Source organism: Acanthochromis polyacanthus, chromosome 1 (assembly GCF_021347895.1).
Source record: "Acanthochromis polyacanthus isolate Apoly-LR-REF ecotype Palm Island chromosome 1, KAUST_Apoly_ChrSc, whole genome shotgun sequence".
Classification (NCBI taxonomy): domain Eukaryota; kingdom Metazoa; phylum Chordata; class Actinopteri; family Pomacentridae; genus Acanthochromis; species Acanthochromis polyacanthus.
Window position 1 is genome coordinate 22,198,137 of NC_067113.1, and position 144,179 is coordinate 22,342,315.

Here is a 144,179-nt window from a genome sequence, read left to right on the forward strand (position 1 = left end):
CCACCTACCTGCCTAATACTGTGTAGGTCCTCCAGGGCATGGATGTAGGACTTCTTTGGTTGTGTGGTGTCTCGAACCGGGACGTTGTTCCTGCTCAACCAACAAATTGGGAGAATTTGGAGGCCAAGCCAACACCTTGAACTCTTGGTAATGTTCCTCGGATAATCCCTGAGTAGTTTTTGTGGTGATGCGGAGCACACTGTCCTGCTGGGGGACGGCTGTTGACATGAGGTGTTGTTCTTTGTCTGCGGCAAATCATGGGAAAATGAATGACAGGACTCAAGTTTTCCCGTCAGAATATGTTCACTTTATCTGTCAGCGGTTTTAATGATCTGGCTGACTGGTGGAGACAGAGTTAACAGTTTGAAATGTTTTGCTTGGTGCCTGATACTGTGTTGAAATTTATGTGCATGTATGTTAGAGGTCAATGTGAGCAAACAAAAGTGCAGTAAACCCATTCAGTTAGTAAAGTGACTGATGAAAAAGCCTTTTGCATTTCATTGTATTGGAAACTTTAAAAGATTGCCACAAACGCAGACGCACACGTTCACACATACACACAATCGCACACCCTTCTGACACCTCAGTGTGACCACATTCTCACCTCAAACCTTTCCATTCACTGACTGACAGGCCAGTGTTTCCACCAGCGGATGTTTTTGAGGCCAACATTTCTTTGAAAAGATACTGAAGGCCGCAGCCAGGCAGGAGAAACCAACGTCTTCTGTAGGACACCTGAAGTTTTAAAGAGTTGTCAGATTTCACAACTGAAAACTTTTTGCACTAGAGCAATTTTTGTAGATCACAGGTGATTGATCGGCTTTACAGAGTGAGATTTTAATTTTGCTTTTCATTTATGTCTTAAGAAATTCCTAATAAAGCAATGAAATCACTGACATAATATGTTCAACAATGTGCATAAATGAGACTCCTACTATTATTACCTATGGCCAATAATATGAGATCAACAGATCTGAAGAACATGCTTGTTTGTGTGAACAAAAGAGGTTCCTTTTCTCTCATATGGAAGTAAGATACCACATCTTTAGACAAAAATTAAACACAAACGCACAGACAAACAAGCACTCCAACAGGAAGAGTGTGGGTGTCTGGGAGCAGCTGCATGGAGAGGCATCAGACCCAGCTTCCTCCTGGTGCAGCGAGCACCATCTCTCCTCCCTTTTCTTTTTCTCTCCCTCTATCTACTCATTTCCTACACATTTATTTCTTCTCTTCCTTTTTAAAAAAATTGTCTCTCACTCTCTTCCACAGAAAGAAACATGTATTCAGTGAATAGACAACGCCACCCTACCATCTGATGTAGGCTCTTATCGCAAACCTGAACATGAGATTCAATCTGCACCATTGGCAGAAATTAGCTGGCTGTTGCAAGCACACAGAAAACACAGTTTGTGCATGTTGCAATGCAAACAGTGTGTGTGTGTGTGTGTGTGTGTGTGTGTCTTGTTTCTGTCCTGTTTGCTCAGAATGGTGACACATCAGCACATCACCACCTGAAAGCCCAAATGTTGCACAACACTTTCCTGCATCGAGCTCTAATCGAGGTCTTGCTGGCAACGTCAAAACTTTTCTCCACTCGCACACCTGTGTGAGGTGAGGCTGAGATGACTCAAGGAGCAGATGGACAGAACAGATAGAACATGAGAGAGACAGCGAGAGATGTTTTGGAAATGTGACTGTTACACCCATGCCCCAGCTGTAAAATGTCAAACTTTGATTGTTGCACCATCATATTCGTTGTGGCATGATTATAAAAATGACAAGATAAACAGGATGTACTGCACATGTCCTCAAATGCACCAAATGAATAGTGTCTGAATCAAGGCCGGTGGAATCTTCCTCTAAGACACGGCTGCACAGGTGCAAGTGTCTTAGCATCTTGGTATTTCACTTTCTTTTTCAGTTTTCTATTCTTATTCCCCAATACTATCACCCAGTCCTATTGCCATTCGTAATCTGCTGTCTTGTACTTTCCTTTAACGACTCTGTTCAGCCACTTTCTGTCAGCCGAACAGTCGCAGGACGTGCTAACTGCGCTGAAGACACTCATCAGTTATTTCTGTGTTTCCTGTGTGTCATGCGGTGGTAGCTCGAGCTAGCTAGCATGGCTGACAACACACAGGCTCCCAGGTGCAGAGTGTCACAGAGTGGGCCGTCAGCCAGAAAGCCTGTGGGCCAGTTAGCAGCCAACAGGGCCCTGCAGCACGTGCTGCCCTCCACCCCCACCCTTAACCCAACGCTATTCCCAGAGGAAAAGAGGAACAAGCCTGTGACGCCTTCTCTTTGGGAAAGAGCACGCGTCATGTATGCGTGAACGTGTGTGAGCTTTCCCTTTTTTGTTGTTTTTATTTCTAATGAGGGTATTGCAAACTAACCTGTTTGAGAGTTCACTTTTTTTTTTTCTCTGAAAGTTTGAACACGTCATCAGCTTGTGCACAGCTACGAAACAGTAGCTTTTATGGTTATGTGCTGAGCCAAACTATTTTGAGATATGCTCGTGCTTCTCCCTCGGAGTTAAAGGGTCAGTCTGCGCTGACGGATCACCTCAAGTGAAACCGGCATGCAGGGGCACCAGGGTTTGCCCTCTTCCCCCAGCTCGCCTCCAGGCCGCAGATGCACTGACCCAGACAAGGCTGCACTTCTCTGGGCAGCACAGAGACGCCGCTGTGCTCTGGTTCCTGGAGCTCTGATGCTCTGATTGAGACCCTGCGCCCATGCAGGAACCAGAGGGAGGGGAAGGGAGAGCAATGGAGGGGATGCAAACACATCTGGCATCTGCAAAACCCGCCACACAACCTCTCATATCATCACGGGAGAAATGTACAGGCCATATAGAAAAGCCAAAGCTCTGTTTGTTTTCTGGAATCACACATGCAGGAGACAGATACATACACCCACACACATACGCACAATCGAAAAGAAATTATGCGAGGAGCAGAACAAGACGGCACACCGATTCTCCAGCTGGTAGGATCGCACCAGAGTACACCACTTTGCGCTATTGTTCCATTTGTACAGCTCACCAAACAATGCCATGTTGGCGTCTAAAACAACAAATTATGCATCTGGCATCGAAAGAGGAAATAGTATATAACAATGCTATTTTCAATGATGTATACATACAGCGTACTGTATATAAATATAGTAAGATCTATTGAAGCTGTCAAGGGGAAGATAAATGAAAAGCTGTGAAAGGAGGACACAATAGAGAGCATATCAGAGTGCAAGAAATTTGTGTGGGTGCACGTCTCTGCAAGGTGTCTTTTTGGTGTGTTCGTTCTTTTTGCGTGGGCGATGCCTTTTGCATTAGGGCGGCAGTAAAGGACGAAGTTAGAGGTAGTGGTTGGGATGTGTGTTTATGTGCGTGTGTGTACATGTGTGGGTAAGAGTGTCGAGTACCTCTGATAAACAATCAGCAGTGCTTCTTCTGTTTCAGCCCACTGTGCTACAGGTTTTCTTTCTTTTTTTTTAAAAAAAAAAAAAACAGTTTGTGAAGATTTTTTGAGGTTTTGAAAGGGAAAGAAATAAAACGAACCAAAAAATGTTTATAAGAGAAAAATAGAACGAGATGTCAAATGCATGGCCGTGGTTGTGGTGGCGTTGGTGTGCATATGAGCTGTTTCTTCTCCTCGGGGCAACTGAGAGTAGGCCAGTGAGAGGCATAGCAGCAAGCTGGAGCGGTATGCTCTTTGTGGCCAGCTGTGGGGCCATTAAAGGCCCATCTGCAGACAATAGGCTCTGTCTGAAGGGCGCACACAGCCTGGTTCCTGTCCTGTTCTGCCTCACTGTGTTTGTGTATGGATGCGTATATGAGAGTACCATGCATTTCCATGCCCCATTTTCATCTATTACAAAGGAATACACAGAAAACATACACTCGCTCACGTAGCCGCATCGGAATGTGACTCATTTTTACGTTAAATTTGATCGTTTTCCGCAGCAAATCTCCTCCTACGTGTTATCAACGCATAACCTTAGCTTTGTGACAACGGCTCCTGCGTTACGTGGCAGAAACAAACAAGACTGTGCCATGGTTCACCGAGGCATCTCTTGTTCAAGTCATCGCAGGCGGCGGAAAAACTGATTTCAGCGTGCGATTAAAGCTTTCACTCATCCCCCTCTTGAAAGCCGAGGAAGCGAAGATCACTTCATTAAAAGGTTATCTCCTCTCGCACACTTGAGCAAACAAAACAGAATGCAAAAATACAGGCAGGCACTGGAGAACAGCTAGCTGGCCCGACCACATACCACTCAGCGCGGTTCGATCAAGCAAGCCACAGCTTCACATGCCTCGACACACACACACAGACACGCACCTACACACAACAGACACACACACAAACACACATAGAGGCCCGCACGACTGCTGCATGCAGACACATGCAAAAATATCTGTCCCAATACTAAAATAGGCCCTGAGAGGTTGCACCTGCACCTGTGCCCTGGTCCACACCTACACACAGGTGTCAGGATGTGACACATACACACACAGACAGAGAAAGAAAGATAGAAGAGAGGGAGGGGGAAAAACAAGAGCGGGGTGAATCACACTACTGCGGTCGACCAAAAAGCTTTTTCTAGATATCATCTCTGAATTCTGGAGTGTGATTTTCAGTTTTAAATAGACTTTCAGGTTGATGTGCTTCGTTCTAAAAAAGTACGACACGCAGGGCTCCTGTAATTGCTCAATTCTCTTCTGTACGACACGTAATTATATGATGTATAATAGGACTTTTATTGCTAATTATGGGTTTACGGGGAGCGGAGTGAGAGTTTAAGCAAAGTGTGCATCATATTGCATACATGAGTGCCTCAAGTGTGTCATTCTGTGATCCACAATGAGTATTCTTTGAATGTCACAGTGAGTCATACTTATTTGTCCCTTGGTATTATGGTCTGTCCCTTCTGGGGCTGAAAAGGGGACAAATACTCTTTGCAGGGGCTTATGTTTTGTCATATATATAGCTTCATGATTAGACACGTATGCATGAACACCTATGGCACCTACATACACAAACACATGCAGCTATATAAGCAAAAGGTTTTATTATTTCCAAATTGACACGTTAGGAAAATAAAAGCAGTGTGATCTTACAGTGCTGACATTAATTCTGATTAGTTAAACTACATTAAAATCAATCTTGTCTGCTACTAAGCCGCGGAACGTATTTATAATCCGCATGTAAGACTTTAAAATGGATGTGAAACGGACGCTGAATTAGAAAACCATTTAGGTTTGGCAATTCTTCTTCCAGTTCACCGTGCAAGAATAAGTTTTATACATGGTTCCTTGGCTTCATCATGTCACATTAACAGAAAAAAGTCTGCAGGAGCTGCATTGCTTTCTTTGAAAAATGTCGCCACCATGTGGACTGCTGCTGCATTCTTATCTGAAGGTGTGATTGTACAGTTATTCATTCATCTTATTTGGTATTTGCATTTTCATATTTCATGTAAAGCACTTTGAGCTACTTATATGTATGAAAGGCTTTGTTTACAGAAAGTTACTTTTCTGTACTTGGTTAGTGTTCTGCATAGATTTTAACAGAATATTAGAGACTTGGTTATGTTTTTGTCACTAGAGTAATATGTCACTAAGTATAGACTCAGTGACTGACACACTGGAAATGTATGGAGCAATAGGAGTGCCAAATCAAAATATAAATAAATAAATAATTAAATAAATAAATGTGGAAATATAAAGAGAAATAAATAAATAAATGTGGAAATATAAAGAGAAATAAATAAATAAATAAATAAATGTGGAAATATAAAGAGAAATAAATAAATAAATGTGGAAATATAAAGAGAAATAAATAAATAAATAAACAAATGTGGAAATATAAAGAGAAATAAATAAATAAATAAATAAAAAGGAAAATTTTGTCTTTGCTTTTACCTTTTCTGTTTTTTCCTTTTATTTATTTATTTCTCTTTATATTTCCACATTTATTTATTTAATTATTTATTTCTCTTTATATTTCCACATTTATTTATTTAATTATTTATTTATTTATTTCCCTTTATATTTCCTCAGTCCACCAAGAAAAGGAAAAATGCAAATCAGTTTGCTCTGGGCGGGGATTCTGAACACAGGAGTCCTGCCTGACACCAGCTCCCAGCACGGCTGAAGTGAAGCCATGTCACCGTTGAGCTTCGGCTTATTCTGCCACTGATAAGAAAATAAACATTAATTTACCGAATTAGCAGCGTCCTTTCAGTGTCTGATGGCAGAATCAGCCGAAGTTCCACGGTGACACGGCTTCACTTCAGCCGTGATGGGAGCTGGTGTCAGGAAGGACTCCTGCATTTTATTTCTTGGTGGTTATTTCATAATGCCTGACACCATGAAATAGAAAAATGCAAATCAGTTTGCTCTGGGCGGGGCTTCCTTTTCAGGGTGGGGAGTCGTACCCGCACACAGGCTTCTTTCCTGACGCCAGGAGCTGGCGTCAGGAAAGAAGTAAGAAATAAAATGTAAGAAATAAAATGCAAATCAGTTTGCTTTCACTTGGTGGACTGAGCTGTCAATCAAATGGCTCTAGGCGGGGCTTCCTCGTCGTTCCTGATCACAGGCATATGAAGAGTAGACACGACACGCCCCTCTGAGCGGCCTGTGATCAGGAACGACGAGGAAGCCCCGCTTCTCTTTATATTTCCACATTTATTTATTTAATTATTTATTTCTCTTTATATTTCCACATTTATTTATTTATTTATTTATATTTTGATTTGGCACTCCTATTGCTCCATAGAAATGCATATATATATATATATATATATATATATATACACATATATATGTTTTTAAAAGGGGAATGAAACACTTCAAACAATGCCATTAATGCCAAATAAAATCTTCACTCATTAACTGATCCTTCACAACTCATCCTTCCCGGCTCTGATGGGGCAAGAGGCCCCGGTGCCTTTGAGGCCACAGTAGCCCTTTGGTACCTTCTTCAGGTACTGCTGGTGATAGTCCTCTGCGTAGTAAAACTGCTGCCCCTCCAGAATCTCAGTGGTGATGGGATCGTAGCCTTTTTTATCCAGCTCCTAGGGATGAAATACAAACATGACAGAGAGATTAAATGAAATACAAGTAGCACTTAACTGGTTTTGTTAGATGATTAACAGTGAAACTATGTCGATTACAATATTCAGCAAATGCTCTACATTGTAATTCAGTCAAAAATGAATGTCTGAAATCTATTTGAATTGCAGAATGAAATGACAAGGCTTGAGGCTTTTGTCTTGATGATGCGGAACTACCGGTCTCCTTGATCAACTACAGTACCGTTAAAGGTTTAAAAAACTAAAACAAACCTATCCGTAAGGAAAATATTACTAGAACGCAGTATCTCCAGTTATGACACGGCTTCAACAGTAGTCTTCCTATTGCGTTAGCTTCCTCAAAATAAGCACACCTCTTAAATGCTTGTTTTATTCTGTAGTGTACGAGATGTGAACTTCCAATACCTCTCGCTAATACAGTAAAGAGTTTTCTGCTCCTCAACTGGAAAGCAGGGTGATTGAGTGACAGAAGAAAGGAACATCTTTTTCTTTTTGTAGTGCAGCATGCCTCTGTGGCTCTCTCTGTGGGACAAAGCATCAAAGAGTATCCGCTCTCTTTGAGAACTCCTTAAGACACTTTCACACTTACCCTTTTCTAAACACCTTGAGAGAAGCCTTCAAACGCACGAAAGCAGCACACTCGTTCACACAGACACACATACACACACACTAAACACCTCTGACAGATATATCAAAGGTATACCTGCTGCGCTGAGTGGTTTTCTCTATCTAATAATACAAGCGCTCAGACCTCTCTAGATCAGTGCCCCTGAGAGCTGACAAAACAACAAGTCAGAGGTGCACTGGGACTGTCTGTGGGCAACAAGTTGCTTGCATGTAGCTTGCTACACCTCAGAACAGTTTTGCAGCACTGAGGAGCTATGCTTTGTGGGGGCGTCAGCTGGGTTCAGCAGGCACCATGAAACAGAAGCTGAGTGTATTCAGTCCAGGCTCAACCTGTTCCTATCGTCTTCTCCATACATCTATGACACTGTCGCTGATGCATTTTAGTAGCATTCAAGATGCGATGTGATAAAACTGGTTAGCTTGCTTCTTTATAGAAAATGTGGCCAGTTTGAATTCACGGAGGCTATGTTAGATTCCACGGTTTCAAGGCAGGAAAATTGATTAAAATTCCTCTGATCCCGCAGAGCTCGCTGGCATGTTTGAAAGCCGTGTTGTTTGTAAAAGTACACCGAAATTCCGGCGTACATCAGATCGAGAAAGTGTAAGAAAACAAAAGAATTGTCAGATTTTTAAATATAAGAGTAACCTTGAAATACTAATCTGGTTTGTGCTGTTCTGTCAGCCCATAACTCAAAGCTTAAAATCATAATATTACTTACATTACTATATTCTACATATCACATTTAAAATTTGCCAAAGAAAAAACATTCAAATATCCCGAATATCCGAATATTCGTTCACTACGGCACTATCCGGAGATTAATTTGGTAACCGAATATCCCCCCCACCCCCCGGACGTCACGTCTTCCCTCCGCCTTCTGCGCACATCGGCTCATCTCGTCCTGTGATCACATAAACATATACACATATGTCTATATTTATATACACATGTCGATGTGATCACCTCCTCCCCCCAGATGAAAATATTCGGAGCTCGTCTCTTCCCTGCGCCTTCGGCCCATTTCGGCTCATCCCGCCGTGTTCTTCAGCTCATTTCGGTTCCTCCATTTGTGTTTGTAAACACCACCCGAATGGCTGGGTGGCTGCCGACTCTGAAGTCACGCTTCACTTCATTGCATAAACACAAGACAAGATGCTGAAGACCGGTGTTTGGGAATTCTTCAGTTTAACTAAAGACTAAATGAGGGCAAAACGTGGACCCGGGAGACCACACGAACGGATCCGAATATTCGGGCCGTCTCAACCGCCGAATAGGGCCCGAATATTCGGAGGCCAGAAACCACTATTTGGGCCAGCCCGAAAATTCAGTGATCCTAGAATTCAGTATTCCATTACTGACCCAACTTGAACCAGTTGTGACAAAAATTCAGGAGCTTTTTGCCTAAACCGGGCTGAACTCGTTTGTAAAATGTGTGGGCACTTGGAGAAACTGTTGTACTTTTTGAGCCTATTTTTTTCCATTTTTGTTAAAATATTTAAAAAAAATCTAACTTTTGCCTTTTCCCCTTTTTATAATAATTGCGTTATAAAACTTTGAGACACTGCAAACAGGACTTTCAGTTTTAATTTCACTACTTCTAGCCATAACTGAGCTGTTTCCATAGTGGTATAGAACTTTCCATTGCAATGAAAACTAGTCTACAAAGAGTAAAAAATGGAGCAGAAAAAAAAAAACTCAGAAAGTGTTTCGGGTTCAGAGAATTAAAGGTTTTCCAAGGCGCTATGTAGTACTAGCTGCTTTCCATTCAACATTATCCTCTTTATGCTCCTAAGAGTCAAAAATAAGGCCTTTAAATTTTAGTACTGGACAACTAAGAGTTTGTGAGTCGGAACATGTTCCAGGATGTGAAGTTCTTACTTTAATGCTGCAGCAATCGATATTTCTATACAAACAAGGGCTAAGATCATGTGTAGGGGAAAAAAAGGTGTTATTTGAACTGATGAACCCACAGAGATTTATCGCCCAATCCTTCTGAGAACATTTCAGCTCTTTGTTTTGGTCTCACTGGACCTGACTTCACTGCTTTTCTTTACTCTCACTGCTATCATGAACCAAGCTTTCAGCAGCTTCAACAGGCCTCATGGTAGAAAAAGTTATGGACTGTCCTGATCTTTACTCTTCAATTGATCAGTCAGTATTGTGCAGCAGCTACTGGTTTTCATTGCTGATTAGTCTGTCTCTAATTGTTTGAGGAGTCTGTATTGGGCAACATTAAAGGAACTGACTATGACAGAGGAAACAATTCTTGTGATTTGAGTGCCATATAATGTTTGGTGTGTATTTTATGAATTAATTATTTTATCATCCAAAGTTCACAGGTGACTTCTGGTAAATCAACTATTTGATTCAGATCGTAGCACATTTCCAGTTTCAAAAAAACATGTAATTAAAACAAAAACAAGCAATAAAAATAATAAAAGGAAAGATAATTCACATGTCTGAAAAGTTTGGAAATTACTGTAGGAAGGGAGCAAGAATAAAAAACCTAGAAAGAGGCAGAAGCACTTTGATGATTATGCAGTGAAGATTTATTTCTTAACCTGATGTTGTGGAACAAGCTTGTGTTCTTCGGGCATGAGATAAATATTAAACCAAATCACTATACACTGTTTTCAATATATTTATAAAGCTTCTTGATGTGCAAACCAGTCTACGTAAAAAGCGAAATTTAACACATACAAAGGGCAGTATAATCAAGAGTAGATTAGAAACCTGTTGGTGTTCCTGCACGTTTTCATGTTTGTTCTCTGTCTACAGGAGAACGGTTCGACTTTTTGGTTATCTGGACGTGTCAGATCAGAGTGGGAGACAATGTAACTAAAAAGTATAACCACCCGGTGGCTCAACTGCTTGAGTAGGCGACCCATAAGCACGGGCGACAGTCCAGTCAAGGGTTCGTTTCCGATCCACGGCCTTTTGTTGCATGTCCTTCCACTGCGCTTCTCCTCATGTTTCTATCTCTCTATTTTCACTGTCCTACAAAATAAAGGCTAGAAAAGGCCAAAAAAATTACTTTAAAAAAAGTATCACCACTAAAAAATAAAACAGAATATTGGGCTGCAAGGTAGTGTGTAAATTTGTCCACATGGAGGCAGTGTGGTACAAGCTGAGTGTGTGTGCGTGTGCTGGAGGTGATGCAGTGGAGTCAGTAAATCAAAGCTCTGCGCCCCACAGAGAGGCTGAGGCAGCAGCTGACCTCTAAGTCTTCAGTGCCTGCCGCTACAATGTGAGAGCTCTAATCTCCCTGTGGGCAGGACCCAATGTCCACAAACCAAACTACGGCGAAACGCTGCCCTCAACACAGCGCGCAGGCCTCCCGAGCACGGACATATTTACCTTTCAAATGCAAACTGTGGGCAGTCTGACACAGAAGAACACCATTTTTTTCCCCTGCCTATATCCACCAGCGCTGTGGTAAGCCAGCCGGCACAAGCACAGAGCTTTGTACATCATGGCCTAATTAATCAGTCATCACCACCAAACCACAGTAGTAGAGAAGCCTCCGGGGCAGAGGATGCTCCATGCGAAGAGAGCACACTGTCCAAGGAAAGGTCTGCTATTCTGAGCTAACGTACACCTCCACCCTGACACCCCCGCACCACTCCCTCGCTCTCCATCCAGCCCTCTACAGCAGTCACAACACGGCGGCCATTTTAGATCCATAAATCAGAATGCATGGCGTCATGCCACTGTGTATAACCTTACGTGGCGTTGCTTTCTCTCTCTCTCTCACTGCAGCAGCAGCAAAGCAATGGAGGGAAGAATATGGAGGGTAAAAATGGCAAAGATGGGGGAGACAAAATTCTTGAGAGGAAAAGTAAAGCAGATTTCCCAAAGTTTAGCATTTTTGATGCTCTCGATGGTGACGTTCGAGTGACGGCTGTATAAATGGAGAAATCGGCGTGTCTTTGCTTCTATACATTTGTATAAGTGTAACAGTGAGAGCGGAATGATACAAAAGGATACGGTAAGAATAGTTGAATGCAAGCATGAGATACTCAATTTAGGAAGACAGAAATTATTTCAACCATTATGTACAAACAAAAGGCTGGTTCCCAAAGAGTAAACGACTACTTCTCAGGGCTAAGATGTGCTTTTTAGGTAAGATTACAGCGCGGGCTGGGGTTACACATGGAGCGGTTCTAGTTACTGTTGGTTTATTTAAAGGTAATGAATCTAAGTCAATGCAATGTCCTCTTAAGTGACAAAAACCGCTGGTGTGTGTGTGTCCAGGGCTGAGCTCACTCAGCCCAGTCAGCCCTTCCTTTCTTCACGCCTGTCGGAAAGACTCCCATGTCAAAGACATGGCTGAATGGGTGCATCTCTCGCTCTCTCCCTCTTCCTCTCCTCCTTTTCGACTCTCTCTCCATTTCCCTCCATTGCTGATTCTCTCCTTCTCTCTCTCTCCCTCTCTCTCCCATGTGAGCACAGACCACCGCTTCGTGCTACCAAAGTCCTCCCTGCTTGCCAGCCAAGCGAGAGAGCCCCTCGCGCCATCGCCATCGCCAGAGAGGCGGCCCTGGGACACAAATAGGATGTGACACCCCGAGAGAGGGCTGAGGTGGAGGAGGAAGAAGAGGAGAAGGAGGAGGAGGGAAATGCACTCTCTCTTCCTTACCCCACTGTCTTGTCTCTCTCTGTGCCGTCTCCCCTCAGAAGGCCTACGGCTGCAGAGTGGTGGGGAAGAGACGTGCACTGACATAGAGTTTGTGACACCCGATGACTCATGGTCAAGACATTTGGCGAGGGATATGACCTCAATTCAGTGATTTATGTAATCATCCCTGAGTCCACTACTGTTACTGGTATATGGTCATCGCTCTTCACCATTTCCCTGGCACTTCATTCCTATTGTTCTGTTTGTTCCTTTCTCAGTTCTCATCTCAGTTTTACATGCTGCTGCCTATCTCGGCCAGGACTCCCTTGAAAAAGAGGTTCTTAATCTCAATGGGATCTTTCCTGGTTAAACAAAGGTTAAATAAATTAAATAATAATAATCTCAAATTCAAATTTGCCCATCTGGCATTACCATAATTAAGCAAAAAATATTGCCACAGTAATATTGCTGTAATAATTTAGCAGTTGGGAAAGTATGAAAACCTTTACTTAAATATCTTTTCTGCAGGGCCTCAGTAGAAAACCACTGGAGTATTAGTATCAGTCCTACTTCAAATTTAAACAGTAAAATTTAACACTAAAAGCATTCAACAGAACGACATTTGTAATTGTGTTATATCACTGGGGTATTAAGGATTATTATTGTCATTGATGACTTAATGTGTAAGTGACCTTTAAAGCTGTGGCTGGTGTAATTAAGCCAATTTTAACAAATTTTCACAGAATTGGGCAACATTTTCTGTAATATCTGACTACTGTCAGATCAGCTGTTTGGATGATAATACATTGATCATTCCATGAACTTCCAGTAAAATATAAAGTACCTACTAAAATATAGTGCAGTAGAAATACCAAGAAACATAAAATGTTAATACTCGAGTTACTTTCTGCACCTGAGAACGTAAAGATAAAAGGACAAAATAAGATTAGTGCATTCCTACCCACTCTGGATCGCTTTCTTTCTGATCTAAAACCAATTTAATGTTGACTCCAGCTGCACACCTGAACTCCAGAGCACAAAAAGCCCTTCAACATCTTAAAAATGTAAATACACTGTGAGCACCGCAACTACACAGCCGCTCTGTGATGAAATGCCGGTAATAGATAGACTGCGGCTCTGCCTGAAAACACATGAAATAGCCTGACATGATACTTATCGACTAGTCCGCGGCACCATGCTTGCCCTAAATGACCTCAGGGAGAGAGTCAGAGTGGGAGTGATGGAAAGACAACGGAGGAGAGAAAACAGAGGCAGGAGGGAGAGGGACATAGAGATGGAGTGAAGGAAGAAGAGGAGAGGAGCACAGGCTACAGAGGCTGATGGAATGAAATCAGACTATAGTGTAGGGAGACAGAGGCTAATGAAAGAGCAGTATATGATGCGTCTTTGCTCCTGTGAGGTTCCGTGAAATGCCATACACGCAAAACATTCACTGCAAGTGTATGTGAATGACCTACAGGATGTATGTTCCCTCTGTAGGTCTGTCTATGCACAGAGGATGGAGAGCCTTTTTTTTCCCTCTGCCCTGCTCTGTTCATCTCTCTTTCTCTCTCTCAGCACGGGTCAGGCATCCATTTTAGCTGGGCTCTAATCTTCAGCGAGCGCTCCTACATTTTGTGAGCGAGGAAGCCAACACTCCTACATTTTGAGAGGGAGAGAGGATGCACGCACTTCAGTCTCGGAGCGAGGCGGTGCACGCTCCTACGTTTTTTTTGTTGTTGTTGTTGATGCTTTTTTTTTCCCAGAGCAGACAACAAGTAGCTCAGTATCTAAAGACCGAAAATGCTGAAGATCATCCAGGCATTGTGAAAAGCAATCGTGTTGTGTTTTTTTCAAACACTGCAGCTGCAGTGCAATCGACAGCATCTCATTGGCGGATGGGCATTTTCCTTCTGGCGACTGAAAAGTTCTTTGTGAACAATAAGCTGCTCACAATTTTTAGTTCAGCACACAGCTAAATTTTTGAAATGTACAGGCTTGAATACGGGCAAGATAGGCAATAATTGGAAGAGTAAATTTCACTTTTGAAGACTTTCCAAAATAAGAAACGTGAGCTTGTGTGACTAGAAGCCCGATTACGAAACCTGCTGATGCTGTGCCCCATTTTAACAACCCTCGGGCTTCTCCTCAAGACTTCGAGCCCCAAATGAACTCCCCCCTTTTTTTTCCACCCATCATCTGAACCCCTGTGCACCCCTCCTCTCTTCATCCCCTTTCAAGCTCATTAAGTTAGGATGCTTTATCAGAGGGCACACTCACCCCTCCAAGGCCCTTCACACATGCATGTGCATGTACACACACAGTACTCACGCTGGCTTGATAAAACCTATTGTTCATACTTGCACGCACACACACGCGTATAATATAGAACCCCCCGTTCATCCATTTTTCTCTCCAAACCCCTAACCCATCTCTAAGCCACCCCCACCCCCACTCTCCTCCTAATCAACTCTTCCCATCCCTTCTCTCCCTCTCTCACCCTCCACTCACCCCCACACCCCTCAGCCTGCTCTAGGGAGACACATTTTAGCAGAGAGGGAGGGAGAGAGAGAGAGAGAAAGAGAGAAGGAGGGGAAAAGAGATGGGGGAGACAGAGGGAGAGAAAGAGATGCACTCCTCCTCTCTGCTCTGCTGCCACAGCGGCTTGGCTACAGAAGCCTTTGATGTTCTGCAAATTTCAAATTTCATTATAGAGAACCCCCTGCTCCTCTCTCCCTTCCCTCCCCCTCCTCCCCTCTCTGCTCTCGCGCTTAAACAAGCTTTTCTGCCTCACTCTCCTACCACCCCCCCCCCAACTCCAACCCCCCTCTCAATGCTGAAGTTAAGAAACTGAAAGCCCTGCAGAAGAGACTCTTCGTATGGGTTAATTATTCATTGGGCTGTGCCTGTATGTGCCAAATGTATGTGTCTGCGTGTGTTTGTACGTACATGGAAGCGTGTGCGAGTGTGTGCGAGTCATGGGCTGGCAGTGGGGTGGAATCTGGATTTTGCGATGCCTGTCTTATCTCTGGTCGTCTTAGATCGCCTCCACCCACACTCTCTTGTCACTCTACTGAACATGCATTCACTTCTCCCGATGCTTCGCCCAAAGAGCATCGGCCTTTTAGGATAAAACACTCACTCGCGCACGAGCTCAAATGCAAAGACAGACCCGCACCGCGAGCCCCTTCGTCTGCAGAGATGCCGTTTTCAAGCCGGGCATTGTTGAGACTCAGCATCAATGCGGCAAGGCAACCATTTCAGGGCAGGAAGCTGCCATTTTGGTTCAGACTGTGTCAGCTGCTTTGAGAAGATATGTGTCCCAGTGGCCCTCAGATGAAACTGGGGTGCCACTGAAGTGGTTGACAGATCGGTGGTGTCAGCAGCGTTGGTGGGGAGAGAATGGAGGAAAGTGAGCGAGAAGGAAGGAAGAGTCTGAGCACTGTTTCTCCTCTCGATGTTTGCAAATGTGTGTGTTTTGTCTGGTGTGTTGAGGTTCTCAGTCTTTCCCTGGCATGATGGTGACAAAAAGATACTGCTCGGTGTAACAGCCTTTTCTGTGCTGTAATACGAACCCGGTGAACCCTGCAATGCTTTTGCTCGGTTTTCACTCTGTTCAAGGCTCACGGACTTGTGATTTCATGTCTTATCTAGGGCATGCCATATATTGTTATTTTCAGAATAAGCTAGACTAATCGCAAATTTCATGGATTTGCTCGTGAGGGTACAATTCATTTCTTTATTGGAACATTTCATAAATGTTCTTTTGCGCTTGCTCAGATGTCATGGAAGTATAAATGTTCAAATTAAAACATTTTTAAGGGGGATTTTAAAATCTTCTTGTCATGTTGTAAAAGTAGAGTGTGAAGTGTATTAAAAAAATAAATACTTTGGATGATCATTTAATAAAAATACATTACAGATTATTGCTATTACTAATAACATAACAATATTCAAAAAATGTCATCACATAAAGACATGAGGTTATGTTCTTAAAATACTGTTACCAAGGTCAGCTTTTAAACCATACACAAAAAAATATGCAATTCATTTACAAACTCTGACTCTGATTAGAATCATGTAAGATGATTGAAAGCTTCAGAAGAGCAACAAAGTGTGCTATGACCAAGATTATTGAGTAAAATGCAGTTTAAAGGTCAGGGATGAACTTAAATTTAACATGTATCCTTATTATTTTCCTCTGTGATGAATGTGTTGGCTCTATGTTTCCTATCATGCTTTGGTTAATGCATGTTTGACATCTGTGCATCCTTGTTTCTTTGCTGGTTCCTCATCCTGTTCTGAAAACGCTGTGAGGGACTCAGAAGCCTAGATGGCGTACGTGCTTGTTTGTGTGGGTGTTGGGGGGGGTCATGGTCAGTTGACAGCCAAAGGGTGGGGTCACCGTCGGTTGATAGCCTGTCAGTGATGATTCCTCTGATCTGATTGCTCCCTTCTTCTGCTTCTCCTGCCTTTCTCCCCCCACCTTTCCACCTTCCTGGTCCCAGCTGCCACTCTTTTCTCACCTCTGACCCCAGCCCAAGGCCAAGGTTGGGAGGTTGTTGCCACAGCAACGTAACAGCCCCTGCGGCCCGTGACTGCTGACCCCGGGAGCCCCTAGTAACCATGACGATCATAATTTGCTCCCCTCTGCCCCCTGCCAGCTCGCCCATGAATACCATTTAGAGGAGGAGAGGGACAAGCAGGCCAAAGTGATGCAGGGATCAACGGGAGGATGGACGGATGGACAGATGGACTGAGGGAACAAAAGGGCGACGCGTGTGCCATTGAAAGGCAGAGCTGCAGAAATCAGTTAAGATGACCTATCGACCCTCTTTTAGGTTAAGAAAGAGGGCTTCACTGAGTGTATATAGATGAGTATCATCTAAATTGAGCTGGTTTTGCTTAACTAAACAGCATAAGAGGTCACCACTGCAGACTCTGACTTTCAATTGTTATTCAAACAACTAGGACGGCTCTAAAATACAGCCAAGCCTCACTCAACGGGTGAAACAGTTTCTTTAAAAGATCACAACTTTATCTATTTTGATAAATCTCATTTTGTTACCGACATGATAACACGGAATCAAATATAAACATCCATCATACTGCTAATCTCATTCTCTTAAATGGAATGATGCGTGTGAAATTGCAACAATGCGCTCAACACTGAGCAGCAAATTGCAAAAAATAACAGCCATTATTCACATTTTTAACACTTTTTCAACAGATGCTCTGCTGCCACTGCTTTACTTCACACACGGTTTGGTTATTATGTAACACCGTGCTTGAGCAAATGCAATAACAAAAGGTTCTGATGTGTGTGTGGTGATGGTACCTGCTGGAAGGCCACTTTAGTCTTCAATGCAAGCTCCTGCTGAGCGGGGCTGGATGTGTAAATGGCTGAACGGTACTGAGTGCCCTTGTCATTGTGCTGCTTCATACCTGTATAAAAATACATACAAAAGGAACATAAGACAGACGGGTTGAATAAAGGCAGCGACTTTAGCTTTCAGGGAATCAGCTCCCAGTTTGGGTTTGGGCAGAAGACAGTCTCTCCATTTTGAAGATTAGACTTAAAACTTTCCGTTTTGTTAAAGCTTATAGTTGAGGGTTGGCTCAGGTGACCCTGAATCACTCCTTAGTTCTTGCTGCTCCAAGTGTAGAATGCTGCAACTGCACAGGAAACCTCTCCTCTTTTCACCTCTCAATGCATTCCTATACCACTATTGCATTTGTGTCTTCTCTCTCCTGCAGCTTTTTTCTTTTCTTCATCCTCGTGAGTTTCTTTCTACAGGTTTCTGATCTGAAGCTACTGGCTCCACCAACCTGCTTGGTGTTCACTGTTTGTCATTGCTCACTGCTCATCTTCTCTCTCTCTGCTCTCCCGGTCTGATCAGCCGGTTGAGGCAGATGGTCGCCCACCCTGAGTCTGGTTCTGCTGAAGGTTTCTTCCTGTTAAAATGGAGCTTTCCCTTCCCACTGTCACCATATTGTAAGGTCTTGACCTCACTATGTAAAGTGCCCCGAGATGACGTATGCTGCGATTCAGCGCTATATTTAATATACATACAGTTCATTGGACTGACCCGGCAAACAAGCACAATCGCAGCAGATACAATATCATTTGCATGTAAAAGGTTTTCACAATTATGTCATCATCCCGCATCTTGAATTCATGAAGCCAAATGAATTCAAAGATCACAGCAGATTTGGGCTTTCATTAGGGAGGCCTGCGGTGTGTAGGTGTACGGGCACATGTAGGTGGGCGTGTTTTCTTTGTCCTTTATGTGCCACTGTCAAAATTTTCATCAGCTTTACATCAGTGTGTTTGGAAGAAGCCCAGGCCTAGTGTACCTTGATTAGGAGGCCAAACAGCTGCAATCACTTCTATGCTTCTCAGATGCTACAATCCTGAGCAGCTTTGGCATCCATGGACGCACCAATGGCAGGCTTCTGTCTGTTATCTCTCATTCGCTCTCCCACTCAGCATTTGTTTCTTCTCTTGACTGGTGAGTGCCATTCTCTTGTTTATCTATGTTTCTAAACCCTTGTCTTTCTCCATCTTTGGCCTTTTGTTACGGACAGGAGCTAGTAGTGTATTTGTGTCGTTCTTTAAAGGGGAACTTCATTTTTTTTCAACCTGGGGTCTGTTTTCATATGTCATTTCATACATGTGAGTGATGGAGAAATGAATTTTCGACATAGCTCCAGTATTTAGCCAGGCAGGCAGCTTAGCAGCTCAGTTAGCAGCTCGGCTAGCGAAAAGTATGGGGCAGCTGGCCCCCCCCGCGTCAAAGTCTGCCCTCACATGCTTTTGCCCCACACTGACCGGCTCAGATAGTCTCAGCCGTCAGTGTGGGGCAAAAGCATGTTAGGGCAGACTTTGACGCGGGGGGGCCAGCTGCCCCATACTTTTCGCTAGCCGAGCTGCTAACTGAGCTGCTAAGCTGCCTGCCGGGCTAAATACTGGAGCTATGTCGAAAATTCATTTCTCCATCACTCACATGTATGAAATGACATATGGAAACAGACCCCAGGTTGAAAAAAACCGAAGTTCCCCTTTAAGGCCTTTACAGCTTAGTTCTTGTGAATAAGAGATCACTGTCAATTCATTTGGTCAAAACCTGGTTTTTGGTCAGTGACCGTCAACCAAACCAAATGGGTAAAGATCAGTGTTATATTTCAGTTGAGCTCTTCCTGCTTCAGTCAGTGTATTCAGAATCGTTTTGTCAGCAGTTTGTGTCTTAATGTGGAGTCCATTTCTTCTCTGTTTTTGCATCTATTTCCTTAAAACACTATCAATTAATTTTCTGGCTACTTCAGGGCAGCAAAACAAGCCGTAAACACAACAATGACATGCTGTCACCTTACAAAGCTGATATGTGAACACGCTGGCAAACGCTTGCTTATTTACACATCACACACAGAGCAACATTGGCATTCATTTGGAGTTGTGTTCGTGCCCAACCAAAAAAAAAAAAAAAAAATCGAGTTTGAAGACTCACTCTCCTTTTAGCTGTGTTTTGCTGTACACCAACTCCTATGGGAAATATCTGGCTTCCCAGTAGCTAAATGCTCCACCATGTTCACCAGATCTGGTGTTCGGTGCTTGGCAGGTTGTGTACAATGTTTCTTAAGCGCTTTCTTTGATGAAATCTGCCGTATGCTGGAACTGGAATGAAGTTGATGAGAGTGTTGAGATTAAAAGAAGCTGAAGAGATGATGATTACTTGTTGGTTCTTCACAAACAGCGACACCTTTGTACGCAGTCACTGGATGATTAGTGCAGTCATGTGTGATCAGTGTAGTCAGTCTGACTAATGGAGGTATGTATTGTGCTACAGTAGAGGGAAATGTGTCATGTCTATCATTGGGAACACCAACACAAAATACATTTTTCACCAATCAGATGTGACCACTGTAACATCTTTGCCAAATCTGTAGAGCTGCACCTCTACGTATTTTTCAGGAGATAAAATCTGTTGTGTCTATAACCTTTGTCAAGCAACATACTGTAACACCAGTTGTAGCATCTCATCTGTTGGCTTTCTATTTATATTGTGTGAGAATAACAATTTCCACCGACTTTGCAGACGTCTCCCCGACACAGTGATCTGCATATCTTGTTCCCTTTAGATTAAATGTTACCTTACATCATGGAGTGTCACAACCTATCAGTGACACAGTCTGTTCAAGCATAATGGTTATAAGTATTCATCTGGTTTTCATTCAAATCAGAGCAGACAAGCAGCCATCGTCTGCACTCCGACACACATTGAATAAACTCACTATATCTAATGTTGCTGCCTCACAGAATTTGCTTCACTGAAAATTTCTTCAACAATATTAAATGCTCCTGTGGTTCAAATGTGATAAAAACGTGTTGTGGAGGAACCCCTGTTGAACAAAAGGCATATCAGAAGGCTTACAGAGCAAATTTGAAAAATACAGTGCACTGAAACTGTCAGAGCAATCCTGACTAAAACTAACATACTGGTTAATTTAGGAAGAAGTACCTATTACCATATAGTCGTTTGCACAATTAACCTTAATGAATAGAATGAAAATGAACCCACAAGGAAGAATGAGTGCTTTACTCTTTCAAATAATTTATAGTTCAACATTTGAGAAAAAATTATTACATGTTTTCTTGTCAATAATTAGATTATAAAATTATTGGCACTCTAATTTCTGTGCAAATAAGATTATTATGTAGCTATGAGCTGGTTAGCTTAGCGTAGCATAAATACTGGAACCAGGAGCAAATGATAGCCTGTCTTGGTCCACAAATTAACAGAATCCACTTTGTGGCAAATAAATGTAATTTTCAAACTGCTTTGAATGATGTTCACTAAAAAAAGTAATTGTTCTGATGCTCAGTCTCTCATCTAACCTCTCGTTTAATTTTTTCCACCATAACCAGAGATCTCAAGATAAACCTAATCAGCTACAATGTCATGAAAGGACTTTTTCCGTTTTTACTTTATTTTATTGTTTGCCTTTCCACCTATTTGTGTCCCTATGTCTCTGCATCCATCTCCACCCTCTTTCGCTCCATCTCTGCAGTGTTGGATGGCGGCCATCTTGCCCCCAGCGCTGTTGTTCAGTGAAGAGGCCAATGGTTGCCCCTCCATCAAAGGCCACCAAGTCACTCTGCCATTGGCTGTCCACCAGAGCCTTTACTCTGATTGGCTGGCTGGCAGGGGTCTTGTAGCTTTGCTGTCCCCCATGACCTTCCCCGCTGACCTGCGGTTCTGACCACCTCAACCACACACACAGCCATAATTGCAAGATCAAGTGTAGACAAAGTATTAATTATGAGAGGAAACCCCATCGTATATCATGAAACTACTGGTTTGACTGCTGTAACTTAATTAAAGCCATTTTACAGCTGAACAGAATTATTTTTACTCCCGTACGGAAAACGCAGACGTTTAATATCTAGCATTAAAAAGCCGAGATGACAAAGGCTTCTCATCACAAAGAAACGGTTGATATGGAGTATCAGAGAAAAGTCAAGAGACAAACACCCTTGAGTTGTAATAGCTGCTTGTAATTAAGATTCATCTCATCTTCTCAGATCTACCAGAAGATGAGTTGCTCCCTAATCAAAATATTAACACCATCCAAAGTATCTGCTTTGCTTTTGATTATACCAACTCCAAATCCATCCCCAAAAGCATTCAGTCCTCAAAGAACTATAATGGCAACAAATACCACCCAAAAAACTCTAGTTCTCCCCTCCCGCCTCCACCGTCTCCCTCTCTCTCTCTCGTTCTCTCCATTTTTAACAGCCCCCTTCGTTATTTTCTCCATCCATCAAAGGCAGCAGTAATTATTAATGAGAGCCTCCCTGTTCTCTCTGCATTATGCATGAGAGCCTTGCCTCTGAAAGCAGAGGGTAATGGGGGTGGACAGAAGAGGAGGGGCGACGGGTCACACATGCGCACACACACACATGCACACGCTGCATCTTGGGGTCACCGACCTATGCCCACGAAACCAAAAATATTAATTAATTGCCTCCACCCCCTACCTGCGAAATCTGTATATATTAAAGTTGCCCCTTTAACACAAGTGAAAGCCAAAAACAGACGAAGTGGGAGGGTGTTGGGTTATCTGGAGTCTCAGAGGGAGTCTTTCAAGCAGATACAAACCTGCAAATGTACATTCATATATAGGCATGTTGTGTGTAAACCCGCTGAGAATTACTTGCAACTTTAATAAAAAAAAATCTCTTTCAGTGTTTACGCTTGCACACACAAAAAATGGCTCCACTCAGTTTGTCCCTGCTGGCTGATAGGGGATAAAAGCCTGTGATTCCTCCCACTTCCAGCTCCACCATCCCTCCTTCCTTCTGCAATTTGCGCTAATTCACTTTTCTTCACTAGCTCTTGCCTCGCTGCCCGCTTACTTATTCCCTTCTACATTCAAATCCTTGCTCTCTTTGCCACGTGTGGATGGATGCTTGTGCGCTTGAAAGATGGCCAGAGACGGGGTCAGCACGGACTAAGGATAGCCAAACTTGTGATAATCAGTTGCAGGTAAAGAAAGAGATGAAAGAGTCGGAAGGTAATTAGGAATGTTGTTGTTATAAAAAGCTATTAGGAAGGAAGAAGAGGAGGAAGAGAAGGATGTTGTACCGATGCCTGTTGCAATTTTCCAACTCCTCTACAGAGCTGGGAGCCTAATCGTAAACTCATTCTCCCTGATATCTTTTTGCACAACCATCTTTCATTCGCTAACAACTGTAAAAGCCGAGATTATCCCCAACTCTTCACCGCTTCACTCCTTTCCCTCCGTCTCCTTTCGCTCCCTCTCTGCCCCCTGCGTTTCAAAAGGCCAGCCGACACTTGGAATAGATGTAAAACAAGAAAAGACTGCAAATGAGGCAAAAAAAGGGAAAGACGAAAATCATTTAATTACAGAAAAGAAAGAATAAACATTTCGGCAGTCAAGCTATTGTCAGTGTCTGCAATTAAGAAATGTCTCGGCATAATTGGTGACTTTTTGCATGCGTCCGAGCATGGAGGAAAAACATCTGAAGTGAATTCAGAATTATTGCACTTGGCAGCACATACCAATTAGACTGCAGCAGAGTGAACGCTAATGAACAATCTAATGCAGCTTCAGTTTTTCTTTTACCTTTTTATTCCTAACCCTATCTCCATGCACTGTCATGTACCGTCGTATATACTCATGTCAAGAGAGAGATGGCGTTGATGATGTCGTCATTTCTACTATTCTGCCAAATACTACATTACAAATAAACAAAGTATAATGCGCGATAACTGCAGTCTTTCCTCGGTGTGTGTGTGTGTGATAGTACTCGGGGTTGTGCCGTGCCCCGCGGTCCCGTTACGACTGTGTGCGTGCCAGCAGAGCTCTCTCCTCCTCTCCTCTCCCAGCTGCTATTTTTGCCCTGTTCTTATGTAAGCCCTTCCTGATGCGCTGGAGACAGAGGCAGAGTACGGAGTTGGGATGGTGAGAGCATCCCCAGCGGACACACACATACACTCGCCTGCACGTGCAAACACATGCGCGCACACACTCTATACGTGCATTTATGCACATATGCAACGGCGGGAAAGCGATGCTCTGCTGGCGGCCGGATGGCGACACAATGCATACGGAGGAAATGTCAGCTCCATGTGCGCCCCGGCAAAAGGGCTACGACTCCAACGTGCACATCATGTAGATTACTGCAGCAGCAATCGTCTGTTTTAAAGAGTTGTTTTATCAGCACGGTGCTTAGCGGTGCTCTCTAACGTGATCACTTCATGGTTCTGGGCATGCTGTCAGAGTACTGTGACTCTGGCCCTCAGCTGTTTATTTTTAGCTGCATCTAAATCTAACAAGTGGAGCTTGCTCCACTGTTGTTCTCCAATCACTCCGGATAACAGCAGAAGTCCTCAAATTATATCCCCGTCTACTAGACAGCGATCAGGTCAGCAGTTTTCAGCAAGCGATGCAAACATATTTTGATCACAACCTCCTATTCCTCTCACAACTAACGCAGAGTGTTGGATTCAGATTTGCATATTATATAACAGCTTGAAAATGAAGTAAACAGACACACAATTCATAAAGCCCTGCTCCACATTTAATAACAATACAAATACTATAAGTTCTGTCATTTTTTTCTTCTTCAGATTTGTGTCCAGAATGAAGTACAGGCAGTTTTACTTCCCTGGAGGCAATATGTTTGTAAAAAAAAAAAAAAACATATTGATTTTTTTTTCAAATGCTGCACATCTTATTTTCCAGCAAAAATCCTTTAATACACTTCTTCTGATTTTGTGTGCTGCCAAATCAAATATACAACCTGCTGTCAACTCAGACGTAACATGCTGAAAATGCTTCGACCATGTGTGTCTTTTGTACGCTTATGTGTTTGTGTCAGTCATTCTTTTTCCAAAACACTGAGGCTGAGGTCTCTGTCTCCAGCCATCAAAGCTCAAGTTGGGATCTAATGCTTTTTGATCTTGGATGTTTGGTTTTTTTGGTCTACCTTTCTTGTCACTTGTTCTTCTTCTCCCTCCATTTGTATATTATTTCTCCAAGTCCAGTTCTTAAACTTGAGTCTATCTAATTCGATGCAAAGTCAACAAATGCACCAAAGCACACAGAAAAAGACATTATTTTATCTCACAAACACAGGAGGACTTCTAAAAAAAAAGTAAGAAAATGTATAAGTTCAACATAATCAAATGGACATGCAGAACTCAACCCCCATACTGTGCACACACGTGCCGCAATCTCCATAAATTAGGGCCGTCAGCATGTGTGAGGGTGTAATAACTGACACCTGGTAATGAGCACGCCGTCCTCAGCCAACCACAGGAGAGAAACGGAGTTGGACTCGAAGTGTGGGGGTGGCAGAGGTCACAGGTCGGAGGTCAAGGTCACCTCCTGCGGGGTTTGGCTTTAGATGGCAGGGGCACCCCTAAAATTGAGGGATGTGATGACACAGGGACACGGGGGGACCCCAACAGGGAATTGGCGTGTGTCGCCGCCAGCTGGGGTGAAGATATAATACGTAGGAATATTCATGCTCATTTCAATTGTCAGAAAGTAACTGTCACCAGCATGACTCAGACAGAAGACAGCTTGATTTATGTCTACTTCATGATCTGACCCTAGCAGTGGTAAATGTGTGGTATGTGATAAGCCATTTTCCTATTCTATGTGACAAACTGCAAAAAAACAGCTCATCACATAGACTGACAACATAGCACATCTTACGCGCATGTTGCAAACTGTAGCTTTTGCAATTAATAAATCAGCTGGAATGAATAAAAATGGCCACCGTTACTACTTTTTGAATTGCACTTATCTGTTCAATAGATGTGGAATCTACCTCTTTTCTACCGTGTGACTCCGCCAACATCTAACTACGAGGGTGAGTGTGCATGTACGTGCAGACGCTTTCAAATGAGGACAAGCGCGTCGGCCATTTTAGCTGTCCATTTGTGTTTCTGTGTCTATCGGCATACGCCTGCGATGCCTGTTCACTGACGCAGCATCAGCAGCCCACACCATGAATACTGCATGGCCTCAAAAAATAGAGAGGACGGAGGGAACGAGGGAAGAGGAAGTGAAGACGAGGAAAAGGGATGAGGAGGAAAACAATGAGGAGGGAGGTGGGGAGGGAAGCCTCGGTTGTTAAGATGAAGGGCGGCCGAGGGGTGGGGTGGGGGCGGGAGAAGAACGGGGGAAGAAAACGAGAGAGCTGAGGGAAGGTGGGGGTGGGGGGGGTGAGGAGCAGGGAGGAGAGAGTGACTAAGAGATAAAAGAGGAGTGAGTGGATGCGAGTGTGTTTGTGTGATGAGCGGATGGCCTCGGGGAGCGGTCGACTCACTGTGCTGCTCTGCGGATGTACTGACGGGCTCCGGGCCGTTTGCTCACTCACTCGCCCCTCCGCCTCGCTCGCTGCAAAGAGGACAGGGGTGGGGGTGCAGGTGAAACGGGTGAGGAGGATGAAACAGGGGGAGAAGAGGGGCGGTAAACTGGGAAAGAATGTGCAAACGTGGATGGAGGGGAGAACTCAAGAGCAGAAGAGAACACCGAAGAAAAAGGGGGGCAATAGCGGATGTGACTTTGTGTTTGAATGGGTTACAGAAGAATAGAGAGATGAATTGACAGGTTAGCTTTGCAAACAAGTGGCCAGAAAAGATGCTCCCGTCCTCCGCTTGGAGTTAAGGGGAAAACGGAAAGTGAAGCGGGGCCTACAGGCCTCTGCAACAAGGAAGTATCCAGTGAACAAACCAAAATGTCACTCGAGCAGTTGTGTGCAGCGTGTAAAGTATGCGTGTCCGTGGTACGCCTATTCACATGTACAAATAAAATAAAGCTGTGCAGCTATAAGTGTGCATAATGAGCTCTTGCGCATAATTTCCAGTCAACAATATGCTTGTGTATGGAAATGTGCCTAAGTGATCTGCAGAGAGTGAAAGAACAGGAAGACGTGTTTGCATTTCAACAGTGATCGTTCTGAATCAAATCATGTTTTCACCCACCGCGATGAAATAGAACTACTGCTGCCCTGTGACATGCAGATGTCACTTCTGACTGCTGAGAGTTTGCCTGTGCTTCGAGTGTTTCCGTGCACTCGTGTGAAGCTATGTGACTGAAGAGTTGTCTTAACGTAGACATAAGAAACTTAGAATATGGGGAGCACATTGAATGGGGGGGTTTTATGCAACATCCCAGGGAAGCCAGCAGATTGAGACTAGTGTTGCTGAATATGGAAAAAGGGCACACAGCAAAGGCTGCTGGGAGTTTCTGATTGGCTGCTAATGTTGCTATCCAGGCTGGGATTGGTGGAGCTGACGCAGCCCGACATCACGTTGTCGGGACTAAACCCTTTTGAACTGAGGCAAAGCAGAGAGGCACAGATATCAAAACACATACACACATGCGTGCACACATATGTTCATGCACACACATGCAGATACACACAGACATATAATAACGGGAAGTATTACATGCAACTGCACACGCACCTGTGCATGGTTCAGCACGTATACCAACATAGAGTACATCTAAACCTGAACTCTGTGTTGAAAGGTGTCACGAGAAAACAGAATTCATAATGCTCCAGGGCTCGTCTCCATACATGATCTCTGGTGAATCTGTGCAGTTAAAAGGGAAAAGAGTGAACTTCCTTAATTTCTCCATTCTCTTTTAAGCCCAGCTCTAAGGTGGACAGAATAAATTGGAGCTTAAGCATGCGTGAAGGCACAGCCAGCGGGCCCCTTTCCACCACTCCACGCTACATTTGTCAAATCAGAGGAATTTCTGCTACACGTGAACCCGGAATCTTAGAAGAGAGAAACGGCAGGGATTCATATTTAAGTCACGCGCAAGGAGCAGCACTCGTAAAAAAGAAAAAAACATTGTACATTGGAGTTTGTGGTTATTTTGAAATATGTCGCCTGGTCTCAACTGTGACAAAAAAAAAAAAAAAACAACTACCAGAGTGCATAGACAATAAGCTGCATGTTATTAATAAAACATGAGATGAGACAAGGCGGTGAGTCAGGAGAAATGCATGACTACTCTTTTGGCCTCACTGCCTTTGCCCCGTGGCGTGTCGGCTCGACTTTGCCTGTGCCTTTGCCCGTAGTAAGACGTGTCTCTGCCCTCAGCTATGGTGAACGGGCGAAGGATCTCTTCTGATCAGGAGGATGTGGTTCTCGGATGTACCTCAATACTCCAGACTGTCTTCTTCCATTGCTTCCTCTGATAAACCTACTTCTGGTAGACGTAAAATGTGAAATATGTGCAAAAAACAGGTGATGATGAATGCATTTATCTGGGTAAATTGCAGTGGATGTGCAAACATAGATGACATTTCAGTGTATTTAGGTCACACATCGTATGAGAGAGCAGTCATGACAGATGCAAAAGGGACGACGGGACTGTCATGGACAACGTCATTGGGAGCGTGGTGTGTGCGTGCACAAGCGCGTTTTACGGCTGAAGGTCGGGCCTATGAATCTTTGATCCATCTCTTCCCAACTTGTCATGCCCCTCCCTACATTCAATATGAGTGAGCCGAGTACCTCTTTGCCTGTCCTTTCTCCCTCACACATACGTGCACACACACACCCTCCCCGTGTCCTCCTGGTGCATTAATGTTCTTACATCACCTCCTCCAGTGAGCACAGAAAACAAGAGAGCGAAAGACTTGAAGAGATGGAGAGATGGCTCGTGGGGGATGGGGTTTTGTCGACGCTGTGTGTGTGTGTGTGTGTGTGTGTGTGTGTGTGTGTGTGTGTGTGTGTGTGTGTGTGTGTGTGTGTGTGTGTGGGTGGCACATATGTGGCACACTGTATAGAGTGTGCAGCGTAGGAAATATGGATCACAAGCCAAGCATTTGAAATAATTAGGTGAAATTTTACACTGTCACAGCAAAGTTTTTTTTTCCAAATTGCCAGCTTCCTGTGATTGACAACCTCGGAATTGCTGTCGAGAGACTGAAAAGACCAAGTTTAGCATCATGATTGCATCAGTCCGCGGCACGTGTGTGAAGTGAATGACAAAAGGCTGGTTTAGAGTGGATAAAGTACATGTCATGCCCATGCTCTGGAAGAGTTTTTCTTAGCAGTCGGGGCTTGAACGTGCATCACACCAGTTGTGTCTCCATGGATGGCTGGATCTCAGACACATTAACACTGTCTGGCGTTGACTTACACCCATGAGACCTCCCCCCACCCCAACACACACACACACGCACACACACACACACAGGCACACGTCTGGGCATCATCCTTCTGCTCTAATACACCCCGTGCCCCTTGGGACGGGTCTATTTGAGGGCGACGTTGGAGTTTGTGTGCATGTGTGCGTTGCTACCTTGTGTAGGATCGTGGTTCTCCCAAAAACACTTCAGCAATTCCTCGAGGCTGATGTCTTGGGGGGAAAAGACCACCCTCACTACCTCAGTGTGGCCTGTCAGACCTAAAAAGAGATGCACAAATTTGTATTAATAAAATATCATGATACAACATGCTCGCTCATGAAGACTGCTTTACTAATCGAACCTTCATCCTCCTCATTACACTCGTCCCTCCAACATTTCATGGCGAACACTGGACATCAGCTGATTCATTCAAAAAATCAAAGCAACAGTCCGTTGGATAAAAAGAGAACGTGAACACATTGAGTGCATGTGCCACAGGTAGAAGGCATTCAGGTTAAATCCACATAGAGTTACGTTATTGCTCATAGCACAATGGGGGGAAAAGAGAGAGAGGTGGAGATAGACAGAGAGAGAGAGAGAAGGCGCAGTAGAGGTTGGAGCTTATGGTGGAGGTTGCCAAAAGCACACAGACACTCGTTCTTGTCTGCAACTGCCAGGACCCTGAAGCTTCAACAAGCTGCCTGCAGGCATTCTCAAACTGGGGGCTGCTTACCATCTCACATGGAGATGCATCTGCACAGGCGCAAGCAGTGATATCGTTGTGAACATATACCTTTTCTAAGCCCAAATACAGAGGTGTTAGCTTGGGAGCAGAAACTGTGCATGCATATCAAGTATAAATACACACACAAGCATTCTAATGCTTATGGATGCAAAAGGTGCTTTTCAGATGATAGGGGAAGGCTGTCAAATTCATACACTTGGTGTGAGGCCCTGTTTTTTTTTTTTTCTCTAAATGACGGTCCACACTAGGGATTGCTCGATATGGGTTTTAGGCCCAATACTGAGGCCATTTATTCGTAATCAAGAAAGGCCAATAACTGATCTTTGGAACTGATATATATGTTATGTCTAAACAGCAAGTAAGAGCAGAGAACCAAAAAAAAGCACACGGTTTTTAATAAGGGTGACTATAACGGAATATGTCAATAGAAATAGGAGTGATTAAATTAGGACGCTCTCCTCTGATTATGTGGCGTCGACTGAGATTGTTCAGTTTGTCTCCTTTAGTTACATCTGCTGTTCTTCTCTATTTTCTTAATCTTTCACTGTTTTGTCACTTTTTTTTGTCCAGTAAGTCCAGATCTTAAAGCATTATTAATTATTGGTTTCCATTCTCTGCTTCAAGGTAATATGTGGCTACCTTCTAACTTAGCTGCTAGCCATAGCCACTGTGAGAGCTAATTATTAAAATAATGTATAGCAAACGTCCTGGTTTGTGGCAACAACTTGTGTCTTTTGTTCTCTGCTTAGAGACATTTCTGTGACCACAGACTGACTACAGACAGAGAGAGGCAGCTACATCAGACCTGAAGTAGCACATTTAATCTGTGAATAATCAGAAAAATGCCACGTGTCGGCCTCCATAATCGGTCTATCCCTACTCCACATGCTCAAGGATCATCTCATGCCAAACAAACATGAAGAATTTCACTTGTTTCTTAAATCAACAATGGCACAGTGTGTTGCCAGCATTCTGTCACAAAAAGCTCACGACAGTTTTTGCTGCAGATGTTCACCATTTGTTATAATAAAATGGCAGCATATAAGCATACATTTTGCTTTATCAGTATGTCCATGTACAGTGTGGGCCTGTGTCCATTTTACAAAGACAACAGTGTGTTGGGCTGCAAGGTGGGTGTTAAGGTGCAGGGAGGTCAACAAGAACAGTAGAAAACAGAGAATTCAATTGCAGCAAAAGTAGCTGTGAAGACCTGTTGGCAAAAAAAAAAAAGGCGACGATGTGCCGTGGCTCTCCAGCGTGTCCCATATGAAGAGGGGCTAAAGGCTGAGAAGTGACGAAGACCAGTACCATTAAAGCTGCTAGAGATTCAGTGTTTGGCTGAAGGACCCTTGAGCGAGGTGAACGGCCTTCTGGGTGATTACAGCCTCAAAAATCAACATGACATCATGTTGCCCTTTTTTTGGTTTAATTGTTCCCTGCTGTTGAAAACTTATTCAAATCCTTAAAAATGCCTTTAGTAACACACTCAGGAATGTTGCTTTTTAGGAAAGTAATAACTGTCAAATGAAGTTTACTCTTTTATGTTGCAGGTTGCTAATGCATCTATGATAGTTGCATACTTCGACTCCGAAACTACGCCACTGCTGAGGCATGCGCCCTCAAAAATGTAATTTCACGTTGGGATGGCTACAGAAACACCACATGGGGACCTCATGAATTGTGACTGGCTTGTGACATTTCTCTTACAAGTCTCTGATGCCAGCAGCGATCGATCAGGGAGAAAACAACACGAAGCACTGAAAAGCCCAATAACTTTTTATCCATTTCAATACTGGACATAAAGAAAAGTCACTCTCACTGCAAACTTTCTGTTCATCGCTATGAGAATAACTTATTATGTAAAATAGAAATAGGAGTGATTAAATTAGGACGCTCTTCTCAGTTTATGTTTATCGACTGAGATTGAACAGTTTGTCTCCTGCATTTGCGTTTGCTGTTCTCCTCTATTTTCTTAATCTTTCATTGTTTCATAGCTTTTATTGCCCACTAAGTCCCATATCTTAAAGCATGATTAATTATTGTTTTCCAGGATCTGTTTCAGGGGAACCTGTGGCTGCCGTTTAATTTAGCTGGTAGCCATTAGCACAGCCTTGGCCACTGTGAGAGTAGCTAATTTCCTGGCTTGTGACAACAAGTTATGTTTCTTGTTCAGTTTTTGCAGTCATTTCTGAGATCACAGAGTGACTACAGAGAGAGGTGGCTGCATCAGACCTGACATAGCACATTTAATTTATTGGTAATTGGCCAGTAAATATACAGATACCAATAATCGGAAAAAATGCCAAATATTGGCCACAATAATTGACAAGGCAGATAATCCGTCTACCTCTATTCTCTACCAATGGCCCGCAACTTTAACAACAATATTTTCCTCAGTTTTAGTAACAGCTGCTTTCCAAAACTTTGGCAGAACAGAAAATACTGCTGCAAGAAATTCCTGAACAATCATATGGGTTTCTTTCAAGGACACAGACAGGATCAGCAGCTGTTCTGTTGCTTTAGTTTGATGATTGGATTTAACTTTGTGCAGCACAGTAGAACTAAAGCACAAAAGGTTACAGCATCACCTTTTGATTCTTTGCTGCGAACTCAATCGCAAAACAAACTGCTCTTTGAATTAGATTAAATATGCTGATAAATGATAGAATCATCCTCTCTTCACCCTCAGCTGTCTGTCCTCATAAATTTGACTGCACCTCGACCTCTCCTGTTTCTGTCCGTCAGGTCATCCACCTATTCGCCTGTCCTTCTAGCCTTCCCTAGCTCTTTTGACAGTTCCATCAACCCCTACTTTTCTATCTGTCTGTCTGTCCTGCCCTGGCTGTGTTGACAGCTCCTCGGTCTCATGCCGTCGCAGTGTTCTGCTCCGTCATGGCCACTGGAGCGACGCCTGCACTCTCTCAGCCGATGGACAGGTAACCATTCTTTCTCACACTTTTTTCACAAATTTTCTTTCCCCTCAAAAGTTTATTTTACCCGTTCCCTCACTTGCTGCAGTCTGTCTTTTTCTGTCATTTGTCTACCATCTCCATCTTCCTCCATAGCTGACCATCTTGTTACCGGGGGAGCTGACAGAGAGAGAGAGAGGAACTGGGAGGCAGACGGATAGAAACGTAGAAATCCTGTGACGGGCTCTGCTTAGAAAATCTGCCAGTCAAGCCTAGAGCATCTTTCCCCTCCTCTCCATGTCCCCCCCATGCTGTGTCTGCACCTAGACTCCATTTCTGCCTGCAATAACGCACCCCAAGAAATGGAGAAGCCCCAAACTCACAGCTCATGACTCCTAAAAGACAAAAGAAAGGACACACAGTGAGACACAACCCTAGACGTCTTCATTTGAATTATGTATCAACTCCCTCAAGAACATCTATTTGATTGTCAAGATGAGAAAAGCAGAAAGAGACAGTCAGAAACCCAAACAGGTTGTCAAATATTTTCGACGTCTTAGATGGCAAATACACAGAATCCCCGCTTGTGTCTGCAGCAACATGTTCGCCGAATCATATTCTCAGGGAAAGAAGCCCGTTTATGGCGCCTCATACACAGTAACCTCTGTTGGCAAAAAACGCCGCAGTACAGCACAGTACAGAGCCCAATCCTTACAAGTAGGTCATGGGGGGGGTGGGGACGGGGGTTCAGCCCATCTGGAGCAGTGCATTCTGAGTAGTTGACTGCAGATGAAGGGAAGGAGCGAGAGGATGAGAGAGCTGTACTTAAAACAACCTCTTCCAACTCTGTTTCTTATTTCTTTTTAAATCATTTTTTTATCCTTTGCATTTTTTTTGGTACCTTGAACCTTGACTGATCTCGCAGGGAAATGTCCTGCCAACCCATCTCACATCCCCACAGGCAGGTTAATGCAAATCAAAGTGTAGGTGGTGTAAATACGCACAGAACCTGCAAAGTGCCGTACCTGTGCAGACCTCATGGTAGGTGGGGTTGGGTGTGAAGCCACCGGCGTAGCCAACCTGTGTGGAAAAGACTCCCGGAAGCCGCCAGAAAAGCCTCTCGACTCCCCAGAAACAGCCCATTCCTGAACATACGCACAACACACAAACACATGCACAATTAGGGCTTCTGTGCTGTGATAGCATCCACTGTAAATACCAGCATTTCACCGAAATGTGTTACTACCACAAACTGGTAATCGAGGATTCCATATTGGATTATTTCAGATATTTAAAAAAAGTGTGATTGTGCAGTCTCACCAAATATGATGGTCTCCATGCCTTCTGGAAAAGGCTCCACTGTGGGTTTGCCATTGACTGCATGCTTGTCTGCGAAGGGAAACAGTGTGCAAATATGGTATCAGACAGAAACAGTACAAATTGCAGCATGCGAGCAGAGAGGCCCATTAGCGGCTTCGAGTCGACCTCGTAGGTCTTCACAGGCTGACCCGGGCCGGCGGATCAGAGCCGCGGACTTCTGTGCAGGAAGATATTTAAGGGATTACACAGCTTTGACCACCATTCTATCCCTGCTTTCATCTCCCTCAATACCCACAATTAAACACAATGAAGCAGTTATTTTCTGATCTCTGTCTCCCTCCACTTTTATACGGAATGTGAGTGTATTAAGTGTTCGGCTTGGCACCGCTGGGAGTCCGCAAAGCAAAAGCGATGGCGACACTGTCAGGACCGTGTACGGCTTTACATGCAAGAGAGCGCCACGCAAATAGACCCAACGCTCCCTCTAATCTTTATCATGTTAAAAATACCCAATAAGTAAAACAAACTGGAGTGATGAGAGGTGGCACTCTACTGCCAACTGTGCTGCGTGGAATTAGAGCGCTAAAAAGGAAATAAGTGTGTGTGTATGTAGCCCACAGATGTGTGAGGGGGATTAGGGTTTAAGAAGACTGAGGTGACTTAGCGTGCAAATCTCCGCTAAGCAAGGCTGGTTTGTACTGCAACCACTAATATTAGTCCACAGATAAACAGGCCACAGGGTACACTAAGAGCTTAGGCACATACCAATAATGGATGCTTGCACTAAGTTCAATGTTCAATTACTATGGCTGCTCGGAGATGTTATGTGCGACACTGACCTGAATACAAACAATCTCTAATCTGATACAGGCATAATAGTTCATTTCCTAGATAGGCCCGGGATCATCTGTAACGCCGACAAAAGGCAAAAGACCAACAGCTACCTGCAGTTTATTTCAGCCTTAAAGAGATTACTATAAAGCCAAAGAGCACAGAAGCACTCAAAAGGAACAGTTTTCGCCATGCTGGGACCTTCAAGATTAAGTGTTTTGAAGAATATAAGCGGCAAAAGAAGCGCCACAGCGCCAGAGCCGCTAGTCCTGAAGTGTGTAAGGGCAACTTTGTGATATTTGACAAAATTGTTTGGTTTTTCTGTGCAGTAACAGATTGCAGAAGCATAAAGGACTGAAATGTCACAGGGGCCTGGCTGCCCTCAGGCAAGTCTCTTCCTGCCCTCCTGTTGTGCGACAGTTCTGTCTTTTAGCAGCAGGTTGTTTGGCACTGCCAGGTCATGTTCTCGGACACAGTCAGCTGCAATCAAAGTGTATCTGTGTCAGTGACTGTACCGGCTAAATAGTCCACGGGGGTGACTTAAGGTGGTGGGAGGACAGGAGAAAAATCTTCATCCTTCTCCTGCGAATTTTTCCATTGTCTCTATCCTCCGCTCACTCTCACCCTCTTGTCCTCCGTTTCTGGCCAATGCGATAAAAAGTACTGAAGTTGCCAAATGACTGTGAGAGCGAAAATGAGAGCGCGAGAGGGAGACAAGTGTGCGATAGAGGAGGAGGAGAAGTGGGAGGAGGAGAGATCAGCCTGCCAAAACAATAAAAGGAGTAAATAGCCAGTGAGAAGCAACAGATGAGGGTAGTAGAGAGGCAGTGAAGGATTCTTTTGGCTTTCAGACCACCATGCCTTTGGGCGCTGTATAAAAAAGACCGAGCACTTCATCCAAGAGAGAACACAGAGAAAACAAACAAGCGCAAAAAAAATAAACAAACAGGGGGGGAAAAAAAGAGAGAGGTAAAAACGAAGTTAGCCAAGAACATGCCGACACAGCGCTGTCCAGAGAAGCCAACTCCGAGCCAAGCCTCCTCACCCCCCCGTCTCCCCATCTTCACTTCACACTCTCTTCTTCCTCGCACCACCTTCCCATCATCCCTCGCTCTCTCCTCGCAAACACGTGCGCGACTGGATGCCTGCACGCACGCAAAGCACGCAATCGGCCACACAATCGCTCGCACACCAACCTCTGCAGTGGGTATTTCTCCCATGGAGCATCTGGCAGAGGTCCAGACGGTGCCAGGCTGGCTCCTTTCACTGTGCCTAGTGCAGCATTCCCCCCTGCCAGACCAGCGCCCACACCCCATTCTGCCAGAATTACCCCATCTAACACACACACAGAGGCACTGAGAAAGAACTGGCTGAATACCCTCACTACGCTGCCTCACTACGCCAGCAAAAGAAAGAATAGAGGAACGACAAAAAAACAAGCAGGGAGGGTGACTGACTGAGCTTACAAAGGAAGAAAACAGGCTGAATATGGGGGAAGGATTCATGAAAAGGATTTTTTTTCCAACTTGGATGAGATATGGGCGTAATTTCTTTTGTGTGCCTTTGTTTTCAAGGATATCTGAAAAGCACAGTGCATGCTATACAGTACAGCGGGAGTGAAGCGGAATACTTTGGTCACCTTTTGTTGCTTTTAGCATGGCGGCTGGACCAGAACCAAAACATCGGACCCGACACCCTACCACTCTGCTTGAATCAAGGTTGCCACCAGTCAAGGGCACAACAATCTATCTGTTGCTTAGCGGATAATAGCGTCCAGTTTGACTTGGTTCGGCGGGTATTTACTCTTTGTTAGCCTCTGGTTCAAAACGTGGTTCCGTGTTTCTCACCCGTAAAACCGGAGTCCAAGCGCTGCTGCCTCCTCACATAGAGACACGGGAGAGGTACTGTCCCTGGATGCCAAAACTGGTGATGGAAGGTCGATTTCCAGGCTGCTCTGTATATTTCCTTCCAAAAAAATCCATTCTGTCTCTCTCTCTTTCCCCCTTCCCTCCCTCTTGCTATTCCTCTTTCTAGCTTCACACAGGTTGGCAGGGAGTCAGGCACGAGTCGTCGGAGGAGGCTGATGCTTTATACTGGTGCCAACTACCCTCTGCTGTATGGGAGGATGGGTAGGGGGCGAGAAGGAGTGGGGCAACGCAGGGGAGGGGAGGAAAGAGGCAAGACTGGTGGGAGGTGGTCCATTTTTAAGAACAGTAAGAGGTAAGTAACGGAAACGGATGCTGCTTTGGCCTTTAAACAATCAATCCGAGTGCATTTAAAGCTGCTGCTGTCCAGAGTAGGGAAACTGTCCAGACAGTAAAGAGCACAACTTTTAAGCCAGTCCTGTATTCCATACATACTGTATCCTAGCAACGGAAACGGTTGCTATGGAGAGGGCTACCTACTATAGCATCAGCTCCATTATCTGCTTCCAGCAAGATGGAGGCACATCCTGTTGGGGCCTGCTGGCAAATCTATTTGAAAAGTTGATTTGATGGGGAAAAAAGGCGACAGCATCCACCTGGCTGAGCCTAACGCGTCTTCTTTTTAACTGCATGGTAAAGGGGAAATAAATATAATGAAAAATGAACCTACACACTCCCTCTGCAGATATACAAGAGCAAAACCATCCATTTTATACGCAGTCCATGTCACAGGGGGTTAGAGTCTATTCCAGTGGACAAGATGCATGGCGGGTTACAGGGTCTCCAGTTCACTTAACTGACTGCTGCATAAAAACCAGATCACCTTGAGAAAACCTCACATGGCCACTGGGAGAACGAGCAACCTCCATACTCCAGGTTACCGAGGTACCAATCGTAATCAGCAAGCAACAGCCCTGCCCATGAGCGAAATCTCTCTCATTTATTTATCTCATGTTTGTGTAGTTAATTTGCACGCTTTCTCATTGGCTTACATACTTCTTCCTTTTCTCCTCTAAGCTCCCTCCAAAGCCAAAAAAGACAAGGGCATCAGGAGAAAGCAGAGAAACAACAGGGAAATAACGACAGAAATATATCTTCGCTATGAACCTGCTTTCTGAGAGTTATGGTGGAACATGTAACAGAGATTGATTTTGGTCAGCTGACCTCCCCCATCCTGTTTAGAAGAAATATTGGCAGTCTATCCTGCACTGACTCAAAATAATAGCTACTGTGCCCCTACCATGTAGCAATCTGCCACTGGATCATTCTCGCCAAGGTCACAGAGTACATTATACAGACTGGAGCGAAGGGAGGGAACACAGGACAACAGGACGTCTAAACAAGGAACAAGGAGCTTCTTTAAAGAGGCTTGAGGGCGAGAAGCAACTTTCAGATTTTGTGATCTTGATTGGGGAGAGGGGACAAGTGTGCACAGACTCACACACACACGAGGCTGGGACTGCACAGGGCATATGTGGAGACTGTTCTCGCAATCCTTAAATTACTCATGCTTGCTGGCCCACGCCGACCAACACAGAAGCATGCGACTGCAACACACACATACACACACGAGAACAACCCCGTCCTCATCTAAACTGCCCCCCCATTGTGAAAGGGGAGGAACAGATTTCTGCCATGCGGTGTCTCCGAGCTGCTTCGACAGACGGAGAAGGAACTTACGACGGGGCGGAGCCTTCATGCGCATAATGCCCAGATGGGCCCCTGGACGCTGCGGCACCGCTTCCTCCTATGCACTCACACCCAGCTCCCACAATGCACTTTGAGGATGCTACTGTCTGAGGTGGTGATGAGTGGGAGCACCAGGTTCATAGGTTTCTCCACCAGCCTTCCTGTCCCAATATAGTAAAATGAAAAATGTGAATGAAAGGTTACGAAAGACTGGGATGAAATGGAGACTCGGTGCTACACGGCGACAATGAGTGAAATTGAAAACATTTGTGCAAAAGTAGGAAAATGTGTTCAATTTCATGTAGGGAAACACGCTAAAACTGAAGAAAAAGGAACTGAAGCATATTTCTCGAGTGCCAGAATGTCTCTGAGCTGATTTAATCACCAAATATTTGCAATATATCCCAGTGGGCCTTTGCTGCCAATACAGATTTTGGTTGTATTGCTGTCCAAAGACTAAAATCCCCAAAACACAGAACAGGTTAAACAGTAACACAGGAAATGTATGCTGGGCATACTTGGTTTGAAAGGTTAATCACGCTAGATATGCATGTTTGAATGTCTGCCTGTATGCAAAAATCTACAAAATCCATACAATCTACAAATGGCAGCAAAATATATTACAAATTCACACTAAAAAAGTGATTTTTCCATCTCCGTTGTTGTACCGTTGACGTATGGAGAATACACAGTCTGTGTGTACGACATCAAGGTGGCGGAGTCTTCTGTATATGACGCAAAGGAACATGTTGAATCAAAACTGCAGCAGAGAGATACACATCAAAGGGAGAATCAGTCACGGATGACGACGTTTGCGCCTCACAAATCTCATGCCTCGACGACTGTGGTAAGGGCTGAAGTTATGCTTTGCAACTTCACAGCACAACAAAATCTGCTGACGGTTGATCACCTGACCAACCTCACACGGAGGATTCTTTTTTTTATAATCCGTCTGATTTCATGTACATATCCCCAACCAATTTATACACGGGAAAATCCATCTAATTGATGTATACGATTATGGCGAGATGAGGTTCCCATGGACAAACCTCAAAGTCACAAATCACTGTTGGAATGGGAGTAAGCTGTGCGAATCACGAATGTCTATGTGACACTTAATACTATTAAATTTTGTCAAATTTTCTGACAGTAAGACAGAATGGATTCACTTTAAGCTCAACTAAATGCTGCTGGATTTCTCTCGAAGCCCAGTGTTGTGCAATAATTGTTGCCTTGACTGACTTTTGTACATAAACACCTGCAACTTAACATAATAATCCTGCAGTTATCATTTTATTCACTGCGCAATCACGTATTTGTTTCTGCTATCTCTCGGCCTTGGCATGGGTGAACTGATCTCTGGACCCAACTTTGCCACAGTTGCACCAAAGTGAAGTGGATCTTGTTGCTGCTTACGTTTTCGACACTGAAAACACCAGGAAAGTTCCAAGTCAGTGCTTGCAGAAGGGCATTCACACTTCTTTCTAACAGTGACAGAAACACCAAGAACTTGTTTTTTGTTCAAATTAGATTTAGTTGAGGGAATTTGATGCTGCACAGAACCTAAAATTAGGCCTAAAAATGAGCAAATGTTGGAATAAAATCAATTTGTACATTAGATGCATCTGTTATTTGAATCCTTCCGCATCTCACCTCATTTAAAGAACAGCTTCCTCATAAGCTCTTTCATAACTAAATACCAAGTTCACGTAGCAGTATGTACTTAATATACAGACTTAAATATATTTATAGACTTAATGTCATTGCATTTCTTATATTTCTGCAAAATGACACCTTTTTCTGTCATTATTTTTACATGAGTTGTTGACTTCACTCCCTTTACCTCATGTGACTCCAACATGGATGGACAGTTACGCAGGTGTCAGCTCCACTTTTTTTTTCTTTTTTTCTTTTTTTTAATAAACTTGTCACCGCGGTTGTATTTACCTGCCACGACCACTTTCTCCTCTCGTCCCTTCATAGCTCGATCTCTGCGCGGCAGTTCGGTCTTTGCTGACATTATATCGGCGGCAGCGAGCGACACTTGAAGCACAAGCAGCCAAACGGTGCGTAAATGTGTTTGAGTGAAGAACTGTGGCCGAGTCTTCCGGGATGCCTCCATGTAAGAGCGCGTCGTTACGCAGGAGGAGGGAGGGACGGAGCGAGGCTAGGAACGGGAAGGGAAGGAGGGGAGGAAAAGGGAGGAGAGACGGCGGCGAAAAACGCCATCGGTATGAATATTCATCGTGCGTGGGCAAAGTCGTGCACTGCATATTAACTAGTCAAGGGGTTAATATGACTTTGGCACAAAAGCCTGCAGAGCGCTGTGTGCGGGAACGAAATTAAATTTAAATAAATATCCACGGTGTTCAGCATGCAAATGAGCCGCTCGCCAATTATCTAGCTCTCATTCGGTGGGAGGCGCTTCTGGTGCACCAGGTTGGCACGTTGGATGTATAGATGGTTAGGTTTAGCCCCTGTTCATTCCTGCATCAAGGAATGCGTGCTTGGGGTTAATAGGTAATATCTGACAAAACGGTTTTTAGCCTTGATTCATGTGTAATTAAACTGCAAACAGTGGTCATGTTCCCTAAGACAACCCAACTACATCCTTCCTTACTTCACACAGTTGGGCGTCTTTCCTCATTTTTGCTCATTAAACCTGACAACTGTACTTTTCTAGAGATAATTGCATGGGATCTGTATGGAAACGTGACATCAAACAGCATTTAAGGCGCATATTCTCTGGAGATATGAGGTTCAGATGTGCAGAATGGTGCAAACTCCAGGTAAAAGTCTTCCTGCAGGTCATATCAATCATCTGACAACGCTGAATGCTAAAGTCTTGGATCAAAAGCTCAACATGAAACAAAAGAAAAAGACAAGAGCAGAGCTGAAAAACGTGGTCAAGTGATGGAATATCAGCCCCAATTTTCACAGCCGGTTGTTTCTTGAAGTTATTTTCGATTCAAGCGTTTCCAGGGCAAGAATTTGTTGGTTTTTTCGGTTTCACATCATTGCAAACTTCTGGTTTCGCACAGCTGCCAGGACAACACAAGGCATTCTGGGACTGGACTGTGAACTCCAGGAAACTCTGAAGGATGTGTTTTGCTTTTTTATGGTGAATTATACAAAACAATTAATTAATAACAACATAAATCATTGGTTCACCAAAGACAAGTCACTAGGGATCACACTGGCCTAGTGGCCAAAGACACAAAGCAGCTGTAAAATCCGTGGTCGAATGTCGTAAGCTTCTCCCTCTACACATTTCCTGCCTGATTTGCTACTGTAACCTATCAAATACAGGCAAACTGTTTCAACAATCAGTCTAAAGCTGTCACTCAGAGTCACAGGCCTGCACTAGTCAGATTCCATTGCCTTCTGATTTCACTTCAACTACAACCAGACCAAGTGATGCGATAGTAATGACGATGATTATTTACGTGCGGGGAACTTCAAACATTCTTGTGTGCGCTTAGATACCAGACAATGAGGATAACAAAGAATTCAGGGCATTGTTCCTATATCCTGCAATCCAGAATAACATCACACCCCTGCTGAAATCCTCCTTTCCTCCCTCTCTCTTCCTCTTTCTCTCTCTCTTATCTGCTGGGGAAATGAAGCTCAATCACCTGCGGAGGAGCTGAGGGCGGCACAGGGGACTTTGCAATGCAAATGCCAGGTAATTACCCGAAAGCTAGGAGAGTGGAAGCACACAGATGAAAATAGAGCAGGCAGAGAGTGAGGGAGTGAGGGAGTGAGGGAGCGAGAGCGATAGGAAGAGATGAACCGAACACTGGGTTCACATGCCTGTTGATGCAGGATGATTGGGGTGTTTTGGAGGGTGGAGGGGTTGCAAGGAGGAGGAAAGGGGAAGACGGGGAAGGAAGAGGTGAAGAGAACCACAGGGATGGATGAGAGCGACATGCGTACAGAGAGCCCATGTTGTGTGTTAATTTCCTCCCCGTGTGTGTATTTGCAAATGTCTGCGTGCATTCCTCTAACAAATGATCAATAAATGTAGGGTTTTCCTGTCTCTGCTGCCAAGGTGAAAGGATCTACTTTTAATTTAGAAGAATATGTGTCGTGGAAAAAAAAACACTTTTTCTGCTTGAGTCCAATTGCAGTTTGCACAGGAGTGTGCACGTGCACTTGGTTTTGTTTGTGCGTGATTGCTCGTGTGCATGTTGGCATGTGCCCTCTCTAATATGCACTTGTGTATGTAGTGCATTGCGCGTGCATGTGGTGGGTGATTGCATATGTTTGCGTGTGTGGTTTGTGTGTTGCAGCGGAGGATTTAGTGAGTGTGCCAGCTTGCAGCTGTTTGATTGTCAGTGAGTGAGAGCGAAGAGATGTGCAGATGTGAGTGAGTATCAAAGAGATTATGAAATGACCTGGAATTAAACACCGCAGTCGACTTTAACCGGGTATCACTGCATGCTAAGCCCCCTTGTTTGACTGGGAGATGGTTGGGAAGCTGTGCTACATACCTGCTTCTGACAGTTTAATGCAATTTTATTTAATGAGCCAAAACGCTTATTTGTAATTCAATACAGGACTCCGGCATTTGTTTGTTTGATTGTTTGTGTGTTTGTGGACGATATTACCAAGCAATAGTGTGACTCACAAGCAGTTTGCACCTCGACTCAATAGCTGCCTCTGATTAACATCTGAACAGAACAGGAGCCAGCCAACCAGAAAACTGTTTTGGCGATTTAGTGTAATTGTGGCTTTGCTAAAGTCTCACTTCGCCTAATTAGAATAATAAATCATGCCGCCTCGTTGTTTTCAAAGGGCCCTCCATCGTCTCGCCGAAGCAGGTGGGATTGTGGGATGGTGTGAAAAAACAAAGGGTTTGATTGCTCTGCTGAAGCTACAGTCGGTTAAAAGCAACGTGGCGCTCTCTGGGGATTCATATTCAAAAGTAAGCCGTATCAATTCATAGACCAGAGTGGGAAAAGCGAACTTGACAAATTTTGATTCATATGCTGGCCCATGCTTGACTTCACTTGACATAAATCACTTGGCTCATTGGAAAATGGAGAGACGAGACGGGGGTTTGTTTGAATGACACGAGAAGCTGAGGGGAGATTGCGTGGCACTACCTTTGCAAGACGGTTGTTGTGTATTTCAGATGCTTTCAATGGCAAAGTAAACACACACCTTGCATAGGCCATATTATGTTTCTTCGGGTGACCTTGCAATGTAACATCCTCCCTCTCTTCTTCTTTGTCATTTCAGTGAACTTTACTGACAGCAAGTACAAAGTCAATAGCAGTAAATGATAAAGAAAGTGACAAGTGCATAGAATAAAGTCCAGTAATTATGCAGCCTAGCTGTTAGAGGAGCTGCAGCTAGCAAATACTTTCATTACTGATTCATTTGTAGATAATTGTCTACATTAATCTGTGTGTTTTGCCAATAAAATGTTAGAAAATGGTCATCTTAGGCGGACAGTGATGTCCTCAAATGTGTGACCAACACCTTTAAAACTCAAAGATATTTAAATTAGTCATAGAAAACAAAGGAATTAGAAATATATTCATAATTTAGAGGCTTAAACTAATTATTTGGGGGATTTTTTGTTTAAATAGTCATTCACAGATCAAGCCATTTAAAAAATAGTTACAGATTTTCTCCTGATTGGCTGATCAGTTAATCAAATTATCATTTCACCTCCAGTGACAACACAAGTCTTATCTTTTAATCAGTTTAGGAGTTTGCCAAGTGGAGGCAAAACACTGTAGAAGTCAAGGAACATTGCAGGCGAGTAATATATACTGGCTTCTTATTCATAAATATTCTCAGTCATGGCAGATGAACGCTGAGTTTCTGTGAAGGGTGCTCTGTCAGTTTCCACAACAACTGTGAGGACTTTCCACAGTGAAGGAGGAAGTGCATCTCTGTCTCAACCTTTCCTGTTCAACAGTGATTACAAACTGTACGCACTCTGCTTTTTTTTTCCCTCTCTCACTATTTTTTAATGTATTCTTCTCATGTGACAGTCACCGAGTCTGTATACTGTATAGTCGGTCGGGATGCGCCTGTGCTTCTGAGGAGATAGTCTGCCAATTTGTAGTCTCTCTTTAGAGCCATGTAGCAGAACATTTTATTGTGAGTTTTGCATTCGTTATTTCAGTGGTTCAAATAATTAGATTTAAGGTTCACTGTGAAAAATTCATAGCGTAAGCTGTGCTTATGTTGTAATTCTGGAGTGCACTTGCAAGTAAAAACAGATAGGATAACTAGCTCCTGTTCCACTGATCATTCGTGAAAAGAGAACCTCTTGTGTACATTTATTATTTTGGAGTTTTTCCCCATAAAACCACCTGCACTCTGCAGAATGTCTTGTTTGGGATCACTGTTGGATGGCTGTCCCTTTAAAAAGTGTAATGCATCTTTTAAGGCCTACGCTTTAGTTGCATACAGTCCTGTAGTCAGGAAAATTGCGTGCTCAAGTTGTACAAATACTCGTCTTACTCAGTTTGGTCTTGACTAAGATGCAGCTTAAGGAGCATACGGAGTTTCTTCTTTATTCTGGAAATAAATACTCAGATCAATAATTAAGCAAGCCGTTGTCACTCTATATAGCTGTTTAACAGGACAATTCCCTTTTACATAAATTCATTCTTTTCTCCACATAGTATTAGAAATACAAATGTCTACTTCCGATTTTCCCCTCACCTTAAATTTTAAGATATTTTTAAAAATCTCTCTTTGACTTTTCTCTTCTTGTTTATTTGTCGTTTGCACATCAGTTTAAAATTTACAGCTTTTGATCCCTGCGTGCCATCGATGCAAGCGGAGGGAGCGGAAAGGAAAGAGGTAGACGAACGCAGAGAAAGCTGAGGGGCTATGTGAGTGAGCCGAGTGCAGCTATGTAACGCCAGTTCACTTCCTCTCACTCCGGCGCTCCACCCATGCTAAGAGTGGCTGGGCTAAGCTACTCTTGCCCTACATACAGCCTAAACAGCAGATTACTGACTGTCCCTCTAATCCTATGCACCAGGGCATGTGCCACTGTCACCAAGCACCAACCATCCAATCACCCTGCAGCCACCCTCACAGTCCCTGCTGTTCTGTTAGCTGTGCATCCACCCCCCTAACTCCAATCCAATCCGTAACATCTCCTCTGTTTCTGTTTCTGGTCAGTCATTTTGGATTTTCGGTTTTAGCTCCATCCGAATAAAGCACGCCAGGAAGAAGAGATATCAGAATACCTCATTCCACTCACTTCTCTCTCTCCCTCTCTCGCGGTCTTCCCTAGCAACACCCTGTCCCATCCCTGTGCAGCCAGTGCCCCCCCACCCTCTCCCAGTTTTAACCTCCTCATGACCACCTGGCATGGGATAGCTTCCTTCAGTCCCCTCAGCCTCACCTAAACCACCAGGCCTGAGATTAGGGTTAATCTGGACCTTGTGTCATCCTGTATCTATCCACCACCCCCACAGCCCCATTCTTTCCTCCCTGTCTCCCTCCCTCCCTCCTCTTTACCAAAGAGGCTTTGGTTTAAAATCCTTTATTGTGAACCCCCGCTCCCTTTGCAGTGTCTTTCTGCCTGCTGCCAATTGCAACTTTTCCTCCCGCACCACATCCTCAGCCAATCCTTGAACAGATACTGGTAGAACCTGTCCCCAAGCTATACTGGTTAGGAGATGCAAGCAAAGGATTTTTTTTCATTGTCTCTCCCTTCAGAATAAATTTTGAATTAGGCAAGAACTGTCAAGTTTTGCAGATGTACGACGCTAAAATCTGAAACGCTTCCTTGTACGGATGTGTATACAAGCATGTGGTAATACATGACTTTATATAGAAAGGGTGCACATTGTGTGTGTGTGTGTGTGTGTGTGAGTGTGTGTGTGTGCATGTTTATGCATTTATACAAATATGTGAGAGTGCTTGTTCAATTCATATGGACAAAGGCATTTGATGAGAGTCTGGAGACTTCATCCTCCACTCTAATGTCCCAGTCACCAAACCCCCAGTACATTTTTCCTGCTCTTCTGGTCCTCTCAGCCCGAGGACAGAGCGAAGGCATGGAGGCCCGAGCTGGATGAAGAGATGCTACAATGGTGCAGAGAGCAAAGATGCGCAGTGAAAGAAGACAAAAAAAGGGGAAGATACAAAACGTTAAAGCCCCTTTCCCTTTTTTTTTGTCTCCAGAAATAAATGGCAAATTCACCCCGAAGCAAAGTCTCCTGTCTTGAGTTGAAAGGCCAGCAAAAAGCATTTGGCACACAAGCACTGGTAGAAAAGAGGAGTACGAAAAAGAGAAGTAACAACAGATTTAGGACAGTAATAAAGGGTCTTAATGTACGGGGATAAGAGAAAGACCCTTGAGCATGAGAACCTGCCTGAGTTGGACATTTTAATGATAAAACAGCCTGGAAGATAGAGGGAAATGATCAAAAGATGCTGAACTTCTAATGTTAATGTCAAATCCCTTGTGTTATCATAATCAGCCAATTTGCTAAGCACTGTTTAATTTGTCTTGATTATACAATATCTGTTCCTTTATTAAAAGGAGGGAGTAATTACTATATATAGGGATTATTCACATGATTCCAAACCGGAGGTTCCTAAACCCCTTCATCAGACACACAAACACACCACATGAACACAAACGGAATATGAACTCGATGGCATTATCATTCGTACGGCAGTCCTTAATACACAGAAGGTAGGACAGGATGCTAAAGGTCTCCTAAATGGATTAGGAATATGCAATCCTGAGCAGAGAGATGCAGGAGTGACTGGTAGAGCGAGAGTGACTGATTAAAGGGGAGAGAACATGCTGAGAAAGGAAAAAGTCCGAGAGTGAGGGGCGAACCGAAGAATGTTCAAACTGATTGTGCGAGAGTGCAAAATGTCCACAGAGAGAAGGAAAGAGAGAGCGAGCGATGTAGTTAATGGATGTAAATTAATTGCTGTCATGTGGATTCTGATCCCAATAAATCAGGGTCAGTGTGGTCTCCGGTGCCATCTCTCCATGGCTGGGAAAAGGCAGGAGGGAGCCTTGATCTGATACACTGAGACACACGCTGGCACACACATATACATGTATGCAAAGGGGCAAACACACACACTGAGGCCGCTGTTCAAGAACAAGAACGTAAGTCTCAAAGTGTTGAAGAAGCAGTATAAGAAAAATTGATAAATGTGATAATCCCCATGCAATTTGTGAAGGAGATCGGATGGAACTTTATCCATGAATGCTGACAACTTGTGCCAAAACCTATTAGCTGAAATAAAATGTGAGTAACAAGAAAAAAGTTGAAGAATTAATGTGAATAAAAGTGATATGAAATAAGTCGCTGGAGCACTGCTACTGTAAAAGCTGGGATATTTTGGATTCGGAGTCCTGTGCCACGAGATCCCCTTTATCCTGAGGAGCTTTTTAAAAATGCACCTCAAGTCCAAACAGAATACTGGATGCCAACGAGTGCCGACCTAACTGGGTTATAAATGCAATGTGGTCCAATGAATTAGCCATGCTTATTACTGAAAATTACCACTGTGCTTTCTGCTTAACTAGGCTGCAAAATTGATTTACCTTATTTCCCCAGTCTATGACCATCACAAAGACATCCTGTTATTATGAGGGCTATGAGTATTATTGTATGTGTTAATCAGAAAATACGTGAACCATGTATTTTAATTACAAATCATACCAGGGCAATTTTAAAAACAAAAGCCTTTAAAAAAATCTTCATAATGTGTTGCCCACACATTAAAAGAAGCTGCCACACTGCAACAACACCCAATCCGGAAGAAAAAAAAAATACTGTCAACGCTGATGTTTCCATATTTTTAAAAACGCATCTCATTCATTTAGCGTACACTATGCCCCATATTATATACTGTACACTGTGTTTTCTTTGATACTGTATGCCCCAAAGCAAATCACTCATGTTCAAACAATAATATCTGAACATGAGAGAAATGGTGCAAAATGGGAAGTAGGTCACATAGCAATTTATTTGACAAAAAGGGATGGGGGTGGGGAACTGGGGCATGGTGTATGCAGAGGCAGCAGCAAAAGGGAAGGTTTTTGGGAACACAGATCAGATTGTGTGAGTGTATATATGTGTGTGTGTGTGTGTGTGTGTGTGTGTGTGTGTGTGTGTGTGTGTGTGTGTGTGTGTGTGTGTGTGTAGGATGACTGAACATGTATATGGTCGACCAAGAAAGTTAGAGGCAGGTAAAACTCATTTAAGAAACTTACCAGTGTAAAATAAAAAAAACAACAACAACAACTTCTTACTGGCAATGATATTGTACAGATGCATTTTTGGGGGGTGAATTTAGCAAATATGACAAACCATACACACCAACAACAACAACAAAAACAAAACACACTCACTCACGAGAGGCTTCATTGCCCACTCTCGTGAAATTGACACTGATATAGCAGTCAGTGGACCATATCAGCACATCTGACATAGAGAGTGTCAGCAACATTGATCAGCTATCAACGAGCAGCCCAGCCACCCCCACCCCTGACACAACAAAACACACACACACACACACACATGCAGCTGAGCCGCGTGTATCGCCACTGATATTTACAGAGTAAATACCCAAAATCCACATAACCGACTGTAAATACATGTATTCCCCTGCACATACACCCACACACTCGTAAGCTCTCCGGCTTCTTCCTGATCCCGTTTAAATCCTGTCATCACTGAGCATCACGTCTGTATGATTTGCAAGTGCATGAAGGCCATATACCTCTGCGTTCCCCACTGACCTGCAGGACTAAACGCCGCAGCTTGTCTAGCAAAAACACTTAAGGAGAGTGAAGACGCGTTTGTTTAAAGATTTCAGCTCACATACCTCCAGGCCAGAATTGTGTGTAATTGCTAAAAACTAGGGTGATCATATTTCTTGCACCAAAAAAAGAAAAAAGTTTTAAACAAAAATGCTCAGGAGTGTTGTTGCTACATTAAAATAAATTCGAACAATAGGTGTTGAACTGCAAAATTTGGGATTGTGTATTTTAAAAAAAAACATTTTTCCTGATATAAAGATGAAATGGCCATTCTAATGCAAAAATTTAAATTGGATTTATATTGATTGGTTTTACTGGCATATAGGGCACATTTCTGCTTCACTTCCACAATAAATACTGACCTCTGCAGCCACCACAAGTAAAAAAAGAAATGTATTTGCTGACTTTTGAAGCTAATGAAAATATTTAAAATAATTAAAACATCGCTCACAAATATTAGCATTTCCCATGGCACAAAAATATCAGGCATTCAACAAATCAGTGTGTGCAGCATTAGGTTTTCGTGGCCCTATTTGCATATTGAAAGACTATAGACTGTATAAACTCTCAGCACAATCTAGACAATCTGCACAGTCTGCGCTGAGGACCTGTAAAGCCACATTAACACATGAGAGAGGCTCTGGAGCACCAGTCTTTTCTAATGACTCGATAATCCGACCCAAATGCTGCCTGCTTGCTAATCTCTCCATCAGATTACCAAACTAGGGACGAGCACTGCCTATTTGTCCCGGCCTGTCTCCCTGCCTTTCCTGCCTGTCTGTCTCTCCCGGCTTGCCTCTTTGTATAATCGCTCGCCTCTTTCTCCTTGCATTTCTCTTTATGGTTGCAAAATAAATAAATAAATAAATTCCTTGCTTGCCTCCCTCCCTGTGATCTTCCTGGCTGTCTGCTCGTGGGGTTGCACGCCTGTTCGCCCGCTCTCATCCTCACAAGCTTTTAAAATGGAGGACGAGGTGGTAGGACCTCAAAATGCAGTTGCAAATCTCCCGTCTATCACCATGCCAGCATGCACCCGGGCAAACAGGCCTAATATAAACATATATGCATATACAGCACAGCATGCACGAAATGTATGACATGTTGTTAATGCCCAAAAATATTAAAGCTCATGCTTTGACTAAGAAATACACATAAAAATATCAGCATCCAAAAACAAAGAAAAAGGAAATTCATTTTCTTGATATCTCCCCTCATCTCCCCATCCTCCACAAATGGAAGGCCAAGCTGCTTGCATCGTTCCACCCCAGAGCTCTGCTGCAACATTACTGTGCATTTCATGTAAACACATCTAAACTAATGTCATATTTGTCACACACAAGCCATGTCTGAGTCCATATATTAACTATAAAACGCTGACACTGTTTTCTGCCTGCAAGGCCCCTGCAAAATGTCTGTTTGATTTTACAGAAATCACTCCACGTCTGCCTCCGTGCGTGAGTACATCTGCGTTGTGTTTGCAGGCGTGTGTGTTTGGACTGATGTGCGTCTGCGTCTCATATCCTGTAGCTCAAACTGCTGTTGACAGTCTGCACAAAACTTTTGACGTTCAGCTTTTCACAAAATAACACTTGACGCAGCTAATGCTAACTGAACATGAGTCTGAATTATCCCTACGTATCTGGCAGTTTGTGCAGCTTCACTGACAGGCTGGAGACAGATCGTATTTTCCATGAAAAAATAATATAGCAAATTCGAGGACATTTTATTCCACCAAGGCATAGGATTCTGCGTGATATTTAAAACAGATATTTTACGCTTTTTGCTAAAACGGAGATCAAAGGGTGTGAAGCGAAAGTGTGTCAAATTGCTACCACCGTGGAGACATGCAGCCGTTTAGCCTGCCTGGTTTTTAGTAACACCCGACAAATATCACACTGAGAGCAGTGGCCGAACCATAGGATTCAAACTTCCAGGATGACTTCAAACTGCATCATTACTCACAACTGAACATAAATAAATGATCAAAATCAACCTGAGCTGAACACAGAAAGCAGGGCTGCTGATGTGATTTGCATTATTAAAGTAAAATAAAATAATGTATTCGACATATAGATGAAAAAATGGTTTAATTAGCACTTGAAATAGAGAATGACAGCATTCTGCTATAAACTGCTCTGGGAAAAAAATGGCGAAACTAAAACTGACAATCATTATAAGGGGGAAAAAATGTGGAATATAGTGGGATAAGTCAAAACATGAACACCCAAAAAATATACTCATACAGGATGGATCTCTTCCAGAACAGATATGACAGTTGTAGATGTTGACACATTTCAAAATAATGAGAAAGGTTAGGAGCGGGGATTTCGGGATGAGCTAAGTGGTGAAGTGAGGCATGAGAAGGGAAAGAGCAATGGAGGGCTGGAGGAAGCGAGAGATGGAAAAGGACTGGTAATAAAAAAAAAGAGACAGAGAGGGAGAGAGAGAGAGAGAGAGGTGAGGTGGGCCCTGGTAGGTTCAACACTGTTAATGGACGAGTGTCTGTGTGCATGCACTGGAGTGTGTGTTTGAGAGGGAGGAAGAGCAGAGGAGGAGGAGGAGGAGGAGGAGGGGTGTTTCTGTGGCTGTCCATTTCCCGGGATCAGCTGATGGTCGCGGATGATGGAGCGGAGAGGGGTCAGGGGTCAAAACCTTGCATTGTCAGCCTAGCTCTGCTCTCCCGTGGGGTTCCATCCCCCCCACCTCTCCCATGCGTCCCCCTCGCTGCCTCCTGCACATTTACATACATTTATCAACACTGTGTGTCGTCGCAGGCTCGGGCCGAGGAGGGGGGGGGGAAAAAAACAGAAAAAAAAAGCGGTTGCGCTGCATGCATTGCTGCCTGGCTACCCCTGCAGTCTGCACCGCTGCAGCTCATGCATCCATCGCAAAGTCATATTTGCGAGCATTTTTTTTCTTTTTAGATTGTGTCGAAACACGCGTTGGCGTATGTGCATCGGCATGAAATATGTATGTGCTCTATATCTGGACAAATTTGTGCACCTCCATGCACATGTGTGTGTGTAGGACAAGACAAGGCCTCCCATCCCCCCCACCCCCCAGTATTAGGCCTACCCTCCTCACCCCTCATCCCTCCTCCCATTCCCATCACCCCCCCCCCCACACACACACACACACACACACACACACACACCTCCCCCCACTTTGCCTGTGTAATCCCTGCCAGCTGGCCCTGTTGGCTAATCCCTCTGCACTGATCAGCTGGGCCACGCATCCAGTACGGGACAGGACAGGGACAGGGGCAGATAGGGGCGGGACGCTCTATATGTGTGTGTGTGTCTGCATGTGTGTTTGTGTGCGTGTGTGTGTGAGGTGGGGGGTGGTGTCGACCAGAAAGCATAAATTGAAGCCCGTGCCTTCGCCTCGGCGCAGTGTGTCTGTGTGTGAGCCAGTTGCCTGTTCCTCCTCGTCCGTCCATCCCTTATCTCTCTCCTTCTCCTCCTTCTCCCTTGGATCCTTATACATATATACCTCTCCGGCTTATATATGTATATTTTACGTCTTGGGGCTCTTTTCGTCTTCCTTTTTGGTTTTGTCTTGAGCAGATCCAAATGGATTTTTTTTCTCCCTAATGGTGGTGACTGGGTAGAATTTAGCTGAGTTTTTTTTTTCCTTTTTTCCTCTTCCTCTTTACCCTGACTGCATGCGTGACACCTGCCTGCCTGCCTCCCGTCCCTCCAGCCCCCTTGTCCGCCATCCCACCACCACCACCACCCCCCGTGTTGTGCCTGCTCCCCCTGCTCTTCCCAACCCACAAGGACCTTCACAGGATGGAGCTGCGCAGTCACAGCTACAACTACAGCAACAACAATAACAAAACCAGGACCAAGGACCTGAAAGGAGGAAATACTCTGCAGCTTCTCTGCTATTTTTTTTTTTTGCCTCGTCTTTAGAGAGGAAGGATATATTTGAATCTGAGACAAAAAAAAATGTGTTCTGTTTGTGCTACAGTAGCATACTATAGGTTAAAATAGACAGGCGTTGAGCGCAGTGGTCAAGAGTTTTAAAAAAAGAAGGATTTTAGGTGTAACACTTACAGTATTTACTGCACAGTCTTGTGAAACGGCGAAGAAGCTAAATTTTCCTTTTCATGTTTTTGCTTTGTGTCAAACATCGGTATTTACTCTTTGCTAAATTATTAATCTGTATACGCAGCTTTTTTAAATCACAGGATGGAGATTGTTGTTATTTAGATCATGTTTTCCCGTCTGTATAGGGCTATAGTTACATGCGCAGAGTGCACAGAGAGAGAGAACAGTAGAGAAGAGATGGAGAGTAGGAGGGAGGGAGGGTAAGGGGGAGATAACGACACAGCTTTACCAACTGTAATGAAGAACTGCTTGGTCTGGTTAAACCGTACCAAGCTCTTAATCAGGAACAGGGGAGGCAGTGCTCTGGTGAGGAGAAGGCATAGCGATGCATCGCAGCGCGTTCTCATATACATCTAGTCGTCATCCTTTGTTTTGCTCTGGGAGGAAGATGGTCTGCAGGAATGGTAGCAATCAGGTAGCTGGGCTGCTGCTCTCTTTACGGTGCAACAAAGGTAGCTTTGCTCGCTCGCTCTATCTCACTCCCTGTTTCTCTGTGCTCTCCTCTCTCTGTGGTGCTTTTTTAATGATGTGCTGTAGTATGTGTATACAGAGAATGTCTTAATGGTGTGAATCTTGCTTTGATGATCTCTACATGTATTTTTTTGTTCACATTTTGTTGCTGGAAACCCTTTCTCTTGCTCATCCTTTAAAAAAAAAAAAACATGCATGCATTTACACACTGTGGGCAGGAGGATTCACAATGTCATTGGCTTGTATCATATGTTGTTGTTTTTTTGCTGTATTGTCTGTATAGAAAACATGATTTCATTGCAAAAGGGAGAATGCATGTCAGCGTGGGATTAGCATGCAATGTACTTTTGACGTGTGAAAAGGACCGCATAGCCGCCTGTGAGCCCACAGGGATGAGAGATCACAGGTGAGGAGAGAGGAAAGTCAAACAGGGATGGACGGACGACATGCAGAAAAAAACAGGATGTACTTTTAAGACTGAGAAAGTGACACCATTTAGCAAACGGTGCACATGTTGAGGGACAGCGTTGGTAAGTGACAGAATATGAAAAGTGGCCGGGAACGCTTTGGAAGTTTGGGTTTGAGCTCTTTGTGTTCACAGTGGACCTTGATTTAATTTCAATACAATTAAGGCACGCGGTGAATGCCAAGAGAGAAGCCACAGTCTTCGCTCACCTGAGAGACCAGCACGAAACCCGCCACAGGACAGGAGATAACCGCACAGATGGATGTTCCCTACAATCCTATGAGATTAACGAGAGAAGCAGGAGAATGAGCATTAGGGCAGAGTTACAGAGCGGGGACGTAAGACAGCCGAACGGGTCAGTTAATGCAAACCACAGATGGTATATTCTTAGGACATAGAGGGAGCGAACACACAATAATCATTGGGCAAAGGTCTGCTAATATACTGGTTTCCATACTGTCAGAACAGACAGAGCCGTAGGCAGCCTACCAGTGTCGGTCCTTTGGCCAAATGGACAGAGGGATCACACTAGGGGGATTTACCATGTGGTGACAGAGGGCCACTTCAAAGGTCTGTGTGTTTACGCATGAGTGTACACTTGCCCTGTCTGAGAGGAAGATGAGAAACAGGGTGAAGATGCTATAAGGGCATGATGTGCTGTTGGAGAATTATTGTATTTTTTTTCAGCTCAACCATCAGGCCTATCATAAAATGCGAAAACTCCTCTGAATCACTCTCATGCATGCTGATTTATTCTATTCCCAATGATCAGATTTCCATCGCCATCCACACTCTAAACTCATTTAACGTGATCGCTTCTTTAATTTTTTTTGCTTGTGGGTTTCAGTATCACGCTTTTGTTTGTGGTTTTTGTTCTGCAAAAAGAAAAAAGTCTCAATAAAGAAGTCATATCATGAACTACATTTCTCTTTGTACGATCTAGTATTTCTTTTCAAAGTAAAATAATAAAAAAAAAAGGCCCAAAGCACATCAAGTAATTTAAATAATGAGCTTCAGTTCTACTCCTATAATCACAGAGCTGCATCAAATGATTCAAGCTGTAAATCGCTGTAGGCAACAGAGATGTGAGCTGACCTACATCTCAGATGATGGAGGCGGAATACACACCAAAATAAAGAGACCGAGAAAGAAATTTTGAATTTTGCATAGATTCCTTTCTAGCTGTTTTATTTACTGCTGTAGCTGTAATTTTTTGAAGGGTATAGTCTAGTCAGAATATGACTCAGTGTGTTTATCGTAGGAAGTGTAGATAAAATCATCACGAAAACATCAGTGAAAAATTTAGAAAGGAGAGATTTTAACATATTTCTCTGGAACATATCCAGCATCTTTAGTAGGCCGATATGCTTCTTTATGTTGATATTGCTAGTGAGTGGCATTTCATTATTTCCTGTCATCTCCACACAATCGGGGCGTGCAGAGGGCAAGTGTGCCACATATGTTACGACAGAGGTCATCAACTGTTTTCAGGCCCCTTTGACTGCCTGTCCGCACATTATGCATTCTCAAAAACTCTCATTTCAATTGGGACACTAAGCGAAATGAAGGGGGGGGGCACTCAATATATATCAACAGTGCAGGACCCCTGGTGATTGAGAGCAGGTGACCGTATAGAGACCCCCCCTCACATGACAAAAACATTCATCATCATGACATGTTCTTATTCCTAAATAGCGTACATATTATTGTAGGGGCTCTCGCTTTCAGTTCTGAGAAATAATGCTGATAAATTGATGACAAGTGTAAAATTTTCATTCCATTGAGGGAGGTAGATATTTATACAGTTAAAAAAAAACTTATTTTAGCATGCAGCAAAATTAATTCTATGTAATGTATAAGGAGCTTGTGTTATTTAAAAAAAAATACAGATAAAATATGACTAAGTGATTGAAGTGCAAACAGTGGAGTCTATAAAAATATATATTTAATTTTCATTCTATTAAAAATCAAGCCTTTCGGATATATTGGTGCGTTTTTTCTTCACTTTATCTATATGCAGGCTTCCTGAAACAAAATGCACGAAAAGAGAGAAGAAATCTAATTTAGTCATGTAAATAGAGGTCGGGTTGGCGACATGGTGAAGCGTCACTAATGGAAGAAAGAGATGGATGCCTTATGATAATGAGGGGGAAATAAAGAAGAACCATGACCTTGCAGTGCAATATGAACCCACAGACACAACGCATTTAATGTGCACCTCTCTGACTGAACACAGGAAATAATAGGCTGCAACAGAAATAATTCAAAATATTTTCACTGTGAGGACACAAAGGCAGGTTCGTAGAGTTTAATGTTTGAAACGAGTAATATAGAACATCTTAAATCAGCGCGCAAACAAGATGCGCACTGAATTCTTACTGCATTGTGATTGATTTATTTTTTAAACTGGATCTGAATTAGAGGAGATTGACTGGTGATAATTCAAATACCTCTTGTGAATTTAATCAATACTTTGTTCAAATGGGGGGGGAAAGTCCTGTGTAACCAGTGTGGAGCAACTTATTGTGGTTTCTCCATCTCATCCAATGCGTTTATAAGCTCCATGTGCGCTCTGAGATGTGAGTGTTGACCCCCCACCTCCTCCTTCACTTTCTCCTCTTGGTCCCATTTTTTCCTCCTTTCTCCTCCTCCTTCATCGTCTCGGTAGCTGTATCTGCCTCTGTTTTATGGCCGCTCATTTGCATCCCAGGAGGGGCTGAGAGGCGTCCCCAGAGACGCGCCAAGATAAGGGTCACAGGAGATCCCCTCCAGGCAGCGTGTTCGCCACGCACCCTCCACGCAGACACGACACGTGCCGTCGACCTCCCCTCTCGACACCCTGCTCGCACGCACGCGCACATACACACACACACACACACACACACACACACACACACACACACACACACAGAGTTGTTCTTTTGCTGACATTTTAGTCCCAAAATTCTGAGTGACGCTCGACTCTCATTACCTTATATGTTTTCCTTGCAGACTAGTTATTTTGTTGCCTATATTCCTTTAATTAATACCATAATTATTATATTTTAGGCCAACATTAAATAGACTGTATATGTAGCCCAGGTCAGTTTTTCTAGTGTGTAAGTGTGTAGTGGAGAGAGGGGTAGCCTTCCTCCATTTTGTTTATTTTTATTTTTTTTGAAGATTATGAAATAAAAGGACGACATCTTTGGAGGAGTAAGGGCTCAAAAAATAAAAAAGTGAGTTCAAAAATGCTAATTTATAAATTAAGTCCATCATAAAAGCATCAAAACCAGGAATTAGCCTTTTCTGTAAGTTATACATAAATTACTAGCTTTTAAAAATATATATTACTTTACATATACTTGGTAGCAAACAGTAACTTTTGCAATTTTTTAAGTACATATCAAATCTTGCAAGTTTTCTGCACAGTGGCCACTTCATTTGTGAAGACAGTCAATTGTTTCAACTTTTAATTTGAAAGGAAAGTTGTTTTTTAATTAGCAGCCTCATATTTCATTAGTGATATTGCAATTTACCTTCTGCACTCACAGGTCACATCAATCCATAAAATGTTCCCTATAATCCATCTGTAGTGTTTAGAGCAGTGTTTTGAATAATTAGAAAACACAAAAAATTGCCACATTTTTAGACCAAAATTTAACCAAAAAACGTCTTGATGCAGGGACCCGTTTTTTTTTTGTTTGTTTGTTTTTTTGGGGGGGGGGACTCTCAACACCAGGCAGATGAATCTGCACTTGAGCCAAAATTGAAAATCAAGAGCAGTAAACAGTCCTGTGTCGCCCCCGTGTGTCCGTTACGTTTAGTACAACCGAAATGATTAGTGCAGAAAATGGCGGATTGCAGATTATTTATAGGCAACACATCGAGTTACACAGGATTGTATAGGTACATGCACTGTAAGTAGGAATCATACTTTATCTTTGAAGTCAATTTCTGTCATGTCAAACTGTTTTCTGTTGACATTCATCTAAGCCGATCAAGTAGGGCTTTAAGTTAGCATCTGCTCAGCTTAAAGCGACTAAATTAAAACCAACCCCGATCAAGTCTAATTGAAGAGTCAATTTACAAAGAACAACGGTGCCCAAAACAGATACTGTCCTTCATGTACAGAAAAATATAGTAGTAGGCTACATTAATGGTGTCTGGTCCCCAAATTAAGTGCAACATAGTAAACACACATTTTGCAGTGTACTCAGAACATCAACATACATTAAATGCCAGAGGGCACAACCCAGGAAGACAGAAACAAGAGGCCACCCATGTGACTAAAAATGGCCAATGAGGAGAGGAACCCACATGTGACTTTGTGGAGCATCTTTATTATGCCACAAATAAAAGCCAGTAGTTCTGAAAGAGGACCTTGTGTTTTTTTATGTATTTTTTTTTCTTTTACTCACCAACAATGACATTCTGAAAATGGTCAAAGCTGATTGTGATGGTATAAGTGTGTATGGTTGGCTGAGCAGAAACAAGAATCTGGGAGTGTGGAGGACAAGGCGGACTTGGAAAGTAGAGAGGTAAGAAATGCAGGGCGTTATGGTGCAAATTAAAGTCTCAATGGGGAGGGATCAGGTTGAATATGATGGTTAGCAGAAAAACATTCATTAATATAGCCTACTCGTGTGGGAAAATAGAAAATAAAAATGCACAGACATGCTGCATGACAAAACTGCTTTCCACAGTCAAACAAGGGGAATGCACACCATTCTGCTGAATATACCACATTTATTACTTTTGAACTGATTAATAGAAAGAGTGGGGGCAAGGCCACTCGCATCACTGTCTTTAGAAAACGGAGGAAGGGGAAGAAAAAAAAAAGAAAGCAGCCCAAAGCAACAATGAATTAACTTGTCTAAGAGAAAGAAAGCGGGTAAATTAAGTCCAATGAAGACTGTTAACAGAGGGCCCCAATTTTTTAGACCATAAAATTATACAGTGAGCAAGGCTCATCAACTTAACATTTCTTCTGTTATCAAACACTTGACCCCCTTCCCTACTCTTCCTCCATAAGATCCTCATGACCCTACCTCCCCCACACACTCCATCCAACACATGGGGAAACAAAATAGAGGGCCTTTCTGAACATCTGCAGTCCTCTTGAACAAAAACATGGCAAGCATGTATAAAAGATTCTGGAGTGAGCGTAGTTGGCACCCGCCTACGATGAAAATCCACTGAGGAGGAAACTCCGCTGGGTCCTGGATGAAGATTTGAGCATCCTCAGAAGACAGAGGTGGGGATGGGGGTAACAAAGAAAATGAGACAAACTGCCCATTCTTCACTTTGGGACACTATTATTAGCCAACACTACAAATTTCTATTGGATTTGTGTGTTCATGTGAGAATTACAGACTTGCTCTTGGACCATAAAAACAGGATGATCCTTTCATTAAAAAAAGGGAAAAAAAAGGAAAAAAGCAGCATACAAGGGAAAAAGCATATGTAGTGGAATGGGGTGGGGCAAAAAAGATTTCACCTAAGGATGCTATGCATTTAGTTGTAGTCCTATGAATAATCGTTTCCTTTTCTTTTTACTACAAGTTCGAAGTAAGTCTTTAAAGTCAAAAGAAATCAAAGTCTTCATTTAGTTTTTTGTCCTTTGTTAATTCTTCACCCCTATTAGAATTTCTTAAAGAGATCTGGATGTACTGATGTAATGGGGTGGACAGGGCTTTAAGGGGGGCCATTGCAGTCTTTTGACCAAAGCACCAACTGTTACTTGACTCGTCCTTGGCGCTCCTAGAACAAAATCAAAAGGACACCAAGTTACACAAAAAGCAATTGCATCGTACAAAATAATAGCAGACTACAAGTGACAAAGATCCCTTAAGTTTCTGCTGATAGTTCTTTTATGGAGTCTACTGTGCAAAGACTTCGCAGGCATCCACTTCATAATGACATTTAGCAAATTATAACCTGAGATCTTGCTTTTGTGTAAATGTCAACTCAAACAGATGTGGGTTTATGGTGACAATGTCGGAGAGCTCAACAGCATTAAACAACTCAAGTCTTAGATATGATAAAACATTAAGTACATGGTGTGTCTGAACATTTTTAAGTCGCCGTCTCTATCAAGTATTAAAACACCATACGAATAGCTTCAGGACATGACTGAAGATGAGGCAAGTTACCTGAAGCCTGTAATGACTCCTGTTGCTTGGGTTGCTGGGATATGGCTCACTGCCTTGGACCTCCACCTGCCACACAAAAACTGAGTGTAACTGAAGGATTTCAGATTCAAATAGACAATCCCCTGGATCTTTGTCACACATTTAGCAAAGATTACTTTGAAACCAGTCCAGATTATAAACGGCAGAGGATTTTGGAAAGACTATGGTAACATAACTGGAACATCAGGTCAGGATCAAAAGCTAAAATGCAGATTATAACTCTGCCAACTGATATATCACAGGTGTTAGAGATACATACAACCAAATGGCACAAAGCCAAATGTCTAATTTTTCTTTAAGCCAATTATCCATGTAAAACTGCAATGTACAAATAATGTGGTCGCCCTGGATAAAGACTACATGTCAGTATTTTTTGTCTTCGAGTCTATGTGTCAACAGAAAAGTGGCATTGACATAATTCAGCACTGTTTTGGAAAGCTGCAGGTTAGATATATTAATATTGTTTACATACATATGGCAGTATAACACAGAAAATAGTGTTTGCCATTTTGATACCTTAGACAAACAGTTATGTTGCAGCAAAATCATAGCAGTGTTTAAATGAATACAAATGACCGCAAGATTATAATTGCTTGTCATTTTTTGGACAGCCGTCTTGTTTGCCATCAAGTGTTAGAAAAGCAAGGTGCAGATAAAACCAGTGTACCCACAAACCCTGTGCAAAATACATGTTCTAAAATATGGCTATTGAGGTGCTTCTTTTCATTCTGTTGCTTTAGCAAACAATATATTGTCCTCCTAATGCATACCTCAACTACGCAAACATATAGTGGAATAAATACAAATCAACATCCCACGATAATAGCTACTGCAACATAATGCCAATTATGTTAAGGTGCCAAAAGGTTAAAAGGCTGCTGTGGTATGAAATGTTTTAAGTCAATATTGTGTACTCTAATTTGCCCTGCGGTAAAGGCAAAGGTGACAGAATGTGTAGCACTGCTGTCAGGACCCCAGTATTACTCAGTAACCTTTCCACAATGAACAAATGCAAACAAATATAATTAAATCTCAGGAAACTGCAATAAACATTTGTTTTTCTATTTTTTGCTTCAGCTTGCTACTGATAGTTTAACACAAGAAAAGAAGCATTAAATACATAATGGCCATAATACATTTTCCATAACTTCAGAAGGTTGCACACCAGATACCACTAATTAAGCTGTTATAATTAAACAAACAACAATACAAAACAATTCAATGGATTTCCAGACATGCAGTCATATAGTCACTAAATATTTCAATTTTGTAATTTTAGGCTCAAGTAAATATCAGTGCTTAAAGATTTTTGTGGGTCATACCTCTGTGGCTGTTTTATTTTAAAGCAATGCATTACAAGCGAGTGATAACAGGTGGAAACCATAACACCACAGAGAAAGCTGGAAACAAAATAAAGTCACAAAATATCCTTGTGTATAATCACATCATTTTGTCAAAGATTTAAAACCTTGAAACTTTGCTGTATTCCTTTGTAATGCAAAAAGAAATGTACATGCGCAGGCATCTATACAGCCTTCATACACTGCACCTTTGTCAACCTAAGTTAAGAGCACTTTAATTCATCTGCTTTATCATTCACTTTATTCAACAGTAACTGTTACCTTTTTCACACATTCTTCCTCCTCCTGACGCTTCTCGTAGTGAGAAAAATCATCAAAGATGGAAGTCGTGTGTTTATATCCAGCGATGATCTTTAGCACCTGCCTGGCCTTGTCCAGTGGCACCTCCTGTGTGTCCCGAGAGTTGGTCACTGGCTTATTTTCGTTGTTCTCCAGTCGAATGTGCCTCAGCTGACTGTTGGGAACGTCCTTAACAAAGATCCAGCGCACATCAAAACGACCCTTCCATTTGTCCTGTGACCACACGCCAGCAGACGTGTTGTAGTCCACGGGTGAGCGCATCTCTGCTACCCCACAGAAGTGACCACTCCCATTGACACTGAACAGAAGATAAAGTGGCCCTTTGCCACCCAACGAACGGTACGCTGCGTCAAGCCTCTTGTTGCCGTGCTCCGTGCTGCACCAAATATTGTACTTGATGGAGCGGTGGATGTCATCTTCAGAATAGCTCTTGATGATAAACACTCGGCCCTGCTTGGGATTCCAGTCAAAGTCCTTGGGGTTATAATTGTTGACCATGCGCAACTTCTCTAAAACTGGGTGAGGCTCAGATGGCACCCCGGGAACCACACCCACACCAGAAGAGGTGGGAGGCGACTGACCTGTACCACTCCCACTGGCATCCCCAAATCCATTGGCCCGGTTCCGTGGAGGGACCCAGCGGGTAGGCTGAGAAGGTTGCTGTTGTTGGCTTGGTGGCGGAGGAGGGCCCTGCGAGAGAGGAGGCTGGGGCATTTGAGCCATACCTGGCTGCCCACCAGGTGGAAGCTGATGCTGCCCCATCTGGGAAACAGGTGGAACCAGCTGTCCATTGCTCAGGGGCATTTGTGGGTTCCCTGCTGCAGTAGCTCCGGGCTGCGGGGAAGCCTGATTTGGCGGCTGCCCGTTGCTGGGAATAGGGGGCACCTGCTGGGGAGTGGCAGCTTTAGGCATGGTGCCCTTGTTGTCCCAAGTGCCGATGTCCATGTTGTGTTTAATGGGCGGAGGAGGCAAATTGGCACCAGCCATGCCACCCTTGGTTTTAAGCTTGGGTTGAGGCTTGGCTGGCTTGCTGGCAATATCGGCCCAGGAGGCGGGCTTGGCAGGGGCAATAGAGACAGGAGGCATGCTGGGAGGTCCTACAGATGATACGGGGCCAAGAGCACCCCCACCAGGTAAGCCAGAGCCAACCACCTTCGGAGCCATGTCCCCATTACCACCAGGAGCAGCACCGCCGATCTTAAGCCCCGCCATACCCTGGTCAAGGCTGTTCTTACCGGGTGCCTTGTTAAGGGGCTCGTTGGCAGCAGGTGCAAATGGGGACTGTCCATCGATCATGGCACCCCCAAGTGAGCTGGGAGCATAGGCATAGCTGCTGCTGTAGCCAGAGCTCTGCGGTGTCCCCGACTGTCCCTGAGAGCTGCTATTGCCCCATGCTGAGAAGTCGATGCCACTGGGGAAAAAGTTGAAGCCATGCTGGCCTAGGAATGGGTTGTTCCCCAGTGGGCCTGGCTGGCCAAACATAGCGTCCGGGAGGTAGTGGGGTTCCCCATTGCTCAGCTGTCCATAGGAGGCCAGGTAAGGCATTGGAGGGTCCCCACCTGTGGACCATGCTGCCTCATTTAGGGAGTAGGAAAATCCTATGGAGGGGCTGTAGTAGCTGGGCATGTACGAGTCCGACATGGCCGTATAGGCATTGCTCTGAATAGAAAAAGAATAAAATTTAGTGACAAGAATTAAAATACTTTGCAACAACACAATTATACCTAAATATTAAGTTAACATAACTACCAACACTATTAGATAATATAAGCTTCTTTAAAATGAATATACCTTGCTCTTGTGGATCCAAAAAGTCAGACCAAGATAAAACATGAGCACTGAATTACTGTCATCACACATCAAAGACTCAACACAAAATAGTAAAGTAACAGTCCTGCTTTCTTAGTATCCCTACTCCTCTCTTCTAATCTAATCTATAAATACATAGCACTACACAATGAGCTATGTTGCTTTCTCCTTATTTATAGTCTCTTGAAAGATGTTGCATCTTTCTGAGTGGAGGAAAACAGACCCCATTATTTTTCTCTACTGCTCAGTTCACAGTATGTCTGATACTACAACAAAGGAACATCATCTACCACAGAGTGACAGGAAATAATATCCAAAAGGCCAATGAAAACAAGACAGCCAACAAAAGTGCTCATTCCAGCTGCACATTGTTTAGGTCTGCCTGGATTTCTTAGTAATGCAAAAACCAAGGCTGTTCACACAGCTCACATAAAAGGCATCAAGGCCAGTGAAACACATGTGCTTACTAATCTTCTGCTAAAGAATTTCCTTTTAGTTTAATTAAAAACTATTCCCAAAAGCTTTTCTGAGTAATCATCTGCAATCAATGACTTCTGACATTTAGAAAAGAAGTTCTGAAACCACAACAAATCTGTTTACTCACTATTCTGCATCTTCATACACTAATTTTATTCCTAGGGATGTGCAGTTTATAATGATTTGCCATACATACACCTTACTCAAGCTTACATTAGACCTAGATAATCTCACATCTCCAAAGTTCAATTTAAAAACAACAATACACAGTGTATTGGAGATATTACATATTAGCCAAACTACAAGATCAGTATTAGGGCTAATGTGGCATTTACAAATTGACCAACTGATCACTACTGTTGACTCTGAACATGTGCTACTAACTTTAGAAATAAGCATCTTTCCTCCTCTGACTTACTTAAAATGAAAATACATATTGTGGATGTACAAACATCCACAACTACCATTTTCTTCAGAAAAACTATTACTACTCGGTAAAGTTAATACTTGTTGATTTTTTCTATTAATATCACTTCTATCATTACTGAGCCATGCTATAAAAAAGATTTATGATTAAAGTTGAGCACAATCTTAGGGGTATGATGAAAAGAAGTGATTCAACTGAAAAGAAGCACCTGCAGACAAACACTGGTCAAACGCTTACCTGTCTGGCCTGAGTATTCAGGTAAGGCTCAAACTCATCGTCATTCAAAGTATCCTTTTGGGTCACAGCTCCGTTTTGCACTGAAAATAAAACAGCATTGATGTAAACTGTGTGTACAGGTTTGTGTGATTCCAGAAATGTCAGTGCAAGATGTTATCAGGTCAATTTAACACCATAACCACTTGTTACATAACAAAACTGTTCCTTGAAACAATTTATAGGTGTTGTAGTGAAATCAAAAGCTGAGAATGATATCACACTTCATACTGTAACTGTAAAACATGCTGCAGGCTACACAGCGTATCTGTGCACAATTAAATGAAGTGGGTCTGGTAAAAATTTAAATGCGCTAGGCAGTGGATACACAACGCTATAAAATAACACTAAAGCAACTCCTGGGGATTACACCATGAAAAACAGTTCAAATTCTAATGTAATATTTAATAATAACTGCAGGTGGACGTAGGTGTTCTCACAACTTATAGGTGTTCTCAGTTATAGGCAGCACTACTGTGTTTAGCGTCATGAGGTTGTTTGGGAGCTTTTCGGGACGTGGAAAAAACGCAATAAAACACAGACGGGATAGTAAACACGGGCTATTTAACATTACAGTCTGGGCAGCATGTTGACGGGAAACGAGAGGCCCATTTGGACACAGGAAAAAGCGTGTCGGAAGACGTGTCATTTTGGGTTAACTTAGCAACCCGCTAGCGTTAGCACGCTAGCTATATGGTCAGCTGCATGCAGTTAGCAGCGTCTCCATGTTAACGAGCGCCAACAGTCCTTTCAACTTGACAGACTTGGCTAACATTAGCCGAGTGCTCAACGTGCTAGGGTGACACCTATAGCTTAACATTACACAAATGTTTCACAGTGAATGATATCAAGAGAGGCTGAGTAGTAAAAATATATTCTCGCCTCGGTCGGTGCAATGAATAGCGTTACAAGTTCAACCAGGAAAAGGATGCTATGTGTATCATGTTGCCATTTAGCTAAATGATAGCTAGCCTAATGCTACCTGTAGGAACCTTAACGAAAGAATTTCAGAGCCGTTACGGACACTCAAGACCGGCGAATTAAAGGGCTGGGAACACTTAAATGAAAACAGTGTCGGTGTGTGTTCCATTTAAATGTTAAATTAAATGTAGAAATACTGATACAGACAGGCCCATTTGCCAAGAAGCTAGGAAGCCAGCTATCGCATCCGCGCACGCAAGATTTTCAAAGCGCACGTCAAAAGATCCGCATTCACTGAGCCTGAGTCGATAACGTTAGACAATATTTGTTCTTACCTTTATTAGCTTGGCCTTTCGGTCTCTGGATTGGGTCCAGGTGATTCATGAAGGTTTGATTTATGAGAAGAGAGGAAGGGGAAAAATAGATGAAGAGATATATTTTCAGCAGTCAGTTCCTTTAGCAGGTGGTCAGGCCTACTGCACTACTGAGCCACAGCCGCTGCCTCTGAGCTAAGCTATCCTCGCTAGCCGTCGCGATGCTGACAAATTTGGCCCTCGTAAATGTTCAGAAAATACCTCTCTTTACCTGTTCAAGAAGGCTGCTGGCTGACATGTCTTTCCCCCCCGGAGCCTGTGTAACTGTATTTACTCCTAAATAAAAGCGGCAGGGTGTAGAATTAGTCTAGCTATTTAAGAGTTTCAGCCAATCGCCCTTATCTCTCTACAGAGCCTGGTTTCTACACAATGGCGGGCTGCAGTTTGCTTGACAGACTCCTCAACATGGCTGGGCGGCCCTCGTCAACCCACGATGCATTTATTTACAGCGAGCAGGCGCCCCCTAGTGGCGTGGAGGAGCCAGGTGACTACGACCTGTCCCAGGAATAACAGTACTGTAAATATGAAAATCCAGTTTATTAATTAATGAATAAAATAAAGCCAAATAAAATACGTTTTTTTTTTACTAGAAAATATGTTTTTTTAAATACTAAAGCATCATATTTCATGCCATCAAACTGTCACAAAAACTTGTCAGCCCCACAATTTACTTTCAAAAGAGCTATACACACCATTAGACAATAGACAGTTTATGTGCCGCAACTACATCCTGTCATTGAACTGACAGTATATTTTTCAATGAAATTTTTTCAAAACTTGATGCTTTGGCAATACTGTTAACCTGATTTTCACACCAATAAGGTATAATGAATTGTAAAATGGTATACTGTGGGATTGCAAGGTAATTTAAGAGGAAAAAACAAAACAAAAATGAAAACAAAAGACAAAACTTATTTCTCCAATGAAAATCAATTGTAATTTTGCTAGTATATATTTGCTAGAATACATTTAATCTATTTATTATTGTTGTTATTATTACTGGTTAACTTCAATGGCTCAAACTACTGTAAATATGAATCCCCAAAGTATTTAATAATGAAATAAAAATGTATGAAGACTTTATTGAGTTCAAGAAATTAACATATTGCCCAATTATCATAACAACAAAGCGTCACATTTCATGCCACCAAACTTTACAAAAACATCACACAAATGACTTCATGTTTTGCAAGACAAACACTCTTAAAACAAAAAGTTTATCATGGATACTTCCAAATTTTCAACATGGAGATTGGCACTTTACCAGGGATGTTAATATAAATTATAATTTAATTCAATTTCATTTCATTTCATTACACTATTCTGAATTCTTTGGTAATTTCCTTGGCCAGTAAAGGATAATGAAACATAAAATTGTGAATTGTGGGATCCCAAGGTAATTTAAGGTGTAGCAAAATACATATTTGTCAAATGCAATTACTTACATTCTTGCTAGTCAATGTGAGTTTAATTTAAAAAGAATACATTGCTATCCTATTATATGCAAGATTACTTGTTGAGCTTAAAAAAGTTCAAATAACAAACGCCTAAATATTTACACAAAGTACACTATAAAATATATAATAATAACAATAAGCTGCATTCTTGCAAGGCAATCTGAGTTTTTATTCAAGAATAATATATTTCATTCAGTTTTTTTTTTTTTTTTTTTTTTTTACAAGAGCAGGCCTATATGCAACAGTCCTTCCAGATGAAAAGTTATCAAAATGCTCCCCAAAAGTCAAAGGGTGTGGCCATGGCGACTACCCAAAACTACTGATCAAACAGGAAGTGTTGTCTAACTTGCCTGAACATGCTCCAATCTTCCTGAAATTTTACATGTACGATCAGAGTCCCACCCTGATGATATCCATGTAGTTATATACATTCACAGTCATAGTGCCACCTTGTGGTATCAGGAAATGCACTCTTTTTTTTTACACTTTGATGTACTATTGTCAGCAGGTTGATCAGATTCACCGTAAATTTGGTGACATAAGCCTAAACACGTTGATGATGATTCCCAGAGAAAATAGTGACTCGCCATCAAAGGACGTGTCTGTGGCGGTGCGGCAAATTTCAATGTTTCGCCATGAAAATTGAATTATTTATATCTCAGCTGCACGAGGTCCAATCTGGACCAAACTTCATATGATGGACATCAGTCTGGGTCAGAACACATCCACACTCATGAATTTTGAAATACTCATATCGCCACCTACTGGCAACAGGGAGTTCTTGTCAATACATTTGCACATCCCATTGCCTGATACTTTGTCATATCATTCTAGAAATTAGACAGCTTAGTGTTCACACCTAGATGATGGCACAGTGTGAAGATTTTGACGATTCATAAAACGCTGTTGCCATGGCAACGGATCGTTGCCGTGACAAACAAAGTAGTTCTTGACAGGTTTAAAATGCTCACATGCTCACCAAAATTTCCACACATATCTGGACTGGCGAAGCATTTCAGGTTTTAGGAGAATTTCACCTGATTGTGTCAAAATGGCTCCATAGCACCACCTGGAAAATTTCAAACATTTACTACGGCCAGTACGTTTCACCTACAGGCATGAAATTTGGTAGGCATATGAAGATGTCAATACACACAAAAATGTAATTTACACCCATGCTCAAAATCGCACAGGAAGTCAGCCATTTTGAATGATGTGTCATATTTTTGACGATTTTCGGTCATTTTTACACATTTTCAAAAGCTATATACTCAAACAGGATAACTCCAACAGAGCTGAAATTTGGCCAGGATTTACAGGCATGGGTGATCAAAAGTTATCAAAATGTTTCGCAAAAGTCTGAGGGTGTGGAAATGGAAATTTACAATTTGCCATGAAACAGGAAATGCTGTGTATCTGCCCTGAACATGCTCCAATCTGTCTCAAACTTTACATGTATGATCAATGTCCTGCCCTGATCACAGTCACATGCTGATTTAAAGCCATAGTCATAGCACCATAGTTAGCCTGCTGGATGGAAGGAAATCCTCTAAAGCTAGCCCGTACATGCTCCGATCCGCTTGAAACTTTACATGTGTGATAAGAGACCAATCATGATCACATTCATAGGCCAAAATACACTCTCAGTCTCAGCGCCACCTGGTGGAGGGATAGGAAAAGCTCTATGACTAACCTGTACATGCTCCAATCTGCCTGCAATTTTCCATGTGTGATCAGAGTCCAACCTTCATCACGTTCACAGTTCGACATGCATTCTTGGTCGAAACGCCACCTGGTGGGCATGCATGGACTCGCCGACCAGCAAGGATGCGACAACCCATACAACAATGCTTGCAGCTTGCTTTTACTTTTCACTCCATTAAGAGGCTGCTATCTGTTTCAGGAGCCTGGCCAGATGGTTTATCGTCCCCGGCTCATGGAGTAAAATAACAACAGCAAGCGTGAGAAAAAGCCCCCAGCTGAGCGGCAAGTGTGGAGGTACAGAACACCTGGCACAGTGTGGAAAGCAGGAGTTCATAATGCAAACTGCTGTTTTTTTAATCACCTTTTAAAAATGGAGAAAAGGAATGACATAAAAATGAACCTCCAAACCTTTGGCCTTATGTAGACCAGGTGTGTTTGTTTACAGGACTTACTTACATTTCTAAGCTTCTGTTGAAGAGCCATAAATATTGGCAGCCATGTGCTGAAAATAAGGCTGCTGCATTGAGCAGTAAAGCCAAGAGCAGGCTCAAATGCTAAATAAGAGGAAGCTGGCACTGGAGACACCCAGGAGAAGCTTCCTCCTCTGCGTCCTCACCTCACGCCAAACCTCAGTGACCTAGGTCAAGATCAATAACGCAGTTTAAAGAGGATGGACTGTAAGTAGAAATGATGGATCCTGCCGAGGAGGAAACTTTGACCACTGATGGCCTCTGACTGGAGTGGCAGTATCTGATCACGTTGAACGTCGATGGCTGTCAGTTGGCTTGCGACAGATTTTTAGATCGTGTAGTTGTAACTGTTGTGGAAAACTGGATGAGTCGCAGCAAAAGCAGTCGAGAGATAGATAGATAGATAGATAGATAGATAGATAGATAGATAGATAGATAGATAGATAGATAGATAGATAGATAGATAGATAGATAGATAGATAGATAGATAGATAGATAGATAGATAGATAGATAGATAGATAGATAGATAGATAGATACTTTATTAATCCCGAGATAAATGAAACGGAGCTTAAAACTTAACTGGTTTGTTTCACTGGCAAGACTGCTGAAAAGAGAAGTGCATGTAAAAGAAAAACTGCTGAGCTGATATACTGATTGAATGGGTGAAGTCTCGGTATAATCCATCCCTGCAGCGTAAATCTGAGCAAGATATATATGTTTATTTGAATGAGGAAACCAACTAGTTTTACACTTTTGTATAAACCACATTAGCAGATAGCATCTTGTCACCTGGGTGAATATTTCTTTGGTGAAAACAAAAGCATTACTCACCCACATTTACACAGCGTGCATATCAAATGCAGCACTTGGGGGAAATGCAGAATGTGTTAGTCAGAATTCTGCTTATCTCACATGTGTGACAGATGACATTTTAGTATATAAACTGGCCCATTACCACCTCTGTAAGTTATATGCAACATCAGAATGTGCTGAACCTGGAGCCGGCCAGCTGCTCCTATTAATCAAACCACCCACTTCCCTTTACAACACTAAGGAAATAGTCATAAATGCTCTTATCGGCCTTTCTAATAATGTGGACGTTACAATCAGATTCATGATGGTGTAAATTATTGCATTTCATCCTCATCACATCCAGCGATCACTTCTTTTTCACGGGCCTCCTTTATAACGGCCGGACAGCTTGTTGCATAATGAAATTCAAAGCACTCTAACGACCAGGGAGATCTTGCACTCCGTTTACTTACATTTATATATATTTTATTTTCCCACTACAGGCAAGCGGGCATGATGAATGTATGGCCCTGCTGGGACACAGAGCTGGTCTGAGATCAGGCAACTTCCAGGCTCTGATGAAAAGTCTGGAGAGGGAACATTTTATTCCGGTTTATCTCAGCGTGACAAACAAAGGCTCTTTTCTTTGAAGTGTAATCTGCAGATGGCAAGAATGTGTTAATTTCTTTGCAAAACAAGGTGTTAAAACATGCAAAGTCACATGTTTTTTTACAGCCACAGCTTAGGCTGTGAGCTGTGGCAGGGCTCTCTCCCCCCTCTGCCTTGCTCACTCTCTCTTTGCAGGTGTGTGCTGTGCTGATGAGGAGTCCAGGTTTGTGTCATCTGTCATCAGCAGATCATGTGCAGGTGGAGGCCAGCTAATCAGGTCCTGGTGTCCTATAAGAACCGTCTTCAGTCGTTGTTTGATGCCGGACTGTCTTTGTCCCTCCATGCTGACCTCGGCTTGCTTTTGGTTACCTGACTCGTCTGGCTCCTTGGTCTGCTCCTGGTCCTCCGTGGATTCCGACTGGGTCAAGGAAAATCATCTGTTGTCATATATGTCATATATATTTTATTATATATTTTTAAAATTTCAATTTTAAAAATTATTTGATTAAAATTTGTTGAAACCTTGGAAGTCTGGCATTGTGTTTTTGTCTCCGATGCAATGCTATTTTATGGCAGAAATGCTCACTAATGGCATTGACTGCTTTTTTCGCTTATATCTTTCAGCAGATGTGGTGACCACATACTAAAACATACTAAAAAATTCAAAGTGATCCAGAATCCAGGATCCTTTCCGGATTGCCACCTAAATTAAATCAGCTCTTCCTCTTACCATAGTTTACGTCCTCTCAAAAATTTCATGTGAATCTGCCCAGGCATTTTTGAGTTATCTTGCTAACAGACGGACGGACGGACACACAAACGCCGGGTGTCACATAACCTCCTTGGCGGAGGTAATTATCCACCATTGAGGGATATATAGTAGTCAGGTAACATGAGGTTGTAGAAGAGAAGATTCTTCTGTTAAAGCCTCCAGTCTTTGGCTAAATTTGTTGAAACCATGGAAGTCTAGCTTTGTGTTTTTGTCTCCGATGCAATGCTATTTCATGGCAGAAATGCTCAGCAATGGCATGGACTGCTTTTTTCGCTTATATCTTTCAGCAGATTAAAAAAAAAAAAAAAACACCAAGGCAAAAAATGGATTTTCTGAATTCTACTTGCAGGTCCGACACCCGTTATCTGCAAAGCTTGGAGGGTGATGTTGATTTTTTTGCATTCCCCACGCCAAAGACACAAGAAGAAAGGTGCAGCGTGTGGATTAAGCAGTGTGAGAGACCGCATGATCAGCTGAATCCCTCCAAAATCAATAAGAACACCCACGTCTGTTCTAAGGTAAGTTGCTAGCTAACATTAGCTAACCGTAGCTCTGTGTGTTAGGTCAGATAACATTAGCAAAGAAAGACGTCTCAATGGAAGGTTACTTCTCTTAAAACTTGAGCTACTGTGTATTATTTGAGCAAAATAAATACTGGTGATATATAGAGACAACTTCTGACATACTAGTGTAGCATATATATATACTAGCAATCTACGGGTCTCCGCCTACGCTCACGTCTGGCTTTGGTGACAACAACAGATGAGATCGGTTGGAGATCCTGGTGCGCAGTAAACAAACACAAATTTAGCTTAGCAAGAAATGGGCAGACATGATAATGACAGTTGACATAACATTAATTTAAATGTACAGCCATGGCCATAAGTTTGGACACAAGTACCATGACGCTTGTGAATCTTAGAAAATACCACAAAATTGTCACTTACAATACAGTACACAACTCCTGAGAACTATATTAAGTTTCATATTTAAAAAAAACATCAAAAGAGTTTGGTGTCATTTTGTTATTCTTACCAAATTCGGTTGTGAAAGTATTGCATTTTTTTGTTATTTTCTTCTAATATTATGTTTTGGGAACAAAGTTGTTCCAATTGTTGGAATTTATTGATAATATTATATCCCTTGTTCATTTGTTGACTAATTAAACTGGTGCTGTCAAAAAATGTTAGTTATGTTCTGTAATAGACATCAAAACAGACATAGTAAGTCATGCTGTGTCCAAACTTATGGCCATGGCTGTATATAATACATATCGGCTTACCCTGCTGTAAAAGAACATTGTTGTTCTTGTAAATGATTATTTTTGACGTGAAGTGACAATACATGGGGTGTTTGGTGCTTACACTGAGATCTGTGCGCTTTTCCCTCGATTTTAACGTCCACGTCATTTGCACTCCGCCAACATCTAATTTGGTGAATGTAGTTTTCAAAAGCATATTGGAGACCCTTCTGTCTGCTTCTCTCTGATATCGCTGTAGAATATGTCCAGAAATTTGCACATATCTCCTGAGAAATATCACTCACCTAGCCTAGCATCGCTAGACCCAGGTCTGAAGACGCAAGGGTCTAGGAACTCTCAACAGGGAGGGAGGCGGGCTAAAAGGTTGTCTTTCAAATCACTCTGAAGCCTTATGTATACAGTCAATGGGTGAAGCTCAAGTATATTACAGACATGTTAACAGAAAGATTTTTCAGAGTCGGTGCTAATGGAGCTCAACGACTGTTGTCGACCCTGACAGAGAATTAAATTCGTTGCCGTGGGTTGTCTAGCGTGGCTAGGTTAGTTGTTTTCGGTTGTTTCTGTCAGAATCGTCGCGCCTCTGTCGTCACTTAGTTACGCCCGCCTTCTGACGCTACACTTCATGGTGATTCGTCGGCCAGTTTTAGGAGCATCCAACCTCGAGGCTTACCGAGGGTAACTAGACCGACCCTGGCAGAGAATTGAATTTGTTGCCGTGGGTTGTCTAGCGCGGCTGGGCTATCACTCACCGGTACCGCTAAAAACTCCATATTTCATGCTAGGAGGGAAAGCTTGACAGGCGTAGCAACAGTAACCAAGGGGGGCAGGGTTTAGCGAAGGGTCAATTGACAGGTCCTATGGAGGAGACAGCCGTGACTCTGCTTTTCTCGTTTGGATTAACTCTGATATGATCACTGTTGGTTTACTTATCGGTGGAGCAGCAGAACGTCTTCCACAAATATTTTTTTCTGCCTGTTGGCTTGTTTTAATCAGTTTTCTCCCTTCGGCTGATCCTACCAGCAGACACTGAAAGGACTCTGATAGTTCGGTAAGTGTTCATTTTCTTATCGATGCCGCTTTTAATGCACTTCATATGCAGCAATAGTGTCAGATATAATGTGTGCCATGCACTACAGATGTCGCTGGAGTTTATTTCTGTGTGTTTTGACCAGAGAAGAGATTTAGCATCCATCAGTGATGTGGAGACTGAAGTTTCCGTTTCACCCACAGCGTGCTTTAGGGCACCCAGGTTTGACTTGATGTTTGAAATACTGACTAACAGCTCAGATTTAACTGTCTGCAGTTCCGTTTTGATAGATGTTAAATTTTCACTCAAAGTCGCCAGGAGCTGGGTCTTTAAATAACCGCTGTCTCATTACAGAGTGAAAGTAGCAGTTCCTCCTTCAGGTCAGAGATTGCAGCATCTGAGGGCCTCTTCAAAAGAAGACGTAGTTGATGAAGATGTTGTGGAGCAGAAAGACCATGACCAAGCAGCCTTGAGATCTTAGGCAGCGTCTCCCTCAGGTGGGTGTCAACGGTGTTCATGGTCAGGTCTGTGGTAATCCCATCAAAAACAAAACAGGAAAAAAATCTAGATTATAAATCAACATGTAACCAAAGCACTCTGTGTATAACACCATAGTATAGGATGTAGTTCAGAAAATGTCAAAGTATAGTATATTTTTCAAGAATAACATACTATGGTCTGTAGTTCATAGTGTAGCATGTCGGCAAAAAACCCCATAGATTATTATGTGATTCAAAAAGCGCAAAATGATAGGATGTTGCCTAAAATTGTCATGTATGATATGTGGTTTAAAAATGTCATAGTGCAGTATTTTGTCAAAATAGTATGTCATTCAAGAAAATATCAGAGTATAAGATGTCGTCTAATAAATGCCATAGAATAATATTTCATTACACAAGTAAAAGTATAGTAATTTTTAAAACTGTTCAAATTCTTATAATATGTTGCTAAAAGAAACTAAAACAAAAAAAAAGTCATAATAAATTAAAAGCCAATAGTATAATGTGTCGCCCAAAAAACGTCATAGTATAGCCTTTGGTCCAGAAAACATCCATAGTATAGCATGTCGTCCAAAAACATCGTAGTTTAGCATGTCATTCTAAAAACGTCAGAATATAGCCTTTGGTCCACAAAACTTTATGTCCCGGCTGTCTGAAGTACGTGAGCAGCAACACAAGGAGGCGGGGGAGGCCGCCACCCACCTCCCTGCCGACTCTCCGCCCTTAGAGTCCCTATATTAAGAGAGTTGTGACATGACGGGTCCAAAAATTTTGGTCACGTGATCTATGGGTGCCATTTTGTTTCCTATTCATGAACGCCGGGTTTTCCTGTTGACGTTGTTTACACCACAGACAGTAAGTCCAGGTCTTCCAACGCTTCCTAAATTCCCTGAAAAATGACGGGCTGTTGTGCCTTTGAGTGCACAAATCGGTCAGAGAAGGGATTCCACATGTTTAGGTTTCCCAGTGATCCTGAAAGAAGGAAACTGTGGGAAAATAAAGTCCGGAGAGTGGGATGGAAACCGACTTCATCATCGTTTTTGTGCCAGGTTAGTCCCATGTATGTACTTTCATGTTATGATGTATGGGGGTCATTCCAGGTGAAATGACCAGATATTCCTTGGGGGTGTTGCTGCACCATTTTCAAATTAGTCCTAAATTTGCATGCCATTACATAGTCACAAAAGTACTTTCTATGCAAAATTGTAGGCCTGTAGCTCAAATAGTTTCTGAGTTGTGGGGGTCTGAAATTTTCAGAATTTGGGCTATAAAAAGCTTCGCCAGCATTTTTTGCATCTTTAAGTGGTTATTTCTCACCCTCTAGACATACCAGAGAGCTGTGAGTTGGTAAACAAGGCCTCTGCACGTAGCTAGTGCCCCACAAACATCCCCAGGTGTTTCCCTACACTCTGCAGGCCATGGGGGCTTGCTAAAAATTAAGAGATACCTACTCGCGAGTGTGGTTTGGGACCTTAAAAGTACTAGAAATACTGCACAGAAGTGTTCTAACACCCCTGGGTTCCATTCTACACAAACTTGTGTGATAACTTAGCAAACTGCAGCTTTCTAGGTACCTCAGTTTGGAAAATATGAGCTCCTAAAGTTGGACGAGATTTTTAATTGGCTATTTTTGGTGGCAAAAATCTCAGTGTGGGACAGGTACCAGAGACCCCAAGTTTTTCTACAAGACAGTTCCATCTGTCTTCTATCACTGTACAAAAAAGCTGCAGGGTTATATTTGTAGTTACTGAGATATTCTTACTCAAAATGGCATGGGTGATGTCAAAATCGTTTTGTGCTTTTCAGTACTTTAAATTGGGATACAAGTATTAGTAGTCATTCCAATGGTAGTATTATGTATGTTTTGTTCTTTTTGAAATGTTAGTTGTTAAAGGTGATAAGGTGACAGGTGATAGGGTGTCAACATGTCATTACACTTTTTGAAGGTAGTCACCTTTAACAACTAACATTTCAAAAAGAACAAAACTACATAATACTACCATTGGAATGACTACTAATACTTGTATCCCAATTTGAAGTACTGAATAGCAAAAAAATGTAATGCCCTTTTTGTGTCACAAAGTCTAGTTTAGAGCCATACCTGTAGATATCATGACATGTTGACACCCATTTGCAATGCATACATGTAATTTTAACATACACATACAAGTTACATGTACTAACTTGAATTCAGGGAGCTGTGTAGTAGTTTATGGTTGATTGATTTAAAAATACAACATTAATGTTGAATTTTACAGTATCAGTGCAGTGGGATTAAACATGTTAAATTTAATTGTACAATGTCATGTTACAAGCAAAAGAACCTATACCTAAGTTATAACAGGTATACCTAAGTTATACCATTACACTTTTTGAAGGCAGTCACGTCGCTTGGGTCGCCGCCCTCAACACCACTGCCCCAGACTTGTACCAGCCATCTCCTGCAAATCTATGGAGCATCAGCCACAGTGATCTGGTAAAGGCTCAGCGGGAAGATTCTGCCATCAGTCAAGTCATCAAGCTTAAAGAGTCACAAACAAAACTAACAGATGAGGTACGTAAAACAGTGAATGGAGCAGCACAGAAACTGTTACATGAATGGACTCAGTTGATATTCGAAAACGATCTCCTGTACCGAAGAACAAAAGAGAGAAAACAACTAGTGCTGCCTGCAAAGTATAGAAATCTAGTTCTGCAGCAGTTACATAATGAGATGGGCCATGTCGGTACTGAGAAAGTGCTCCACCTTGCCAGAGACAGATTTTATTGGCCCTATATGGCAAAAGAAGTTGAAGCATATGTCACTCAGAAATGTTCCTGCATTATGTCCAAGACGCCTACCACACACGTCCGAGCTCCTATGGGTAGCATAACGACTAGTTCTCCCTTAGAGCTTGTGTGCATTGACTATTTACATCTGGAGACCAGTCATGGAGGTTATGAGTACATACTAGTGGCAGTCGATCACTTCACTAGATTCGCTCAGGCCTACCCCACAAAGAACAAGAGCGGACGCACAGCAGCTGAACACATTTTCCAGGACTTCATTCCCTGGTTTGGGTATCCCCTAAAACTACACCATGACCAGGGGCGTGAATTTGAAAATGAACTGTTTAAGACACTGCAAAAACTGTCTGGTGTGGGCCATTCACGCACGTCCCCATACCACCCGCAAAGTAATCCAGCTGAGCGGTTCAACCGAACAATCCTCCAAATGTTGAGACCACTGACAGACACAGAAAAATTGCAGTGGAAAGAACATCTGTCACACATGGTAAATGCATACAACTGTACGCGCCATGAGGCTACAGGATACTCACCCTTTTTCCTGCTCTATGGCCGAAATCCCCGCCTTCCAGTGGATTTGTTGTTCAGACTTGCTGAAGAAGGAGAGACATACTCACCCAAGGGATATGCAGAGAAATGGGCCGAGCGCATGTCAGAAGCGTACCGCATTGCAAGTGAAAACACTATAAGGTCCAGTGCGAGAGGGAAAGTGATATACGACCAGAAAGTGAAAGGTGTTGTGCTACAGCCAGGAGACAGAGTCCTTGTCCGAAACCTCAGTGAGCGAGGAGGGCCCGGCAAGTTGAGATCCTACTGGGAAAAGACTGTTTACACTATGAAAGAACAGCTAGGCCAAAGCCCAGTATATGTTGTCCACCCTGAGAGCGGAGACAAGAGAAAAACGCGCACGCTGCACCGGAATCTCCTGCTGTTAGTAAACGACCTGCCTCTTGAAAGCACACTCCCTGCGCAACGTAAAGGTGACAAAAGTCCAACAGAAAGCAGAACAAAGAGAAAGAGAACTGTACAGACAATAGAACAGACTAAAAGCAGTGACAACTCTGAAAGTGACTCTGATGAAGAAAGCTGCTCTGGTTACTGGTTGAGGATAAAAAAATAAAAACATACTTAATAAGTGTTTTCATATTTAGTAAAAACAGAATACCGACAGCATTTCCTTTGCTTCTTCTTTTTTTTTTTTTTTAGCCTTTATCACCCACTAGTGTCGTTTCACAGCATTTCTGTTTCAAGCTCTGGAAAAACACGCTGCCTGCCATTCCATGTCCCTGCCACAAGGTGGACTCCTCATCTCTGTTATAAGTTTTTATTTAGGAGGGAGCAAAGTCAAGATTAGCCTCAGTGTGGTGTGCAGTTGTCACGCAGGACATATCAGGACTGCTCTTCAGTTCAGTTTCTCTTCATATGAATCAAAGCGAAAGGTTTTGTCACTAAAGCACAAAAGACACCGCATCAGCAGTTCTTTTCAATGGTCTTAATTTCTTTGTTTGCATTTGAGAAGTGTTGTCGTCCTTGCAAGCCCCTGGTGATTCTGACACTAATTGGAAGCTTCTTTGCATAGATATTGTCACAGTTTGTGAGTCACCCTTTTTAAACTCATCAAGCCTATACATACCTGCTCATTCAAAAACCCATAGAAACACTAAAGTAGAATACATTAGTTTCTCTGAGTCTCATTCATCTTTTATTATGAGACCTTTGTATGGTTCTGCAAGCAAGAAATTATGTTGTTTTTTTTATAGAAGTCTCTTCAATGAATTTTTTATGCCTCTGTACTGACAAAAGTAAATATATTTTCAGGTTTTCTGTCCCTATATAAATCTGTCAGGGAGTTTCTTCAGGTATGGCACAAATGTTTCCTTGAATGAAGATGAAGTATTTAGATTTTAGTGATCTGTGATCACTGTGATCTCACAAGACACATTTTTGGCCCTAACTTAAGAATTCATATGTTGATTGTGACAAACTTTCAAATTTTTTTATTTAAAATAAATGGTGAAGTGATGTCATTTTATTTCCAAAGGTCAAATGCCACCTTCAGCATGACATCATAATGCTCTAGAAAAACATTTTACTATAATTTATCACAAGAGCTCTGGAACAGAAGGAAGAAATTGTAAATGTATTTTGCATTTGGTCAGATTCTGAATTGGTGACGCTAGTCTCGGTCCACTGTGAAACTGGTGATTGTATAGATGTTCTGTGATTTCAGGTTGAAGACTCAGAGTTGGAGTACCAGAATTTGTAGCTTCTTTGCAGAATAATCCATATATAAAGCTCTGATGCTGTCATGGTGACAACTTTGTGTTCAATCAGAATCAGATTTATTGGCCAAGTATGTGAACACAAGGATGTTCACTCAGTTGTCTACATATAACACGAGTCTGAACAAAAATTAATGTAACATACAACTTTACTGGCTGGTGTAGGCATAAAACTGTGAGGTAGTAATTTATCAACACTTGACATTTCCATATATTTCAACATCTTTTAAACTTCAATCATCCCACATGTGTTATCACCTACAGTCATACATTATCTTCATGACTAGTTTGTAGTTCCATTAACACAATTTTCTAAAAGTTAAAGGGGAACTTCGGTTTTTTTCAACCTGGGGTCTGTTTTCATTTGTCATTTCATACATGTGAGTGATGGAGAAATGAATTTTCGACATAGCTCCAGTATTTAGCCAGGCAGGCAGCTTCACAGCTCAGCTAGCAGCTCAGCTAGCAGCTCAGCTAGCGAAAAGTATGGGGCACCTTGCCCCCCCGCGTCAAAGTCCACCCTAACGTGCTTTTTTTCCCACACTGACCGGCTCGGATAGTCTCAACGAGTGTCCTACAACATACTAGAGATGAGAAGTGAATGAAAACCTCCACATTACTTGGCGATCGCTATTTGTTGTGGTCTGTATCCAAATCTGGGGACGCGAGAAAGCAATTCTCGTTCCGAAATCGTGCAATAGCTCGCGCCAAAACCGATGACATATGAAAGCAGACCCCAGGTTGAAAAAAAACGAAGTTCTCCTTTAACATCATTTAGGGCAATTGGGTGAAAAGGTGACCTCTCTGCCCCTGAGCTACTGTATGGCATGTGATTAAACTGCACCTAAGAACTCACGACACGGGGTTAGGAAAAGCTCAACCCTTGCAGAAAACACACACACACGCACACACACACACAAGAGCGAATAACATGATGTATATCACGAGGCTTCTTCACCAGAGCGGTATTTTGTTTTAAATGCAAATTCACAAGCAATTTGTTTTGAAAGTGTCCTGAAGGGCGGTACAGTAAAACACATCACACCAGAGATAAAGTAATGTGTGTGACTGTTCGACAACGGACTGCACTGAGTGTATAAGTAACACAGGCAAACACGGATGGCAAACCAGTAGCAGTGACAAGACATTTGACTTGTGAAACATGCCTAGGACAGTAGCATGGCATGCATGTATCATATTCTGCCTTTCAACTCTCAATCATTTTTGGGTGCTTGACTTTTTTTTTCCCAGGGGCTTGTTGACTGGTGCGGATTGGACAGGTGGCATAGCATGGAGAAGCGCTGGCCGTTTACCAGCCAATAAAAATAGCTGTGGTCTCCATGATGTCACCGGTGAGTAAATCATAGCTCCTGGGTGTAGACAGAAAGGCAAAATGAGAGAAATAAAAGAAAGATTGTTTTGAATACAGTGCCATGAGTCGTCTTGTTTCTTTGCATGTTTCATTTAATGAATAAACTAATTTCATCTTGATTTTTCGCTCCTTGTTTTCACTTTAAATCTGTGTCGGTGTTCTTTATATCTTTCTCTGCATGTGCTCCCACTTATTTGGTTTCATATTCTGTTGGTGTATGTATGCATCCATTAAGATGTAAAAGAAGAGGCAGTGAAAGACCACCACGCTGCCCATGCCAACCACCAGTAACGCTGCCATCTTCAGCAAGTCACACTGGCTGCAGTTGCCAGAGAGGGTGTACAAACTAAAGCCGGAGTCTGATCTCACTCCCATACCTGGAATTCTGAAGCCACAACACCATGCTGCTGATGAGGAACCTGATCAGTCGTAAATCTTCCCTGTTTGACCATGTGACATGCCAAATTTGTGATTCTACCCTCTGTCCTCCCTGCGCATCTCCGTCCCTCCACCCCGCTGCCACCCATAGTGCCCTTCTCAGTGCAGCCCCCTCTGGAACACCGAAGCGGGAATGTCAGGCAGGAAGGTGACAATCCCACATGCCCAGATTAGTGTTTCTGTGTGCATCCTTCATGGGTTTTGTGCGTGTTCCTGTGGCTTTATATCTGCGTGTGTTTGTATGTGGGTATGTGATTTTGTGTTTGTGTGTGCCTGACTCCGGTGACCCAGCGGCAGTGTGGCGGCAGAACAGTCTTAGTAATAGGATGTTAGGAATGTAGCACTTGTCAACCTCTCAGAGGATGCTGTTAATTCACATTCTGTCCATTTCAGAAGGTTAGCCTTTAATAAACAGCGAGCACTGAACGTATTTACCTGTGGGGAGCCTCTCTGTTTGTTGCGAGATTTGAAGAGTGCAAATGCCTTTTTAATATTAATGGTATTTGAAGTTGTGTTCATATACTGCAGCTCAGTTTTATTACACATTTTCTTAGATGACTTGCATCACCTAAAGCTACCACACAGGAATCATAACCAGCAGAGAGCAATAATAGCAGAATCACAGTGTTTTTGAAGAATTATTCAAAAGAACATTAATGCTGGCCATTTTTCAAAGCATTACGTTAACTGTTAGATCCATGAAAGTGCTTTTCCTCCCGTCTAAAGTACTGTTGTATGGTATAAAATGGCCTTGAAAATTGGTTGAGAAATACAAAGCATTTAGTGCTGGTCAAAAGTTACAATGCTTGACATTTGAGTTGCGTGAGAGCATTACAGCAGGGAACTAAATCAACATGGATATCACTGAACAGCCAGTTAGGGCTGGGTGATATTTATAAAACTAAACACTGAGAGTATTCCTTTATTATATATGATGATTTTGAGAAGTTTCTAAATTTAGTTAAAGAAATATATTGAAATTATGGAATTAATTGAATTGAAATGCTGAATTGCAGACAACAGAAGGGCAACATTTAATCTTTGCCACAATGTTTCAAGATCCAAAATCCCAATAAAACAGTATGCTGTTTTCTATTGGAATAAAATGTAGACATATTGCCTAGTAATGTGTTTAAACCATAGCTGCGACATAGATTGGAAAAACTATTAAAGCAATGAAATGTCAATCCCTCCCAGTTAATTTTTAAATTGTGTTCAAACTGATGAATTAACCTGTGTAAAAACTATGCTTCTGTATATTGTGTCACATGGACAGTAATGTAAAAGGGCTTCTAGTAAAATGGCCAATGCTAATATGACCCTAAAAATTCTTTCTTTATACTTAACCGTCTTATAGACTCAAGTCTCTGGAATCCTGGATCCTGGTGGTCTGTGGAGACAATGAGGAGGTTGTTTTAGGAAGAAAATAGCTGCACACTTGCACATTCTATCACAGAGGATTTATCACCAACATTTGTGTAGAAGGTTGAATGAGCCAGACCTGCCCATATGTGGCCTTTTGTATACGTGTGTGTGCGTGTGTGTGTGTGTGTCAGGGCGTCTGTGTTTCCGATGACACTTACTGATGATTTTGAACAGCTGAGATGAGTTTGTGTGGAACTGGACAACGAGACAGCTGTACATCTCTGTCTTGGACATATACACACACACAGGGACACACATAGACATTGAGGTATATAAACAACAGTGTAATCCTGAGGTCCAACCCCCTCGGGACCAAGCCGGACTGAGACCTCAATAAAGGACTTGTTGTTTCAGGAGGTAGCTTATATGGTTTCAGGTTCATATTGCAACAAGCCCCTCTTTACAGACCATCACCAGAAGCTTACTGATTACATTCTCCTGATTAGCATCTACATCGTAATAAATGTACATTATGTCCGACAATTTAAATTAAGTGGCCTTATTAAAGGTTGGCAGCTATGGATGTGTGTAATTATTTTCTTTAAGGTACTCAGGCATTTCTAGCAGAGAGTATAAACTATTAATGGTGGTGTTGCAATTTGAATAGAGGTCTAAATAAAACCAGGTTGCCATTACCACCGCAACTGGCCTGCAACATCTCAGCCAATGAGAGACTTTGCCTGGTCAGACCTCTTGTAAGAGGGGTGGGGTCTCGATGTGCTGAAGGGTCACAAGGAGTGATGTAACTTGTGTTTATTTTCAGCATATAGAAGTAAATGTAGACACACAGACACCTCTACACGCAGCCCGCTCACAGAGACGCACACAAGAGCAACTGCATACTCCTGCACATACTGTTCTTTACATGCAAAAACTTTTAGCATGTTTTTCAATATCAGTAGCGAGCACAAAGTACCGACGGACTGAGATTTAGGCCTTGGGATCACTGCCATGTTTCTGCAAGTTGCCTTCTTCCTGGTTTAGTCACTATACAACAAATGCTGTATGTGTGCACACACTCTCAGTGCCCCACACACACACACACACACACACACACACACACACACACACACACACACACACACACACACACACACACACACACACACACACACACACACACACACACAATCACACGTGCAAAATATTTGGCCGTACCAGGGAAAGACGGGGTGATAAAGTAGAGAAAAGGTGTGTGTGTGTGTGTGTGTGTCACTAGGGAAGACAAGTGGGAGGCAGAGACAGAGACAAAAAGAGAGACAGACACACAGAGAAATTTAGTCATGGCCATTAATACTAATAGTAGCCTCTCTTGCCTTCCGTCAGCTGCAGCTGTTGATCACGCTGGTGTAACAGTGAGCTTTCTAGCATTGCATCACTCTCTTTCTCCCTGAGCACCCTGTGCTGCCCTGCATTACCCTGCACGTATGTGGATACAGTAACCCACATTGCACACGCTGTTGCAAAGGTAATGGACTGAAATACAATTAGTGCCCCAATAACATTAGCACTGATCTGCTTGAAAAGTGTTTTTTTTTTTTAAATTTCATATCATTCAGTAAATTTATTGCAGAAACAGGCACTTTGTTGTTCTTTTAAGGTGATATGCGACACAGTACGTAGTACAGTGTCATATTGCAGATTGGTGCTGTAGAATCAGTTTATTAAAACAGTGCTGCAAGACTAAGGGAAAGTGGGAACTTAAGCATTGCTTGTCAGCTTTATCCACTGCTATTTAAGAGCATGCTCAATTCATTAACATGCCAATAACCTACTGCTAGTTATTCATACTATGTGTGATGTATGCATAGCAAGATGTTGGTCATGTTCTCCATCTAGAGAACGCAGCAGAGGGACAATGTAACTTCCCGAGGAGCTCGTCCACTAGCATACATCAGAGACATTCCACCTCATCTGACACTCGTCCATGGAATTCTGCAAATTTTCCACACTATTCTCCCAGGCATTCTGAAGTGCCTGTCAAAAAGACTGGCATGCCCAAACATCAAGCACCTGTAAACACTTAAAACAAGAGTAATAGGCTACACTTCAGGGAGAACTGATCTAACTTGCTGTTGCTCAAGTCTAATGTTTCCTGGATGATTGTTGCACACAGATACATAATGAATTCAGTGCCCCTGCGGTGTTTGTGATTGTCACTGGGTATGTTTGTGTGTGTGTGTGTGTGAAAATATCTTTTTGTTTGCACTGCTGATAGGTGATAATTTGCCATAGATTTGTGCAGAGTCCCTTTCTCCCCTATGCCGGTATGACTAGTGTATGCAACCTATAGTTGACACCAATGTGTCATTCTGGGAACACACTAAATACTTCAGATGACTTAAGGGTTTACTTGGCAACCGACGGCTGTTTTAAGACCATGGATACACTTTCGGCTTGGACTGAGCACAAAGTTTTCAAGTATCCACAGTACATGGAGGAATAAAAAGTCACAGAATCGCATGTATCATGTGCTCATTGTTGTGTGCCTGCTTATTAAGCTCAATGACTTCATCCAAATCTATTTGTGTAACTGGATGACATTCTATTTAACCTTTATTTTACACCAGGATTAAGATGTTGTGGAGCCGTAATGAGTCACAAGCTGTTTGAAGCTTTTCTAGAATACACTCTTCAATACGTTTTATATTTTTGAATGGATATTTTGCATAACCTTTACATAATTACCACCTATATACTAAAATATGATGTCCATGTTTACAGCTTTTAAATCAGTTAATTTCTGACGTCAAACTACACAATCAATTTGCCAGTGGGCAATCAATAATATGCAGTAGATGTAGAGTCTTGGTGAGCGTGTTGATGGTGGTGATGTGGGTGGGTGGAGGGGCTAGTAAAGGTGGGAGGGGTTGACACAGAGATGTACAGGACAGGACACCCTCATGCTTTCTCCATAAACCTCACCACATTTTGCTGCCGCAGCTGTTGTGGCGCACGCAGGGAGCGGAGAGGTGCGCTCCTTCTGGGGTGACTATGTCGAGTCTGGCACGGGCTTTTTCCACACTGATCGGCGACCACTGAGCCCGTTTCTCTTCGACAAAAAGAAAAAAAAAACGGAATGTTGTCCCTCTCTCACTCACTAAGCTCGGTTTCAGCAGAACAGTGAGGACACCGCTCATTTACCATGAGCTGTTTGGATGTTATGTACCCAGCCTATGGACATTACGCACCGTACGCACCGACTGCTCCTGCTTTCATCAATAGCTTACAGGTAGGAAGTCAGCAAATGCTCAAATACTGCTGTGATTTTTTTTATTTCAAATATTAAGGGGGGATGAAAGTGGTTGAGGTGAGGAGCAACTGTTCGGTGAGTTTACGCAGCTTGTGCGTAAAAGCGAATAACCTGATTTAAGCAGATATTGAAAGTATTTTCTAAGTTCGTGATTCAAATAGCAATTTGAGTGACATAGCCATTTTAAGAGTTCTACATGTGCAGTACTGTGTTTCCTCACCAAGCACACAAGTCGTTCTGCACCCACTCATATCTTGACGCACGCACACTAGCGCGCATGCATTCATATGCCGGTGCTGCCAAACACACAAAGAAAAACATTATGTCAAAATGTCTCATAGGCAGCTCCAGAACTGTGCTCTGCAACACCTGTCTTAACCCTCTCCCCCCAACCCTACCACCCCACCCCCCCACCCCCCGACAGGCTCACACAGGTCTGAGCAGCACTTCTCCTCACTGCCGGGATTTTATGGACACTCCCAGCGGTCCCGAGGGGATGTCTGGGGGCCCAGGCACTGGAGGATCAACTTCCTCCTCATCTTCATCGAGCTCTTCCTCTTCCTCCTACACCCCTGCAGCTTCGAGGCCAGAGGATGGCCCCAAGGAGAAGCAGGAGGCCCCCGAGGCAGAGTACCTGACTTCTCGCTGTGTCCTCTTTACCTACTACCAGGGAGACATCAGCAGCGTGGTGGACGAACACTTCTCCAGGGCCCTAAGCTCCTACATGGATGGAGAGGGCAAACGGCGGGCGCCAGACCAACAGGGCACAGGTACATCTCACCGTGAACACTGTTCATACAAATAAGTAAGATGGACATCTATCCTTTATTCAATCACATAAATTTGTACTGCATTTGTCCTGATAGTGGACATACAAAGAACTTACATGATAAAGAACAAAAAAAAAAAAATCCCAAACAATATTTGAGTTGACTACACTGCATGGTGTCATGATTTTACAACATGTTTTTACCTTTATAAAATATGCGTGTCCTTCCATTAGTCAAACCAACTTTATTATTACTATGATGTTGACAGTATATTTATGCCCTGAAGCTTGCCGTAAAAAAAGACTATATAGAGATACAGGTGGGTTTTCTCTTTCATCACACTCTAAAAAATAATATCTGGGCTCAACATCAACAACATTAAAAGCAGCAGTTCGTATCAGTCTGTCTATTCTGACAATATCCAATGAAATTATGTTCCACGGACAACCTACTCAGAGAATTTGCTTTTCCTCTGCAATTATTGGTATTGGTAATTACACCTAACTTAATGATTGGTTGCATAATCACAAGTTGATTGGTTGATTACTTAGAAAAAATAATTGTTTCAAGCAGCTTAGAGAGGAAATTTCCAGTATTATGTACTTAATTATCATAATTATGAGCCCAAGGTTTTAAGATGGAAAATTGAAAAATAAATAAATAAATAAACAAGTTTCCTTAGTGATACATGAAGTAGAGGGAAATCCTGATCTTAAGGTGGAAGAAATGTAGCTATCAAGTCAATTTCATTAGGTTACCTCACCTTAAATTAAGATTTAATTAAACTAAAACAGAAAGTTGAGTTTATATTACATGCAATATTGAGTTGATGCAATTACAGAATTATTATGTCAACCCAACTGATCAAAATAGTGTTTCAAAATAAAAAGTTGATCTAAATCATTAATTTAGATATTTTTAAATCTTGCAGTCATGCATTTGTTCAATAGTGTGAATAGGTCCGTTGAATTACTTTTTAGAGTGCAGGTTGTCTAATGTATTTATGCGAGCGCAGTTCCCAGCAGTTGTCACAGTTGAGGCATTTTGCATCTTGCAATCTTGAGGCCACACAGAGTGAGCTGAGAGTTGTGCAGAGCACAGCAGAGTGTCAGACAGGTGATGTGATCAGGTGACAGGACCGAGGGGTTGCTTGTTGGAGCTGTTGTCCCCGGGGAGGTCAGGGCGCAGGGTCAGGAAGGTTAGGAGCTGTGGGCAGTCCTTTTTGACGCTGGTTAGGCAAGAGGTCTGAAGAAAAGCAAGACAGATTCTTATGTGTTGCTGGTTTTGGAGGGCGAAAAATCAAGAATTCAAATATACATTTGTTAGCTTTGCCATAAACTGACTGAAAGTTTAAACATGGCCTTATCTTGTTTGGTATGAATGGCAACCTCACCACATCATGATGCTCTGGGATTAAAATTCTATTGTGACTCACGTTAATGATTTAGCATATTTTCTAACAGCCACAGACATATTCCTTGTTCCAATTATGACCCCAAAAGCTTTTTAGTTATTTCTGCTTTAATTTTTTTTCCCTGCACGAGGCAAGTCAAAAAGGTTGCTATTTGAAAATACTCTGAATAAAGTCTCTTTCTACCAGCAGCATGACGATATCCCTTGGATATCCATTTAGGGCCTACAGCCACTACTCCCTGAGTCTGCTGTCGCTGTTAGTCTCTTTCCTTGTTCAGCCGGGCGTCTTCATTTCGGCACCAACACACCCTCCCTGCCTCACAACAGATGCTAAGTTTATACACGGCCGTAAGCGCACAGTCTCGCCGGCGTATCCCCTTCAAACGTCTCCATGGCTGCCATTCTGACTCACGCTCCAGCTCTTGCCCCACAATGGCTGCTCAGGCAGTTACCCACCTGCCGGTCAGATTTATATATGTTGCAGTCAGGGTGATAGGTGCAGGAGGGAAACACTACCTCTCAAGGTGCTGCGTGGTGTCTTTTTCCAAGTAATATCTAAATATAAAATTATACTGCCAAAAACATATAATGGCTTACTGACATTTGCGTCAAGGACGAGGAGAAGGGGGAGCAGAGAAAACAACAGGTGGGGGTGCAGGAGACAGAAGAGAGGGGCAGTGGGTGGAAACACTGGGCCAGCATTGCATGTCTGAGTGTGTGTGGGTGTCTGTGTGTACTTGAGTGTGAGACTTTCAGAAGCACTGGGCTGACATGAGAGTGAGAGATGTCACCATAGTAAGTGATTTAAGACTCTGTGGGATTTGGGCTCCCTCCAGGTCAGAGCGTCGGCCTTATATAGAATTCTAGGGTATAGGGACCTCTCTCTCTACCTCTCTCTCTCGCTCTGTCTGCTAGAACGTGGTTGTGTTTATTCTTGTGTCTTGTTGGGGCTGGGGCTGTGTGACGGTATGATCCAATGGGGAAGATATCTGGGCCAGAGGGTGTAGCAGTCATGTGAGTGACATCTACGCTTTAGCACGCGTTGCTGCTCTTGCACAGCTCCAGCCTTCAACTTAGCCTCTATAAATCAAGTGATTCACAACACAGTTGTGCAACTGTTCGTGACTTGGCCTAAATTCGATCGTTGTTTACGCTCTTTCCTTTTTGTCTTTCTCCTCTTCTCCACGTTAGATACCCCCTCACCTAGCAGTCGACGAAGCTTCCCCCCATCCTTTTGGGACAGTAACTACCCTTCGCCTCAGAGTCGCTCCCACTGTGAGACAGCTTCCTATTCCATGGACCCATATGCATCAGGGCTACACCCCGGCCTGCCGCATCCACACGCTCATCCTCACCCACACGCTCATCCTCACTCCCACCCTCACCCAGCAGAGAGCTGGGGATATTCTCAGGCCCAAGCCTATGGGCCCCCACGGCCTCTCCATGAACTATATTCACCAGCGGCGTTGGAGCCCCACTATGGACCCCTGCTCATGCCCACCGTGAGGCCACCTCATCTCCCTACCTTGCCAAGCCACTATGAAGTGAGCAAGCTGGAGCCTACTGCCTCCTGGCCCAGCCTGCTCCCCCCTGGAGACGTCAGCCAGACTCTGGCACTCAACATGGATGCAGGTAAAAACACTCAGCCATGTCAGGCTTTTGCAAATACTTTCTGCATGGTACGAGTTCTCTTTTATTTACAGTCTAGAAACAGTTTGTATGTAGAACATGCAAAGACAGACACTGACACATCAGTGGAGAGGCTACAAAAGCCAAATAAACAAATATACTTTTTTGCCACTTTACATGAATGTTTCAAAGATCAAGAGTGCATGATTGATATCCAACACTGCAGATTTAGTTTTTTTCTCCAATTAACTGCTAGAACACTTTACCACAGGCGTTCTGAATTGTAAGTTTTGGAATGATTCAATCAAATACAGAAGAAAACATGCATTCAAACAACAGTTCACACAAACATACACTCTCTGGCACATATAGCTGTATCATCTTCCAAACCTTATGATACCCTATGTAGGAAACACATCCCACGCATGTAGACACACACTCTCTCTTTCACACACACAATACATCATAATCATTACAGAAGCTCTTCCCCCTCCCTCCAAAATAGGATGTTTGGCGAAAGTAGGCTCCATGACAACCTGTGTTCTGTTGTTCGTCGTTGTCCTCCTCATTGTTTCCTTGTCTTTTTTTTTCTCCTCAGGCCTCCAGCAGCACAAGAAAGGCAAAGAGCTGTACTGGTTCTAACGAGCCCTTTAGTCACACTGACCAGCCATTACCAGATCCAATTAGTCCCTGGACCTGCTCCGCTATTGAAGCAGCCTGTCCCTTTATCCCCCCCCACCACCACCACCACCACCACACACACATGCTGCATCCCCATCCATCCACCCCCTTCTCTCTTCTCCCGGCCTCCCCTGCCAGTATACAGCCTTGCTCCAGGTCGACGTGTGTGCACCATGGAGATAAAGCAGAAAGAGGGAGAGAGAGAGAGAAACAGGGAGAGAGACAGTGTGTCTGAACTGTCTGTAATCTGTACTGCTGCGCTCCCCTTCTCATCTCTCTTCCGCTCTCCTCTGCTGCTGCTGCCGGTGCAGCACAGACCTTGGCAAGGTGCGAGCCACAATGACCTGTTTGGACTGAGAAAGACGGGATCACAACAGACTTTTGCAGAGGACAGAGAGATAGAGGGATGAATGGAGGGACAGAGGGATGAATAGCAGCGAGCAGGGATTTCCTCCAAAGTCCCTGGTTATCTCTGTCTCATGCTCTGTGTTGGTACAGTGGTTGTCATTATCCACTTATCTGCATTTCACAAATGCAACATGCAGCGATAAACAAGAGCAGCAATTATGGCGGCTTCTGCTTTGTGACTGTCATCATGAGGCCTTTTTTTTCAGTTGTTATGATATATTTCTCTCTGAAATAAAGTGTTTCTATTTATTGGTGTTTATGTGCATTTCTAAAATGTTTGGTTGGCCAGTGTTCTGAAATGATTGTTTCAGTGTTTTCTGAAAAGAGAGAGGTGATAGAGCTGACCATGCCGTGTGCTCTTGGTGGCGTTTCTCGTCTGTCTTTTGCGGAGAATATCACCGAGATCATTTGTCAAAAAACATATCAACATTTGTTCAGTTTAATAACAGGAAGTTGTTTATTTCTGGACGCTCTCAGACGAGATTGTGCTTTCAATTTGATGATGCTGTTCCATTTGAGTTCTTTATTTCTCTGTCATTTTTAGATGTTTTGAATTTGGACTGTCTAAATATTTTTTGGGAATTTCTTTGTGTGTGTGTGTCATTTCTCATTTTTGTGTCCAAAAAGATTGTGATGTCAATAAATATTTTTATGGTACGCTGTCTCATCTCCACAATGTTTCCCATATTTGACAATATGAGTGGTAATAGATAAGACTAATTCTAAGGAAATTGTGGACAGAGAGAGCGAAATACTTCGAGACAATAAATAGTAACAAGACATTATGGCCAGAAATGGAAAGAATGCAACCTGTAAGCAGCATAGGCTTAATATGGAGGCTTTTAGATCAGTTACTGATATTTTAGTAGCTGTGTGAATTCAGCAGACAGTAGCACAGCCAGATGTGATCAAGGTTACGCAGCGCGACTCGTCTTATTTAAAAGGCCTTCCATTTGAATTCCTGCTCGCATTCACAGTTTGTCACCTATAAAGTGGGAACGAGTGGTGAATGCCAGCAATGTGTAATCAGAGAAGACGCCAGCCATCCCAGCTATGCACCAAATGTTGCTATGTTATTGATCCGATAATCAGATTATGCTCAAAGGTATGCCAGTCGGGGCCACTGTCACAATTTAGCGGCTGTTATGTGTGACCCCCACTAGAGAGCGGCCAAATATGTGATTGGCTTTAAGCTGAGGAAACACGTAGAGTAATGAAATTAGACGAGTTGGGGATAGCTTTCCCCTCAGTTAACCATTCCAAAAATCTTGCTACCTTCTCACACCAGCATCATCGCTGGGTTTCTTTTCACACCAGACCCTGCAGGATCTACTGCATAGTTAGCATGCAGCAACAAATACTGTCACATTATTTTACTTAGCTGTCAACAAACACTACATTGCATTAATATTTGCCATATGAACTGCCACATACTGTAGCAGATTGAGAGAAACTCCAACGCAAATCAACAAATCATGGATGCTGGCAATTACTGTTTTAAAAATGGATTTATTCTGTTAGCTAAATTTGCAAATACAGCTCTATAACATGTGCTGTGAATGTACTAACAAACTTAAACGTGTGTTCATAAAGTTAAACATTACATGTGCAAAGTCTAAAGATATGCTGCCCTCTCCTGGTGTGTCTATACTATTGCAAAAACCTGCTATAACTGAAGGAGTTTTTTTTTTTTTTTCCCAGATCTCAGTACAGGATAACCAGTTGCAACCAAACTAGCATATATGGTACTTTTCCAGTGACCCTTGAATCTGTGATACAGATAGTATATAATAATATCCACAAACATCTGACCAGTATTATCACTTTATACAGGAGTTACAGTTATCAGATGCAACACGATGATAATGTGGATTTATCAGTAAGCCAGTGCAAATAGTTTGTGTTTACTCCAGTTACGTAACCACGAGACTGAATGAGTCCTTTATGTGAGATTTTCAGAAATGTGCATATGGCTGCCTGGCAACACGGGAGAGAGCATATTAAAAAAAATATGTGTAAATGTAAAAATTTAAATAGAGAGTACAGTGTGCGTACTGTAATCATGAGCAGAAGCAGTTTTGGAAAAAACCCTCTTAGGTTCCCCACCTTGAACTCTAAAACTCCACATAGGGAAGTGAGCATTAGTCTGCATCATTACCCAGCATTTTCTGAGAACAGCTGATCCTCTCGGCTGCATCATCCGTTGGTTTGAGTCACATTTTACGGTAAGATGAAGTCACATTCGGTCATTGGTGGAAGTCAGATGATACAGATTAATCAACATTTGAATGATCATATCAAGGAGTCAAACAAACAAATCAGTTTGAGACAAAAATTAATTCTGTTACATCTGATATGAATGTGATGCAGTTTTTGTATTTTCTGTTAATGATCATATGATCAGCGCTGAACTCATAGAGTATTGATCATCTTCAACCTTTATGAAATTATGGAAAATCTACTCTAATCTCTTTCCAACCTGAGACTGAATCTGTTTACTAACTGTATAAGGCACTAAACAATAGGTGGTTTTATTCATCTTATTTTCTGATTCATGCGCATCATTGTTGTGCAGTTTGTTGTTATTATCTATCATGTGCAAACTATGAGAGACAAATAAAACTTGATGGCATGAGGAAAACATGCTGTACACAATGTGGAAATCAGCTGTTCCCTGCACTTAGTTTCAGTTTCGTGTTTGTAGAATAAACTAGTCAACCCTTAAACATCGGCCTTTCTTAAGATTGTCCACACCAGTGTACACAAACTTTGATCTATGAACTTATGAAGTTTTCCTTCCATGCTTGTTTTCACCGTTGCGCTGACTCATGACCTGATTTGTCACTTGACCGTTGTGGTAAATGATTGATTGTACACAAAACAAATCACAACTTTTATGTCTGTACAGAGTTTAGCTTAGCTTTGCAGCTAATGTCACAATGAGCTGCCCTTGACATGTATAGGAAACTATAGGACACTATACGAGTGCATTTCGCAGCCAAGGCTTTGTTTTCCGTGTTCACAGAATTTCACCTATGGCACAATCAAAAAGTCAAAAGCAAAATATTACACCAAATCACACAGACATTCATGTATTCATGTGGTTCACTGCAGACTCGCTTAGCTTCAATATAAAATGTGACCTCAATTAGCCCAAAAGCATCTGTCAACCATGCAAAGGCTTTCTATAAATATTTCACAACACTTTGCACTTCTTTCACTACATTTCTGGGGAAATTTTGTACTTTTTCCTAAGGATTTATGATTACCATTACCCTGGAAGACTGCAAACTTACACAGATTTATTGCATTTTTTTCCCCTCTACCGCATTTTTCTGACAGCTGTACACACTTTCCATAAGATTTGACAAAAAATAGTACATCATAAGCATAGCTGTGACTCAAAAGCATTGTGCAGCAGCCCCATTATTCATCTCACAATTCCTCAGAATTATCTGGTTAAATTTGGGAGGGCCCAAACACGTGGTGAGGAAGATGGTGCTTTACTATCTAATTGTATATAAAATTATTAAGACTAGCTTTGTTGTATATGAAATATGTAAGATGATATACATTAGTCACAGAGGTCATTTTTCTTTCACTTTAAAGACTTTACCATGATTTACGGATTAAAGGTAGGATTTGAATGCTGGGCTTTAATATGTAATAAGGTATTTTCACATTGTAGCATTTCTTTTACACAAATGAAGAGTCTGCGTACCTCTGCTACCACTTGTCAATGAGTCAGTCTTAAAAGGCTATAAAGCATTGAAATGAGGCAAACATGGGGCAATGCATCAATGTTTTATCTGTGAATAACCTTAATTTATACATGTCTCATAGGAAGCTTGTTTACCAATACAACTGACTGTACAAAGAAACATTCAGACACACAAGACAAGGTGAGAGGAGCTTGATGACATCTGGAAATTTTTGCTTAGTTCTCGGTTTTCAATCACTTCACGGCATCTTTTTGGGTTGAAGCATTGCCATAACACTGAAAACCTTGTGACATCCAGTCAGGCAGTGAGACATCAGTTACAACATAACTGCGGGATGCTTTCAAAGAAGAGCGAGTTACAATCTTGCTTATAGTTAAAGACCAACTCTTTCTCCACTTGCTTACTTCCATCATCTTTTAGAAATGAAACAAATAAAATAAATTGCTGACTCTGATTTGAATATTTCCCACTTCCATTTTTTTTTTTTTTGCCTGATTGTGTTATTCAGTCTGATTTTTGTCAATTTCATTATGAACAACTATTGCCATCATGCTCCTGACATTGGTGGAGAGGTGAGATTTACACAGCAAATCAAACCTGCAGTCAAGCTCAGAAACAGGATGTTTGTGTGGAAACTGAAAGGAAGTCTTGAACAAGTGCAAATGGAAAGACTCATGAATCATAAATCAAACAATATCAAAGGTGGAGAAGAGTTTACTGGAACATGTGCATGTACGTTTGTGTGTTTGCGCTTACAGTATTTCCAAACCTCCAAATTTCCAAAAAACTTTCAGGAGAAAAAGTTGCAGCGTATTTTCAGGAATACGCGCATTTTAATGAGGTTGGCTGATGTTGTTTGTGTCAATAGAGGGACCATATTTCAGCCCAAAGTCTCTTGAGGCAGGAAACATGGGGCAGCATTTCAAATATAACCCCATCATTCATGTAAATCCTTCAAAGAGACTTTCAGTAAGTGGGTGTTTGCTAAAGTGCAGTCAGCATTTTCGAGAAAGAAAAACACCTTCATGTCCCTTCTTACATATTTTCCAGCGTGGCATCATTTAGTTTCAACTAAAATACGTGATAGATGGCACACATTAGCACTTGCACGGGTTATGGTTACATTATGTCAGCTTTGGTTTTGTTGTTTTAGAATAATCCCCATCTCTTTGTGGTTAGAATCAGCATACTGGTAAGAACACAAAACATGGTTTGTCATATAAAATGCAGTGTAGACAGACTGTTTTTCATCTTCATGTGACTGTAACTCCAAACCAAGAAATCACTAAGAAATTGATCATGTCCTCATAGAAAATTTTAAAACTCCAAGTGTTGCTTATGTTCCTTGTTTTGGTGAGGATTGTGTTTCCCAAAAGAATGTAATCACACAAGTTTGTCATAAAGCAATAACTCCGCCTTTTTCTTTATGACTTACCCTGCTGACAACCACCTGACTGGAATACTGTGGTCATAACTGCAGTCTGCTATATAAGGACTCATCTCAGACACCTAAAATCAACCTTCAGGTGTACTTTGGACTTCATCACACACACCGAAGCAGAAGCAGAAGCAGAAGCAGAAGCAGGTGAGTCGCTACAGCACAGATAACACACACAGGCGATCACACATCCTTTCTATAATGCACTTACACCAATGTAAAGAAGTGAAAAAGAGACTCACAAAAATGAAAAAGAGTTGGGGGAACCGGAACCGGAAAATGAGGTGATACAGCAGCAGTGTGCAAGTGACATCCCTCATCATGAGAGAAAGCATTTGTGAAAAAACTGAAATGAAAGATCAACCTCGACCTGTGTGGTTTCCTGCAAGTAACAAAGGATCTCTGCTTTATGTTAGTGCTCGTGTTCAGTCAAGATGAAGCTGCTGGTGATCGTTGCAGCTGTTCTGGCTGTTGCCAGCTGTGCCAGCCTCTCGCTGGAAGACCTGGAATTTCATGCCTGGAAGCTGAAATATGGTAAGACCACATATACTATTTTCCTTTTATTTGCTTACACATAAAAATCATTATCTGTCAGACTATTTCGTCTATTCACTGTCTGATTGTTTCCCTTTCTGATTGGCAGGGGTCATCTACCACTCTCAGGCCGAGGAGGCTCTTCGCAGACAAATTTGGCTGGAAAACCGCAAAGCTGTGCTGGTTCATAACATCATGGCAGACAAAGGAATCAAGTCTTACCGCCTTGGCATGACCTACTTTGCTGACATGGTATGTGCAGAACAATAGATATACATTGCTTCTGCTCTCATATAGCTTTTAACCTTAGCAAGGACAAAGTGAATGACATTTTGGATGAAGAACCTATTACAAGTTAAACCGCGTTCTGTCCCTGTTCAACAGCACAACGAAGAATACAAACACCTGATCTCTCGGGGCTGCCTCGGCTTCAACGCTTCTATGCCCCGTTCTGGCTCTACCTTCTTCCGGCTGCCTAAAGGCACTGAGCTGCCCAGCGAGGTTGACTGGAGGGAAAGGGGATACGTCACTGGTGTCAAGGATCAGAAGGCGTGTGGTTCCTGCTGGGCCTTCAGTGCAGTAAGGATAACTTCTCTCTTCTGGTAATGCAAGAAACTTGGCACAAGTGTTCTCTGATTGAACATTCATGCTTCTGAATTACAGACTGGCTCGCTGGAGGGTCAGACCTTCAAGAAGACAGGAAAACTGGTGTCCCTGAGTGAGCAGCAATTGGTGGACTGCTCTGGTGACTATGGCAACATGGGCTGCAATGGAGGCCTGATGGACTATGCCTTCAAGTACATCCAGGCCAATGGAGGGATTGACACTGAGGACTCCTACCCCTATGAAGCTGAGGTAAATAGAAAGCAATGTGGTAGAAACAAATACTGCATATAATGTCTTATCCATGTAAAATAGAAACTTTAAATATAAAACATCCGGTTTTCAACCTGTTATAATCATACTCTTGTAAAAAAGCTGAATGGAGGACTCATTCAGACTGTTACAAATGTTGGCTCTCCATGTAAGAGATACAATACTGTCATCTTGTGGACAAAATATATAGTAGTCCAAAACCCTGAAATGAACTGAATGTAAAGCCTACCACCACCGCTCGATGGATTCCCCTCAAAATCGTACACATTTTGAGAACATAGTGCTTGTAAAATCTTATTTTCTCTGGTATACACTTAATCACTGCTTTAATATTGTGTCAGCATTGGAATAAATTTGGCCAATCATGACACATTTTCTCTCAAATAGGATATGAAGTGCCGTTTCAACCCCAAAACTATCGGCGCCACATGCACAGGCTACGTTGATGTGCAACAAGGTGATGAAGACGCCCTGAAGGAAGCCGTGGCCACCATTGGACCAGTATCTATCGGCATCGATGCCTCTCCAGTGTCCTTCCAGCTCTATGAATCAGGTGGACACTTTTAAACTGTATATATACATTGTGTTGCAGCAGCCAAGAAATACTCTTATCAAATGCAAAAAGAAATAGGAAAGGTTCTTCTTTTGGCTTAATTCACATGCATGTATTTCCAGGAGTGTACGATGATCCCGAGTGCAGCGCCACTGAGTTGAACCATGGCGTTCTGGCTGTGGGTTATGGTACCGACAATGGAAAGGACTACTGGCTGGTTAAGAACAGGTAAATACCTGAATGCATTGCTATAATTTGCCAGAAGGCAGCATAGAGGCATCGTATTTATAGCTGCCAGTATTGAGTGAAAATGAAACCCACTCCGGATGTCATCAAATTTTTAAACCACACATTACTGGGAACTGCCACCCTCACTTTGTTTCTATGCAAATGCAGGGTATTGGGCTATTGTTACTACTACTGTGACTGTAATTCAGTTTTACATCCAGCAGGTGAATGTTATATGATAATATAATGATTTTAATCGCTGTGTGTTTCTGTAGCTGGGGTCTGGCATGGGGAGACAATGGATACATCAAGATGTCCAGGAACAAGGACAACCAGTGCGGTGTTGCCACTGCAGCCAGCTACCCCCTCGTGTAAACAAGTGAGAAGAAATTCATCTTTATTTTTTTCTTTTGTAATCACCAAAAATTATTTAAAAATTCAATTTTTAAAAGCTAAACTTTTGAAAATCTGCCCAGGTGAACCTGAAAGTGTATGTGTGCGCTCTACAGTTTATTGTCCATTAACTGGTTGTTTCTCATGTTGATTTGATTTGCAGGCCTAGAAGTTTCCTCAATGAGGAGAAGAACTCTGAAGTATAATTTACCTCTTTTTTTTTCCTGAAAGAAACTACCTAGTACTGTACTTTTGTTCATTCTTGGACATTATTGGAGCATAGACTCTGTATTTACACTGTTGTATTTTAATAGAAACGCTTGTAATGAAGATTGTAAACAAATGCAAACAAATAAAAAGTTTCACGCTGAGCTATAAAAATGACACATTTGTGTGTTTGTCTGTGCTTGTGTTATGTGGCTTATAAACAATGCAAGTGCTCAGAGAATAACACCCGCTGACTTTGGTTATCTTCTGGCTTTTCCTGTGGAGCCCTCACAGATGACATTTTTGTTTTGTAGAGAATTGTCTCAACAGTATAGACACTGAATGCAAATATTTTGGAAGAGTAATACAACTTAGACTATCACTTGAAACAGCACAAGTTAGAAGAAGTCAAAGGTCAGCTGTGTCCCTTTAAGGATATACATTAGGATAGATCACTATGATACTGCCTTCATCAGCTGAATAATATTGTAAAGCTCAACTATGCAAGATAATAGAAACCAAAACTGGATTTTGCAAGCATACAACCGAAACCCCTTCAGATCTCCCTCCAAAACCACACGTGAAAACATAAGGCTACATCACCACATGGGTAAAACATTCAATACATTGAGTCGAAAAAGCCATTACAGTTCAGACAGGCAGCAAACAGACTCCAAACTGAAAAACACACAAGCACACAAGTGGACACAATCATTTGGCATTAACAGCACAAGATGCTGTATGTTTAGGTGAAACATTAAAATGCACCAGTATTGTATTTTTTGCAGCTCTATGACTGCCAAAGACAAAACCTCGACTTACATTTTATTATGAGAGTATTTGATATATTGAATGCTGTCAGGATGTAAAGAGACTTTAAACAATTTTTACAAGAGATGCCTCTGGAATACAGTACACATTTGTAATTTGAAATGAAAAAAAAACCCACTGGCCGTAGACTTAATTAATTCGTTTGATATTAAAGGCACCATATCGTGCCACTTTTCAGAAAAATAATTAAAGTCTCACATGGTCCCAGAATGTTTCCTTCAGTTATTCAGCTGAAAACACTGCAAAAATGGTTCATATCACCATGACTGTATAACTCCTGGTTTTAGGTCTGTTCTAAATGCACTCTTTGAATTTGTCATTCAACATGAAACCCAAAAACCAACCTGGCACTTGTTTATTGGTATAAAATCAGTCTAAAAGTTTCCTCCATTTCAGCTTCACAATTTCCAGTGTGCACAAAGTGCAACAATGAAGTTTTTAGAGGGCATGATGACTGTGATCACTTCTGTACAGTTCTACAGTTTCGTTTAGTGGATGCTTTTATCCAAAATGACAAACACCTGAGAGTAGATAAAACAAGTGAGGCCAGGAGAAAACAACCTGGAGAAGTGCCATGAAACAAGTTCAAGTGTGATAATGGGACCTTGGTGCCTTCAGGCAGAGTGGGAGTTTTTTTATTTGACGCCTTGCAAGATTTTAAGACAAACGAAACAAAATAAAATCAGTTTTCACTATATGGAACCTTTAAAGTTTTGTTTCCATGACATGAAAGAGGGAGCTCAGTTCAGCACTTGTTAACATATAAAATAAATATATATATATATAAATAATTATAACTAAAACACAAAGCACAATAAATAAAAATAGACAAACAAACAAATAAATGTTACTAAATGTTACTTGTATGTGCTAAATGCTGTAGGCAAAGAAATAAGTTGCATTCATTTGAATAATCACACTTAATTAAATTAGCATATCAGCAAACCGCATACCAGTTTCAAAGCTGTGTATCGAGTAACTGACATGTAAAGTATGAGAACAGCTGCCTAGCTGTGGTTTGTTGCTCCAGTAACCTGACAAACATAGAGGATGTGGAAATTTTGACTGTAAAAAGAAGAAGAAAAAAAAACTTAAAAGGATTCTGAAGTCAAAAGTCAGCATATTGTGACAGGAACCATGTAATCCCACTCAATATTGCGCATGTGCATGATTTGTAAAGATGACAAACGATACAAGAATGAAAGTTGCCATAAAGTAGCTGCAGCTCTCTGCAGTGCACAGGCTGTTTGCCCTCAGTCAAGGCTTATGTGTTTAAGCTCTGTGCAAAATACATGAAAGAAGACTTTAAACACTATAAATATACGTTTTTTTTAAGCCTCATCGAGTCGGCTGAGAACTTTGCTTAAAGACAAGCATTATATAGATATTTCAGAAAGCAGATTTTATCCTCATTTCCTGGGGCTTCCTGTCATATCAAGAGTCATTTCTTGTACGAGATTCGACCGGCATAAATAATTCACTAAAAACAACTGTTTTTGTTATTCAAAAAGTCTGGTGTTGGGAGTCAGATGCAGACTTGCTGCTGTTGTGGCCTTTGGCTTGCAAACCTCAGGCCTAAGTTTGGGCAAGGAAGAGGAAAATGAAACAATTTCTTTTCTTTTTTTTTTTTTTTTGCATTTTTCTGCTGTCTTTGAACTTCTTTTTTCCCCTCTTTTGTGTAGCATTATCTTCTTTTAATAATTCCGGACACTTTTACTTTCTTTAGCATTCTGTGGTTTGTGAAAGGTTTTCTCAGATTCTCATTTTAAATGCAAGCAGGACCGCAGAAAAGGAAGAGGTAAAAGTGAAAGGTGATCTGACCAGCAAATGCGAACATATAGAACACTGTTACACCACCAGCGTCTGAAATTATACACTTTTCCTTTTGAACCTCTTGTCTGATGTGGTAAAAAAGTCGGTATGGATTTTTGAGAAATCTCTCAGCGGTGTGTATTTTGACCTCTGTTACGGTCGATATATTTTACAGACTGTCTTTTGCTTTCAAGATCACCCTCTCCTGCTGCCACATTCACATCTTTGACACTTGATCCACCCCATTCATAATAATCGGTGTTCATAAAAACCGCAATTATGACACTGCAGAAAAGCAGAGAAAGAGAACAAGAATGCATGTGTATGGATTTTTTTCAATAAGAATGATAGAATAGTAAATTGGTATATGATTGTGAGAGTGGAAACAAGTCCTAAGCAATGACTACAAATTGCTTGTAAAAGTGATTTGCATAACTGAACACAATCACACGTTTTTAACTCGTGCAGTGTTGTGATGGCTGCATCCCCAAACTGGAAAACTAAAAACATTTATAAAATGCTCTCCTTCGACTTATCATCCTGAATTTGATGATTCTGATGTGACCTTTTCTTTTACCCTTGTTCATGCTCAGTTACAGTCAATCCTGCTCTTACTTGCTTAGTTTATAGCTACTTTTAAGCTTCATATTTTGACGTTTATTTGTAGTTTTCTCATCTTTAGGATAAATCTGCATCCTTGTATGTTCTGCCCCATACACTTCAAATATCACATGCCAGTATCTGCTTTCACCCACATCCTCCACATGCAGCTGCTCAGGTTGGTAACATCCTCTTTAACTTTTTTGAGGCACCGTCTACCAACTCTGGTTAAGAAAAATTTTCAATACCCACAGTAAATGTGTGTAAAGTAATCCCATAATGGAATCTGACCTTCTTTCAACAGTAATTTGTAATGCTTAAGGGTTTTTGCATGTAATCCAACTAAACAGCAGTACTTAAGTCATTATTCGTACATCTCTATTGAACCTTGAGTGGTGGAAGGTTGCTTCTTTCGTCTGTAAAACCATGAAGGCGGCTAGAAATAAACTTTTAATGCTTGAAATTATTTTGTTCATTTGTCATGGGCTATTCAGCTTAACTGCATTTCATTTTTACTGCACCCAGTGAAGCTGAAAAGAGTTCAGCATGTACCCGAATCTGGCTTTGTTTAGTTTCGGAACACAGTAACAGATGAAGCTGCGTTCTTGATGTGGCTTTAGACATTTCATGACTAAAAACCGAACTAAACAAAAATAAACTTTGAAACTTTGACTTTGCTAAAAATTATCATTGCAGAGAAAATGAGTTCTGCTTTCCCCACAAGGTGGGTGACATCTGTTTTAATCATACACAATAGTTTCCCCAATGTAATTAATGAAATCACATTAAGTGCCGGCAATTTGCCCATTCTAAATGTCACATTAGGTCTGGTTGTGATAATATTTGATGGGAGGCGGAGAAACACCGAGGCAGGGCTACAGAAAGAGGGGGAGAACAGATTAGGGATTTAATCAGCTTGTGTGACAAAATGTGACCTTGACATCTTACTTTTTTCTCCCTCAGGTGAAGCAGCAGCAGCAGAGAGAGAGCAGCAGCAGCGTGGAAGCAAATATGCTTGGACGAAGTAATTGAAAGAGAGATTTAAATTATCTTTTGTCAGGCGAGTCTTGTAACAGTCGACATACAGTAGGAAAAAAAAAACTCTGCCATTCTATCAGCACCCCAGTGTGACAGTGTTCAGCCAATTAGACTTGAATGATTGTTATCCAGCCACATTATCATCATCATTCCTTTTATTTTGGGGTGAAAAATGAAGGAGGGCATTAGGAAGTGGAAAAAGCAAACGATGAAAAAGCTCCCAGACAGAGACAAAGAGAGACAGAAGGAGGCCGCGTAAGAGGTGAGTCAAATTAATTGGTTTTGCTAAATCCTCCTCAAACAGCAGAAGCCAATGTGGTTCCACAAAAGGCCATTACCGGTAATCAATTTAAATCTGTTTTACCCTTCCCAAGGAAGCCAATTAGGCAATTTAATTTGGCTTTTTTGATTCACAGCATAACCACTGCACAGGACAGGACATCCAATTCGTTTCCTGTAGAGAGGGACAAGTGAAAACACTGGGAGGTGTTGCCGGAACAAACAAACCTATTGATCTGTAGGAGGCTGATAGATCCAGGGAAGAGCGCAAAGGAGACACAGGAAGCAATGTAGGATGAATAAATTAGGATTTTGTTAAGGTGGGGGGAAAAAACAAAAACAAAATACTCTTGTCCTGGTGTCAATTTAAAACTGCCTCAGTAATTAAAGCTTATTGCAAGTTTGGGCTTTAACTGAATTTACACCTTTAATTCCACTTTCTAGTAAATGTGACTCCTTATTTTAAGCCGTTTATCATTTTTCTATTTGAAGAAGCATTTTTTGTGTCACTAGATGGCAGCACTTGACTACTGATGATTATCTCAGTAGTTTGGGGCACTAAGGCCTGGCTTGAGGCATGCAAAGCTGTGGTTCAAAGTCAAATGTATGGGCTTGGTTCATTTACAGTCACATATCCTTGGAATGCGCAGTACAATGCAAAATAAACATCCACACAAACGCACATGCATACTGAGACTGCATTTCCCTGCACCGGTGAACCCATTACAGCATAACAACACACACTGTACACTGGATGTCTGCTTAATCAATGATGTCACTGCACTGTTTCACTAGATTGGCCATCATAGCGAACAAACAATCTCTCCTGCCGGGATTCAGACGAGGGGGCCACATTTCTGCGCCGATGTGCTATCCATCTCCCATCATGCCTTTCTGTGGGAGCGCATGTGTGCCGTGTGTCTATGTGTGCACGGTGGATATGGGACGTCAACTGGTTTGTCATGGTAATGGCTAACATGTGTGATTGTGACAGACAGTAGCTCTGCATGACCGCACACAATGCCGAGACAAACACTGGAGCAGAGAAAAAGAGCAGAGGATCTTATGAGAAATGTGCAAATTATTTTAACAGCTTACATTCCTGTGATCTCACAGAGGATGCTAATAATCCAAAACTCGCCCCCGTATCGTCCCTTCCTCGTCTTTGTCCCTTTTCGTTTTTCTTCTCCCCCTCGTTTCATCTCTCCATCCTCCTTTAGCCAGCTGCATTTCTTGGACAGGGCTGCTGTCTGAGAGAAGCGAGTGAAGCTAACCGTTTGAGAAAAACAGCCCTGGCAAGGCCAATTACACCCAGACAAAGCACTTTGCATGTTATTGTGTTAGGGATTCATGCTTGATTGACTGAATAGGTTCTAATGAGGCTGGGGAACGACGTGCAGAAAGGGAGGAAACACTCCTCCGTTTCCCCTGATGGATTGATTCGCCTGCATCTCTCACGCACACAAACACATGCAGGTGAAAACACACTCGCTTGGTGACAGCTACTGCGCTGAGACGAGCACATACAGTGGAGATCAGATCAACACTAATGCAAACAGCACTCTTTCTCAAGTTACTTCTTGTCAAGTGTGTACTGTGTGATGCTGCGAGTGTGTGCTGTGGGTGGCAGATGAAGAAGAGATATTATAGAGGAAAGGTAACTTGCCGCGTTGCCTCTGCAGATGCTCCTATGTGAAAGCTTCACTCCCACTGGCATCCTTTTATAGTATCACTTGACTAGGTAGAGTTGGATTTAGCAACAGATGGATTGGTAAAGCCTTCAGCAGTGATAAAAAAAAAAAAAGTCAGCTGGGCCTGTATAACAGCTGTTAGTTTTATTTCTGTGTTGTGTTGTGTTCCCGGGCTTCAACTCTACTAAGTTGCGCATCTTTGAAGTTTCTTTTTTTGTTCTCTGTCTCAGCAGAATGAAATTTGAAATGGATATTACTAGCCACAGGGTAATGAAAATAACAAATGCCGGCTATGATGTTGGCGAGATCACTGTCAACAACTTACAAATTGAAAATGAAATTAGCTGGCACCCCAGGTTCAGCCTATGAATTTTAAAAGGCAGGTAAGAGCAGTATGTATGTAAGATGCAGAGTAGCCGACAAGCAGGTGCCACAAGTGTACAAACTGCAAATGCTAAAACTCGCAGATGTGCATCCTAATGAAAGCGTTTCAAATGTCTACATTGCGAATCACATGTAAACAAGGCAGGCGATGAGCTAGTATCTTTAATCATCTACATAATATGCTAATTCTATTGGATTTCCACTTTTCATTTGAGTGACTCCAGCACCGGCATTGGGAAGCATCAGCGACTGACAGCACGGGCAGAGAGTCCTCAAAAGAATATTTACGGTGGCCTTCTTCTTTACCCTCTTCTTCTGTGTCCTGCTTTTGCAACTCCCCCGCCACCTGCTCATTTTTTTTTGTCTTCCACATCCCCCTCATTCATCATTTCTCGTTGCCACTCCTCTTCCTCTCATTTCCCTCCTCTGCCTCGTCCATCTCCCCCTGCCTCGCTGAGGTCAGGGTGAAGGGTCAATTGCTTGGGCGCACCACCGAGCCTGTTCCTGAAGGAGCAGTCATGTCTCTGAGCTCTGTCTTACCTTTGCCTTTTATATCACCTGACTGCTCTTTCCCACGGGAGATTCCCTCTCTTTTTTCTTTTTTTTTTGCCTGTAGTAACCAACTCCTTGCACATTTGTGTGTAACATTTTCTGTCTGCATTAACAGTATCTGTATGTGCGGGTGGATGCAGCACCAATTCTTGGCCTGCCCCTTTTACCCACCCTTGTTTATCTGCCCTGTTAAGTTTCCTCCTCTCCAGCTGTCTGCCTTGCCTGACCTTTTTCTCTCACTGCCTTCCCTCCTCCATCGATAGCCAGAGCTAATAAGGCAATTAAAGCCTAATTAAAGGAGTCTTCAGAGAGAAGGAAGGTCTCAGGCAACTTCATGAGTGTAGGGGAGCGCTGTGCAAACTCCCTTTCACCCTCTCCCAAGAAGGCAAACACAACACACTGCAGTAATGTAAAACCAGAGGAAGTGTACATGTATGTATATATTTTTTACGGTGTCTTCAGATTCATTTTGACATTTTTAGCGGCATCCAGAAATGGGTAACGTAAGGTAACTAGCTAATTTGTTCAGCTCCATGTGTATCTACCCGCTCGGCGTCAGCCCACTCATTGTTGTCAAATTTGCCAGCACAGATCAAAGGGCCCTGTGCACCGTGCCAGCCAGGTTACCTCTGCTTGGCACTCTGAATCAAAGTCATGGATTAAGAGGGGAAGTAAGAAAGGAGTGGGGGCAAGTTCAAGGCCATGTGAGAGACGATCATCCTCTCTTTGGGATGTGAGCTGCCTGTCACAAAACTCTGCGATGGATCTGGATCCCCACCCCACCCCCACCCCATGCATCCCAAAGCTTCCCTTCCATCCCGATGCATACGATCACTGTGTGCACTTGTAGTCTGAAACAAAATCTTTACCCCTGATTTAGAAGGCCCTTACAATGCATTAGCCTTGTGGTAATTACTAGAAACTCAATTAGAAGAAACCGCTGAAGACCAAGACCAAACTGGAGGGCTTAAGCTGCAACGCTGGTAAATGGATTTGGAGTTAATTTAGTGAGTCAGAGGGTGAAACAGCCATCAGTGATGTTTTAAGCTGCAGCAAGCAACCTGAGCACTCAGAGCTCCATACCGTAGGCTGATCTCCTCTGTAGTCTGCTCTCAGTTGGCATCCCGCTTCACTTTGGTTACAATTAAAATGCTGTGGGAATTTCTTTTACCCGCCTGCCTGCACAGCCCTCATATGTTCGTGCATGTGAGACTTCATTATTTCTCTGTGATGTTTACAGGTGTGCATGTTTCCGTCAATGCCTCGAATCCTGCTCAGACTGCAGTAGTATATTTTATTCATGGATCTTTCTATGTTCTCTAACATGCCTCAGGACATTTTTATGACCTTAAGCAGTGTCTTGTCTGTTTCCAGTGAATATCTGTATTTAGCTACTGTGTGAGTTTATGCGGCAGTTTGCAGCACTGAAGCGTCTGACAGGGATTCCTTAAATTCAGGTACTGAAAACCTGTGACCCAGATATGGAGGAATATTTTGCAGAATAAAAAATAAACTTATCAAGGCTGTCTGGTGGACTAACATTTTAAAGGCAACATGGTTTCATTATTTCCATTAATTTCCCTGCTATCCTTTTCTTTCTCTTCTTTACCCTCATCCCAACCAGCTGAGGCAGATGTCTGATCTCCCTGAACCTGGTTCTGCCAGAGGTTTCTTCCTGTTAAATAAGTGTCTTTTCCACTTACTGTTGCCAAAGCTTTGGCTCAAAGGGAATCTTGGATATAATATAAACTTGTATGGTCTTCATTTAGTATGTGACGTGACTGAAATGTCACAGGCTATGAATTGGCTCCATATTAACCAAGTCGATCCAGATTGAATTGAAGTGAATTAATGTGAAATGAATTAAAGGGAAGTGAAGCGAATTAATATGAATAGAAATTAATTAAAGTGAACTGAATATCTCTTCAACACTGCAACTGGTTTCAAATACTTAACTGACTGATTATATGGGCCATGATGATGTATTACTCATGTTCTAGTGGTTTCTATCTGTACCCTGGACACCTGTACCTACTGGGACTGTAATGTACACCAAGCTGGTAAATCATATCACATATTGGACTCTGCCATCTAAATCTATGGAGAAACAGATGGACTGCACCTTGGAGAAAGAGTGGGTGGAAAAGCCTGTCTGTCCCTGTATGTGTGTTTGTCAGGGCTCCTATTGGTGCCAGCATGTGTGTTGGCGTGTGCGCTCATGTAGGTGCTACTGCCGGATCTTGGCTTTGGCCTTGAAGTAAAGTTGTGTGTGTGTGTGTGTGTGTGTGTGTGTGTGTGTGTGTGTGTGTGTGTGTGTGTGTGTTGGGATGGTGAGTGGGTGTGCATCGTGAGAGCACTGCTGTGCCTTCTTCTTCTGGGGACCAGATGGTGATGGAGCAGGTCGCTCCACTCGACTGTTCCTGACATCATCACTCAAAGACAAAGAGAGAAAGAGAAGTAGAAATAGATGCAGCATTTCTAATATATAAGCTTATGTAGACAGAATTCCACAGTGTTGTTTTTGTTCAGAAAAGCCGATGACACCTCTGAAATGACCTCTAACTTAGCTGCATTTTGACATAGTCCAGAACTTTGTAGGTCCCTCCAGATTTAAGTAGACACCACGTTATTTCATTGTCAGTGGTGAAAGAAGATGCTTCACTGTGTTTGCATAAAAGTAGCAGGACTACAGTGTAATATTACCCTATTACAACTTAAAGCCTTGCATTCAAATTCTACTAAACTAAAAGCTTCTAAGTATTATCAGCAAAATGGACCTGCATTAAATAGGCCTCTTTATACATAATACATCAAGATGGAGGTTTATTTGCGACACTTAGTACTAGTGCTGTGTGATACCATATGCTGCAGTAAATACTACTTCCACAAACAGCATAATATTTAGCTTGTGTTGAAACTCTGTTAGAGATGTGCAGATTCGGGCTGGTATCTTAAAAAGGTGCGTGACAAAGCAAATCTCTATCATAGCTATCAGAAAACATTTTGCACATTTGGCATGTCAGTGCACCCAGTGACCCGTTTCCTGTGACCTTAACCCCAACATCAACTATTTCAAATGTCATTTAAAAAAAAGAAGCTTAAACATGTAGATACAACATGAGACATGTTCCAGAAGTTGCATGCTATTGATACCATGATATCATGTTAGTTGATTCAATACAAAGGTGATAGTGTGATGCTTTCAGACTGTCTTCTAACATTTGGTCTACCCTTAAAGACAAAAAAAGTAAACTCTTTGATGATATTTCTCAACAAAAAATGGAGCAGTTGAAACAGATGGCTTTATTTAGGAAATGCACATCAGAAAATCCTTGCCAGACCTGATCCATTCCATATTCCAGTGAGATCAGGCTTCAACCAATTATGTTAAATTAGGGATTACAACTCAATATTGTGCTTTTCCTTGTGTTCTCAGTATTAGCGATTAATTATAGATTAGAGCAAATGCTTTTCTTTGTTCTAAATGCAATTATATCCGTTTGATTTTACATCATTTCACCACCTTTTTTTTGGTAAAAAGCTATTATGTCTGAGACATAGGAAACAACGACAACATTTAACAAGTTGCATGCAGTTACATACTGGGACGAAGAACAACATTAGCCGGGACTGCTTGATCAGCACCGGTACTCAGCAATCAGCAACTCACTTTTCCCATCATTTCACTGTTCGAGCGCATGCTGTGCAATATGATAAGGACAGGTGTGCACACTGCACAAGGAGAGGTAATCACCAGCAACACTCAGCTGACAGGCTGACGCTGCTTTGTGATGCTTTGCCTCCACTTTTCTCAAGAGAGTGTCTAATTACATGTGATGCTGTGGAGGCAATATGCTGAATGACAACACGTCTCAGCAGCATCATGGACCTTGAATTACATGAACGGCGGAAAATGCGAGACTACTCATGCTTATTTCTGCATCCGACTACATGAGGACTGCTGTGCATGCAATTAATTTGTTAAATTGAATAAAACAATCAGCTGTTCTGTTTGCAGCAGTAATTGAAGGAATAGAAATTAATTCTGCAAAGTTTACAGGTTCCGTTTGTGTCTCAAAATGCTTGGCTCTTGATGTTGCAACCTAACTGCAGTGGAAATGATACTGTCGTTTCAGTTTCCTCTCCTGTAGACTGAACTCCTCCAATATTCCCAGAATCCCTCAGGTCCACAATTACAACCAGTCTTCAGTGGATTGAGGCTCAGCTCATATATAAAGGTCATACGTGACTATTAATGAATATCTTTGTTCTGGTCTCTGTCTCAGGAGCTTGCTAATTGAACTAGAATATCTTTCCCTACTTCCCTTAGATGTATTACATGTCGACATGGGAAGAGACAGTTGACAAAAGTGTGTCTTTTTTTCTTCCAATGCTGCTAACTGTGATGCCGTAGCTAAATGAGGCCTGTGATGAACACCGTGCCAGAGAGAGGCGTCCAAGCCCGCTACTTCCCCTTCCCTCACTGCCTGGTGCGCAGTGCAACGGCCAATCAACTGCTCTCACAAAGGAGGAATTAGCATATTCCCTGGCACAAAATCGCTCCCTTAATTGCAGCTGCATTGAGCCCGTATTCTCCACACCTCCTCGCCACTCGTGCTGGGTTCCTTTTTTCCCCCTTTGCACTCTCCCCATCATCAGCCTCTCCAAGTGTGTTTTTTTCCCCCGTTATTCTGTCACGTTTCACTTCGTTCCTCGTCCAATCATTCAGTCTTCATCAGATGGCTATTGTGTGAGCTCAGGGGGAGAACACAGAAAGAGAAAGATGGGGGCTGGGAATGTGTTTGGCATGCTGTACTATAGGAACAAGGTTGTCAGTCTCAAATGATGCTCTCATAATCAGCACATTGGAGCCGGGCTGCTGCACAGAATGACAATATCAGCCTGATGCTATGTACATTTCTGTGGTCTCCCTTTTGGCCTGTCAATCTTTCTTTATCGCTCTCTGTTTGCGCTGCCTCTCACGGCTTCCCTTTCCGTCCTGGCTTTTTTTTTTGCTTGTTTCTTTTAGACTTTGTATCCTTGCACAGTTTTCCTGGCATGCTTTTCTGTTCTTGTGCAAATTTCCTTCTGCTCGCGCCTCGCTTTGCCTCCAGTGTTTCATCTCCATCTTTTTCGTACTCGTTTGCTTTATCGCTCGCCATCCCCCTGCCTCAGTTTACCCATTTACTCCTTTAGCTTTTTTTCGTCTTGATCTCGCTTTCTTGTGTTAATTACAGGCAGCAAATAGCAAGGTGGGACTTAAAAGGTTCCTTTAAAGATAATGTGGTTTTCCTGAGTGGCTGGGTCTGCAAACAGCATTCCTCACTGAGCTCTAAACCCCATTTGAATGTTGTCGGTCTGCACATTTACAGATCAGTATTCCATCTCCCACCACTAATAATATGCTAGGAACAGTAGCAGAGTAAAATGCAAACCCTAGTTTTGATTATAGTCGCAGTGAACCTTTCAGTCACACTGTCACTGCTTCCACCAACTATCATCTTTCAAAGTTTTTCCCGCCCAGGCCTCCTCCTGTACTGTCATATTCATCCGAATCTTTTCTCTTACACTATCACACTTGTATATCTGCCTCCTAACTCTGTTATCATCGCCGGGCTCACACACCTATCTCTGCTAGCACTGTCACAGCTTTATCTCTGCTGCCGTATACTGTCACAGTTGTGGTGTGTCTGTCTACCTCTGTTGTTGCTTGTAGTTTGTTTCCCAGCATTGCTGTTGTGGTACCAGTGTTTATTCTGCCAGTCAAAGATGAGGCAGAGACAGCATCACTCATCTCTCTGTTGAGGAGAGAAGCTGTGGGGAGAGAGATAGGAAAAAAAATGAGAGGCAGCAATCACATTTCAGACTGCAAAGAGTCCCTGGTGGTTTACACAGTTGTGTGTCTGAGATAAGCCGGGGTCTTGACTGCTGTTATGCAGAATTTCCATACAGTTGGTAAACTCGTGCCGTAATGCAGGAACAGCTCGAGTGGTTTCTCATCCGATAGAAAAGACGGACAGAAAAGGCTTGACCAAACTGTAACCTCTTCATCTAACCAGTCTAGAGTTATTTTATTTCCTCATAAGAGTACATAATATAATATGATATTGTATTGAGAAAATCAAAAACATTTTAATGTACCAGACAGTGATATCTGATTATTTTTTGTAATGCAGCCAATTAAATACATGAGAAATTAAGACACTTTATGACATTGATCCAAAAAGCATTAAAGTTCAATTCTACCATAAAACAGTCTTGTCTATCGATTTACCACATTGTTCACAAGGGCCTAATAGAACCAGAGATATTACAGAGATGCAGTAAGAACCACAATACAAATATCATAATGTGGTGTATTTAAATAGCTGCAACATCTGAATAACATGTATATAATCACATAACATTTCAGCCCATGGCTGTCAACTGGTCTTTTTTTGTGACAACTCTGACCAATTTTAGGTTCACATTTTAAGGTTTAACTCAACAGTTGACAGTAAGCCTAATGCAGGGTGTTTCAGGGTTGTGGATGGATGTCAACTTCAGGAATATGGTGGTGAAAAATACTGACTGGAGTGATAGGTGAACATCCTACCAACCGTAGAGAAGGAACATCAAAGTCACACATTTGTAAAGCAGCTAAAATACAACATACTTCAAACAAGTTTTATTTCCAACTCTGTCTCCCAGAAATAAAATTTTTATACAACTAAACTGCATTACATTTGGAAAGAAATGTGTTTTTAGCGGTAAAGAAACAGAATGACACAGTAGGTAATAGAGTGGAGGTGTTGGCATCAGTCTGCCACAAGACTTTCACCCAGGAGAGAGAAGTCTCTGTCCCATGTGGGACCATTATTCATGTTGTTAAGTTTTATTCTTACTTGCTGTTTACTTTGAGGGCTGCACAGTGGAGTAGTGGTTAGCACTTTCGCCTTGCAGCAAGAAGATCCCTGGTTCGAGTCCCGGCCCACGCCTGGGATCTTTCTGCATGGAGTTTGCATGTTCTCCCTGTGCATGTGTGGGTTTTCTCTGGGCACTCCGGCTTCCTCCCACAGTCCAGAAATATGCTGAGGTTAATTGATCACTCTAAATTGCCCGTAGGTGTGAATGTGAGTGTGATTGTGTGTCTGTATATGTAGCCCTGCGACAGACTGGCGACCCGTCCAGGGTGTCCCCTTCACCCGAGTCAGCTGGGATAGACTCCAGCACCCCCCAGCGACCCTAGTGAGGATAAAGCGGTGTATAGAGAATGGATGGATGTTTACTTTGATTTTCACTCACTACTTTAAGTTTCAGAAAATATTAAGCATCCTTTCACATATCTAAAGCTTCTTCATTTTTGGGTTACGAGAGTGACCGTTTCTCCCCATCTCATATATGATTGGTTCTCTGAAAAGAAGTGACACTTGAAAGTGATACAATGAATAGAGAACATGTGCTTACTAATAATGTGGGGGAAAATGTTTGCTTAAAAACATAAAACCATACAAAATGCATAATAAACAAATTGCCTGCATAGGAACATATCATTTTGGAGGAAGGATTCAAAATATAAGGCTAAAAACTAAAGAAATCACCTATTTTTTAAATAAACAATACAAGTCCTGTATATAAGTCTATATTTATAATACAAGTCTTGCATTTACTTCTTGTTGTTTCTGTGACTGCAGCTAACCAAACCAGCATTGCCATATCACTAAAGAATCTCTTATACATAATTTCTAACATTGCGCTTGCTGCAGGTCTGCTCCTATGGGTCATATAAGGCAATGACAAATTATATACATAGTCTTTTAAGCTGGAGAACTGTGCAGTGCAAAATTTCTTCACTCAACATAAGCTGCTTTGCTGTATTGTGTTCAGTGCTGCAGCTGGTGGCTGGAAATGACACTGTAACTGTGATCTGTGTTATGGGTATATGTGTGCAAGTATAAATACACTTTTTGTAACTGTCAAATGTTCATTTTTCAGTTTTTATGTCATCTTAATGTCTCAGTTCATCATAGGAGGAGCTATTTTCAGTTTGTAGAAATTCTGTTGGCGTCAAAACTTTTAATAACCACCCCATGTTTCACTTAAACACCTGCTTTATTCTTAAGAGATAAAAATCTTTAATAAATGAAGATGCTTCACGGTGAATTACAATGTTATTGTCATTTCGTTAGGGATGCTCAGTCATTCTGCTTTTAGAATGATGCGTTAAACCCCTTCTTATCCCACTTATAATCACTTGGATAAGCTCACTTGTATGTGGTACGAGTTTGAAAATGAATGCGATATCAAGACATAAGTAATTAGTTGGCTGACTGACAACCAGTTATACAACTGCAGTTTGTGGTGATGGTATTACCAGTGTTGCATAGTCGTGTTTTAAATAATTTTCAAAGCTCTCTTTAAAGCACAGTGAGGGCAGTTTCCATGTCTGTTTCCATCCGCTGTCTCTTTGATCAGTTCAAGGCTCAGTGAAATCCTACATCAATTACTCTAAAACTAACCTGTCACAAATTGCTTTTGTTATTAGCATATCAAGTCTGTTACGATTACAGTGCAATACTACAGCGCAGAGAATTGAATCCTAAATATGCTCTCCTCTTTGCCACGTGAAGAATAACTAATTCTGAACGTCTTTGCTCTTCCTTATTTCTCTTGACAGTTTAATAGTGTGATATGATGATTTGGGGGAAAAAGTGGAAATAATATGATAGCAAGTTTTAAAAAGCCTGAAGACATTTTTTTTTTCAGAGAACACGTTTGCTCATTATATTGTGCTACAATGGAAATAACAGTTTTTCACAAAAGACATAACAATAAATAAACAAGCATGTTTCACATTATTATGAATTAGTCACCGTGAAGTCAGTTTTCCTTTTCACCTTCTCTAATATGTTTTTACAGTACAACCTTGCTCCTGACTCACTGCAGATAAATCTTAATAAGCACAGCTCTGTGGTATCAACACTGTTTAAACTGAAAGGCCTGCACAAATAGCCTCTTTATTAATAATGCTTGACAGGGTTTCTGGTTGGAAGCTAAAGGCTCATTAGAACACACTAACTAGTCCCTGGTAGCAGGGACGCACGGCTGCTGCTGGTCTCTAATAAAGAAGAGACTAATTGGCTAATTACATTCAAAGACAAAGCTCATGAGTGCCTTGCTTATGGACCTCATTTCAAAAAGGCCAGTATTAAAAATGCGCAAAGTAAAACTGGGGTCACTCTTCAGGAGGTTTGCTGTATAATGAACCCACGACTACACATTGGCAAGCGCACTCACATTTAGGTCAACATGCGCAGTCATTCACAGACTTTAACACACAAATGTGCACAAATTGTTTACCAAAAAGGGGAGCAGTGATTTCACATCATGCAGCTCATTAAGGAAACTGACTTCATTAACGTGCTTTGTATCTAAACCGTTAATGGACTTAATACAGAATTAGAGATTTGCTTCGAATGAAAATTTTTGCTCTGTGTGATGTGAGAAAGCATAAAAAAAGCATAATAACTCTCTTTGCTCTGTGGCTCTTCTGAAGTTATCAGGGTGGCAACCTATTTCTGGGAAATTTGACTCTTTGCTTCAACTTTAGAAATAGGTCCCAGTAGTGAGCTAAATAAAGGAGAGATGGGAGAGTTGCAGGGTGAAGATGAAGAGCTCGATAAAAAGAAGAAGAGGGGGGGGAAGGGTAGAGAGCGGGAGAGAGCAAAGCTGACCCGACAGGAAGTCTTTGACAGGGACCCACACGGCAGGTAGCAGAGGTGCAGGACTCTGACACTGAAACTAGGCGCACAGTCATCCATCACCGTGGCAACTCTGCCTGTCAGTGCAGCAAGCCGAGGGAAGAAAAGGCGGTGCTGGGGCAGATGGGAAGGGAGAATGAGGCCTGGAGTCCTCCACCAGAGAAACCGCGAACAGAGGCAGAGACAGGACAGCAGCCAGGATGTGCATTAACACACACATACAGCCAGGCGAGCACACACAAGTGAAAATAGGGGCTAAAGTGTGCGTTGACCGATGGCCTTGCCTGTCCTTCTGTCCACTCTGCAGACCGGCTGTCTGGAGGAAGGAGATACAGGCCATCCATCATCACACTCCTCCTGTCTCTGAGACCTCTAGCCAGACTGTGGTAAGCGTGCATGTGTGTCTACTGTAAGCCTGTGTGAGTGTGTGCACTTGATAAGGGCGATGTTAGCTTCCAGTGCCTCTGTCCTCTGCACGTTTTCTGTGCTTAGCTACAGCCACATGGAAGCAAAAAAGACGGCCGAGAGCATGCATTGATTTAAGCTTATCTCCTTGTTGTCTTATTAGCAAGTGCTAACAAGTACTGGAGTGCATGAGAACATTCATGTAAGCGCCATTTACTTCTCAAGTGCTCGCAGGGAAAGGGAATGATTAACATTTCATCTGACAACACTGTCGTTAGCGTGGCTTTGTGTGTTGCTACAGTACAAGAATATCTCACAACACAATCACACAATGCTTCAAGCCAATCAATAACAATCAGAGTTATTCAGATATGGCCTGAGCTCTCTTGAGCTCACCCTTAATTTTCAAAATCACAACAAATTCACAATTAGGGCTGATTATCATCATGGCGAGCTTGTTGTCAAAGGATTAAGGGAATGCAAACAAACCTTTAGTGGTCAGATTAACAAGTATGAGCAAACAACCAGGCTGCCATAATGGCTTTACACTCAGTTTAATAACTGAGTGTCAGTGATAAAATGCTACTCGGGTTCAGTCAAAGTCCCTCCAGAGCAGCTATAGTATGTATGGTCCAATTATGGGTAATTATCACTCGTAGTTTGAACGCTGTGCAACGGAACTGTTGCTCGCCTACAGGCACAAGCCAGTCTGATGAAAGAACAACAACACAGTACACAAGGCACAACTTTAATTTCCCGGAATTACTCCTCCGCCAGATCCGTTTCACTGTGTCAGTTTCGTAGGGAGCAGACCACGTCATTTAATTTAGATACTGTAAGTCGTGGTGGTTAGATTCAGCAGGAAGATTAAAATGTAACTCAGTTTAGAGTCTCTGGGGGAAAAGGCAATCATCAGAGTGTCTTGTATCGAGTTAAATTCCTCACGAGGCAGATGTAGTGCAAACGATGATATTGACATTGCTCTGTATTTGACCAACAGTTACATAATCCTCTCTGATGACGATTGATAGTCAAGGTGCTGCAGTCAAAGATCAGTTATGTGGCGATGTCTCTGGAGACCCAAACGTGAGATTAAACGCCAACCCACAACAACGGAGAGAAAATGATGTCAGTGGATTTAAGGTACAAAGGAGCATGCCTCTGTGTCAGAGGTGTTAAAACAAAAGGAAAAGGTTGCTGTGATTTCTTTTCCATGCATTATAATAAGAAAATATATCACCCATATATAATCTACTAACATCGATGAGTCTGAACTGGGAGGGATGTAAATTAAAGGTTAGCCTTTAAATTAAAGGTTAAATCTATTTAAAACTTTGAATAATCTCCACAGTGTTACATATATCATCACGCTACTAATTAGTCTGAAGAATTTCTTTTGTTATTTAAAGGTGAAAGTCTATATTTTGATTCAGTGTTGGAATATTTCATAGTCACAATGCGGCATAAAAAAAGCAACTCGTAGATCAAACACTAAATAAATAAAGTCTCTGCACACGGGGGACTATATGATCTGAAAGTGGAAGGAATCTTTAACTGCAGTCATTTATTGCTTGTATCAAAATATTGGATGAGGGATAGATTATTCAAGACCTGGAGTAACAGAAAGGGGAGGGTGGCGCTCTTCTGATCGATCCGCCTCATCAATATTGAATCTGCTACACTAGTAGACTACACAAGGCTGGGGCACCGAGGGGAATGGGAAACAGAAGCAAGGAGACATGAGGGGAAAGGAAAGCATCAAGATTTTCAGAAGTCAAATGTACTGAAGAGGTGGATTGCGAAGTTACACAAGACACAAAAGCAATCTCAGTTACTAATGCAGCCCCTGGGAGAGATCCGCGGCATTATCTATAATAGAGATAGACTAAAGATAGACTCAATCACCAGCTGTGGCTCTTTCAGAACATTGCTTGTAAAAGCTCACTTAAACTGCCCCAAACTCCAGCTGCAATGTGATCCTAGCCTCCAGACAACAAAATAATGGCGCCTTTAAAACACTGTAAAATGTTTGGGTGTAGCACGAGTTGTAATCAACACTTAAAGCTCGTCTATAAGCGCTGATCGCTGTGTCTAGTGTGTGTATTACACCTTACATCTGTGACCAAAGTACTTAGACGTTCCTATCCAAAGAGAATCCTCGACTGCACGGCGGAAAATGCAAAACCTCACATTTCTATAGGTTACAACACTTAAGAGATTTATCTAATTGGCCCACATTGTGAATGTCAGTGTGTGTGTGTGTGTGCGGGTGTGTGTGTGTGTGTGTATGCTCCGAGTGCATCTCCAAAACTAGAGCAGCAGAGACCGCTCACATCTGTGGTTCGCCAGTCCATTAAAGCTCTTAAAACATCAACTCAACAGGCATCACTGTGGCCGGCTCCATTACTGGAGTACAAGGAGAGTACGGCTACATCACGGTAATCACCTCCTGTTGCTCTTCAGTAGTTTGAGTGATGTTCCCCTGGGGTTACTGTACGTCGGAGTGTGTGTGTGTGTGTGGAGACAGAGGACTGTGAGTTTGCAAAACGGGAGAGTGTGTACAAGTGTGTGTGCAGGTACTTTTTTGTCTTTTTGCCATCCATGCATGTCTGGAAATCTTCAAAGCGGGATCCCATCAGCCTTTATAATAAGGCACACAGAAGTGAAGGTAGTAGTCAGATGACCATGAAGGAAATGCTTTGTAATTCATATTTGTTTCTCTTTTGACCTATTATTTTACATAATCTTTGTCATATTATTGTAGTTTATCGTCGACAGATCATATCTCTCCTGTTTTACCTTTGCCCCACTGGTTACTTATCTGTTTAATAATTGATTTTGAAGATGCACTGAACCTTTAAAGCACTTCCTGTTGTACGTCACAGATAAACAGCTGAATTGCTAATTCTATATGTGAAATTCCAGTGCCAGATTCTCACATAGGGCTGTTCCTGAGGCCCCATTTAACCCTGGGTCAATATATAATTGCAGGACTTTTTGTAACAGAGTCGACAGGTATCATAGTTGACATTTTTTCTGTTTTCAGGCCTAAAATCAACATGGCCGCCATAACCAAACACCACATGGCATTTTTAGAGAAAGATTCTTCTAAAATACTATATGTATACACAATTGAGTAAAATTGAAAGTTGTTTTTAAAGATATTGTAGTAAACCTGTTGACATGCAATAAATCCACACTTGACCCACACACTACTTTATATTAAATAACTAAGAAAGCGGAGTCTTGCCAGTCTTTTCTTGAGGAGGAAATGACATCATGTGGAGCAGGTCATGTGATCTGGAATTAACACACTTCCTTGAGAGGTGTTTTTGTAATGGGTAACTTAGTTGAAAAAGATTTCTGGCACACAGATACAATTTGTTATTTTCCATACAAATTTTGATATATTGCCAAAAATAAATATTTGTCATGATTGTCTCAACTTAAAAAAGAAAACACAATGAAAACTATTTTTGAATACACTCATTTTATTATTGTTGAGCTAGTTAGGTGGTTGTTATTAAATTTACACAACTATTTAGTTCACATTTTAGTGATAGTCATTTTTAATTGGTAAATGATTATTTTCATAAAAAATAATTATGGAATTTTTAAGACAGTCAAGACAAAACCTCAGATTTTTTTACTTTTAATAAAAATGTATGCAAGATATATCCCATGGACTTCAAAAGTCCCTCACTTATATATTGACCTCCCTAATGTTGATCCTGTTTTTGAAGTCAGAGTCCCTCAGCTGTGGAACTCCAAAAGCCAGTGACATATTATTGAAAAAAATCATAAATTGCTTCTCAAAATAAAGGTTTAAAACAATAATTCTCACCAACATATCTATTGTTTTTCATTAATTTTTATCTTATGTAATGTTTGGATATTTTATTTGATGTTTTCATATTTGTAACTGAATAACTTTATTTGCAGCTGCTCATTGCAGTCTTAAAATGTCTTTCACATGGTTCAGGGCTGTAAAGCACATTGTAATTTGGTTTTGGAAGTGCTTTGAGGAACTTGAACTAATCACTGGCTAATGATTCATTACTTTAGTATCTCCCAAGCTGTGCTCCAGTAACTCATCATTATCTACAATATAGCCATTGATTCAGTTTTTCAGGAAATATTCATTAAGTTTCAATTAATTAGAAGATTGTTTCAGATTAGTTGCTCACATTTTAATGGTAGAAACACTTATTTTTGTAGCTCTTCGATAAAACAAGAGAGAGTAGCTGGAATTTGGTCATTTGTCAAAAAATCTGACCACTGAAATTTTGCATCCAAATGTGTGCTGTAGTGGACTGAGACAATAATAAGGCTTTCTGATAATTAAGCCCCCCTTTATTTAACATTATGTTGTGATTATTGCTGCTTCACTTTGATTCACTTCACTGTGCAGAAGGATTTATGTGCAGACTTTGACATTAGAAGGCTTTTTATTTCATATTCATCTGACAAAAGTTTAAAAAAAAAAAAACAAGGTTTCTCTGTACTCACTTTAAATCTAAATCAAAATTCAAAGTATTTGCTGCCTCATGGTCAACATGAAACACACATCAGTCAGATATCAAAGCAGAAACTTTGCTTTTAGATAATTTTCTGTGAAATTGGAGATCTTCTTATGTCTGGCAGGTAAATCTTGAAGGTGTAGGTGCAAATGACTTTTAGAAATTATTATTCAAAGCAGATTCAAAGCACTTTCACATGTCTAAAATTTGCCTAAACTGACATTGTAAATGTAATTGTTTCTATTTTTTACTGGACTGGAGCCACCTGCCAATAGCTTCTTCCTCTTTCCATTTAGCATGAAGCGCATCAGTATGCTGTACGTGATTTTTCATTTCCTGTCCGTGCAGTAACTAGTACAGTGCGCCCCTCTGATTTCAGAAACACCCAGATTTGCTTCAAGAAGTAGTTTTGGGTCTTGTGTGTCATGTTTGCTTTGTGCAGATGAGTGCGTGCACAAGACAGACAGACAGAAATAGCTACAGCCAGAGAATTACTGTCCACCCAGTACCTGCTGTTCTCTTAAACAAGGTATTGTACTCTGTCATTTTTATAGAAAATTACAACCGTTCTCTGACTAATATTCTCATTTATATGTCCTATATGGAATTTAATAGGAAGCCATCTGTGAGCAGGCATTTTCATAGCCACGCAATGACTTAAATAAGTACTGACACTAAACGAGCATCAGCGCAATAAATACTGCACGCCATGCCGAGAAGAGAGAAGGACTACTTTACAAAGAAGCTAATGAGATTGATTGATTGGATGCTCTTGTTCCTAATTGACTAAATGAAGAATTAATATCGTCGCCGAATATTTGCGAGAGTGATTATATTATGTTAGCGTATCGTGGCTGTACCGAAGGAAACGCGAGGGGCTCCGTTGTCAGCTACCTGCCGCAGAGCTGAATAGCTGCAAAACAAAATACCCTCCATTAGTATGGGAGTCACACTACTGGACACGCAGCTAATTAGTCTCAAGCTCAGTGTGGGCACAGTTCCAATTATTAGTCAATGTGCCCTTTTCAGTGCACAACAGTTGTTCTCATGTGTGTTGTGTGAGTGTTGCCTGGTCTGAGTGGCAGTGACAGGCCAGCCAGCAGTGGACCATCAGCGGAGAGGTGATGGATGATTCTCAAGTAATGGGTTGAACAGGAGCAGCTCAAATCTGTCTCTGGCTATGGTTCAGTTTAAGACTCAGAGATTTACACAGAAATACACAACTAGATACAAAAACTAGGAACACACACATGGAAAAGCACAGATTTCTCAGCGCGCACAACCATTTTCTCTCCTCCATGCACGTTTTGGAAGAAATAGCTGCTATACGTGTGTGTTTACAGCAACATTTTGTCCAAATCAAGTCCAATGCTACAAAACACATGAAATGAACACTAAAAAAATGGATTAGGGGTCATGTTTTCCCACTTGATAAACAGTCACATCCCATAATTAGTCTAATTAGTCTACTGATGGAAAACAAATGTTCAATGTGCTAAAAAAGGACAAAATATGAAAAAAACCAACAAAAAACTGGTGTTCAAAGTGGGAGGATTACCCTTAAAACTGTAACTGTCATCTGAATAATCTCTGAATATGTCAATATTTCTAACAGATTGCATCAGATAAGATTGACACACGTAGATAATGATGCAATATTACATCAGCGGTTACTTTCAGCTTCATAAACACTCTGTACGGGAGTTGCAGTCATTGCTCGCTTGTATGGGGATGGCGCTTGGTGAACTTTTCAGTTTGTTTTCCATTTAAAATGATAAACTGAAAGGGCTCTGATAACATTTGCAGTGTTTACCAAAAGGTGCAAAGGTTGAAAATGCTCATTTTGGAGTATTTTGGGAGCGCTGGTCAAATATAAGGTAGTTTTACCTCAATTTTTTATTAAATAGATTTAAAGGGTTAGCAATGTGAAATTCCTAGGTGATGCACTTCATTCGAACACAAGCGTGTGTCTCAGGCATGCGACAAAAAAATAAAAAGTTTGGTTCTGATTCCCATCTGTTACCCCATTTTTCTGCAGGGGAAATGTATTCTTTCTGGATCTACTGAGGATCTGCTGCTTTCTTTTAGGGTGCAGGCCTTTTTTCTATGAGATGACAGCATCAATTTTTTAATTATTTTTCTAGGGAACACAACCAATGTGTGGCTTTCTGTGTCATTATTGCTTTTTTTGTTGTAATCAGTTTCCAGTGTGAACATGTAATCCTGAATTGTGTAATGAAGAGTAGTTTTGCATGCTCTGAGCAGAGTTGTAGGTGAGGTGGTGTGCTTGAGCTGCACCGAGTAGTGGAGGGATCGGTGGAAATAGATTCCAGGACTTAATCTAGATAAAACAAAAGTGTAGATGTAAGCTATTTAAATGCATGAAGGGATTATTTTCATGCTAAAAAAAACAACAACATTTAAATATGTCATTTTGCTGCAAAGAGTTGACCATTTTGGATTTGAATCCATGATCATAGAGGAACGTTTTCCCCACAACTGACCTCTTGCCATCATGAACGCACTGACTGCCTTCTCAAATAAGGCAGCAGTACATTATATACAGTATGCTGTACACTATGCATGTTACACCACCTAATGGTTGTGATTATCCATGGGTAAACAGAGTCACAGAGAGTGCTTTGGAGTGGATGTTTGGCTCAGCTTGTGCTTTTGACACTGGAGACTGTAGTTTATCATACCAGCACTAAATACTGGGTTCATTCAACAGTCAGAATTGTTTTCCTAATCTCAACCAGGCAGTTTTGGGCTTAGCGGTAACAAAACAAACATTCATACTGTATGAGCCATTTTTGTAACTATTAAATATGCTGCTTCAGAAGAAAGTGACAAGCAAAACATTTTTGTCATTTGGGTAAGAAGCCGAATAAACCAAAATACTTGGAGTTAGAGAAAAAGTCAACAGCTGTTGCCTCCTGCGTCTTCTCAGCTTTGATTTTTTTCAATATTTTACTGTCACCATTATCATTTCCTAACCTTAATTGAACTGTCTTTCATCGACTGAACATAAAGAATAAATAAAATCATAATCCAGGTGCCATTATGTTTCCCACAAAGCGTCTTCTGATGCAAATTAGCTGCATATAAGCAGATGTTTTATGAGACAGGGTTGCGTATGCACATGGAAATGCATGTACAGACAAAAGCAGCCGCAAGTGCCGGTAAACACACTGTACCTTCCGCATCCTACAGCCAGTCTGACACAAACCTTGGAGATTTAAAAGCCAAAGGTTTGTTTTTCCCTGTTTTCTCTCCTCCTTTCCATCGTAGGTCAGCTCATTCATCTTGAGGCCTGCTGAGACGTCAGAGCAGGGTATGGCTCAATCGATCAGGAAGTCTCACTGCCCTTTGTATGTGTTTTCTCATGCATGTGTGTGTGTACAGACAAGAGGTCTGACTGGGGCATTTTATTAGCGGCCACAGGGAACGCCAGCAGTGGCCTTTGCGTCTTGCATAACTTTCTCACCTTTTCCCTTCCTTTATCTTGGTGTGTATCTATTTTTACGCCATGTCTTCTCATTTTCTCCAGCATTTATCTGGTTTTCGGGTTTTAATTCCACCCGATCCTTTTATCTGTTCCTCATTCTCCCGGCACTCCTCACTCTTTCACTGACCTCTACACCTAATGTAGCTCATATCCCTTTCCTCCAATCCTCCTCCTCCTCTCTTGCCACATGTGAGACAGTTGACAGCTTTATGGCTTTATCTACTGTCCGTTTACCTTTCATTTCGCCGTAGTGACACCTAATTAGCCACTTGTCATGAGAGCAGGCCCGGCTGGTAGGAGGAGGCACAGCACGGCGGGATTATTTCACAGATAGCGGGCGCCGGTTGTTGGAGATGCAACGAGAAGGCCGAAGCAGAGCGAGGGATCGGAGGATGTGGCACAGGAGAGAAGTGAAGGAAGAATAACAGAGGGATTAAGGTGTGGAAGGGGTGGGCGGGGAAGAAATGGAGGCATGAGGTGATTTGGAGGGAGCTGAAACGGGATGGGAAGACAGATGAGGGGGGATGAGAATGAACAAAGAAGTTCAGGATCCACAATGTCACAGCTGAGTTCTCAGGTGAGATTCTCGACGGTCCCCGAGCAGGAGCTAATAAAATATGTCATCACCTCAGCGTCAGGGAGGCAGCCTCAAATAGATTCCTGCACATCACATCCCCCACGCACAGCGGCTTAGCGCGCTGCACTGTGTGATCTAGCAGAAAGCGTGGGAATATCAAATACAGATGAATGGTATTGGCACAAGATCACTTAGAAAGGTAGAATGCACAAAAGAAGAAGCGGGAAAAAAAGCCACATATCACTGTTGTGGTTTTCTGAGTGACATTTCTGTGTGGTATGCATGTTTATTCGTGCATGTATGTGTGTGTGCACGTCCATATTTGCATGCATATGAGTGTACGGCCGCCTGGTCGCAGCTGCTTCCACAACTCCTCATTGATAAAGGATGAATGACAGTAATTAGGCAAGCGGAGGTAGCTAATAGCTTGTGTGGGCAGAGGACATACTGTACATGAATTGGATTCTCCATCCGAAAGTGATTGAAGACATTCGAGTTGAAGTGTCAGCTACATAAATACACTAATTAGAAAGTGGCTGTGTCAGCTTTACTTTCTTCCCTCATATTGGTTAGATAGTTCAGCATTAATGATGCATGCCTGGTCTCACAGTGAGGTTGTATTTTCAAATCATTTTATGTGTCCAATACTCAGATATAGTTTCCTTCCAACAAGGAGAAAGTGAGAAAAATCTGCACTTTTGAGAGGGTGAGTCCACTCAAAGTTTGGCAATTTTCTTTATACATGATTTAAATGGAAGATGGAAACTGTTATAAGTCTGTCAGTCTAATAACTGAATGAATTTTTGCAGCACTTAGATTTATGATTAGCAATATGATATTCAATTTTTCCTCAGCAGCTTCTCAGGATATAATGCATCAAAATCCTAAATGTACTAAACCTTTAGCAACTATAGCCCCCAGCCAAAATAAAACCTCATCACACTGGATCACAGTGTATAGTGCGTGTCTTAACCAGCGCTTTTTTCCTCTCAGAAATTACATGGTACATACTATTGCATGGAGTATGCATACAATTCAGATGTGCTACTTTGTCATAAAACTGTGCCTTAAGCTTTGACCGCCTTGCTTATATATATCCGGTGCACCCTGTCATGCAAAATGAGCTGTCATGTGTCTGTGTGCTCTCTGTGGCTCAAGCTTGTTTGTATTCATGCGAAACATCGTGTCATGTGTGACATATCTTTCGCTGTGGAGATGCTTCGTGGGTCAGAACGGCCAGCACATACTTCCATACATGCTTTCATACTGCAATATGTGGCAGGATGTTGTATATCATGGTACTTTTGGTATAATGCAACTGATATACTACAATGGTAAAATGAACATTTTTGCACTTGACAGACTGCAAAAAGCAAAAAAAAAAAAAAAAAAAAAATCCTATTTCCTCCCGCACTGCCTGTAGGCACCAAAGTCCTATCACACTTGAACTTGTTCTATGGCTCTTGTCAAGGAGATTTTCTCCTGACTAGATCCTTGCTTGTGTTGTATCTACTCTCAGACGTACACTACTGGTGAAAAGTTTTATTATACCCCCGTTTTTCCAATTTTTTATTGAAATTCTAGTAGTTCAAGTACAGTGAATAGATTGAAATGGAACAAAGGTATGTGGTGAACTGCAAGAGGTCAAAAAAAGGTTAGGCTGCCCAAAATTGAAAAGTAATGTACATGTCAGAGTTATACAAAAAGGCGTTTTTCTGGGAACAAGAAATGCATTAACAACTTAAAGCTGTTCTGCAGCAATGGAGGTTGATGAAGCTTTAATGAAGCTTTGAAAGTTGGTGCTACCAAATCCTACAGGTATCACAACTTTTCTCGATTACTTACAACCCCCTCTGTCTGCATAAAAGTAGTGTTGGAACACACCGTGACACCATGCCCTCGAGAGCATTATTTGAACAGTATTGTACTGCAGAAACTAGTGTGTTGCTATAACAATGGCAAGGAAAAGGCAATTAAAAATATAGGAGAAACAGATCATCGTAACACTTAAAAATGTGGGTCAGAGAAATTGTGAAGAGAGTCAAGGTGTCAGTGAATAGTTTTCTTCACCATCAAAAGGCACTCAAACTGGAGGAAACTCTGACAGGAAGAGGTCCGAAAGACCCAAAGCCATAACAGAATCAGAAGAAAAGTTTGAGAGTCAACAGCTTGTGTGATAGCTGGCTCACAGGAGAACAGCTTCAAGTACAGCTTAATAGTGAATAGTTTCAACTGTGAAGAGAAGGCTTGGAGTTGCAGGTTTGACAGGTCAAGTTGCAGCAAGAAAGCCACTGTTAAGATGTCAGAATAAGAGAAAGACGCTTGTCTGGGCCATGAAACACCGCCAATGGACTACTGAAGACAGGAAGAAGGTATTAGGGACTGATGAAATAAAATTTTAAATCTTTGGTTTATCGCCCAGGATTTCTGTACGTCAAGTAGCCCGAAGGATGGTTCCTCAGTGTGTGACATCAACTGTCAAACATGGAGGAGGAAGCATGATGATCTGGAACTGTTTTGCTGGATCTAGGGTGAGAGGAACCTTGAACCAAAACGGCTACCACAGTATTCTGCTGCGTCATGCAGTACCCTCTGGTATGAGCCTAGTTGGTCAGGTGTTCATCCTACAGCAAGATAATGACCCAAAACATGCAAGGCCAGAACTACCTTCGAAAAAAAGAACAAGATGTTAAGCTTGAAACCATGGAGTGGAAGCACAGTCTCCAGACTTAAACCCCATGGAGCTGATTTGGGATGAACTGGACAGAAGAGTGAAAGCAAAGCAACCTACAAGTTCCACACATTTATGGAAACTTCTGCTTCAGAGTTGGGAAGAACTTTAAGAAGAATATTTGATTTCCATTGTGGAAAAAAGCCATGGGTGTGTTCCGCTTTTATATCTGCCAAAGGTGGCTACGTTGATGAGTCAAAAGTTTAATATAAGATTATTATAAAATAAGAATACATTTTGGTTTCTGAATTGATTTTCATCCAAATCCGTTTTTGAGTAATGTTGTGCACAGACAGACACATTAACAGAAGGACAAATGTACGCTGATTGTCACAAAACTCTGCCACGTGCCTTGGAAATAATATTTATATTAGATTAAGTTCCATAATTTAAAAACCTCTAGGGTCGGGTGCTGTTGTTTTTTATATTAATTAGGTTATTCACCAGGATAAACAACACTGTAGGGTCTCAACATTAATTTGGTAAATATTAAACCTTAGCTAGGCTCTCCAAAGAGCTATGTAATGTGTTTCTAATGCACCCATTCACAGACACACCCTTGGTGGCAGAGCTGCTATGAATGGTGCTCACCTACCACTGTGAGCAACTTAAGGGTTCAGTTCAAGGACGCTTCGGCACATGGAGGGGCTGAGGATTTAACCCTTTACGCTTAATGGACAACTCGCTCTAACATTTGAGCCATGGCTGCCCCATGAATATGTATTATAGACAGGCAATGTAGCATTTAAGACAAATTTTGTAAGGGTTTGAATCTCTAAAATGTAAATTACTCAGGTAAAATGTAAATAATGTGATGGGATCATGAACCCAGTAGTTATACTTTCTAGTTGCTATTCTTTTTTGCTGGGCGGCACTTTGACGGAAAGGCTGTTGTCTTGAATATGCCATTTAAGAAAATTAAAAAGCAAAATTAAAAAAACAAACAAAGCAAAGAGTTATATAGCATGTTTGGGATCTTGTTTTTTTTTTTTTTTCAATGTCTTGTTTTCATTCATGTGATTTAATTTATTTGATTGTAAAGCACTTTATAACTTTTATGCCTAAAGGTGATTTACAAAGTAATAACAATGATACCTGGTATTAGTAGTAGTCATTATTAATAACATCATCATCATTACTATTATTATCATTATTATCATCATCATCATCATTAATTTCATCATCATTACTATTATTACTAAGTCATGAATTAGAACACACTAAACCTTTTTCCTGGTATACTAAGCAGCATGCTGTTATGGATATTGCAATGCAACATTTTTAGTTTGAAAATGTTGCATGTACATACGTTCACATTTTGGTGTAAAATCGATTATAAATAGTTCTCGAGTTGTAGCATTGGATTGAACACAATGTGTCATTGTATCTGCTTAATACATTGTCATGAATTGTACTGTCTGATAAACCTTTAAATTAAGTGTTAGCATATTGCCTGTAAATGTTAAAGTGGTTAAAATAAAGTCAGCAGTCTTCTCTGTTTAAATGTTTGTCCTTAGTGCTCTTCAAAAAAAGTAATTATATGCAGCACTGGAAGAGTAATTAAGATTTATTCATCATCTCAGCTGCCATTCAAGTCATTATAAATTCAGCCTAAAGTCTTTCCAAACCTCCCTCCTGGACTTTTGATGTTCATCATCTCAGACTTGCCAAGGGAAAGCAATATTATTATTATTTTTAAAGTAGTGATTTATTTTATTTTTTGCCAGCATCTGTAGAAAAAAATAATCAAAAATGTGTGCACTAACCTCCATCCCTCCACAGCATGAATCTGCAAGTTTGCTGTCCAGGGCTGGATTGAGGATGTGTGGGCTCCTCGAGCTCAGCAAAACTCCACAGAGTGTCAAGTGGATGATCAAACAGTTGGGTCTGCTTTTAAAACCCTTAAGAAGGTCTACTGTAAAATGCTTTGAACATGGAAACACATTATACACTCCATCAAATGATCCTCAGGGATTGCACAGTTAGATGTGAGCGTAAGTGAGAGTGTGTGTGTGCTAATTGCTGGCTATACAGCTGTATGACTCATGTCATTTCCATAACTGCTAAAACCAAACATAGAAGAAATGTTAAACTCAGAACAGAATGACAGCAGCCATTAGCACATGTGATGCTATTAAACCAATCAATGCCAAACCAACTTCAAGCCTGTCTCACTGTTACAGCTACTTGTAACGGTTCATTTGAAGAAGTCCGCAGCCGACTGAGGGTTAAGACAGATTATGAATGAGATGAAATATATGCAGGGATGGAGATGGAAATGAAAATGATGGGAAAGCGAGATTTAGACAGAGTGACAGATCTGTGTGCGACAGATATGTGTGAATAGGAGAGGAATAGGAGAGGAGGTGTGTGAGCAGGTGAGAGATTTTTCCATTTCACAGTTTCACAGGACACACACACTCGTTTGTTCTTGTCAGCTGCCGTTAAGCTGTTCTGAGTGGCCACACTTTTGAGGTAAAATATTGAGATAGCTCATTTTTGGACAGTCTTGTAGAAGATGTTCATGTAGTTGTAATCTTAAAAAAAAAACATCAAAAACTGATGTGATGTGCTTCTTTTTCACTTCCATGCAGCTGGACGATCACTGCATGAAGTGCGTCTTGAAATTCTGAATTTCAGACAACTACAGAAACTGTTGGTGAAATCCAGATATTTACAGTTTTGAAAAGCTTATTCTAACTAAACTAATTCCAACCTTAGGCTTTGTTGAGACAGACAACAAAACAAAAATGCAGGAATCTGTACAAATACCTCCTCTTGGAATTTTTCTTGTAACACGAGCCATATTTCTGATTTTGCCACAAAATTGTTGAGACAAAATCAAAGTGATTCTCGATATGATCACTTTCCAGAGCAGTGAAATTCCTCTTTGCAATATAAAAAAAAAAGCACTTTTGTAGCATCTGATAAAACTTTAGAGTCTCAGATTAACTCAGGTTGGTTTTCCTGGACTGTTTTTTTAATCATTTCATCAGTGCTCGAACCAACACACCTCAATCACTGCAGCTTTGCTTTATATTTTTCAAAAACTCAGAACTGTCAGTGGTCTCAATCACCAAACAGCCCACCGAAGAAAAGATGATTAGTCTTCATTCTCTTAAACTGTGACAGACCATTTCCCCCCACTTACTTTTATTGAATTTCCGACTAAAGAGTCATTTTCATTTGCTGTCTAATTCCATTCTCCCTTGTTGTTTGGTTAAATCTCAGGCACCAAAACTACTTGGTGAAAGAAATATTTCATAATATTAAGCATGTGTTACTTAATGTGGACTCATATCTGTTTTTGACATGCACAGATTTTTATACATCGATCAAACTATCACGCACATTGAAAAACGTCCCTAAAGGCCAACCAGTTTGTTCAAATGTGATGCCAAACTGGCAGCATATCCACATTGTCGAACACTAACTGTTTTTCAGTCTTAACAAAGAAAGTACACATAATACACCTGGGTGTGGGTGAAAGTAATGCCTATTTTCTCCTTGCGTGTTAACATGGCAATCTTACAATAAATAATTCTTTGTTACTTTATTGATGTGTCTTTCGTATAGGGGAGAAAGTGTGAGAGATGAGAAAACTTGAGTCTCCTCCAGCGATGATGAATTGAACCTTGCCTTCATGCATATTTGTTTGAGCGTTTACATCCGTTTGAATTTAATTGCGGTGCTAATGGTTATGAACTGGAAAATGTTCCCTTATCCCTGTTAAATCACCCTGCATATTGTTGCTGAGTCCACAAAGTCGAACTCATGTGCGCTGCAAATGGTGTGTTTGAAAGATTGATCATAAGAGCGGAGTCATTAGTTGTCTTGTTTATAGCTTCTATTTTACACTTCGATTCATGTTTGCGAGCCCAGGACCATAGAGAAAGATATCCTCGTGACAAATATGCACACAAAACACACAATGTCCCCTATTTCTTTCCCTTTTTGCACGGTGGAAACCTCAGTCCTCCTACCTCCCCTTTCCCTTCCCTCTGCTATCACTCTGGGAGGTTATGAATATGGATGGAGGCTGCTGTAGAGGGGAGAGGAATAGGCCAGTGATCCACAACCTGACTCACACACACACACACACACACACACACACACAGAGCTCACTGTTTTTCGTGCCTCTAAACGCCCATTTCCCACTGCTCGGCTACATGTGTGCGCCTGAATTTGCCCCCGTATGACTGTTGAATATTTGGTGTGTATTTGTGTCCACGGCACATTGATTTAGCACGGTGCACGCTTTTCACCTATCACCCCCTCTATTTTGGGATTTCTTTGTGTTTACTGCCAAGATTTTAAATCAGATTTCACAGGTCATTAATTCTGTGAAAAGCAATCAATAATTTTGTGCAAAAATGATGCTATTTTGTAACAACAATAGATGGGGAAGGGTATATCAGTGACAAGATCAAAGGCTTGTGTTACAGTGGGTCGACACTGTGGAGCCTGCTGTTTTTTTCTCCTTCCACATGATGTGGTTTATGTACAAGTCGCATGCAGGTAGCTACCCTAAAGTGTCAGGCTGCCAAGGCGAGCAGGGGCTGCTTTTCTTTGACAAGAGCAGTAAAACATTGGACTTTATAGTCTTTTAGAATATTTTTTTTAAATGCAAATGAGGCAGTGTGCTTGGGAAATATTGTTTGTATAACCAAAACTCCTTACTCCTCAACTTAATGAGAGAACAGTGATGCTGAATGCAAGCAAGAGGAAAATAAAGCAGAATGTAAAATCTCTGAAGTTGTGTTTCTGGAAGCAGGTCCAGTTTTTGCGTGTTGTTTAGCAAAAATCACAACAACTAGTTGACAGATTTTAATGAGCTGTGGTGGAAATAAGAGAACGAGCCAATTAAGGATCTAATTAGTTTTTGGTGGAGATCCAGATTCCGGATCGTGTTTTTAAAAAATAAATGTTTTCCTAACATTATAAGACAGGAAATATTGCTGCCATTTCCTCCTAAAACGCTGCACTAAGTTGAAAAAGGAAGAGAATATCAGGCCCCTGCGCGATACTCGTCTCTGCTTGTGTCATGCAGATCCAGATCCACGGTTTTTAAAATAGCAAAATCAGACAATTGGTTAATTTTGGCAAAAGTGTCTGCGTGCTTCTCAGTTTAGAAATGGGACAGGTGATGAGGAGGTAGGACGGCTTTGGCCCATCAAATCAGCATGAGAGTCAGCAAAATCAGTGTGTGTCTGTCCCACTGTGCGAATCACAACTGCAAATTGTAGCAGCCCGCTAACCCGCCCTGTGAATATTTTACAATAACTGGAACAGCGAGAGAGAGAGAAGAGAGAGAGAGTAAGAAAAATAGAATTCTGTTTTTATCACAGAGCCTGTAAATTACTGAGTCTGTAGACAGCTTGTTAGTTTCACCGCCTCTCCATCTTTCTTTTTTGGAGCAATTAAACCAGACAATTGCTCCCCTGGAATTGCCTGTCTGAAAGAGGCTCCATGCCAGCTACTCAGGAGCCAATATCCCCTCTTGCTTTTACTGCCGCAGGCTAGCCGGGCTTCTCAAATGTGATAACATGAGTGGCCAAACAAGAGAGCCAAGTTTCTGCCAATCACAGTCACAGTCAATCAAACACAATTGGCTTTCTACTAGGATGACGGCAATAAGCACACGGCAGTTATAAACTTTTAGGAGAACATGATTTTGACATCTGTTATTGTTGGGGGGAGACGGCGGCTTTCAGTGTTGAGCACAAAGGCGGCAACATGAGAGGAACGGAGCCATTGTCGAAAAGTGCTCCTCCAACCTTCGGCGTGTCGTGTAATTTTTTTTCCCCGCGACACTCCTGCATGTATATCAGATGAAGGAGAAAACAATTTGAAGGATCATGTCATAAAGTTTAACCTTTCCTAGCTCCTGAAATTCTGCTGACTCTCCCGGGGAAGACGCATTTCCAGTGCTATTGCTTCTCTACTCTACCTTCTGTTTATTCACTCCTTGTTAGTGTGACGGAGACTGGGAAATAATAAAAAAAAAAAAGGAAGAGAAACAACAGTTTTTGACAGGAACCCACAACAGCTGTCAGAGGGATTCAGCGGTAAAAACAAAATGCAGCGTTGTTTCAAATAGGAGAGGAAGAAAAAAAAGCCACTTTTGTTTTTGGTACCTGACTGGAGTATGGATGAGATATGAAGCAGAAGCTGTGACAGAACTGGGGTGATTGAAGGCTTGGGAAAATAACATTTCCAGGGAAGTCCTCAAAGATTCCAGTAGCAAACTGTCTGAACTGAACATTAAATACAGTATGAAAAGGATTTTTGCAAAAACCTGTTGTTTACATGCAGTTATTAGTGTGAAAGTTAGCAGCTAAGTTGGCAAAATTCATGCATTTATGTTTTTAGGAGGCATGATTTCACTGAAAAAGAATTTTAAATCAGAAAGAAAGGTATTTGGCTGTCACACGTTGCTTTAAAGCACTAACAGAAATAAATTCTCTACATATGTTCCAACAAAATGCAGCTGAGACAGGTGTTTCTGGGCTTGAGGACAGCAAATTCATACAGAGGAAATTTTTGTAACAAAGACGCAGTTTGTGTTGCTGAGCTACTTCATCCATATCAGCCAGCTGGGTCTCTCAGGTCAAATGTGCTAAATTTATTGTCTGTCCCTTGGACTCGCCTTAAGACGTGAGCTGACCGAGCTTTTGAGGTTATAGCACCTAAACTTCAGAATGCCAGCACCCTTACAGTTTGCCAAGTCCCTGGTTTCTTTTAAAAGCCAACTAAAGACGCACCTGTTTAGACATTTATTAGGGTAGCTTGCTTGCACTACCACTATATTTGCTTTATTTATCTGTGTTATTGATGTGTTTACCTGTGTATTGTGCGGTTTTGTACCTTTAACTTCATGGCTCAAGTTGTGAAATTATCGTCATTGTGTTTTCCTGTATCTTTGTATTGTCTCTGCACAGCACTTTGTGACCTTTGTGAAAATCGCTTTATAAATACATTTTACTTATAGCAGTGTTGGAACATTAGGCTGTTTCCACAATAAAAGGCTTTGAATTCAGCAGTATGCTATGTGAAGTTCAAATAAGGTCTGCGTTGGAACAGAATTTTGAGCCCATCTGTGATGCATAAAATTCAAGTGCTGCAGCAAGGTTTGCAATTTTCTTTCACTCCACACTCAGTGGATCACACTGACATGTAGTGACTGTGCTGCTTATCACATGTTGAAGGCTGTGCAAAATATAGCTTTTACTCTGACCAACATTTTAAGTTAAACCAAAGACATATTCACCTGATTGTTGGCTGTCAGAAATCACTCAGTTACTATAGTGCAGTACATTTTATTTGTATGTCAAACTCCTGAGTGTGTAAATGATCCACTGCATAGTATAGTGGCCTCTATCTCCTGCCATCCCAGAATTCCATGTGCTGCATTTTGCAGACGTCAAAATGACCGCTGTTTCGCTTAACAGCCGACAGTGATGATAGAAAACGACAGCGATTAGCAACCGCAGTCTACTTCTCACTATTGTGTGAACTATAAAGTGTCCATTCTATAGGAAGGAAAGAAAAGGGAGCTGGTTCTGAACATTAAAACCACTGACACGTGAAGTGAATAACCCTGCTTGTCCTGCCACAATGGCACCTGTCAAATGGTGGGATACATTAGGCAGCAAGTGAGTAGTCAGGTTTTGAAGCTGATGTGTTCGAAGACGGAAAAATGGGCAAGCGTAAGAATGCGAGCAACTTTGATGGGGCCAAACTGTGACGGTTAGACAAGCATCTCCAAAACAGCAGGACTTGTGGTGTATTCCTGTCATGCAGGGGTTAGTGCCTGCAAAAAGGGGTCAAAGGAAGGACAGCCGGTGAACAAGTCATGGGTCTGATTCAACAGAAAGGTTATATGCAAGTTTGGTCAAAATCATAACTTTCATTAAAAGGTGTCCCAACTGCATCATGGTGCAATGGAAGAAGGTAGCCTGGTCTAATGAATCACATTTCTGTTTACATCCTGTAAGAAGGCTGAATGCATGTTTGTCATTTACTTGGGGAATGGATGTCAGCAAGATGCACTAGAAGAAGGAATGGATGCAATGTGGTCTTCTGGGTAATATTCTGTAGGGAAACCTTGGGTCCTGGCATACATGTGGATGTTACTTTAAACACTGCTGCAGACCAAATAACATGCCTTCAGCTGCGTGGAAAGTGTTCAGGAATGGTTTGAAGAAAATGAAAAAGAGTTCATGGTGTTGACTTGGCCTCCGAATTCTTCAACTCTCAAACAAATCAACAATTTGAGGGACGTCCTGGTAAAACAATCCCACCTCACAACCTACAGGACTCAAGAAAGATCTACTGCTAGAATTTCTAAACCACTCTGAAAAAGTTCAAATTTTTATTTTTTCAGTTCCCAGAATGTTGTTCTTAAAGGCAGGATAAAGTTTACATTTTGCACTGTCCTTCCTGTGTAATCATGGGAATGTTTTATGAAATACTGTTTTATAATGTCTTCCCATAACAACATAAACAAAATATTCTACCTTTGTGACAATGTTCTATGACCTGAGGCCTGGAGAACAGAGTAAAACAATTTTTGAATGTTGGATCATCATGTAACATAATCTGACAACATTCTACAAATATCCTCTAAATGTTGCAGTTAAATCAGAATCAGAATCACTTTATTCATCCCCGAAGGGAAATTCAGTTGTCAGGGTTCTTATCTGTTTAATTTTGAATTAAATAGCCTGACTGCTGATGGCAAGAAAGATTTCCTAAATCTTTCGGTCTTGCAGCGCATCGATAGGAGCCGTCCACTGATGTTTCATTGTGCATTGAGGCAGATGTGAAGTGGATGATCCATGTTTGTCAGAATGGCCTCCATCTTGCTCAGTGCCCGTCTCTCCACCTCATCCTCCAATGTGTTCAATCCGATTCCAACCACAGAGCCAGCTTTTTTAATCAGTTTGTTCAGACACCTTGCATCCTTCTGTTTTATGCTGCCTCGGCAGCAGACTGCAGCAATCAGTATGCCTTAGTTAACTTTTAACCTTATAGGAGCATAATTTGAAAGGAAAAACATCCCTAAAACATTCTTTGAGCATTAGATTAAAATGTTAGAACTGGCATGTAATGTAAGTCAATGTCGTGGAAATATTCCCTGCTTGCTGGGCTGGTGCCTGATGCCACAGGACGTCCTCAGGAGTCTTGTGGAGTTCATGCCTCAATGGATCAGAGCTGTTCTGGTGGCATGATGGCAGATTACAGCTGGGTGGTTGCAATGTTGCGGCTGATCTGTGTACATTTTCTGCACTTAAACCTTCTACCCTCAACATTTTCAGCGAATGCAAGCACATAGAAGCATCGAAAAAGTGACTCACATTTTTAAAAATTTTCAGAGATGTAGCGCGGTATGACTAAACAGTGACATAATCTCTGGGAACTACAGGAGGCAGAGAGCTTTACCACACCTCCCAGAGAGTCGAGCAGGTGACTGACAGATGGAGCTGTGCTGGCCGGCCGGCTGACCAGCTGGTTCTCCACTGCAGGACGTTCTCTCCATCCCTCGACTGGGCCACTAATCCTCCTCTGCCACTTGCAGTCACAGGCCTGACCTCGTGATCTCTCACTGGTACCGCAGTCACTTGCTTGTGACGACAGCGCGCTTCCACGCGGAGACGTGTCTCAGCAGCGTCGAGAGGAGGTAAAAAACCCAGGGCGTGTAAAGGCTGAGTAACAGAAGGTTGGCGGATCAATCTCAGCTGAGAGATGGCGATATGATTTGTGACAGCATGATATTCCCTGACATGATTTTCCCTTCAACCGGCTCCTGCTGTGTCTACACTAAGCTCCTGCAGTTTCAATGTGACATCTTGATCTTTTGCACCCTACCTTTGCTCAGCGTCCTCTTTCCTGCGACTTTCTTCATGCATCGCTTCTTTCTTCCTCCTTTTCCCTCTGTTATTTCTGTATCTCAGCACATTGCAAATTCACTTTATTCCACTCCTCCGTTTGCACTTCTTAAAATCACCCAACAGAGTTTGCCATCTGTGATATACGCTTGTCAGAACACAACTCTCTAGCCAAGTTGGATATGCTTTTTGCTAATAAGGTTGGGAATCTACTTTATCTTGTGTTATGGCTGTGTAATATCAGCACTGGTTTGTTCTTCCCACTAAAACTTCAGGTTTAAATTGCAGTTTATTCCACAGGGATCAAGATTCAACTAATAGAGGGAGCGGTTGAGGCGGAGGAAGAGAGAGAGAAAGATAACAAATAAAGTATAAAAAGTATGAGGGGAAAGAGAAATGAAACAGGAGGATGATAGAAAGACTCAGTACATGATCTATATATTGGCAGAAATATTGCACTTGAGACTTTGGGCTCTTGACTCCTCAAGAAAGGAAAGAAAATAAAAAGCGCTTTGGAAAATGGCAGCTGCACTCAGAGCTTAGGAGGGAATGTTAATCTTTCCACAAAATATATACCTGGGTCATGACAGGCTAATATCTCTTGTGACAAATCAATGCAGCTTACGAGGTGTGTTGCCAGAAAAATGTGAAATGCTTGCAAAACAAATGTACCCAAAGCCAAATCACATTTCGTGGCAGATACATGGGGGCTCTAAAAATCGTCTGGCCATCAAGAACGCTGACGTCTGCAAACGACACCTCCCCAGGAAACAACTCACAACCAACAGCCCCGTTTCAAGTGTTCAAGAGTAAAATTTAGATGCTGCTCTTTTCCTCCAAACTGCTTCACTGAAATTATACAGCCGGATGAAGGAGAATTATTGCTTCATTCTGTTTTTGCATTTCAAATGCCCTCGCTGATTATTCCTGGAGATTCACAGCCACCCCCTCTCTCCCTCTCTTAAAGCAGTTAACTCAATTTTAAAGAAACTCCAGATTCTTCCTGACTTCGTATGACGCATTTGACTGATCTGATCATCAGTGATTATCCAATTATACTCTTGCAACAGTAACTTGGCATGTTAAGCCTGCCAGTGATTGGATTCCTCCATACACTAAAGTGTTTTGCACGGTGCTGTTTATCTGTTCACTTAACTTGAGCATGGCTGGCTAACATAGTAACTACATTTATAATCCTCCATTGCACCCAAGGTTAGCGTATCCTTAATTTTACATGCTATTTATGTGAGGGTGCAGATTACATTTTTAGAACATCCACTGCCATTTAAATTGGGTTTTATTTGCAAAAAACAATCCTCTTTTCCAATTATCAGTTGTACCCAACAATACAAGAACATGCTGCTCCTTTATTCTATGCTTGCACGCTTTATTAATAGTTGACTGTATTCCAGGGCCATGTGAAGTTGACTTCTATTTTGCATAATTACATATAACTAATTTGGATTATTCCATCATTATACAGTATGTAGTCATTAGATGCACATGTAGGAACCTTTTGCGTTCCACAAGAACTTTGTACTGTTCACTAAAAATGAGACAAACAGATTTATTTCTGTAGCAAGTCAATTCAAATCTGAGCATTGCTAACAGAAACATCAGTTCTGTGGTGCTCTAATAACATAAACCACGATTGAGTCATGTCAGTGCTTTGGCGTGGCCCATAAACAGCAGAGGGTGGCAACATGTTCGCCATAGGCTGATAGGCTGATGTGACTGAACAGCAAGGTTGACCGTAACCACAAGGCTCAGACTGATGGACCAGCCTTGTCTAACGAACCGTGAATGACAAGCCATCAGCACGGGCCTTCAGACTGACAGACGCGCGGACTAATTCTGGACAATAATGATGCACATGCTCGTCCGCACATACGAAAACAGTCAGCTGAGAACGCCCATAGGCTCTGTCAGTTCAATGCCAGGCACTCATTAGCCTTCACGTAACCGTCTGCGTCTCTCCTCATGCCAAATGTCCCGGGAAAGGCTTCTGGGGGGCTAACAAGCTGTGTGTCAGCTGGGAATAATTTTAGGGGAAGCACAAACAAAACGTCTTTTGATGTGAAAGATTGCCTTGTCTCCCAGGGAATGTTGGGTTGCTCCAAAAAAGTGTTACAGGCACACAAAGAAGCTCCGTCGTTTATGCGGGGATGTGTTGTAGGCAGTGCTCTGCTGCTCGTCTTTTCATGTTGTGGAGAAATGAGAGGCTGGGTTGCACAGTCCACAGATCTCTGGGCTGTCCTCATTAGAGCCTCTAATGCCTCTGAATCTGAAGCCCGGAACCACAAGGGCTTGCTGAGAAAATCTAAAAGATTTCTGATCTCTCAGCTGTCATGAGTCATACTTGAGTCATGAAATATATGGAGGATGATTGTATTATTGTGTTTATGGCATCACCAGGGCAGCTGCATCAAAAGGCCGGGTTTTAATTTGGATGCTCGTATAATGAATCACATAATAAGCCATGATATTGTCTCTCCTAATGGAGATAATAGTCATCATAGAGAGTCTAATGTCTCCTGCAAAAAATATAACCCTCTGAGTGAACTGACTTATCCAGACTGACTGTATCCATAATTCACCAAGTGCCAACACCTTCTCAAGGGCAAGTTTGGAGCCTTAGCTTCAACAACACCAAAAAGAGCTCTTGCAACTCAATTTATGGAGTTCACACAGCCACTGCACTATTCACCTTCAAGGTAGAAAGCGTTTGAATGAAGGGGTGCTCAACCATGGCCGCATGCACCCTGCCCATAAAAAACTCCATTTTAATTCATAACACAGGCGAACATAAATGCACTTCTATTAAATTGGAAATGGCATCAGGGAAAGAGGAGAAAAAAAAACAAAATCACACTTTGCCACAAGCCAAGAAAGAGATTAAGGAAAGTAAGTGAAGAACTCAGTAGGTCAATTTAATTGAAATCTATAGGAGGGGAGAAAAACACATAAGTCAAAAAAGGAAGAAAAAAAAGCCATCAAATTTTTTTGCTGGAATGTCATTTTTCATCAAGTTCAAAGGAAAAGGTCATCTAGCATCCTGCAGTATTAATGTACCACCATTGATGATTGGTTTTCAATCATTCATTAAAAACTTACCATGCTTCAAGGCACAAAGCTATGATTAAGAAACATTTCTTTCCCCCTCAGTCTGGCCACCAGTCCTTTTTCCTGCTTTAGGCTCACTCATCCATTCTGTTTCATTATTTAGTTTCTAATTAAAGCACCTGCAGTTATGCCCAGACTCTGTCTCAGCATATACTGTACTTTAAATCACTGTATGGGTCCAGACCACAGCCGAAACAAACCATCAGTCTGCAAACAACTCTGTTTTCACCCCAAATACCGTCTACATGTCATCTACCTGCCTGTCTCTCCCCTCTCCTCCTTCCCACATTTGCTCTCATATGCTTTGGTAAAAGTGATGCGATTCCCAGAATATAGCTGCTGCTCCTTTCTAAGCATCATTGGCATGAAAATGATGTTTTGTAGCTATAAATAAACAGAGTCAATGTCGGTCACATGGCGCTGAGAATCAACTGGCTGACACAGATCACAGAAAGACAGATGCGTCACCAGGGAAGTTGACTTAAAAAGCCAAATGAAACTGACAAAAACAGGCTCCAGATCTTCCTGCAGAGAGTGAGAAAGTGTGACATTTTGGGAACTCTTTGTTTAGTTTATTAGTTTAAGTCTCAGGAAGTTGTCCATTAAGCTCAATAAATCGTCTACCCTGAGCAGAGCTCAACGAATGGAGAATCATTCAAAAAAAAAAAAATTTCCACATCTAGCTGTACTCATTGGAGCCGCACATATTAGAAAGTACTCGAACTCATGGACTATATAGTTTACGAGTCACCTGTCAAACCTGACATTTCTTAACCCACTAATAAATAGTGCCGCTAAACATAATGCAAGCTAGTTTTCTGTATTGTCAGTCACTTTACCAGCAGACCTGCCACATGAACAAGTAGCACCTTGCAAACTTGCCATTATAAATACCATACTGTGAAAACAGCATTTTCCTTTTTTTTCCTTTTAGTCAGGGCTTTACCAGCTTACCATTTACAGCTTCTGTTATTTTCTGTTTCCAGATGAATCACTTCGACTGTACATCCAGTGTGTGAGCTGTGGTTACAGTTTATTTGTTGGTACATATGGCCTATTACCACAGTAATAGAGAGAGCCACATTCCAATGAATCGATTAAACGTATTCTGGAAGTTGGGACATGCTGTGATTGTGCCAAGTGTAGTTCAAATCCCTGCAGCTGCATATGCTGACGATCTATCAATTGATTCAGCTTTTTCTGCGGGGCAAAGAGTTTACCACCAGGCAGAGAGCCAGCAGTCTGGAGAGAAGAGCTGATTGCTCCGATCATAGGGCTACACAACTGTTATTTCATTAAACCAATGCTTAGAGTCTTGTGAAGTTATACAGGTTATGGTTTCATCCGTTTTAGTTGTAGCTGCTGGAATGGGTCGATAGGCTGACTTAAGCGTATGAACATAACTGTGAATTTAGAGTAGGAATAAGAAGGTAGCGAATAGGCTCTAACCCTGAACGGGATAAAGTGGTGCACAGAAAGATGGATGGATGGATGGATGGATGGATGGATGGATGGATGGATGGATGGATGGATGGATGGATGGATGGATGGATGGATGGATGGATGGATGGATGGATGGATGGATGGATGGATGGATGGATGGATGGATGGATGGATGGATGGATGGATGGATGGATGGATGGATGGATGGATGGATGGATGGATGGATGGATGGATCTGACACTGAAGAAGTGTACGAACAGGCAGAGACCTCAGACAACCCTTGGCAAATTTAATTCAGTATTGTCTTGGCCACTTGGGTATTGTGACACACTAATGCGAGATACATGCTGATGCCGGCAAACTAACTTGCTTACAATGTCACTGTTAATATGCAGATGCTGACCAGGTATAATATTTACTACTTGGAGTAAAGTTGGGCCCTGACATTCACCCTTAACTATCATCATGGGATGCTCAACCTCACTAAATGGGATGTTGTGCATCTAGTCTTTACAATGTGTGTATTTCAAGAATTCTCTGTGGTTAATGTGCATTTTAAATTGTAACCTTTGGTCTAATAACTCCAGACAAATTGTAGCTGCAGGACATAAAATGGAGCAACCTTCAAATTTTGAAAGTTTCATGGGGTTTGCCTTCGTACTGTCAATGTGTTAGGGTTAGGGTTAGCTACCATACACACCAACCACCAGTCAGATACATGGATGGGTGGCCATTTAAGGAGAGAAAAACAACAGCAACTGAAATGTGTCAATGTTTAGAAATGCTATTTATAAATGCTATTTAGTAAGATGTAGACCTACTTAAGATATGCTTTGCTGACAAACTCAAGTCAGGTTTTGCATTATTGTGGCATGCAGCTATACATGGTTCAGAAAACATCACAAGTCGACTTTTCCATTATCAGTGTTCTCAAAGATGGAACTTTTCATGTGGACTTTTGTTTTCGTATTGTAATTCACCTATAATCTGAAATTAATGATAAACTCGTCCACTATTGCAGATTCTGACTCTCTGGAATGATGAGAAATGAGGCTTTTATCCTTCACAGTTCCTGAGATGTCGTCATTTAAATATAGCCTCAAAATTTCAATGTGTGAAAAGATGTGCTGAAAAGCAGGTTGACAGATCATTTTTATTTTATTAATTAGCTTGGGAAATACTTGATATATGTATAAAAATTTTCACAGATACTATTTTAAATATTTAATATTTCTGATTTTTTTTTTTTTTTTTTTTACAGTTTCTAGCAAATCAGGGATTAGCATGACATTAACATTTTACACATTCAGCGTGATGCTATATGTATAGTCAGACAAACAATATCAGTTACAGGTGTCTTATTTAACATTGAGAAATTTTTTTTTATTCTACTTTCTAATATTTTGTCTGTTGCCGTTTCATTTGTGCAGCCACAACAGTCTTGTGTCACCCAACATTCCAAAAACCTTAGTTTGGCACATTAATATGTTAAGATCTGTCAGTAGCACAAAGCACGGATTGAATGCATTTAGTTCTGAATCAATGTGTGGTACAAATTAAAATTCTGATCCAGTAACAACTTTTATAATGTAAGGAACAACCAAGGTTCTGAAGGTTGTTTAGTGATTCAGCCACTTTAAGTTGAAACACAAATTTCTGACTCA

At 41.9% G+C, this 144,179-nt stretch overlaps 4 protein-coding genes and 2 long non-coding RNA genes across 8 annotated transcripts; 3 read left to right on the forward strand and 3 right to left on the reverse strand.

Moving 5' to 3' along the window:
- Positions 1-5,050: 5,050 nt before the first annotated feature.
- msrab (methionine sulfoxide reductase Ab) lies at positions 5,051-40,596 on the reverse strand. 2 transcript variants are annotated; one of them, XM_022196614.2, is made up of 6 exons: positions 40,395-40,596; positions 34,003-34,071; positions 33,708-33,827; positions 29,202-29,306; positions 17,677-17,783; positions 5,051-7,074 (listed from the first exon to the last, which is right to left on the reverse strand). In XM_022196614.2, exons 1-6 carry the CDS (start codon positions 40,567-40,569, stop codon positions 6,901-6,903), a joined length of 750 nt encoding a protein of 249 aa, XP_022052306.1. In that variant the 5' UTR covers positions 40,570-40,596; the 3' UTR covers positions 5,051-6,900. The 2 variants fall into 2 exon arrangements, with proteins under 2 accessions (XP_022052306.1, XP_051806144.1); XM_051950184.1 differs by lacking the exon at positions 40,395-40,596 and adding an exon at positions 36,030-36,175.
- Positions 36,218-40,065, forward strand: LOC127534595 (uncharacterized). 2 transcript variants are annotated; one of them, XR_007942765.1, is made up of 3 exons: positions 36,218-36,734; positions 36,868-37,053; positions 37,776-40,065. It is a non-coding gene; the product is annotated as an uncharacterized LOC127534595 (long non-coding RNA). The 2 variants fall into 2 exon arrangements; XR_007942764.1 differs by having other exon boundaries at positions 36,868-40,065.
- Positions 40,597-58,575: 17,979 nt separating the features above from the next.
- ythdf2 (YTH N6-methyladenosine RNA binding protein F2) lies at positions 58,576-66,816 on the reverse strand. Its single transcript, XM_022196606.2, has 6 exons — positions 66,600-66,816; positions 66,350-66,374; positions 65,058-65,137; positions 62,069-63,766; positions 60,408-60,473; positions 58,576-60,015 (listed from the first exon to the last, which is right to left on the reverse strand). Exons 1-6 carry the CDS (start codon positions 66,624-66,626, stop codon positions 59,992-59,994), a joined length of 1,920 nt encoding a protein of 639 aa, XP_022052298.2. The 5' UTR covers positions 66,627-66,816; the 3' UTR covers positions 58,576-59,991.
- Positions 66,817-70,719: 3,903 nt separating this feature from the next.
- Positions 70,720-75,132, reverse strand: LOC127536741 (uncharacterized). Its single transcript, XR_007945875.1, has 2 exons — positions 74,205-75,132; positions 70,720-73,739 (listed from the first exon to the last, which is right to left on the reverse strand). It is a non-coding gene; the product is annotated as an uncharacterized LOC127536741 (long non-coding RNA).
- Positions 75,133-86,003: 10,871 nt separating this feature from the next.
- On the forward strand, positions 86,004-92,102 carry vgll2b (vestigial-like family member 2b). Its single transcript, XM_022196594.2, has 4 exons — positions 86,004-86,518; positions 86,964-87,309; positions 89,914-90,354; positions 90,950-92,102. Exons 1-4 carry the CDS (start codon positions 86,432-86,434, stop codon positions 90,991-90,993), a joined length of 918 nt encoding a protein of 305 aa, XP_022052286.1. The 5' UTR covers positions 86,004-86,431; the 3' UTR covers positions 90,994-92,102.
- Positions 92,103-93,555: 1,453 nt separating this feature from the next.
- ctsl.1 (cathepsin L.1) lies at positions 93,556-99,568 on the forward strand. Its single transcript, XM_022196583.2, has 10 exons — positions 93,556-93,665; positions 96,643-96,747; positions 97,017-97,134; positions 97,244-97,386; positions 97,519-97,713; positions 97,798-97,989; positions 98,398-98,563; positions 98,686-98,791; positions 99,067-99,170; positions 99,348-99,568. Exons 3-9 carry the CDS (start codon positions 97,035-97,037, stop codon positions 99,164-99,166), a joined length of 1,002 nt encoding a protein of 333 aa, XP_022052275.1. The 5' UTR covers positions 93,556-93,665; positions 96,643-96,747; positions 97,017-97,034; the 3' UTR covers positions 99,167-99,170; positions 99,348-99,568.
- Positions 99,569-144,179: the final 44,611 nt, after the last annotated feature.

What these genes read in the sequence shown, in the direction of transcription:
- msrab (XM_022196614.2), bottom strand. Translation starts at nt 40,569, where the DNA reads ATGGAGGCATCCCGGAAGACTCGGCCACAGTTCTTCACTCAAACACAT. An exon ending in GGAGAAAGTGGTCGTGGCAG is followed by an intron (nt 34,072 to 40,394) that starts GTAAATACAACC and finishes TTCCCTTCGCAG; the next exon opens with ACAAGCATGCAGTCAATGGC. An exon ending in CTACCATGAGGTCTGCACAG is followed by an intron (nt 29,307 to 33,707) that starts GTACGGCACTTT and finishes ATCTCTTTTTAG; the next exon opens with GTCTGACAGGCCACACTGAG.
- ythdf2 (XM_022196606.2), bottom strand. Translation starts at nt 66,626, where the DNA reads ATGTCAGCCAGCAGCCTTCTTGAACAG. An exon ending in TGAATACTCAGGCCAGACAG is followed by an intron (nt 63,767 to 65,057) that starts GTAAGCGTTTGA and finishes TTTTCTATTCAG; the next exon opens with AGCAATGCCTATACGGCCAT. An exon ending in GGAGTCATTACAGGCTTCAG is followed by an intron (nt 60,016 to 60,407) that starts GTAACTTGCCTC and finishes ATTTTGTTCTAG; the next exon opens with GAGCGCCAAGGACGAGTCAA.
- vgll2b (XM_022196594.2), top strand. Translation starts at nt 86,432, where the DNA reads ATGAGCTGTTTGGATGTTATGTACCCAGCCTATGGACATTACGCACCG. An exon ending in CTTTCATCAATAGCTTACAG is followed by an intron (nt 86,519 to 86,963) that starts GTAGGAAGTCAG and finishes ACCCCCCGACAG; the next exon opens with GCTCACACAGGTCTGAGCAG. An exon ending in GCCAGACCAACAGGGCACAG is followed by an intron (nt 87,310 to 89,913) that starts GTACATCTCACC and finishes TCTCCACGTTAG; the next exon opens with ATACCCCCTCACCTAGCAGT.
- ctsl.1 (XM_022196583.2), top strand. Translation starts at nt 97,035, where the DNA reads ATGAAGCTGCTGGTGATCGTTGCAGCTGTTCTGGCTGTTGCCAGCTGT. An exon ending in TGACCTACTTTGCTGACATG is followed by an intron (nt 97,387 to 97,518) that starts GTATGTGCAGAA and finishes CCTGTTCAACAG; the next exon opens with CACAACGAAGAATACAAACA. An exon ending in CTTCCAGCTCTATGAATCAG is followed by an intron (nt 98,564 to 98,685) that starts GTGGACACTTTT and finishes ATGTATTTCCAG; the next exon opens with GAGTGTACGATGATCCCGAG.